The sequence below is a fragment of the Culex pipiens genome, chromosome 1, assembly GCF_016801865.2.
Source record: "Culex pipiens pallens isolate TS chromosome 1, TS_CPP_V2, whole genome shotgun sequence".
Lineage (NCBI taxonomy): Eukaryota > Metazoa > Arthropoda > Insecta > Diptera > Culicidae > Culex > Culex pipiens.
Window position 1 is genome coordinate 29,191,576 of NC_068937.1, and position 118,701 is coordinate 29,310,276.

Sequence of the window (118,701 nt, forward strand, 5' to 3'; positions counted from 1 at the left end):
GAGCATCGCCTTTTTATATCAGCTTTTTTCGAAAACTTTCTAAATCAATCCATATGTTCAGAATTTAATTTTAATCTTAAAAATCGGGCTATATAAGAATGTCTATTATTTTTGTCTGATTCCCGCTGAATTCTTACGTGACTCAAAAATTGGCGAAAAAACTTTATTAATAATTGAAGATGTTATGGATAAAGCTGATTTTTAAATTTGTTTCAACATTTTTCATATTCCGTGAGTTTTCCGTGAAATTATTGTCTCCGCGAAAATTTTAATTTTTTTGCGAAAAGAATCACCATTAAAAATGTAATAAGATCATTTCACTACGGAAAATTTACTCTAAATCGTATTTTTATGTTTGTTTTAGTTTAATGTGTTTTAAGGACAATAAAGGCAACTTTTAAGCCATTGAGATGTATGGACAATTTGTTGAGCATAATTTGTTGAAATAATCATGAATTTTCAAAAATATTTCTAGGGTTTTTTTTGTTTTTGAAAAGTTCCTTTAAACCAAATTTTCAATTTTTGCTTTTTGGGTGTTTTCAGAACCGCCTTGAGTCAGGGCAATTCAAAAACACCGACAAAGCAAAAATTGAAAATTTGGTTTATTTTACCTATTTTGAAAAAAAAACTCTTGATTTGAAAAAGTAGAATTCAAAAATTCAAATCTAATTTCAAGCGAAAAGTAATTGACATTTATTTTATAAAACACATCGTTTTACAGTTTAAGTCATTCAAGGGTTGATGAAGGCAGCCTAAAGTATATATTTGATTTTTTGTTTTACCATTTCTTAAATTTGTTTGCACATTCCTCTGAAAATTGTCTGCAATTTTTATTTTTCGACCTTGAAATTTGTGTTTTGGCTTTTGAAATGATGCTTTTTTGAAATTTTGTATTGTAAAATTTTACAAAGAAGATCGGATCTATAATTTTACCGAGCTATCGTTGAAAATGCAAGCTGATTGGACAGCAACTAAAAAAATCACTTTCCTCAATTTAAATTCCGTTCCAAAGCATAAAAATGATAATTATTGAAAATTTTCCCAGTTTCTTGAACAGATTTTTTTAGAAATGCAGTTACATGAATACTGTTTAAAATAATCAAAAATATATACTTATTAATACAATTTATTTCTTTCGGACTTTTTTGAAAAGGGAACGAAATTTTAAAATTTTGTATTTTTCAAGAATTTTTTTTTTTCAAATTTTCCTTACCAAAACTTACAACATTGCTGAAGTCACCAAACCGATCAGGAAATCCCTTCCAAAGATACAGATTTTCGATAAATTATAATCGATTTTTGTATAGACAGCTGGCAAAATGAACGGAGACTTTTATGGACGAAGCAATGATGCAAAAAAATATTTTTTTTGGTTTTAGGGAAACTCCAAAAAAGTTTCAACCAATTAAAAAATAATTAAAATCATTTTCGGCTTTCGCGAAAAAGTTAAATTGTAATTTCTAGCTATATAATAGTCATGTAAGATTTCTTAAGCTTCGTCTATCCTATACTTCGAACACGAGAAAGAAGAGACTTGATTATTCTCGCATCTCAATCTCAGTTAGAGTAGAAAGAACCTCTTTTGATAAAAAATGAATGGCGTAGAATTTCGAGAATTATTTTTTTAAATCATATTTAGACCGTTAAAAAAAACTTTTAAAATATTTCGATCCCATTCCCACGAATTTCAGTCCCCAGGATGAGATTTCCCAGAAAAGACCATTCCCAAGAAATTCATTTTCCAAGAATGTGTATTACATATTGTTGTTTTACCACATAACTATACTTCATAACTCAAAATGTTTAAAGCTGAGATCCTTAATTATTATAAAAAAGAGTGAATCTTTATGAATTTTATAATTCTCGTACAAATTACTAATTCTTAACAATATTTGCATATATGATAAGACATAATAATAAGTGTGTGTGTGTGTGTGTGCAACCAATCAAACGGGACCACGCGGCCGCTTCTTACAAATTGAGTTGTTTCCATGTATTTTAGATTTTTTATTCTATACATGCAAATAACTCGCATAGGCATTTGGAAGGTGTTAGCTCTGCCGAGCTTCGGTGACCCATTTCTACGCTGGCTAGCCAAGCGCGAGGTACCTCCGCTGAACCGACAAGCCCCGCCCTAAAGAACGGTTGCATCAATTTGATCCAAACGTTATTCAGAACTTCCGGACCCTCGTCAAATGGACAAAGATCCAGCGCGTATATAATTGTTAGCAGTAACAGTATTCCTAATTCCAGTCATAGCTCATAACGCCGCGAATCTGGACGGGGGATCGAATCTCGCCTTGAGCAATTTTGATTTTTTGTTCATGTTCAGGACTTTCAAGAATTTATATTTCCTTAACTTTCTCGTTGGGAGCAGAACCCAGAACTATTCGCTTATAAAGCGAACACCGTAACCAGTCAGCCACGGCCGCTCTTGCAACACTTGAAAATTAAATAAGGATGCAAAAAGGAAATTCCTCACCGGGTTTGAACAACACGATCTCGAACAGCTGTTCTATTCCGCGGAAAGCACAAATCCAAATCCCTCAGCTCCACCTAGTTGTACATATTGGCCAACTTCCACTAGTCTTCTTCAGACCAAAATTTGATAACAATCGCCACCCATCGCCGTCCGGTATAAAACTGTCCGTAAGGAGAATTTAGTAATTCACTTGGTTGATGGCCGGCGCGGACAAAACAGTTTCCTTCTTCACCAGGTGCACAAGTTTTAAAACATTCACAAACCGTTCGAATAATTTTGAATACATTTAAATTTTGTCTCAAACATTAAAAAATGAAAACTCCATGTAAATGACAGGAGCACAAAAATTTGCGTCCGACCCGCAGCGCGACCTACTTCGATCTCCTGATAAGACATAATAATAAGTCTCTCTAAATTTCATAGTTCTGGTGAAAAATTACAAAAAATGATAAAACAACAACAATAAACATTTCGGGTTGTTCACATGGGGCATTTGGCGATTGAAAATATACAAATATCCCTGATAGATTTCAAGGAAAAAAAAGTTGAAAAATCCAACAAAAGAAAATCGGTTGGACGGCATCTGGGAATCTGGTTAACTGGTCTTTTCCGGTAAAGTTGCGAAAATTTTTAAATTTAAATGGAATCAATTTCTTATTCATCAAAAGTTACATCTTTCCATCAAAGGCAAATAAGCTTTGCGTGTTTCACTTAAAATTGACCCAAGAAATTCAACGCATAATTTATAACCTTCCAAATGGCGCAAAACTGTTCACCTAATGCAGTTTGACAGGCTTGTCAAATGGTGTCACACCCTTCGAGGCACAATAATTGCTATATTTGTGTGCGTGTGTCTGTGTGCACTGCCGCTGCGTGTTCTTCCCAGAAATAACACGGCGCGCCAAAAGTAGGTCTCGTAGAATTGCATTTTCCCATTTCCACAACCCCCTCTCATGACAGCTTTCTGTTTATATCCGAACGAAAGCGTCGTGGACAAAACGGGTGGGGGTGGGGCGGAAAAGCTTTTTCCCGAAGGTTCCCTTGTTTTGGTCCTCGAAGAGCGGGGTGGGGTTGAAGCAAAAAGTGCGTCCGCGACGCAAAAGTGTAGACAAAACACAAGTCTCGCACACACAAAACTCAGAAGGCCGGGAGCCGCTTTTGCCGCCGACGACGATGGGGCGCATGGCCAGGACATGCGCGCGCCCGCCACCTACTACGATCGATGTGTGTGTTGAGGGGGAAGTTTTGGCGAACGTGACCAGCCGACATCAACAGCAAGTGAAACAGTATTGGGGTGGAAAACCGGCAAAAGGAAAGCACTTGTGCTTGTATTGGTGCAAGACTGGATGAAAATTCTCGTGTGAAGCAAAATTTTTGTGCCATTTTATGCTTCGGAATGTGAGGGAAAAAGGTTTTCCAGGTGGAACCGAGCAAGTGTTGCTGGAATGCTCAAATTTAATGGTTAAAATAAGAAAATAAAAAAACGAAGAAGCATAATCGAACTTTGGATAATCGAAGTTTCGGATAATGGAGTCTCGACTGCATATTTTTTTGAAAATTGCTATATTTGTTTATGAATCAATATTTTTTTTTTCAAAACAGGCCGTTGTAAATATATCTTTTTTTTATTTTACTTATTTTGTAGTCTAAATGAAAAACAACGAAACTTTTGGGATTTTTTTTTTTCAAATTAATAAGTCTACAATTTAAAAAAACATCATTAGACCTTGCCCAAAATATGTGTAGTATATTCAAAAGAAAACTCTTGATTCTAGTCAAATTTTAATGGTTCGTCGCGTTAAAAGATATTTAATGCAAGATTTTAAAATAAAAAAAAACGCCATTTAGACCACCGTCATGGATTTAAAAATTCTTATTCACTTTCGAGTAGTCATACTCATACTTCCTCTACCGCCCAATTTTTTCGTTTTTTTTCATTTTTCCGTATACAGGAGATCATTTTGAGCCACTTTTGCTCTACGAAAAACGTTACTTTTACGTTTATTTCATGTTTGTTTTTGGTAGTATTTAGCCTATTCTACCACCTTATATAATTACATTTTACCTATCTGAATTTTTCACATTATTACAGTCACTTTTACAATTTTTGCTTGATTTTCACATTTTCTGCTATAGAATTGTTGCTAATAAATTGTTTAAAAGGCGTAGAGGCATAATCTGAGGCACTACAAAAAATACTGCATACATCTTTTAACTGAAAATATAGGAAATGTTAGTTAAAAACACAGCCAAAATTGACCCCAAAAATGTCATTTTTGAAAACATTAGTCACAAAAAAAGTTAAACTTCCAAGTTCTTCTTTACAATGCTTTCTAACGATCAAAAATTTGTTGAAAAAATGATTTTGTGAATAAAAATTTAACAAGGAAATGTTTTATTCGTGAATTCAAAATTGCAATTAATATTTTTTAATAGCTTTTGTTTCAAATCTCATAAAATGCCACTTTTCATTAATGTCTTTAAAAAAGTATGTGTATGCACAGCAAAAAAGTAGTAATCCAGCTGCGTGTAAAAGGTCCGGATATAAAATAAAACGAAAAACGAAACTATTGGCACTACGCCCCCCGGGGCATGGCCTTCCTCTAACGTGGGATTTCTGCTCCAGCGCCTCTGACGAGACAGGAGAAACCGGGACCGACGTTTACTTCACCATCCGATAGAAGCTCAGTGGATAAGGCGGGAATCGAACCCGCGTCTCATAGCATCATCGGGATCGGCAGCCGAAGCCGCTACCCCTGCGCCACGAGACCCATATACCCCGAGACGGATATAAAATAAATGTTGCATTACTTAATGAAATTTTATGTAATATTACACCCTGAAATATGTAACCAATCAATATGGAAAACCTACTTGACCGAAATGTCAAGGTCATATATGAGCAATTCTCTACGAAATCGGTCTTTTTTCTTCAATTTTAATTTTTGTATTTTTTAATCCGGCTGAAACTTTTTTGGTGCCTTCGGTATGCCCAAAGAAGCCATTTTGCATCATTAGTTTGTCCATATAATTTTCCATACAAATTCGGCAGCTGTCCATACAAAAATGATGTATGAAAATTCAAAAATCTGTATCTTTTGAAGGAATTTTTTGATCGATTTGGTGTCTTCGGCAAAGTTGTAGGTATGGATACGGACTACACTGGAAAAAATAATACACGGTAAAAAAAAATTTGGTGATTTTTTTATTTAACTTTTTATCACTAAAACTTGATTTACAAAAAAACACTATTTTTAATTTTTTTTATTTTTTGATATGTTTTAGAAGACATAAAATGCCAACTTTTCAGAAATTTCCAGGTTGTGCAAAAAATCACTGACCGAGTTATGAATTTTTTAATCAATACTGATTTTTTCAAAAAATCGAAATTTTGGTCGTAAAAATTTTTCAACTTCATTTTTCGATGTAAAATCAAATTTGCAATCAAAAAGTACTTTACTGAAATTTTGATAAAGTGCACCGTTTTCAAGTTATAGCCATATTTAAGTGACTTTTTTGAAAATAGTCGCAGTTTTTCATTTTTTTAAATTAGTGCACATGTTTGCCCAGTTTTGAAAAAAATATTTTTGAAAAGCTGAGAAAATTCTCTATATTTTGCTTATTTGGACTTTGTTGATACGACCTTTAGTTGCTGAGATATTGCAATGCAAAGGTTTAAAAACAGGAAAATTGATGTTTTCTAAGTTTCACCCAAACAACCCACCATTTTCTATCGTCAATATCTCAGCAACTAATCGTCCGATTTTCAATGTTAATATATAAAACAATTGTGAAATTTTCCGATCTTTTCGAAAAAAATATTTTTGGAATTTTCAAATCAAGACAAACATTTTAAAAGGACGTAATATTGAATGTTTGGCCTTTGTGAAATGTTAGTCTTGATTTGAAAATTCCAAAAATATTTTTTTCGAAGAGATCGGAAAATTTCACAAATGTTTCATATATTAACATTGAAAATCGGACCATTAGTTGCTGAGATATTGACGATAGAAAATGGTGGGTTGTTTGGGTGAAACTTAGAAAACATCAATTTTCCTGTTTTTAAACCTTTGCATTGCAATATCTCAGCAACTAAAGGTCGTATCAACAAAGTCCAAATAAGCAAAATATAGAGAATTTTCTCAGCTTTTCAAAAATATTTTTTTCAAAACTGGGCAAACATGTGCACTAATTTAAAAAAATGAAAAACTGCGACTATTTTCAAAAAAGTCACTTAAATATGGCTATAACTTGAAAACGGTGCACTTTATCAAAATTTCAGTAAAGTACTTTTTGATTGCAAATTTGATTTTACATCGAAAAATGAAGTTGAAAAATTTTTACGACCAAAATTTCGATTTTTTGAAAAAATCAGTATAGATTAAAAAATTCATAACTCGGTCAGTGATTTTTTGCACAACCTGGAAATTTCTGAAAAGTTGGCATTTTATGCCTTCTAAAACATATCAAAAAATAAAAAAAATTAAAAATAGTGTTTTTTTGTAAATCAAGTTTTAGTGATAAAAAGTTAAATAAAAAAATCACCAAATTTTTTTTACCGTGTATTATTTTTTTCCAGTGTAGTCCGTATCCATACCTACAACTTTGCCGAAGACACCAAATCGATCAAAAAATTCCTTCAAAAGATACAGATTTTTGAATTTTCATACATCATTTTTGTATGGACAGCTGCCGAATTTGTATGGAAAATTATATGGACAAACTAATGATGCAAAATGGCTTCTTTGGGCATACCGAAGGCACCAAAAAAGTTTCAGTCGGACTAAAAAAGGTGCAGGTGGTTATGTTCTACATGACCAATATGACAAAGAACTTTGTACAAAACTCTAAAAATTATCTATTTTTATTTGTATTTGTTAATCCTTTGCCAATTTATTTAATCATTAATAATTAATTCTAATTTAATGTTTTCAATCATTGGCACCTCTGTGGAAATAAGTTACCAAAAAACGAAAATATTGCCAAAACAAGTATTGTTCGGAAAATGATTTTTTTTACCCATAATGCCCCAATTTGTATGGTTCCGTAAATGTCCTCCCGGGAGAACCTTCCCCAGGGCAATGGCCACTCCGGGTGTGACCAATCCTGTCAAAATGGCCATTTTCATTACCAGTATCAAACACCATAAATTGTGATACCCATAATGCCCCAATTTGTATAGTTCCGTAAATGTCCTGCCGGGAGAACCTTCGCTCAGGGCAATGGCCACTCCGGGTGTGGCCAATCCTGCCAAAATGGCCATTTTCATTACCAATATCAAAAACCATGAATTTTGATACCCATATTGCCCAAATTTGTACGGTTCCGTTAATGTCCTCCCGGTAGAACCTTCCCTTAGGGCAATGGCCACTCCGGGTGTCGCCAATCCTGCCAAAATTGCCATTTTCATCACCAGTATCAAAAACAATGAATTTTGATACCCATATTGCCCAAATTTGTATCGTTCCGTAAATGTCCTCCCGGTAGAACCTTCCGCAGGGCAATGGCCACTCCGGGTGTGGCCAGTCCTGCCAAAATGGCCATTTTCATCACCAGTATCAAAAACCATGAATTTTAATACCCTATTGCCCAAATTTGTACGGTTCCGTAAATGTCTTCCCGGTAGAACCTTCCGCAGGGCAATGGCCACTCCGGGTGTGGCCAGTCCTGTCAAAATGGCCATTTTCATCACCAGTATCAAAAACAATGAATTTTGATACCCATATTGCCCAAATTTGTATCGTTCCGTAAATGTCCTCCCGGTAGAACCTTCCGCAGGGCAATGGCCACTCCGGGTGTGGCCAGTCCTGCCTAAATAGCCATTTTCATCACCAGTATCAAAAACAATGAATTTTGATACCCATATTGCCCAAATTTGTATCGTTCCGTAAATGTCCTCCCGGTAGAACCTTCCGCAGGGCAATGGCCACTCCGGGTGTGGCCAATATCCTACCAGTTTGGTCCCAACTCCATTGCCCCAAATCATTCTGATTTGCGGGTAGCCGTCCTAACAATCTTCATTAGAACAGAACCTGTGTCTTTCAATGTGTGCATGTGTGTGTGTGAGCAATAAAATTACCGCCGTCGATCCGTCTCTGATGGATTTTCAGTCTAAACTAAAATTGTTCAGAGGCTATCTGTTAGCTTATATAGTTCGCATGAAATGTGGCAACAGTGGTGCAACATTCTCGCGTGACAGTTCCATGAAAGCAGGAGACGAGGCAAAATTTGCGCCATGTTGCCGCATTTCATGCGAACTATATAAGCTAACAGATAGCCTCTGAACAATTTTAGTTTTGACTGAAAATCCGTCAGAGACGGATCGACGGTGGTAATTTTATTGCTCAAACACACACACACATGCACACATGGAAAGCCACAGTTTGTGCACCAACTTGGGAGGAATTCTGTTCTAATGAAGATTGTTAGGACGGCTACCCGAAAACCAGAATGATTTGGGGCCAAACTGGTAGGATGTTGGCCACACCCGGAGTGGCCATTGCCCTGGGGAAGATTCTACCGGGAGGACATTTACGGAACCATACAAATTTGGGCAATATGGGTATCAAAATTCATGGTTTTTGATACTGGTAATGAAAATGGCCATTTTGGCAGGATTGGCCACACCCGGAGTGGACATTGCCCTGAGGGAAGGTTCTACCGGGGACATTTTTCGAACCATACGACTTGAGGCAATATGGGTATCAAAAGTCATGGTTTTTGATACTGGTAATGAAAATGGCCATTTTGGCAGGATTGGCCACACCCGGGGTGGCCATTGCCCTGCGGAAGGTTCTACCGGGAGGACATTTACGGAACGATACAAATTTGGGCAATATGGGTATCAAAATTCATTGTTTTTGATACTGGTGATGAAAATGGCTATTTAGGCAGGACTGGCCACACCCGGAGTGGCCATTGCCCTGCGGAAGGTTCTACCGGGAGGACACTTACGGAACGATACAAATTTGGGCAATATGGGTATCAAAATTCATTGTTTTTGATACTGGTGATGAAAATGGTGGACATTGCCCTGAGGGAAGGTTCTACCGGGGACATTTTTCGAACCATACGACTTGAGGCAATATGGGTATCAAAATTCATGGTTTTTGATACTGGTAATGAAAATGGCCATTTTGGCAGGATTGGCCACACCCGGAGTGGACATTGCCCTGAGGGAAGGTTCTACCGGGGACATTTTTCGAACCATACGACTTGAGGCAATATGGGTATCAAAAGTCATGGTTTTTGATACTGGTAATGAAAATGGCCATTTTGGCAGGATTGGCCACACCCGGGGTGGCCATTGCCCTGCGGAAGGTTCTACCGGGAGGACATTTACGGAACGATACAAATTTGGGCAATATGGGTATCAAAATTCATTGTTTTTGATACTGGTGATGAAAATGGCTATTTAGGCAGGACTGGCCACACCCGGAGTGGCCATTGCCCTGCGGAAGGTTCTACCGGGAGGACATTTACGGAACGATACAAATTTGGGCAATATGGGTATCAAAATTCATTGTTTTTGATACTGGTGATGAAAATGGTGGACATTGCCCTGAGGGAAGGTTCTACCGGGGACATTTTTCGAACCATACGACTTGAGGCAATATGGGTATCAAAATTCATGGTTTTTGATACTGGTAATGAAAATGGCCATTTTGGCAGGATTGGCCACACCCGGAGTGGCCATTGCCCTGAGGGAAGGTTCTACCGGGGACATTTTTCGAACCATACGACTTGAGGCAATATGGGTATCAAAAGTCATGGTTTTTGATACTGGTAATGAAAATGGTCATTTTAACAGGATTCTCAAAAAAGTGTCCACGTGGTTTATGGATGGTCCCTATCTATAGTTTTGTTGATGCTGAATTTTAATCCTTGGCAGACAAATTTTCTCGGGAACCAGTTTGGGACATTTGCTTGTTGATGACGTCAATATCAATTGACCGGAAAATCGGTAAGTAAAGAAACAATTGATTTTATGGGTGATTTCCAAGGTGATTTCTAATAAATCATTTCACAGCATTTGTCTTTGGTGAGGTCACCGGATTAACACTTCTTCAATCGAAAAGGCCAGATTCACCGCCTGCGGTAGAAGCAGTTGAAGTCCCACGAGACGCAGTTAAAGTTCCACATTTTCCGCAGGTCAAGAATCCTACCCCGAGCGGTCCCAACAAATAGAATTCAACCTCGCTACCCGACAGCGACGAAAACAAGATGCACTACATGGATGTTTGGCTTGGCGAGGATGGCAACGACTTGGCCAGGGCCACTGAAGATGAAGAGGACGCCGACCGGGTGTTGAACATCGTAGGGGGTTAGTCGGAGAGAACGAGCCAACACGAATGCAATTCGATTTCGCTGCCCTCGAGCTAAAACCTGAGCCACCACTGGGAGATTCGCCAATGTCGCTAGTCGTGTAAACGGTTAACACCGACAATCCCCCTAGTCTCCGTTACCGGAAGTAGAATTCAGCAACGATACATCCATCTCTCTGCCACTGGAGATTCGTGGCCTGATGTACTGCCTGGAATTGATGCAGATACCGGTGGAGAATTCGTTGGTCTGCACGTCCCAGGAGTGCACCAATACGCCGATCAGGATTGACGATTGCGCGGTATGGACGGTGGAGAATGAGCATCGAAAGCGGTGGCCTTGAAAAGGCAGCCCAACTTGCAGGTCGTGTCCCACTTCATGCAAACTTTCGGCAACATTGTCCAACTCGCGCCCCTTATTTCCGTGGTTCGGCCAATACTTTGGTCATTGAAGGATGACCTGAGTGAGCTGGGCCATTAAGTCGGCGCAAATTTTGCCTCGTCTCCTGCTTTCATGGAACTGTCACGCGAGAATGTTGCACCACTGTTGCCACATTTCATGCGAACTATATAAGCTAACAGAAAGCCTATGAACAATTTTAGTTTTGACTGAAAATCCATCAGAGACGGATCGACGGTGGTAATTTTATTGCTCTCACACACGCACACATGCACACATGGAAAGCCACAGTTTGTGCACCAACTTGTGAGGAATTCTGTTCTAACAAAAATTGTTAGGACGGTCACTCGAAAACCAGAGTGATTTGGGGCAATGGAGTTGGGGCCAAACTGGTAGGATATTGGCCACACCCGAAGTGGCCAGTACCCTGGGGAAGGTTCTACCGGGGACATTTATCGAACCATACAAATTAAGGCAATATGGGTATCAAAATTCATGGTTATTGATACTGGTAATGAAAATGGCCATTTTGACAGGATTGGCCACACCCGAAGTGGTTGTCCGGTAGGAACTACTTCAGAACCTTCCCCCAGGGCAATGGCCACTCCGGGTGTGGCCAATCCTGCCAAAATGGCCATTTTTATTATCAGTATCAAAAACCATGAATTTTGATACGCATATTGCCCCAATTTGTATAATTCCGTTAATGTCCTTCCGGTAGAACTATCCTTCAGGGCAATGGCCACTCCGGGTGTGGCCAATCCTGCCAAAACGGCCATTTTCATCACCAGTATCAAAAACCATGAATGTTGATACCCATGTTGCCCAAATTTGTATGGTTCCGTAAATGTCCTCTCGATAGAACCTTCCGCAGGGCAATGGCCACTCCGGGTGTGGCCAGTCCTGCCAAAATGGCCATTTTCATCACCAGTATCAAAAACCATGAATTTTGATACCCATATTGCCCCAATTTGTATGGGTCCGTAAATGTCCTCCCGGTAGAACCTTCCCTCAGGGCAATGGCCACTCCAGGTGTGTCCAATCCTGTCAAAATTGGCATTTTCAAATTTTTATTACCAGGATCAAAAACCATGAATTTTGATACCCATATTGCTCAAATTTGTATAATTCCGTTAATATCCTCCCGGTAGAACCTTCTCTCAGGGCAATGGCCACTCCGGGTGTGGCCAATCCTGCCAAAACGGCCATTTTCATCACCAGTATCAAAAACCATGAATTTTGATACCCATGTTGCCCAAATTTGTATGGTTCCGTAAATGTCCTCTCGATAGAACCTTCCGCAGGGCAATGGCCACTCCGGGTGTGGCCAATCCTGCCAAAATGGCCATTTTCATCACCAGTATCAAAAACAATGAATTTTGATACCCATATTGCCCCAATTTGTATGGGTCCGTAAATGTCCTCCCGGTAGAACCTTCCCTCAGGGCAATGGCCACTCCAGGTGTGTCCAATCCTGTCAAAATTGGCATTTTCAAATTTTTATTACCAGGATCAAAAACCATGAATTTTGATACGCATATTGCCCCAATTTGTATAATTCCGTTAATGTCCTTCCGGTAGAACTATCCTTCAGGGCAATGGCCACTCCGGGTGTGGCCAATCCTGCCAAAACGGCCATTTTCATCACCAGTATCAAAAACCATGAATGTTGATACCCATGTTGCCCAAATTTGTATGGTTCCGTAAATGTCCTCTCGATAGAACCTTCCGCAGGGCAATGGCCACTCCGGGTGTGGCCAGTCCTGCCAAAATGGCCATTTTCATCACCAGTATCAAAAACCATGAATTTTGATACCCATATTGCCCCAATTTGTATGGGTCCGTAAATGTCCTCCCGGTAGAACCTTCCCTCAGGGCAATGGCCACTCCAGGTGTGTCCAATCCTGTCAAAATTGGCATTTTCAAATTTTTATTACCAGGATCAAAAACCATGAATTTTGATACGCATATTGCCCCAATTTGTATAATTCCGTTAATGTCCTTCCGGTAGAACTATCCTTCAGGGCAATGGCCACTCCGGGTGTGGCCAATCCTGCCAAAACGGCCATTTTCATCACCAGTATCAAAAACCATGAATTTTGATACCCATGTTGCCCAAATTTGTATGGTTCCGTAAATGTCCTCTCGATAGAACCTTCCGCAGGGCAATGGCCACTCCGGGTGTGGCCAATCCTGCCAAAATGGCCATTTTTATTATCAGTATCAAAAACCATGAATTTTGATACGCATATTGCCCCAATTTGTATAATTCCGTTAATGTCCTTCCGGTAGAACTATCCTTCAGGGCAATGGCCACTCCGGGTGTGGCCAATCCTGCCAAAACGGCCATTTTCATCACCAGTATCAAAAACCATGAATGTTGATACCCATGTTGCCCAAATTTGTATGGTTCCGTAAATGTCCTCCCGGTAGAACCTTCCCTCAGGGCAATGGCCACTCCAGGTGTGTCCAATCCTGTCAAAATTGGCATTTTCAAATTTTTATTACCAGGATCAAAAACCATGAATTTTTATACCCATATTGCTCAAATTTGTATAATTCCGTTAATGTCCTCCCGGTAGAACCTTCTCTCAGGGCAATGGCCACTCCGGGTGTGGCCAATCCTGCCAAAACGGCCATTTTCATCACCAGTATCAAAAACCATGAATTTTGATACCCATGTTGCCCAAATTTGTATGGTTCCGTAAATGTCCTCTCGATAGAACCTTCCGCAGGGCAATGGCCACTCCGGGTGTGGCCAATCCTGCCAAAATGGCCATTTTCATCACCAGTATCAAAAACAATGAATTTTGATACCCATATTGCCCCAATTTGTATGGGTCCGTAAATGTCCTCCCGGTAGAACCTTCCCTCAGGGCAATGGCCACTCCAGGTGTGTCCAATCCTGTCAAAATTGGCATTTTCAAATTTTTATTACCAGGATCAAAAACCATGAATTTTTATACCCATATTGCTCAAATTTGTATAATTCCGTTAATGTCCTCCCGGTAGAACCTTCTCTCAGGGCAATGGCCACTCCGGGTGTGGCCAATCCTGCCAAAACGGCCATTTTCATCACCAGTATCAAAAACCATGAATTTTGATACCCATGTTGCCCAAATTTGTATGGTTCCGTAAATGTCCTCTCGATAGAACCTTCCGCAGGGCAATGGCCACTCCGGGTGTGGCCAATCCTGCCAAAATGGCCATTTTCATCACCAGTATCAAAAACAATGAATTTTGATACCCATATTGCCCAAATTTGTATGGTTCCGTTAATGTCCTCCCGGTAGAACCTTCCGCAGGGCAATGGCCACTCCGCGTGTGGCCAATCCTGCCAAAATGGCCATTTTCATCACCAGTATCAAAAACCATGAATTTTGATACCCATATTGCCCAAATTTGTATGGTTCCGTTAATGTCCTCCCGGTAGAACCTTCCGCAGGGCAATGGCCACTCCGGGTGTGGCCAATCCTGCCAAAATGGCCATTTTCATCACCAGTATCAAAAACCATGAATTTTGATACCCATATTGCCCCAATTTGTATGGGTCCGTAAATGTCCTCCCGGTAGAACCTTCCCTCAGGGCAATGGCCACTCCAGGTGTGTCCAATCCTGTCAAAATTGGCATTTTCAAATTTTTATTACCAGGATCAAAAACCATGAATTTTTATACCCATATTGCTCAAATTTGTATAATTCCGTTAATGTCCTCCCGGTAGAACCTTCTCTCAGGGCAATGGCCACTCCGGGTGTGGCCAATCCTGCCAAAACGGCCATTTTCATCATCAGTATCAAAAACCATGAATTTTGATACCCATGTTGCCCAAATTTGTATGGTTCCGTAAATGTCCTCTCGATAGAACCTTCCGCAGGGCAATGGCCACTCCGGGTGTGGCCAATCCTGCCAAAATGGCCATTTTCATCACCAGTATCAAAAACCATGAATTTTGATACCCATATTGCCCAAATTTGTATGGTTCCGTTAATGTCCTCCCGGTAGAACCTTCCGCAGGGCAATGGCCACTCCGGGTGTGGCCAATCCTGCCAAAATGGCCATTTTCATCACCAGTATCAAAAACCATGAATTTTGATACCCATATTGCCCAAATTTGTATGGTTCCGTTAATGTCCTCCCGGTAGAACCTTCCGCAGGGCAATGGCCACTTCGGGTGTGGCCGATATCCTACCAAATTGTTTCCAATCATTTCGGTATTCCGGTGACCGTTCTGGCAACCGTAAATAACTTCTTGGACCTCCTCTCAAGTTCGTGCACCACCTGTTTCTTTCAACGTGTGCGTGTGTGTTTGAGCAATAAAATTCCCAACGTAAGGTCCGTCTTTGATGAAAGTCTGATGGACACTAAATCATCCAGAGGCTAACTTTTAGCTTAAATAGTTGGCACGGCATCCACGCAACAAAAACAGAATGTCACGCCGAAGGCATGCGACGGTAACGCTACATTTTCGAAAAATTTTGCATTGACACCGCAGATAGAGCTTTAAGACAAAGTCCTTTGTCAAAATACAAAAAAAATCGAATGACCGAAATCCTAGAGAACTGCTCATATGCCTTTATCCTTACAGCTTTTCATCGGTCTGATGGCCGAGCGGGCTAAGGCGCCAGTCCGTACTTGTTGGTGCTGGGTTTGAATCCCGTCGATACCAACTTTTTTTTGTATTTACAAAAAATTGTACATGCTGTGTGTAATATTAAGTGTCTTTTTTAACGAAGGTGATGTGCATGCTTTTGCATGCGATTTTACCATCGGTTTTTTTTCTGTGTGTCTATGCATTTGTTTAACTTTCAAATATATCAATTTACAGTGATAGAAATTCATCAGAGATTGCGTTTTCTAGCGTTTCGGTTGATATTTTTACAAAATATAAATTTGATGAAGCATTTAAAAGTCTGTGCACCGGTTCTGACTACAAATATATTGTTCTACGTTTATTTCTTAATTTTACTGCAGAATTTTTTTCAGACAATCATGTTTCAACATTAGGCCGTCCCAAAAAATGAAAAGTGTCAAATCTTCGGTGCTCACCCCTAGAATGATAGATTACACTGAAAGAAACCAAAATAGCAAATTCATGTGTTTTTCCACGTGAACCGCTCCAAAAATCAACACGATAAATTCACATGCTTTTCCTGTGACCAAAACATGCTTTGCATGTCAAATCCATGTGAAAATCATTTGAAACCAGCTGATCGCTAGAGCAAAACCCTTCACGCTTTTTTCATATGGTGTTCACGTGAGATTAAAATGGATTGCACTTCGATTTGCCCCATTTGACTTATCCCTTGACTTCGAAGTGAAAACCACGTGAGATTCAAAAGTTTTGGGTTTTGAATGCGTTTGGGGAAAACTCTTCATCATTAGTAAGATGGCCACAGACGATGGTGGTTGAAAATTTTCTATTCGGTTTAAAATGCCGTTTTTTAGAAGAGATTTTGTGTTTAATAAAGATTTGTTCTTAAATTAAAAATAAGCTCATATTTTTTCGGTAAGTATTATATAAAATAATCAAATATTTAGGTTTATTAAATAATTATATTGCATCGATTTTTTATTTCCAGAAAATAATGTTCCAGCCATGAAGCCGGCTACAGAATCCGCTCCTGATTCGGTGATCCGGACTGTGGTCTTTATTCGACAACAGCCACTGGATCCCGGCCCAAAACCGGCGAGGGGTACATCCCAAGGGCCACCATCAAGTGCTTTTAGACCCAGTGCAGACACGGAATTGCAACTACACCTCCCGACGCAGTGGCCGTTTAGAATTTTGTGATAAAAATCATGTGTATTGTATGAGTTTTAAAAATGTGTTACATTTGTACAATAAATAATATTTATTATCGAAACTGTGTTGAAAGTAAATTCAAACATAAAGAAAATGCAACTCAATTTTTAACGCAAATGAATATCACTGGAAAACCATTTGAATGGCACTACAAAATCGTAGCATTTTCATAAGCTCAACATTGCAAATTCATGTGAGCTTTCACGTCAAACTAACGTGATTTGCACTTGGATTAACAAAAGTTGCCCGATGAAATTTATCAAGTGCATTCCACATGAAGCTTACATGCCAAGCCGTATGGGGCAGATTCATGTGGAAAACATGTTATATTACTATGAGCCTTTCTTTCAGTGTAGGATGTCAGGAACAATGTTTTGATACAACAAAAAATTCCCAAAAATGGTTTACAACTCAAGCGCGGAGCTTGAATGAAAAAAGTATCATTAACTCATCATTAAAATGGTCTTTGTCACAAGATAGCACACAGCTTACGATTTGTTAATAATATTTCATGAAAAAACATGAGATTTGTTCACAATGTGACGTAAACGACATATTTATATGTACTGCTCTGTGCTCTTCTCGATATGAACAAATAAAGCTCTAATGGGTAACTTTTTTTTTGAAAAAAATAGTTTTTTTATAAATGTATTTGTTTCATTCAAATGTCCATAAATAAAAAATCACGTTCACAGCTTGGAGATATGAACTTTAATAAAATTCATTTTGATTTATGATTATTTGTCGTTTACGTCACATTGTGAGAAAATCTCATGTTTTTTCATGAAATATTATTAACAAATATCTTTTTGAGCAAGCAAAATAAAAATTTCCAAAATATATGCCTTCCCGTTTGTAATCATAGAAGCCAATGTTTTATGCTAAAAACGCTTATATACGAAGAATTTTGAAAATTCGTCACTTTTTGTTCACTAAAAAGCAAACCTCTCGGCTTTGCGTGGACATAAATTGAACGTTAAAAAAAGCTAAATGATTTCCGTAAAATTTCCTATAAGCTGAATGCATTAGTTTTGTCTGCAAAAATTTTTGGTTCGTTTTGGAGAGTGATTTTTGAAATTTTTTGGCTAAAAAACGTAATTTTTTCTCCCTAAAACGCCCTGCCATGCCCAAACACAATCTTTTACGGACTATGTCTGTACAAGAATTTGTTCAGGGGACATTAAACTATAACTTGAAGCCCAAGGCGACCAAATTTGAATGACTTTAGTATGATTGTTACTCGCATTTCTGAAAAATACTCGAAAAATGCACTTTTTTCATTCAAGCTCCGCGCGCGAGTAGTAAACCATTTTTGGGAATTTTTTGTTGCATGAATACATTGTTCTTGACATCCTAATCTATCATTCTAGGGGTGAGCACCGAATATTTAACAACTTTTCATTTTTTTGGGACGGCCTATTCAACATAGATTTGATGGATTTTAATATATATTTGAAATCAGTTATTTTGAAGAATTATGTTTTTCTCCAAGTAAAGTCACCGAATAGAGTTGAGTTGACATTCCAATCTTTTTTTTTGTCTTGAAAATGGGATCAACATACAAAAGTAATACCGTCATTGGGTCTGAAGGTGAGATTGGGTCATACAAATTTCATCATTAATGTATTGGATTAATGTACAGCCCCAATGTCACCCCTGATGAAGGTATACAATGTTTTCAACGTACTCATTATTTAAAAATAAAACAAATATGTTTTACCTGTAATTTTCTAAATAAAATTCCAACTTATTTTAAGCCATTTTCTAGTACATTTCGTCTATTTAGGTTTAGCTTTTCAATGCAACTGCTATTTACAAAAAAAAAGTTCAAGTTTATGACAAAAACGTACACTCAAAGTCAGAAGTATCTCTCAAAAGGGTGCTTTTAATCCATACGATTTTTAGGAAGGTTTACAATTTAAAAGTCTAAGTAAAAAAATATTGATGCTTCAATGCCAAGATCAATGAATTGTTTTACCTACTGGCAGCACTGTTTCACCCCCAACAGTCCAGCACGATTTCCATCACCCACACCACCCCAAAAGAATAGTAAATTTTCACGAGTCAGGCTCAGAATCCTTCTTCACCATCAGCACCCAACAGTGTAGAACATTACTCACACACACTTCCCACCAACACAGGCTAATATTGGTAGCACTGCCAAATGTGTATATGCGCGGATCCCTCTCACGGCCTGCTTTTCTTCCTTTGCTGGCGCCTCCCTCTCCCTCCCCCCACTCGACCGGGACACACACTCGCAGATTCTGGCAGCTCTGGCCACCGACTTCCCAGTCAGCACCAGCAATCGTAACTTCTAGCGCGGCCGAAGAACATCATCACTCTGACGACTGTCGGAACAACCAAGTTTCGTTCGCCAAAGCCGGAACACAGAGTCACAATCACACCGACAAAAAAACGCGTTTTCTCACCGCCGAGAGTCTTTTGAGTTTCAAGTGTTTCGTGTGGAACCTGCTTCGGAACTCTGGAACCGGGTTGGTCTTCGATTGTGCGCGGATAGTTTGCGGCCGGAAAAACCGGAAGTTCTGGAAAGTGTGCGTGAACGTGGTTCTTGTGAAGCGTTTTTTGGGTTAGGTTTTTCACCTCCAACCCCCAACCAAACCAAAGCCCCTCCCCGCAATCCTTTGTGGTGAAATTTTTTGCTTAGCCCGATAGTGCCGAAAAGAGGAAGAAAAAGAAACAACGAATTCCCGGAACCGGAAGTGATCCCCGACAGCTAGGAGAACCTGTCCTAGCGGAACCACCCCCTCCCGAAACCCCCTCAAAGCTTTGACAGCTAGACGAAAGAGAGAAAGCGCGCAACGGCGAGCCCAGCCCTGTTTCCTGTCATCCGTCATCGTCGTCATCGTAGCAAGCCGCGGCAGCAGCAGCAGGTGAGCAGCCCTTTTTCAGCACTCTAAACGGAAAACTGCCAGGTCATGACAGAAAGTAGGGCTGGATTTGTGGTTGGAACCGCCAAGCTGTTCTACCGGTCAGGTTGGGAAGAGGCTTTGGGCAAATCCGGCGCGCGGTCAGGCCCAACAAAGGGGGCGCTCTGTGACGTAACAGTGTTTCATGATACCCAGCGCACCTCCCTCTTCCCCCCGATTACAGCGATGCGGGGCTAGGGAATTCTTAGTGAATTTGATATTGTTTATTTTGTGTCCAACTGGAATGTGTAAATTTACATGTTTTGTGTGCAATTGCACTTTTTCCACCTAAATTCAGGTTAAAGAACGTTCGACCATCGAATTTTCATCAAAGCATTTTTTTTTTGCTGTTTAGGGACCGTCCATAAAACAGGTAGACACTCTTGGAAATTTAAAACCACTCGCCTAGAGTGGCCTTTTTGGACCATTCAAACACCATCCCCAAAACCGACCAATTGCAAGCGAAATTTATTACCTAAGAATGGAGATTTTCGCTTATCTTCTTTAAAAAGTGGAGTATCAACAATTCCTGCCTTCACCTATCCTTGTCCGGCCGACATAGAACGGTTGTCACGGTGCTGAGATTCTGGTTTAGGTCTACTACTAATGATCGATTTCTAGGTAACTTGAGCTGTTGACTTTGCTGTTGTTGGTTTAATAATCCATTAATAAAAAATCATTTTAATCTTATCGAATAAAAGCGCATCCCTGAAGGACTTATTTGCAGAAAAAAATCAATTCTAGAAATCGTGAATTGTGTTCATGAATTTAAGAACCATGAAGGAATTTATTCATGAGTATGGTGCATTTGCCCTATTTACGTGAATATATTACCTCGTGGTACGCAAATTCATGAACATAATTCACGATTTCGAGAATTGACTTTTTTCTGTGTACTTAGGATCCAAATGCATAACAAACTAAAGCGTCCAGGCCTACTGCTTTGCATTAACCGTAGGAGGATGCGTGGACATACCGTTCAAAACGCTCCGAGCAGGGATGCCACATAATTTTTAAAAATGTCTGTAAAAAAGTCTTTGTATTTCTGTGCATTTGTCAAAAATTCAATAAATCGATTTACAGTCATGGACATCCATCAGAAATTACGTTTTTAAGCAAAACATAAATTTTACGAAATTTTGTAAAAGTCTGTGCATCTCAAAAAATGTCTGCCACAAGCTCAAATGTCCGTGAAACACAGAGAAATCTGTGCATCTGGCATCCTTGTCTCCGAGGCATGTATAAAAAAGCTTGTTTTGATGGTTTCAACAGCCTCACCAAATTTGAGCTTAATCTAATCTAATCTAATCAGCCAGTCCGATGAAAGCATGCTGAAAAGTCTTGTGATTAGATTACGTCCCAACCACTTTTCTTGCAGTACATTCGAGAACACCCGAAAATGCATTACAAAAATTCAAGCGGCCAGCCCTACTGCGTTGTGTTTACCGCAGAGAGGTTTCTGCGAACGGATCACATTTCTTCAGGGGAGGAAGGATGCGTAGACATACCGTACCAAACGCTCCGAATCAGTTAGTTGTGGGGTGTTAATTTGGCGGATAATTATATTTTGAAGGCGGAAGAGGGATTGGACAAATTTGGTTGAGGAATGGGAAAAAAACAGCCCCACCAAATTTGAGCTTAATCAGAAAATGTTGATTTCTTTTGTCAAGCTAATTTTAAAATCTCCATATTCAGAGCCGATATTAAATCAAAAATGCATGTAAGAAAAATTAAATTAGTAAAACCATTCTCATATCTTTGAGAAAACAGTCTGCGCAAAGCAAAAAAAAGGCAGGCAAAACTGTTTATACCGGAGTTTTACCCGGAAAAGCGCCGTGTTCGCTTCTCGCTCCGCTCTCAAATTCTAGTTTTGTTATTCCACCTTCCCTTGGTCGATCTCCTCCGCTCCATTCCTCCTGGGGCCCTCGACGTTCCGTTCGGTTCCGTCGCCTTCTACACCACACCACCACCTTCATTGTCTCGTCGGAAAATCGATTTTTCGCCCCGCCGTCCACACATACAAAAACATGAATTCCAGCGCCTGCTTTGCGCTTGTGTGCACGCCACTTTCGGCACCAACAAAAACAACAACAACAACAAACCTCTAGATGTATGTGTGCTTCAACCCCTCGGATCGGGCAAGTGGCTCGGTTGTAGTCCAACCTGCCACCCTTCCTTGGGTAGATTGCCGGTATTGGGTGAACCCCCTCCCGCTCGAAATGAGATGATATCAGAATATTGGATGGCCTTTTTCGGGGGGCGAAAATGAGCCAAAATTTTCTGCTGAAATATGCAAATTAATCGAATTACAGAGGGGCAACCGCTGCGTGCGTTTTGCGAAATTGTGATATGGTGAGCATCGATGCAATCGATTGGCACAAATAATAGAAATAATATCGATGAAAACATGTTTTTTTTTAATTCCGTTGTTGAACTACTTTTTTTTAATTCCGTTGTTGAACTACTTTTCCCGAATGACAAAGTAGCCACCCATGTAGCAAGTAAAACAATGTTTTTTTTTGTTGAACAATTGCTTCCCAACCGTTTTTATAAGTTATTTATTGAACAAGTGTCATAAAATTGGTTCAATTGTTCATATTTTGATAAAAAAATCATTGTTTAACATGGTTGTGTAACACAAATAACAAATCAAACAACGGATTACGAATTTTGAAGTTTATTGAAGTTTTTGCTGACATTTGCAAAGATGATGTTTCATTTCAGACTGCTAAACATGATAACATAATAGACATTTGGCTTCAGCTGGGATTTCTCGTAAACAAGTTGTTTATATGTAGTTCGCGTTCGTGTTTTAAAACCCGAGCAAGAACAAGTTGACAAAACAATCACAGAACGTTCTAAAAATAGAATCAGCTTATGTTAAAAAGAAGTTTTGGCAAACTGTTAGTGTTAGCCCTAAGGATTCTTCATCAAAAAGGTAATCTGAAAATGCAGCACCCGGAACCAGCAGCAGCACCGAAAAGCCTCGTTGGATATGTCACGCTGAAAAAATCTTCTTTTTGTAACTTGTTGCATCAACTACAGTTTTTCAATTCAGTTACGTACATGCATATTGCGTATATCAACTTACTTATCACGTCCTTTTGAAAGAACAAAAGGGGTCTACTTTGCAGCACAAAAAAGAGTGCTGAATAATACATTTTGACACTATTCAGTACTTTTAGCCTTCTTAAAAAAGTTACATCAATCTTTGTAATCCAAATATTTCATCGAGGAAAATTCATGAGAAAAGGTCTCTTCGATATCATGCGAATATCTCTCCCAATAAAAGAGCAAATGTTTTTTTTTATTCGATGAAATTTTGTTTGTACTTTTTCATTAATCAAATTTTTCACCATAAGATCGCGTATTTTGGAAGCTGTCCACACAAAATAAGCTTTCCCAATTAAAATATTTCGAGAGCTATTTAAAAGATGACCGTAACACTTAAGTGCTCATAACTTTTGAAAGAGTTATCAGATATTCGATGTTTTAGGCTCATTTTAAAGGTCTTTCAATTATCGAACTAAAGACCGGTCACATGACGGACCGGGACACAATTTTTATTGAAATATCTAAGATCCGGCCTCCAAAAAGTGTTTATATAACACTTAGGGGAGATGGGGGTAAGACGGCCACCCTAAGGGAGAAGTCTAATAAAATTTACACCACAGATTACTTTGATCACAAATTACTTACATATTGTTCTACTACAAGTCCATTATAGAAATGACATAAATTAGTTGGTCTAAAAACCAATTTTCAATACTTTTCAGTAATTTTAAAAAAATAATTGAAATCGTATATATATGAAATACGCGGGGTAAGACGGCCACCCATGTGGGGTAAGACGGCCAATGCTATAAATCAACTTAATAACTTTGCTAAATCCACCCAAACACCTACATGGTTGGTTCAACAGACTTCTCTGAACATCATAGCTATTTTGGTTGAAAAAAATCAGGTTTCAAATGTGAAGAAAAATGCTGTTTAAAAAATTTAATATTTTGGCTCAGTGAATTTCATATTATTGCGACCACATTTTATAAAAAAAAAACTATGAATTTTTACTACAAAACAAACACAATTTGATACAAAAAAAAAAATTAGTTTGTGTATTTCGATTAGAATAAGTAAATCAAAATAATGTAAACAATATTAAATTAGCGATTTTTATGAAAAGTTTGATAGGATTTCATACTATTCAATGATTTTTGCTATATCACAGTAAAGAATGTTGTCGAAACGTTAGCATTTTGATTAAAAATGGACAGTTTTATTGAAAATGCTTTTCCTTTATCTACCAATATGTCCTAATAGTCAAAAACCGTCAAAAATATAACCTATATCAAATAAAATCTACAAATTACGGGTGGCCTTCTTACCCCCGGAGGAGGTGGCCGTCTTGCCCCCAAATAAATTATTTTTTTAAACATTTTTTGTAAACAGTTCATCGCATTTTTTGAACTTTTTCGAGGGACATAATCTGGGGAAAACTTCAATTTAACATGAAAAAATATTTGAAGACAGAAAAACATATTGTTATTTAACAAAAATGCCTAAGTTGTTATTCATGAAAATTACATCCAGTTTCAAGTTCAAAAATTATTTGTTTATTTCGAGCTATTTTTATACTATTTCAAACAATATTTCTGGCAAAGGTGACTCCATATGCATTATTTAGCATGAGGAACAGTATTGCTGAACATTTTAGTAATATTCATTAGTATACTTATTAAAACAGTGGGGTGGCCGTCTTACCCCGCCTGACCATCTTACCCCCAGCTCCCCTAAGTGCTAATAACTTTTGATAGGGTTACCAGATCATCGATTTTTTGGACTCGAGGGAAAGATCTTTTCAAAACTTTTCTTAAAAATGTATAACATGACGGGTTTTCTTACAAAAACCACCCTTTTTACGATCTTCCGAACTATCCTCAAAATGTTTTTTTTTTGCAATTCCGTCGTGAAACTACTTACTTTTCCTGTCATTTTTGAACGACGAAACAGCCTACTTTTCTGTACCAAAAATAACAGAATCGAATAGTAACCCTTTTCAAAACAAATGCTGAAAAGTTCTACTTTTCAGCACTGAAATGGATGCTGAAAAGTTGAACTTTTCAGCACTTGTTAGGAAAAGTTATACTTTTCAACATTTTTTTGATTTAAACGATTCATTGACTCAATGCATGGACATTTGTCCTATAATTCTGTCCAAAGGGTGTTTTTCGGAATTGCAAAAAACGTTGCAATTATTTATCTGACTCGGTGAACCTCGTTAGAAAAATGTACGACTCGTGCTGAAAAAATCCTCTTTTTGCAACTTGTTGCATAAACTACTAATTTAGCATAATTTTTGAAGTACTTTACTAAATTTGCTGATTCTAAATAGAGACTTATGGGACCCCGAGACGGATCGAATGAGACCAAAACGATCAAAATTCGTGAAGTCATTACGGAGATAATCGAGTGACATTTTTTTGTACACCCACCCTCACACATCCACACAGACATTTGCTCAGATGATTCTGAGTCGATAGGTAAACGTGAAGGTGGGTCTACGAGGTCGAATTGAGAAGTTCATTTTTCGAGTGATTTTATAGCCTTTCCTCAGTAAGGTGTGGAAGCAAAATTTTCCTATAATCTAGGGGAAATAAACCCATTTTAAGCCTAATAAGATGTCGTGTTTGAATGATGCTGGATAATCTGGAGTGTTCCTTGAAATTTACTAAAACAAAGTACACCAACGAGTAGAGCAACTTCTTGTGAACATTTCTGTTTATTTTCACTTTTATTAAAAGTTATTCTATTCCTTTTACAAGCATTTGAAAAAAATATTTCCAAAATGTATTCTCATCAAACGAATGCATTGGGCCACGCCCATTTTCTTTTTTTCAGCATAGTTTTTTTTTACTTCCAGCGTTCTTTTGGGTCTGCTTAGTGCTGCCAAAATTGATGAAATTTTAAGCGAACACTCTCGAAAAGTAGCAATTATAGAGAAAATTTCCTGGCATCACTGGCTCACTCCAACGGCGCTGCTGGTGGTGTTGGTGGCCACCGTGGCCACACTTTGTTCTTTATTTGCCTTCGCTTCTCGCTCGGTTTTCTTTTGCCTTCGATTGAAATGGGTCGTCAAAAGTCAAACGTCAAAAGGCTTGGCGCCTTGGTTTTTTTTATGGCGCTTGCTAATTATTTACATGTTTCAGAATCATTTTTCAAGTGAATGACCAACTAATGTGCAAAAGAACATGTTGCCGGTAGTTGGAAGCCATTATATATCTTAAGCGCCGTGAAAAAGTAAGCGAAAGTGAAAAGTTGATTTTGGCGATATTTATAAGACGTTTGAAGGTTTCTTGCTTGTGTCACTGTGTGTGCCACCAAAATGATGAGAAATGGTCTCACAAAATAGAAATTATGATCAAAAGTGCATTAAATTTGATCTGTTTGGCCAATAAGTGGCATACATTTGTGTGCTTACTCGAGGCGGTGCTGTTGCTGGTAAGTTTATAGCTTAAATAGTATTTTTTGAGCTTTAATCGAGCATCAAACTCTCCATATGACGAAGATAAGTGTTTGATTGGAAAGGGTATATATTCCCCATAGGAACTTTTCAAAATAAGAGCTTTTTAAAAACAAACTCTAGATTGTTGTAGGTATTGCTTAGGACTTCTTAGAATTTAAAAAAATCCCAATTTTTAATTCAAGTTTTTACACAAACAAAAAACTACGCAAAATAACCATTATTTATAAATCTCGTTTTTGGGTATGTTGCCATCTGTTTCAGCTATAGTATAAGTTGGTCAATTTTCATTTGGCAGTGTTAAAATTTAAAATGGAAAATATTATATTCTTGAACTGCGAATTTTTTTTTTAAATAGCATCACTGCCAAATAAACGTTAAATAGCTTGTGGCAAAGCTCAAAAGATGGCATTTTCTGTCATCTAAAAAATATCCAAAAATGAGAATTTTCAAAATTAATTATGTTGCACAATTATTTTTGTGCGTGAAAAGTCCTACCATTTTTTTTTTTTTTTGTTTCCTTTAGATTGTAACTATTATTCCTAAGCAAAACTTTCAACTTTGCGTAAGACACCGTTTTGATCAGAAAATTGGTTCTCAAAATACAGATTTTTGAAGCTAAGATTTTTTGGCAGATAAATATGAGAGTAATTAAGGAATAAGTAAGTTTTTATCTCGTTTTCTAGAACAAAGTATTATCTTTTTGTAGTTTTTTTTTACTTTTTAACTCAAAAGTGGTATAAAGCGTCAGTGACTTAAATTCAAACATTTCTAGACTACTTTTATTGTCTCCACATAGAGGCATATCAGCATTTTGACATTCAACTGCAGCTTTAAAAACATTTCAACTTGAAATCAAATAATTGATAGCCCAGTAATAAGCCAGCAAGCAAGTTTCTATCAGAAGTTTAGATTGTTTAAAATAATTTTAAAAAAATTGACGGAATTAGGAACGGATCTTCAACCTGCCAATCATATGAGATGTCCATTTTACAGATTTCAAAAATAAGTCCAGCTATAAATTAATTCCATCCATACTTACAATTGCACCTCACAACCTGAATCAAACCAGGAGGGGTTGTGGTGAGGTGAACAGAATGTACCAGAAAACACGACATTGTGCAACACTGTTTGTTTGTCTATCTGTTCCGCAAGACTCTCGTGACGTAGGTTCTGGGCATGATTTACTTTCCGTACAACTAAGAAACTAACAAAGTGTTCATTTTTTTAAGCTGTCTCAAGTTAGGTTAACTTAAGCTTGTTTTATTTCCTGTTCACGATCCCAAATACTATCAGTCACCCTTTAGTTTCCCTCAACCAAATAATACACGCTCGGATTCGATGTCAATATCGATTACATCAGGATTCTTGCAGACAGAAGCGATTCTTCTGCCTCCAACCCCAGTAAAGTTGCGACCGACTCCCTTCGGCAGGGCTCCCTTCTTTTTCATGCATGTGTCGCCTCAAATCGAATCATAAACCGCCATTTATGGCATGCCCTAAAGGGTGGTGGCGGTCATACAAAATGTTTTTCTTCCCCCCCAAAAGCAAACATTGTGGCACATCCTCCAAGAGCCACTGACCCGATACTACCCCCACCACCAGGTCACTACTACAGCTGCAGTTTTAAGGAGCCACTACATGCTACTACTACTATGTGTGATTGCTGCTGCCTGATACATGTATGCCGACACTGTGTTTACATTGTTACTACAGTTTAGTGGTCTTTTTTTTCGCTAGTACTACGACGGCGACAAAGTTGCCTTCATAACCGCAGGATGGGAAAACGCAATAAATGCCGGCTTTTTTCGGCAAGGAGTTTCTGTCTTGGCGCTAAATTTTAAGTGTCGGGAAAAATATGAGAGAAGATCTTGTAGATGCTACACAGCGAAAAAACGAAGTAATTCAGCTCAGCCCATCAGTATGGGAAACATGTTATTTACGGCGCAGATCTGTTCAGATTTGTTGGGTTTCAATCCCGCAGGGTTGATTTGTTTTAAGCAGAAATCCTGATCATTCAATGTGTAATATTACATGACTTTCGCATGGAGGTGATGTGCATGCATTTGCATGCAATATTTCCATGATTTTAAAGCAGCTCTTGGCAAATTTGAACTTTGCATCAGAATCACTTCATAATTTGCTTTAGTTTGACTAAATCTAATAGTTTTTGTAACAACTTTACTGCTTTTCAAGAAAAAAAGCCATGTAACGTTAGCCATAGCTATGCATAGGTTGCATGGTATTGGTGGCAATTTCGTGTTTCCAAGAAAAATCTCCACGAAGGTTTATTTTTGTTGGTCGACCCAGAATTAGGCTAAACAGTCGGCGAGCGAAAGCTTTCGGCTTTTCCCTCTCCAACGAGGATGAAAGTGGGTGGGGTAGCAACAAAACAACAAAAAGATCATTGACGTCACGTTCTGCATGGTACGGTTGAGCAGAGATTGTAGTATTTTTTGCTGCTTGTTTCTATTTTTTGGCATGGAAATGAGATGCTTTGGATGCCGGTTGGTCCACATGAATTACATTACCGAAAATCGAGCTGCTAGACGTTCTGATTAAGGGTCACAAGCAACAAATAAAGTGTTTTGAAGTGTGTGTGTGTGTTCGCCGGTGCGGCAGAGTTGAACAAACCTGGACCAATGGGAACGCTCAGTCTGGAGATACAATTCAAGAGTGTGATGGATTTGTAAATTAAGAACACCAGCAAACATTTTTTTATTGATTTTTTTGACAAAGAATATCAAATTGCACTTGATGTTAGGGATCTTCTAATGTCTACTTCATGAATTCAGAATATGCAATGAAGTTTGTCATTTATCATTTATCATTTATCATTCATCATTTATCATTTATCATTTATCATTTATCATTTATCATTTATCATTTATCATTTATCATTTATCATTTATCATTTATCATTTATCATTTATCATTTATCATTTATCATTTATCATTTATCATTTATCATTTATCATTTATCATTTATCATTTATCATTTATCATTTATCATTTATCATTTATCATTTATCATTTATCATTTATCATTTATCATTTATCATTTATCATTTATCATTTATCATTTATCATTTATCATTTATCATTTAACATTTATCATTTATCATTTATCATTTATCATTTATCATTTATCATTTATCATTTATCATTTATCATTTATCATTTATCATTTATCATTTATCATTTATCATTTATCATTTATCATTTAACATTTATCATTTATCATTTATCATTTATCATTTATCATTTATCATTTATCATTTATCATTTATCATTTATCATTTATCATTTATCATTTATCATTTATCATTTATCATTTATCATTTATCATTTATCATTTATCATTTATCATTTATCATTTATCATTTATCATTTATCATTTATCATTTATCATTTATCATTTATCATTTATCATTTATCATTTATCATTTATCATTTATCATTTATCATTTATCATTTATCATTTATCATTTATCATTTATCATTTATCATTTATCATTTATCATTTATCATTTATAATTTAACATTTATCATTTATCATTTTTCATTTTTCATTTAGGCTGGTACAACTATTTTGAAAAGTCCATTTATTCAAATGTTGAAACGAGGGCTTGTTATTTCAATTTTAATTTTTTTTTTTTCAATTGGAGTTCAATCAGCTTAAAATAATTTAAAGTGCATTTCCCTACATTAAATAAAATTTTTAACGATAATGGGTCGAAGCCGAAGTGTAAATAAACAGTTTGCCCTGCTTACGTCAGTGGATGTTTACATTAGAAACGAGCAGGACAGACTATTTGTTTACACTTCGATTTTGGTCCATTTTAATTGTTTAGCTTGAAATATGTTAACCCTCTACAACCCAACCCCGCCTCTAGACGGGCTTCGATTTATAAAATCGCCAAAAATCCATTTTTCAACCAATTTTTTATCTTCAAAAAACATTGGAAAGAAGAACTTTTAAATTTTTGGAAAATTTTAGGGTTGGATGTTTGACTTGTTTTATGTGACTTTGCCAATGTTTTTAAAAATGTATTTTTTTAGGGGTCAACAATGGCTGTGTTTTTTACTAACATTTCCTATATTTTTAGTAAAAAGAAGTATGCAGTAATTTCTCTAGTGCCCCAGACTATGCCTCTACGCATTTATTTACAATTTAAATGATAATGGTTCCATTTTATAGCAGAAAATGTGAAAAACATGCAAAAAATTGAAAAAGTTACTGTAAAAACATGAAAAAATTAGATAAGCAAAATGTAATGATAGGAGGTGGTAGAGTAGGCCAAATACTACCTAAAACAAACATAAACTAAACAAGATAAATGCAAATTAAAATACTAAAAATGAAACAAGAAAAACATAAAACAAGAGAAGTAAAGTTTTTCGTAGAACAAAAGTTGCCCAAAATGACCTCCTGAACACGGGAAAAATAAAAATTTTCGAAAAAAAATTTGGGCAGTAAAGGGTTAAACATTTTAGCACTCTAAAGAATATCTCGACGGTAACATTTCAAAAGGCATCAAGTACATTTTGACACTTTCTGGGTTATTGTATATTCTGAAAGTACTTCTAATAAGCTACCTCTCTACCAAAAATGAGCAAAAGTTACTTCAGTAAAGTCTGTTTAATCATGATTTTAAATAAAGTAACATAAACAAAATCTCTGCCATCAGCAGTCCCTGTTTATATAGCCCTGTCAACCTGTCAAACAAAAGGCTACATAAACATAACAAAGCGCCCCCCTCAGTGACAGCAGGGTGATATCGACGTTGGTGATTTCAAAAGAAGTTATGTTTGATTTTCTCAAATAAAATTACGGAAATAATGTTTTATTGAGTATGGATGATCAAGTATCAACAAAAGCAACGTTTTTCATCGTTTGTTATCATTAGAACATCTTATTTTGCTTTTATATAAAAATGGTAATTGAAAATGGATGCTCAACATTCAAATGCGTTTTTCTCAAAACGCATGGTTTGTACATGATGCTTTTTGAAATGTTGGCATCGAACTCTTGAAAGTTACAGAATTTGTATTAAAATTTCCCCTTGAGTGTGTGAGTACGGTAGGTGTGTTTCCAATCATTCAAATAGGCCGTTAAATTGTTGGTCGATGGGATTTAAAAGTGATTTATGTCCGTTTGTCTGTGTGAGAACATGAATTGAAAGATCATGACATTTTTCTGTGCTTTTTCCTTCAATATTTTCAACATTTCAATTTATTTCTTTTTCAATTAAGAAAAGGTGGGTTCCATAAGAACGCTAGAATTTCACCTTTTTTAAACTTTCAGTGCTTTTCACAAACTGCAGAAAATTGCATGCCGTTTTTTTTTGCGACCTGCAAAGTTTTGCACAAACCTAGAAAGGGACGAGCACCACACCAGCAAACATTGATAAAGTATACAAACATCCCCGCTACATAAACATACACCGAAGGAATGAAGGAATGTTGGTTTTAGTCTCTCACTCTCCTCTTTCCGCTCTTTTATTCCATTTCCCTCTCACCCTCTCTCAATCTCCACACAGAAAACTGGCTGATAAGAACTGTCTATGCTGCAGCATCCCAAAAATGCTATGCTCTTCTCTCCCTCTATTAGTGCAGTTTATGTACCTTGTCAAAATGTGCAGAGCACAGCATGCCATGCATTTCGCTGCACCCTCACACACACACACACGCAAACTACCTTTTGTGTCGCAGCAGCCCACGTTTTGGCTGTATGGAGCGACTCGGTTACGAAATTATTTTTTTGCGGAAAAAAAATTGGACCAAACTCACCCCCTCACTATAGAGTTATCTACGTACGCATGTATTGTGTGTACGAACACGAAAAAGATTGAGGTTAAATTTTGTACCCGCCAGCAAAACAAATGGGGTGCTAGTGTGCGTGAGCTCGGGCTTAGATAACTCTATTGCTTTTTGCATTGTCCTGGCACCGGCGCACACATACAGAAAACACAGCGATGCAGTTCTCCGAGAATATGTAGGGGTGAGAAATTGCAACAGAAAAAAACGGGAGAAAATCGCAGCAGTTTCCGATGCCGGTTCCGGGTTGGGTCCGACGATAGACCGGGGCAATAGACTGTGGGAACCGTTTTTTTTCATTATTATTCGGTAGGATGTCCTTGGACGGGGGTGAAATTGTCGATTGAAGCGAGTTAAATTGAGTTATAAAATGGTGCGAGTAAATATTTTGCTGACAGTGCCCGTCTGGGTTGGGGCTCGTGCATAAAGCACGTGGTCAATTTAATGACGGTGTTGACAAAGACAACGATTCGTGCAAAAAGAATACACATTGTCTAGAAAAAAAATCAAGGGTTGGGAAGGAAATCAAAACATTCCAAATACAAAACCACATGGTTTATGAACGGTCCCAATGGGAAAGAGATAGGAAGCGTCCAGCTCGGCAGTGCTTAATTTTTTATTAGCTACTTGGTGAATAAACTGGAACTAATTTGTAATTTGATTGCAATTGAATATGCTAGGATGATAATTAGGTGACACGGATTGTAGCAAAGTCTTGCTATTTCATTAAAATTGAAATTTGCAATTTTTAAAGCAAAATCACCTAAATTAAAAAAAATCTTCTGAAATATGTTAAGAAGTTTAAACTATTACAATACTAATAATAAGAACTAAAAAATGGCTTTCAAAACATAATTCTGAAAACGTAATAAGACCGTTGAAAATCTAGAGTGGGCTCATTATCCGCCAACTCACACAGCAGTTGCCCCGACCCCTCTCCGATTAGCGTGAAACTTTGGCCTAACAAGTAAATTTGGTCCCTGATCCCGAATCCGAGCTCAATTTTTCGATATCTCGTGACGGAGGGGCAATTGACCCCTTCATTACTGAATTTTCGAAAACAGTTGTGTTTTACAATAATTTGGACATTATATTTAATACGTTTGACTTTTTATTTCCGAATCGTCCCCATTTCAGACTGCAAATTATTGAAAATCACATTTTTTCGAATTTTCAAAAATTGTTTACGGAATGTATGACAAACGGTCGATAGGCCAAAAGGTTGAAAGTGTTCAAATGGTACAAAACGTCGAGAAACAAAAGTTCGGAGATTTTTTTTTATATTTTTTACGATTGAGGTGCCATCCCGTTTTTTGGTAACACGACGTGATTTTTATTATGTCAAAATTGAGAATATCTCAAAAAATTATTTTTAAGAAAAAAAAATCTTCTAATAGTTGTGTGAGAATCATCAAAATAAATCGTCAACCCTTTATAATGCCGGGTGTGGTGTAAGGAAACATTAATAAATCTCGTAATAAACGAAAAAGATGTTATTGACTTTAAACAAATAAAATGATTACTGATGATAGATATTATTTGCATGAAAATAATTCTATACAGTCCAAACTCAATTATCCGAAAGCCTTGGTAAAAGTTCATTTCGGATAATCGAAACTTTGGATAATCGAAGCACGAATTTTTTTTTTTCATTGTCTTATTGTGGATTTAGCTCGTAGCTGGATTTTCTGGCATCTTCTCACGGTCACTGAAAACGGTCGTGGATAGACCTAGCGGTTCCCAGTTGGAGTGAAAAAAATCAATTTGTAGAAAAATTATGGATTAAAATTTAGCTTTTTTATCACTTCTCCGACATTAGGAATAATTGTTTGAACATGCTCGCAATTTTTTTATTCTGTCGGAAAAGTATTATTTTTCTTGAAAAAACTTTCATTTTTAATCACATTATCACCCCTAATTCTGGCTCGATGCCGCCATTATGCGACCGCGTGCTTCGTTTGTTTGTCAATAAAGCTGCAGCTGGATGGTGAGACGAAGTGAGGCGGGAAGAAATTTTGACATTTTTATGCCCGCATCTGGCCCGCCGCCTATTTCGTCGGTCGTTGAGTCGCCGGTTGTTTTCAGCGACCGAGTCAAGCTAGGAACTGATCGTACAATATTTTTGATTGTTGAGCTATAGTTTGACCCATAAACTACTCTAAAATGATTTATAATTTTTAAATCCAAGATGGCGGCCGAAATGGCGGTGATGAAATATTGAAAAAGGCATTTTTTAATTTAAAAGGCAATCAACCATTCAAATTTAACTGAAATGGGATCGCAGAACTCAAATTTGGTGTTAAACGTAAGAAAATAAAAAATCAGGAAAAAAAATTTGTTCGTGGTTCGATTATCCGAAGCCCAATAAAAACCTTCGGATAATCGATCTTTGGATAATCGAGTCTGGAATGTGCATACCTAATTAATTTATGTTTTTAAAGCATTACGAGACCAAAAATATCAAATTAATTTGTGTGTTAGTAAAATCGAGAATATTTGAAGAAATTGCTGCCAAAATTGTTGCACTGTATACTTTTGAATGAGCCAAAATCCACAAATATTGAAAAAAAAACAGATATAAAAGGTGTTTCGGACGTTTTTGAAAAAAAATGCTTCCCGGATTTTTGGAGACATTTTTCGAAGGGCTGTGGTCTTCATCGATCCACGAGCCAAATGATCCTCTGTTAGGGTTTGAGTTTTGTTCGAGTTGCATAAACTAGAAAACAAAAATATTTTAGAAGTTTGATTTTATTTTTTAGAACTTTAACGACCATCAAGGATAGATTGAAAGAGGACAGACAAAATGCGAAAATATTTGAGAAGTCTGTCTATTACTCTTTTTTTCTCTGCTTATGTTACAAATCTAGATTACATTTTCAAAAGATCATATCTGCATAGGAAGCCCATGACTCATTGGTTGTTTTGAAAATTTACTCTAGAAATAATAATAATAGTTTGTTTTTAAAGAATGTAAAATCAAGGGGTTACATACATGTAAATCGGCAAAAATGTCAGATGTTGGTTTGAGCACAAACTTAAACTTTTTTGAAATCTGTTTTCAGGACATTAAAATATACATTTTCAACTATTAACAAAATAAATTTGAAGACATTTGGTTGTATCATTGCAGAGATAGAGCTATATGAAGTTAGCATTTTCTAAAAACGGGTGTCACGATATCTCAACACTGCCTTGACAAAATCAGCTCCAAATTTTGGTGAAAACTCATTAAACCGGTCCCGTGTGCATGACGAAGGCCGATTTTCAAAAAGTTTATTTTAAAAAAAGATAAAAATATTTTTATGTTTTTCATATGAAAAATCACAACTTTTTATTTTTGTATTTTAAAAAAATGCAAAATTTCAAAATGGTCATGTACACGGGATATGTCTTGCGAGTTCTCACCCCAAATTTCAGCCAATTTGGTCTATCCCATCTCGAGATATCGTGGCACCCGTAAATCAACTCGGTGTTTAGAGAAAAACGTTTACAAAGTTTGACAGTTCGCTTTACGCATTGCAAAATTGTCAGCTTAAATCGTCTGTAACTCACTTTAATCATAAAATATCTTCATGAAACTTTCAGGAGTGATTGAAAATCATCTTTTAAGTTGATTTAATAAATTGTCTGTAATATGAAATTTCGAAATTTTTCTACATGTGTGCTCATCCAAAGCAACATTTTCAAACCAGCTAGCTTCCACCTTGTTTTACTAAGGTTTTATGGTAGCATCTTGATTGCTTATAAGTTTTATGTTGGCTTTCACAGCAACCAGTAAGCATGAGCGGATTTAAAGGTTCTAAGAAGGTTTTATGCCTCGGACATAAAACCTCATGGCAATAAAAGCCAAATGGCTTTCAATAAGGTTTTATGATTAATTTAAGAGAGTCTTGAAAACCCGATGGCAATGTCATGCCTAATGGTTTTATCGTATGCTTCTTTAATACCAAGGATGTTGTAACTGTCAATTGCCTTTAGGCATGCAAAAAGCTTACTTAAAACCAATAAGCTCCTAAAAAAGCATTTAACACGGCCAAATAGAAATGCTTGAATATGGCGCTATACGCGTGGTTTGATTGATTTTGATTGACCATCATCTTGGTAGAAAAAAAATGAAAAAGCAATAAATTTTACTAGCATTTCATGAAAACACACATTTCGACGTCAACATTTCAAAAAGCATTATGTACAAACCATGCGTTTTGAGAAAAACGCATTTGAATGTTGAGCATCCATTTTCAATTCCCATTTTAATATAAAAGCAAAATAAGATGTTCTAATGATAACAAACGATGAAAAACGTTGCTTTCATTGATACTTGATCATCCAAATTCAATAAAACATTATTTCCGTAATTTTATTTGAGAAAAACAAACATCCCTAGTAACATTTTTAAACTAACAGGTTTTATCATGGTTCTGGAAACCCTCATGCGGCCTCAATAGGCTTTTATGGCCTACTTAAAACCTAAAATGTTACCAGGGATAACTTCTTTTGAAATCACCAACGTCTATATCACCCTGCTGTCATTGAGGGGGACGCTTTGTTATGATTCGTTTTTCTTCGCCGAATGTACATGGCGCTTTGTTCATGTTGCTTTTTTTTCGTCACGAGGTTCATGTACTCTTTTGTTTGACAGGTTGACAAGGCTATATAAACAGGGACTGCTGATGGCAGAGATTTTGTTTATGTTACTTTATTTAAAATCATGATTAAACAGACTTTACTGAAGTAACTTTTGCTCATTTTTGGTGGAGAGGTAGCTTATTAGGAGTACTTTCAGAATATGCAATAACTCAGAAAGTGTCAAAATGTACATGATGCCTTTTGAAATGTTACCGTCTATTTATGCTGAATTTCTGACATAACTAGTACAACCAGCGACGTTCAAAATGTGTTGAACTTTTTATTTCAAAAAACTAAAATTTTTGTTTTATTTGATTTAAACTTGATTTTTTTGGCTCTATCTCCACCACATTTATCGATAAAATTTTAACCGCAGCTGAAATTAAGCAACCAACTGCGAGAAATATTGTATAAAATTATTATAATTACCTCTAATACATATTATTTAATCATCTCCATTTTTGCAAACCATCTCCATTAGTTATATCATTTAGCAAGACAAAGACTATTTTTTTCCAGAATATAATAAAATCACCAAAAATTTTTTTACCGTGCATCATTTTTTTTCAGTGTAGTCCATATCCATACCTACATCTTTGCCGAAGACACCAAATCGATCAACAAATTCCTTCAAAAGTTACAGATTTTTGAATTTTCATGCATCATTTTTGTATGGCCAGCTGCAAAATTTGTATGGAAAATTATATGGAAAAATTATTTATGCAAAATGGCTTCTTTGGGCATACCGAAGGCACCAAAAAAGTTTCAGTCGGATTAAAAAATACAAAAAAATGGAATGACCAAAATCTGAGAGATTTGCTCATATGGGATATTTATGCGAACAGTGAAAAATATTGCAATTTTTCTGTTTGAAATGCTAACAATAGCTGCATCATTCCAAATGCAAAGTTATTGATGCAACAACTGAAAACCCAAAACACTGTAATTTACGTCTGTGGGAATACACTGAAAACTTATTGCGCCAACCGACCTTGGCAACAAACGATCGAATCCATAATTTTGTCCCACAAGTACGCTCCCGAGAAGCTCGACAACTGCCGGCAAGGGGTCCCGAAAATGCCAACCCCGCCGGCAACCAACTCAATACGATTGGGGTCCTTCAGCAACCCCTGCCGAGGGCCACACCGGGCTGTTTTGTGTATTATTGAAATTTCCATCAAGAAGGAAATAATTGTCGCATTTGAATTTTAACGGAACGCGAGCCTTCTGTTCCTCAACGGGTCGGAATCGGTTGGAGGGGGAAAGTATAGCAAGTAAAAGGACCCCTCCAAGTCGGCATGTCGTCAATTGAGTTCAGCAGTTCGGTCAAAATTTGGCAGCTGAGTCCTCGACACAGACTCAACGAAAAAGCGCGCGAGAGTAGCCGAAAAAAAGGTTGGACGGTTTCTACCTGGCTTAATTTACCTGAGACCTGGGATCTTGCAGATTTCGGTGTCATCACTCGGAACGAGTTTGTCTTAATTTTAAAAGCATTTTGCGTATCAGCTGATTTGGGCTTCTTTTATCTTTATAACTGTGTTCTTCGAAATTATAAACCAGACCATGTTTTGCATATCTCAATCTTCCAGACATCCTCGATAAATCTTCCAAAGTGACGTTGCAGCCCCTTAATTGATTCAATGCTGCGAAATCTTTGTCAAATTTTAAATTATAACAGATTTCTTTGAAAGCAAATTTAGATAAAAAAAAGTTCAACAATAACTACAAAGTTCCCCCGCCAAATCGAGGTCGCTCGGAACAAAAACTGAGTGCTGGGAAGGGAGGTAATGCCATGTACTCATAGGACATAGTTCTGCCATGTAATCGCAAAAGAGTTCCCCACCACAACAAACACCAACCAAGCGGGACGTACCACCAGAACCCGGGCAGACGCTGAAATTATAGTTTTCAATTAATTAGAGGTTCTCGTCTGGTCCGGGTTGCACTCTTTCGCGCCGCAACACTTGCATTGGGTATGGGATGGAAGGTTCTGGCCGGCCGTGTCCTTGTCGTCTGGATGGTTCCGCAGACCGACAACGGCACCAGTGCTGGAAAGCAGCAGCGAGGCCAATCGGAGCTGGTGACGATGATGGTGTTGGTGGTTTTACGGAGCAGTTTGTGAATTATGAATTTGGTTGGAAGAGTCGAGAGGATACTGACAATGTTGTCGTATTATTATTTTTATTATAATAATAATTTTATTTGTAATATATAGGAAAATGACGTATAAAAGTAATAATAAACATGGTAAAATTAATTTCCAAAAATAGAATACCAATCTAAATATTTTGATTGGCGATCTGAATAATTGTATCGACTTTCAATAAAAAGATCGACGATTGTTGGTCTAAATATTTTAATTGATGATTTAAATATAACGATCGGCTTGCGTGTTTTTTAGCCGCAAAAAAGGCAGTTTGAATTTTAATTTCATAAATTCAAAAATCAAATCTTTTAACCGCTCTTAAAATTCTTAAATAAGGCTTTCTAGTCACAAATTTACCAACACATTCAAAGTATGTTTACATGACAGCTGGACGTTTGTTTGACGTTAGCAGAATCAACCGGACCTTAAGATGACAGAATTCGTGAATTGCGCGTATTCACCGACAGATGGCAAGTGGGCCTCGTCGGAATCCGCCCATTAAATACGCAACTCAAAAATTGCTTGGGAAACTTTTTTTCGTAACGGTTTTCGCGGCACGCTGTAACTGTTCTAGACTAATATTTGAAAGTTTCGTATCCCTAAACAAGTTTTTTAAGAAAATGATTCCAGACTGCTTATTTTATCGTTTTAAACCCAAACAAGGCAAAAACTATATTTATTTAAACTATTCGTCATTTTCAAAAGTTTGGCTAGATAATATCGAAGGCCGCCATCTTAGGCCCACTGGGCCCACGAAAAGGGGTACGATCAGTTTGTATGGAAGCTGTCAATATGCTCCCGGGCTAAGCAGAATAAACTGTTTGTTTACACTTCGACATTGGTCCATTTACATTGTTTTGCTTGAATAGTTTACAAATTCCAAAAGTATGGGGTGATTGGTCAGTATAATTGAATAATGCCGTCATAAGTGCAGTGCTTCTGAGAACACGCAGTCCTGTTTTTTCGTGATAATTTTCGTCTCTTTTGTGTCGCTGTTTGTGTTCCGATTATGTTCCACCAGTGCAAGCGGATGGTTGTTTATGTGCAAAGTGAAGAAAAAAATCAGGATTGTGCCTGCAAGAATGCTGAGTGAAGGGACGCGTTGGTTGGGGGAAATTATTCAATTATGGTTGTGTTTGTGTGCAAAGTGAAAAAAGCAAAAAAAAAATGAAAAAAAATGAAAAAAACAAATCAGGATTGTGAGATGGATTTTTGCAGTGTTCTTTTTGTGCTGTATTCGGGATCGTGAAAATCATGAGTGAGTCGCGCTGTAGTTATAAAACAAGATCGATCTTGAAAATTATTCATATTAATCGGTGAGTTATTGTGAGCTTCAAGCCCTTGTGTTGAAAAGACCTTCCCATAGCTCCGTAGCTCGGAGGGCTCGACGTCGGTTGTTTGTGTGTTAAGCCCTCTCCAAAGCATCGTAGCTCGAGAGGCAACGAAAATCAATACCTTATCTAGCTAACAGATAGAAGATCGGAAGACACTTGATGATTGAGTTCGTCGCGTCTATTCCGTAACAAATTCATGAACTAAATGATTATTTAATTAAATATCAGACTACGCTATCATTGCAGCATTGCATTTAACACAGGGGTGACCAAAGTATGGCCCGCGGGCCAAACGTGGCCCGCGAAGTGATTTTTTGTGGCCCGCGGACCAATTTTGAATGATCATGTAAAATGGCCCGTTAATTGAAAATAAACCGTAATTGTATACTTCTCAAAATCAAGGGTTATTTTTAACTTATGTTTTTTTTTAATTTTATATTATTGTTAATTTTTATGAATCTTTCTAATTTAAAACAATTTCACACGTTACAATATGAATAAAATTAGTAAATATCAAAATTTTCAATAATTTTTTTTGGAAATGTATATGAAATGTTTAAATTTGACTGAAGTAAAAAAAATGTAATCATGGTTAAAAAATAAGTATTACATATTAATTAAGCAGTCTTAATGACCCTTTTTATGGACTGAGCCATTAACTTATTTAGCACTAAGAAATCTTCCATCTCGGGGTTTGAACTACTGACAGTTGGATAACGAATCTGATTGACTACCATCTCATTCAGGCAGACTAAATGTTAAAATCAGAGGAATAAGACTGTTGCAAATATTTTTCAAAGCCTTTTTCAATCCAACTCTTCCCCGGCTCGAAAAATCAGAGACAAAAATATTTTTTCAGGCAAACTTACAAATTTCAATTGAAAATAATGTGCAATCAGCTGAAATCAATTTAAAATTCATACCTCTGCGTTCAATTTGAGCATGTTCGGGTTTACTCAAAAATATCTAGAAATCTAGAGCGAAAGAAAATTCGCTTTAATTTTGATTTTCGTCCAATCTTACACTTTTTGAAATAATACATTTTCTATTTTTTTTTTTTTTTTCATTGCAAAGTTGTTTAGGTATTTGAAAAATACAACAAAAAAGCAATAAAACTGATGGAAAACTGTCTTTTATTTTTTAAATAACGAAAATCTAGAGTTTTTTTTTAAAAGGTCCTATAAGCTATTGTGTTTCATATGTTTATAAGACCTAATCAAAAAAAAAAAGTCTGGAAATGTTCAAAAAGTAACAGCAAATTCTCAAAACTTCAATTAATAGATGTAGTTTTTTGCCTTTTAAATTAAAATGAAGTTATTTATTTTTTTAAATTACCTTTTTTATACATTTGGCCCGCAAGCTCATTTGAGCATCAAATTTGGCCCGGCATCCAAAAACTTTGAGCACCCCTGGTTTAACACCTCATTTTATAAATAAATATTATTTGGTTTTATCATTCCACAGCCGGCTGTCTAAGATTAGACCATTTCATTAAAAAATTAACAACAGTTAAACGGGAAATGTCTCATCCGCAGCATCCGATTGTTTGCCTTGAGAATAAAATATAATACCTTTCAACAAACACTATGATTTTGGGTCACATCATCATCTTCTATGATGAATCCTGACCAAACACCCTATCCTACTAACAAGTTTTCAGGTTCCTGGCGCTCGTGGGGTGTAAGCACAGATTAAATCAGCTGCCCTAGTAGCAACCTGCGCTAACTAACATTCCCGTCCCTTAAAACCGAGATCTACAAATTGACATGGCGGGCGCCGTTGGTGGCCAATGACTGTTACCTATTCGCAACTGATCTTGTTTTGGCAATCATAGTTTTTTATCTTTCAGCGCATTCATACATGCTGTTGGTAAGGGAAATACCACTTGATAGTCGAAGCCTATGATCAGTAGTGCTGAAAGGATATTACGGTTCTGTTCAGCAACGGAGAAGGACAACCATGGGTGGTCTCTCATGCTCATGCTCATGCTCATGCTCAATAGTTTACAAATTCCAAAAGTTCTAATACCGCAAATTGTAGAAATAGGAAATTTCAAAATAATAAGCTTCAAAATTTCAGCAATTTAAATAAATATATAAGGTTCCATCCATAAACCACGTGAACACTAAGGTGGAATCGAAAATTCTTTTTTTTCAGCAACACATTTTTTGGGCTTGGGCTTAAGGGTCCCAAACAACCTTCCAAAATTTGGGAGCGATTGGGTAAGCCCACGGTTGGCGCAAAGCGAATGAAATTTGTATGTAAATTACTATGGGGAAAGATGCGTTTTCACATTTTTGATTTTACAAAATTCATATTTTATTATTTTATGAAACTAACACCGAAGAAGTATAGCCTTGGATGTCCTTAACAACTCTTACGAAGACAGTATGGTGCTAAATTGCTTCTAACAAAAGTTACAGAGCGTTCAATGGAGACATTTCGATATACTCAGAAAAAGTCATACTTTTTGCCAACACTGCCAAGTCAAGCGGAATCTTTCAAAAACTATAATAAATTTGAAAATTTGGGGTGGCGATTGTCCATGCTCTAACAAAAAAGTTTTTGTTTTTATATGAAAATTGTCCATGCCTGGAGGGGGGTTTCGAGATTTCCAAAAATGTGTCCACGTGGTTTGTGAATGGTCCCTAAGGATTCTTTCATTTCATTGAAAAATCAGTAGTTCTAAGTTGAAACATCTCCAGAAATTTTGTTTTTTTTTTAATTTTTATTTTCCAGTTCTTTTTGCTTGGTTTCTTTGGTAATATAATTTTTTTTCAACAATCAAAAATATTTATTATGCTATTGAATTTCATCAATGTTTTTAAATCAAAATACTAGCTGTTATTAGTTTTACAAACAGTTCGCAAGTAAAAAAGTGATGAAAATGCAGATTTGAAGCTAGTAATTCTTAAGTTTACAGTTTCAAACGAAGAAAGAAATGGAAAACATTTTTGTTTTTTTCGTAAAATTTCAAAATGCTTACTTTTTTTAAATTTTCTTTATTTAAATCATTCAAATTTTGGGTTTTATGTTTCATATTCTAGTATTTTACCATTTTATTGCAACTATTTTTGACTTGATGAATCATCAAAATATATAATATCAATGATGATATTTGTTTTTTTTTCTTCCTTAAAACAACAAGTTTATTTGTCTGACATCAATTTTACAATTTTAAATGATTGTTTAACGTTCTCTAACCACCCAACCCTCCTCCCAAAACGGGTTGTGAAAGAAGCTTTTCTTGAAATGGTGTTTAGATATTGTAGTGTTTCCAGGGAACATGATAAAGACTTTAAACTCGAGAATTATAAAACCATAATCGAAAAAAATCCGCTAATTCCAGACATAAAATTTGAAAATTTATGTTCGAAAATTGATAAATCGAATGTTTTTCAAATTTAAGCACGTTCAAACAATATTAAAAAATCCTCTATATAATTGTTTAATGTTTTTAGTTTCAAAGTTTTGATTTTGATTTTGAAACTAAAAAATCTACAGGTTTTGGAATTGTATTAATTATTAACTTGAAAATTCCTGATTTTAAAATTTAAATTTGAAATTTTTAGACCCACGTATTTTTTTAGGTCACAAAACTACAAAAAAAATTAAAAGAATTCCAAAACAGCGTCCAAGTGGTTTATGGATGCTCTCTAAGCTGTTATTTACGAAATCTGCCGACTTTATGCATTTTGTTTTTTTATGATCAAATAAGTTATATTGTGTTATTTGCTCGTCCTTACCAGGCTCCATACAACTTTGGCAGCTCTCCATACAAAAATTGTACGTAAAGATCTGTACTTTTTTGGAGGAACTTTCCGATCGATTTGGTGTCTTTGGCAAAGTGGTAGGTATTGATGAGGATTTATTATATTCAGTAATAATAGATTCATTGATTTTGTTTGCTGATTTAAAAACATTTTATATTTTATTTTTTGATAACTTCTAAGGGACAAAAAGCCATAAAGAAATACGGAAACAAATTGCCACCGAGTTATATAAATTGTGTTTTTTGGAAAAAAAAAACAAAACTCACTCAAACTTTTGTGAAATGTGAATTTGCACTTTACAGAAATATTGATAAATTTCACCGTTTTCGTGAGAGAACTTGATTAGCTTGATTTTTAAAAAAATCTAGTGTTTAAAAAATGTCCTTGGGTGTCCATTTCTGAAAATGTTTTTTTTTTTCAAAAGGTTCATAGAAATTTCGAAAATTGCATCAAATCTAGATTAAATTTTCAAAACAATCTATCCGTCATGGGTTTCCTGTGCAGTTAGAACCTTTTGAAAATTTAATCCAGAATTATGATTGGGCCTTTGGTTGCTGAGATACAACGAGTAAAAGAAAAAGAATCATGAAAATTCAAGTTTCCTAAGTCATTCCAATTTTCAATGTAAAGAATGAAACAATTTATTGCAATATTTTTAGATCTCTTTGAAAAATATAAATCCATAATTTTGGAATAAAGACTAACACTTCAAAAGGGAACAATTGAGTTTTTTTGCTATGTGCAAAATGTTTTTAAAACAATGTTTATCAATTTTCTTACATAAATAGTGTCTAGCCCGAGGTATAGCCTCATCAATCCACCAGCTTATAGCTCATCCTTTCAACAACTCATCGCTTCCCCCGGAGTCGATCCCCAGATCGATTTCTCCAAATCTTATTTACTCCCAAAGAAGAGTGCATTCTAAAACCACACACCGCATTCAGACAGACAGTTAGATGAACCCAAGGTTGCTCCTTTTTTGCTGCTGCTGCTGCAACGTTTAAAGGATTTCTTTGTGCAACCGGGGAGAAACGTTTGACTTTTTTTTATTTTGCTTGCCGTCACAGAGAACCCGCACCCAGACCCAGACGTGGTGGTTTCGCGGTTCCCCTTCGAGGTTCGTCCAAAAATTACGTAACTTCAAAAAAGGTACCATTCCTTGGTCAATGAATTTGTCAATGAAAAATGCAATATTTGTTATTTTTGACTATGTCACGTAGTTTATGGCCGACCCCCCTTGCCGGGTGGTTACCGCGGCCAGACATCCAGATCGCTTCGTCTCCCAGACAAAACACCACAAAGCAAATTGTGCACAGCACTTCCAACGAAGTTTGCAGCGCAGTAGCTACAACAACAACAAAAAAAGCAAGAACCCAATCCTTCTCGGAGGGTCCTCCCGTGGCCACAACGCAAGTCTGACAGTGCAGTACGGTTGTGGGGACAAAGAAGGGGGTGGCTCTAAACTGCATATATGTCAGTCGTCGGGGGATTCTCTCCGACCAAGACCCGACTTTTGTAGCATTAAATCGAACTGCACCGGCAGCCGGTTCCACCCGGGGAATCCCTCAGCCTTCCCTCAACTCTTCACCGAACGACCAAAATTTGAATGACAGTTCTACTTTGTCCCCCCAATCCACAGTTCTGTGTGCTTAATAATAGCTGACAGACGAGACGGCCATTATGGCACCACTTGCCATAAACCGTTATGGGTTCTTTGACACTTTGCGAGCGCGCGCGACATAACCTCAAACGCGCCAAGGGTTAGAATGCACCTTCATCGTCATTTTTTGCGTCTGGTTCTTTGCTAAAACAAGAGAAAAAAACACAAAAAAAGACTTTCAGAGTTTCTACTTTTGCTCCCTTTTTTGCCGGTGTCGTTCCTTTCGCAAACATTCGCATTTGATCAAGATGATGCAGCAGCCGATTTTTTATTCTTTCTTTTAGGTTAGGATTCCTCCTTCGCTCGGGTCTTGCCGGCAAATTGGTCGTGCTACTGATGAGCTGCGATGATCTTTGCTTTGAAACCTTCGAGAACGACCGGCGGTGCATCTGCAGCGAAAAACTGCAGCTTGATTTGCCTGGGCACAGTGGGATTGTAATTTGGATTGATTTTATTTAAAAATTCTGTTAAGAAGAATAGCACACTAAAATCAATTGAATACATTACCGGAAAACGATTTCCTTGAAACTTAAAAAAATGTGTATCTATTGATAAGCCACAGACATGCAGACATGTAGATCTGTTTCAGAATCCATCAATCAATAATTTATGGTCAATTTGAAGGTTCGGAAACTCACCACGCTAATTTCGAATTCACCAGGGCTGATTCACGTGCTTTTGACAGTTTTCTCAAACTGCAAAAGCATGCATGCAATAAAAAAACGTTACTTAATCCACCGGAAGGTGGTTGCTGCCTTCCTGCCTTCCTGCCTTGCAACCACACACTAGGAAAGCTTTGGCTAACGCTTACTTAGTAAAGACACTATACATCTGAGTGCTGCCATCTAGGTATGATAAATTTAATGAACCATTTGAAAGCACTGCAGTGTTTGTGTGCGTGCACTGAGCGTAAAGTTCCGACAGCTATCCGCCGGAGCTTTCAAATTATGTAAATAATGACCCTTTTTAGTATCAACCAAAACAGTTTTTCGAACATATCTTTTAAAATACTGCACCAAGCCGGATGAAATTTAAAAAAGACTTAAAGAACCTGAAGGCAAATCCAAAAACATAGATCCGGACAAAATCGGTCGAGCCAGTTCCGAGAAAAGTGAGTGAGAAAAAAAATTCTACGTCCATCCACACGCACAGACATTTGCTCAGAATTTGATTCTGAGTCGATATGTATACGTAAAGGTATATCTGGGAGGCTTATTTAAAAAGTTCAATTTTTGAGTGATTTTATAGCCTTGCCTCAGTGAGGTGAGGAAGGCAAAAAGTGTGATTGATTTTCGTAAGGGTTCAAAAAGTTTTCAGGTAGGGTTGATTTATGGGGCAAAGAAATCATTCAAAAAATGGTCGTATTCCACCATCATAAATTGCCCAATGTGCTCTACAATCCCGATAAAAAAAAAGTGTGACAACTTTGCCAGTGATAACCAATACTTGCACATCACTAAACAAAAAATCTACCTCTCGTTTGGCTCTCTTAAATCGGAGTTCTCCCGCAAATCTTTTTGGTTTCCTCTCGGCATTCAATTAGAGGCAGCTGTGCAGCAGTATTGGTAGTATATAAACTCTGAGCAAAATCGTTGTACCGGCATTTTTAATGACCAAATCAAAACGTGCCCCCTTCGTTGCAAGGGTGCCCACTGTGCGAACCTTGCAATTTAAAAAAATATTTGTACTTGTTGGGTTTTTATCAGGGCTAGTGTTTTTTCACGACTAAAAAAACAAATTTTGCGGCATTCCAATGGAGCATTTCCATTCGAACAGTTTTTGCTGTTTTCTACAATGTATTCCTTATGGGAGAACTGTCATTTCTACCACTCGAATCGGGCATTCCATTACATTGAAATGTCACCGTGATTTCACGGTTCTCTAAAACTTTTTAAAAACAAACATAAAAATGTGTTCTTTTAATAATAATTATGAACCGAAAAGTGTTTTAAAAGTTAGCAGCCTCTGACAAAAATATATATTTGAAAAGTTTTATTTGAATCATTGTAGGTAACTTGGAAAGATTTTCGTCACATGTATCCATAATTCAGCTATTTTAATGTGATTAAGATTTTAGAAGTTTAACTTGTTAATCTCCAAAACGAAGCGGATCCTATTCATCACATTCACTTTATTGTATATTGGATACTGTTCTATTTAAATCTCTTCAGAATTTTATAGAGAAAAGAATTTTTGCTGGAATTGTTTGAAAAAATATCTGCATTTCGTAGAATATTAAATTTAAAATATTTATGTAACATTGAAAAATTCAAAAATTGTTCTAAATCTGACTTATAATATTTTTTCATTTGAAAACTGAATTTTAAGGATCACGCGTCTTTCGTGAAATCGCGAAAAAAAATCACTAGCCCTAGTTTTTAAGATCGGAAATCTTGAAATCATCTATAAAATTATAACCTTTAAAAAATATAACTCGTAACATTTTTGGACTTGAAAATTGAAATTTTGTTTGATTTTTTTTATTGTAATTGTATTCAATGTATTAATTTTATTGTTGTATGCAGCATATCAGTTATTATGTTTGTTTGATAAATAACAATTTCTAACAAACTTCAAATATCAAGCTTATTTTAAATGTACGTTAAATACCCAAGTAGCAAGAAAAACATCACTCTTTATTTTGTTGTTCAACAATTGCTGCATAAGTGTTTTTATTCGTTAATTATTGAACAAGTGTCAAAAAATTTGGTCAATTGTTCACATTTTGACCAAAAAACCATTGTTCAACATGGCTGTGTAACACAAATGCCAAATCTAGCAACGGATTACGAACAGTTCATTTTGAAGTTTATTCTGACCTCAATACAACATGCTTGTAGAACTCGAAAAGCAAAATGACATTTGCAGACATGATGTTTCATTTCAGTTTGCTAAACGTCATAACAAAGTAGATTTGACCTTTGGCTTCGGCTGGCATTTCTCGTAAACTAGTTGTTTATGTGAAGTTCGCGTTTTATTTTAAAAATCGAGCAAGAACATGTTGACGAAACAAGCACACATAGTTCTAAAAATAGAAACAGCTTATGTTCAAAAGAAGTTTTGGCAAACTGTTAGTAAACTTGGTAAAACCTAGATGCCCGTAGACTTCGTATTGACGTTTAGGCCTGCTCATCCAACATAACCCCTCGTGGAAAGAAGCAGACGCGCGCCCGGACTTGACATTTGGAGTGATCTTGAGTTCGATACTTGCCCTGAGCATTCTTCATCAAAAAGGAAAACTGAAAATGCAGCACCAGGAACCAGCAGCAGTAGTGGAGTAGTAGTAGCAAGCGATGTTAATTAGCACTCAAACATAATTGAAAAAAAATCCCAAAGGCATAATTAAGAAATTGAATGATTTTTTATGGTTGATATTTTTTATTACCCATCATTCATAAATGGCGTATCCCTGTCCAAACTAATAAATTACAAAAAACTGGTAGTTAAATATCGTAAAGCGACATTTTTCACAAATAAAGGATTAAATGAAGAAAAAATAACTTTTGAGCGAACACCTTGAACATATTTTATGAAAAGCCTGTTAAACATTCTTGTCTGCCACGATATGTTCTCGAACGGTTATAAAAACGTTTGCCTAACTCCCTCCTGAATCTTAAAGGCAGAATGTTGCTAAACGGTTCTAACGACGTTATCCAACCCGGTTCAGAATCTTATAGTCAAGAGTTCTTATGACATGTTCAACAAACGTTCTCTATGCAAGTAGGACGTGCGCTGGTAAAACTTAATTAAACCACGCACATTTCTAACGGGTTAAGAGATGTTCAACAACAAAAAAACGTGCGCTTTTTTCAGCGTTCAAGAGTTCTCTGGGACGTTGGGAAAACATAGTAAATGAGTTCAACAACAAGTTCGGAAATCTTTTGGCGAACAAAGTGTGCTACTTGGGTATCATCTTAAAACCAAAAAAGAAAAAGAAGACTCCCAAATAATTCATGCTAAAAAAATGCTCATTATTGAAGTTATCAAATATTGTTGATACAAATAATGTTTTGATTGCAAAATTTGATTTGAAAATTCTATTTGCTACAGTTTGCTTTTATTTTACCCATTTGTTTTTAATTGTAGTTAAATATTTTTTAAAATAAATAACAACTAAATCAACTGTTTGTAAATCATTTTTTCCTGTTTTGATGATGATTGTTTAAATTATTAAAATATGTTTCAAATTACCAAACATATAGAGCAGTTCTCTAGGATTTCGGTCATTCGATTTTTTTTGTATTTTTTAATCTGACTGAAACTTTTCTAATGCCTTTGGTATGCCCAAAGAAGCAATTTTGCATCATTAGTTTGTCCATATAATTTTCCATACAAATTTCACAGTTGTTCAAATAAAAATGATGTAAAAAATCAAAATCAAAATTCAAAAATCTGTATCTTTTGAAGGAATTTTTTGATCGATTTGGTGTCTTCGGCAAAGTTGTAGGTATGGATACGGACTACACTGGAAAAAAAATGATACACGGTAAAAAAAATTTGGTGATTTTTTTATTTAACTTTTTATCACTAAAATTTGATTTGCATTATTTTTTATTTTTTGATATGTTTTAGAGGACATAAAATGCCAACTTTTCAGAAATTTTCAATATTACGCCCTTTTAAAATGTTAGTCTTGATTTGAAAATTTTGAAAATAATGTTTTCGGAAAGATCGGAAAATTTCACAAATGTTTCATATATTAACATTGAAAATCGGACAATTAGTTGCTGAGATATCGACATTAAAAAATGGTGGGCTGTTTGAATGAGACTTAGAAAACATCAATTTTCCTGTTTTTAAACCTTTGCATTGCAATATCTCAGCAACTAAAGGTCGTATCAACAAAGTCCGAAGAAGCAAAATATAGAGAATTTTCTCAGCTTTTCAAAAATATTTTTTTTTCAAAAGTGTGCAAACATGTGCACTAATTTAAAAAAATGAAAAACTGCGACCATTTTCAAAAAAGTCACCTAAATATGAATAAAACTTGAAAACGATGCACTTTATCAAAATTTTACTGATGTACTTTTTGATTGCAAATTTGATTTTACATCGAAAAATGAAGTTGAAAATAATTTGCGACCAATATTTCGATTTATTGAAAAAATCAGTATTGATTAAAAAATTCATAAATTGGTCAATGATTTTTTGCACAACCTGGAAATTTCTGAAAAGTTGGCATTTTATGTCCTCTAAAACATATCAAAAAATAAAAAAAATTAAAAATAGTGTTTTTTTGCATATCAAATTTTAGTGATAAAAAGTTAAATAAAAAAATCACCAAATTTTTTTTACCGTGTATTATTTTTTTCCAGTGTAGTCCGTATTCATACCTACAACTTTGCCGAAGACACAAAATCGATCAAAAAATTCCTTCAAAAGATACAGATTTTTTAATTTTCATACATCATTTTTGTATGGACATTTTTTTTTTGTAAATAGATGAAATATCGATCGAAAAACGTATTTGTTGAAAAATTTCTCTTGCGTTCTTTTGAAAACTAATCCGATAAATTTCCTAAATCTTACAAACTCTCAAAAATTCAGAAACTTCAAACATAAAACATATTCTTGAATCGACATTATACACCCAAAGACCTCTCGCGTGTTCATTCGTTCATTGGAACAGTTCATCCTATAGAGTGGCTTATATGGACAAATGACCGCCACTTAGTCACCGAACCATGGTGGCCTATTCGGCAAAGGCACGGTTCAATAAGCTGAAGGTCTTGGGTTCGAGCCTCGGTACCGTTACTATTTTTTTTTTGATAAATGATTTTTTTTTTAAAATGAACCCATGAGTAAAATACTCTCGGTAATTTCGGGATCTATCCTCTCCGTTCGCACACAGTACCATTTTACTACCGAATCGTGCTCTTTATCCTCTCGTATGCCGATGCCCAGTTCTGGGTGTAGGTTTAACTCTGTGACGTTATTTGACAACTCACGAGCACTGTCACGAATCACGAAAAAACAATGTGTGGCGTCTTATTTTTGATTGTTGAGATTTAGATGGAATTTTCAAATCCAAGATGGCGGCAAAATGGCGGTGATGAAATATTGTAAAAATGCATGTTTTAATTTAATACGCAACCAATCATTTAAATTTGACTAAATTGGGGTCACAAAACTCAAATTTGATGTTAAAAGTTAGAAAATATAAAATAATACAAAAAAAATGTTTTCGCCCGAAATGTCAAAATCGCGCGTGGGTCTCGTGGCGCAGGGGTAGCGGCTTCGGCTGCCGATCCCGATGATGCTATGAGACGCGGGTTCGATTCCCGCCTTATCCACTGAGCTTCTATCGGATGGGGAAGTAAAACGTCGGTCCCGGTTTCTCCTGTTTCTCCTGTCTCGTCAGAGGCGCTGGAGCAGAAATCCCACGTTAGAGGAAGGCCATGCCCCGGGGGGCGTAGTGCCAATAGTTTCGTTTCGTCAAAATCGCGCAGTGCTACCAGGTGCTACCATAGAAGGAGCTGTCAAACAAAATAATTTCTAAAAGAAAACCTCTTTTAAATAAACAGATTATATCCTTTCATAACATTTTTTCTTGATCATTGTGTGTCATAAATCAGCAATCTAAAAACATTTTCAAGAACACAATATCTTAGAATTATTCTAAGATAACTTCTCAAAAAGGCGATGTAAATAAATAGAAAATTCCGCACACTCAGTGCATGCTGACATTGAGTGTGAGTGGGATTAGTTGTTTGTTTTCATTAACATTCATGGTTACGCCCCGTTGTAAATTTACTACTGAATTTTATTGTCCAGGGTCGCAAAGTGTCGCCAACACTAACGAACATCCCGCGACAAATCAGAGAGGTGAGGTCCTTTCCCAATCTCTCAGCGAGAGAGAGCCCCAATCAGCACACCACCAAAGCCGTTTGACGTTTCGCGAGCACAGTCCCGCTCTCCCGCAAGCATATTTTTATTGCAACTCATTGAGAGAGAATCGCAATCGTTTGCCGGTGAATCGAAACACACACAGGCGTAGGAACATTTCCAGAGCATGCTTCGGTCGGTGCTGTTTCGGGTTCTAGAGGAAAACCGGGTGGCATAACAACCGCCCTTCTCTTTCTCCAGGGCAATCTAGATCAAAGGGAATGGTGGGGAGTTTTGAGGTTAGGGAAGACGATTACCGCGGGGCGCGCATGATTCTGACGCTGGAGGAGGAGGACGGAAGCACTCATGCACGTACTCCCGACGAAGCTCGGGGAGGCTGCCCGACGTTATGCAGAAAGTTCTTATGTACAACGGCGAGATTCCGCTGCCGTGCCGGCAGCTGCACATCGTGTTTTTTTGCCAAGTGCAGACGACCGGGTTGGAGTGACGAACAGACGACAGTCGAACCGAACTCCACACCGGCAAGCACCCCAGATAGTGCAACGGCGGCAGTATCAAACGCTCAACCAAGGTAGACAGACAACGGATAGACCGCGTGAAACGCGAACCCTTGACGACGGCAACGACGAGACCCACCCCTAGACTACGACGGCGAAATCAAAGCAAGCGGGCAGGTTAACGAGCACATCGCACAGTAGGCTGTTCTGTCGCAGTGGTTAACCAGGAGTGCACGCACCAGGGCGCTAACAAGGAAGAACCCTTCCTCCAACCGGCCTACTACGCCGTCTAGTGCACACACAACCCGAAAATCAATATCAACCTGCACAAACCAGCAAGAGAACTTGGCAAGGAACGCGGCCGCGTCAACTCGTGTGGTGCTACAAGAAGAAAGACAGGGAGGAGGCGGTGTGGGAAGCAATTAGTGGATAGTTTCAAGTGAAAATAAAAGCAAACACGGGATCTCTCGATACGCGACTGCACTCCCGGTACCGTGAAGTGACGAAGAAGAGCGCTGTGACGCGGGAGAAGGGTTGTGCAAAATTCAACGAGTCGCGACACACGGCAAGAGAGTGGCGGCGGCGGTTCCAAAACGAGAGCAAAAGTCATAGCCCAACAACAAGACACCGTGTGGAAGAGGAGGTCCAGAAACAACGCAGGAAGGTGGTGGAAGATAGTAGTAGTAGTAGTAGTAGCCGGCCAGACGAGTGCCGGGCAAATACATAACAAAACACAAACACACACATACGCGCGCGGCGAACGCAGGCGAACAGGAGACTGACTGGAGCACAAGAAGACTGGGCGACAGCTGGTGAGGAGAACGAGGTAAGGAAGAGCGCTGCTTCCCATCCGGTATTTGGCGAGATCCCCCGCCAATAGATCTTCCTCGAACGATGACGGTGGGAAGAACGAACGAAGAGACCCCAAGGTCTGACCCGAGTTGGGCGAGATGAAGAAATCGGAATCTTTTGAAATCTCGTTTTTGAAACAAAGGGTATCAGAAACCACGTGGTCTTGAAATGTCCTTATTTTTGGGATGTCCTAGGTCATTCAGGACCTTCACCGTAACAAGAAAATGGTCCAAGAATTTAGGCCTCGAGTTATATTCGCATAGCTGTGTTAGTATGGTAGACCGCATTTCTGACAGTTCTGGATGCGCTGGGTCATCCAAGGACTTCCTAGAGTTAAGAACTGTGGGTCTACCGCCGTAACAAGCAAGAGGTCGATGGATTTTGACTCCGGATCATATGCCATTAGATTCAGCGAGCTTGGTAGACTACTTATTTTGAGATGTCTTGGGTCATCCAAGACCACTTGGGAGTAAGGATCTGCGTGTCTACCGCCATCACAACCAAGATTTTATTAGATTTTGACCCCGGATCACATCCGCATAGCTTCAATCAGTGGGGAAGACTACATCGGTTGCGGTACCCTAGGTCATCCGACGACTTCCTGGAGCTAAGACCTATTGGTCTACCGCCGTAACAAGCATTCGACGGATTTTAACCGCGGATCTAACCCGCATAGCTTCAGTGAGTATGGTAGACTGATTTGCTGATAAGTTGTGGTTTTCTTGGCTATCTGAAGACTTCCTGATGTTAAGACCTGTAGGTCTAACGCCGTAACAAGCAAGAGGTCGACGGATTTCGACCCTGGATCATACCCGCATAGCTTCAGTGAGTATAGTTGACTGATTTTCTTGATATGAGGTGATTTTCTGGGTCATCCAAAGACTTCCTGGAGTAAGGTCCTGTGGGTCTACCGCCGTAACAACCAAGAGGTAGACGGATTTTTACTCAAGATAATATGCCAATAGGTGCAGCAGGCATGGTAGACTGCTTTGTTGGTATTTTGGGATGTCCTGGATCATCCAAGGGCTCTCGGAAGTTAAGATCTACGTACCTACCGTCATAACAAGCAAGAGGTTGATGGGGGGGTCGTACCCCCATAGCTTCAATGAGTCTAGTAGACTACATTGTTGGTATTTTGGAATGACCTGGACCATCCAACGACGTCCCGGATTTTAGACCTGTAAATCTACCACCGTAATAAGAAAAAGGTCGAAGGATTTTGACTTCGGATCATATTTGAATGGTGGACTACTTTTGAGATATTTTTGGTCATCCAACGACTCCCTGTAATTAAGACCTGTGAGTCTACCGCCGTAACAAGCAAGTGGTCGACGGATTCTAACCCCGGATCATACCCGCATAGCTTCAGTAAGTAAGGTAGACTACTTTTCAGATAATTTGGGATGTTTTGGGTCATCCAAAGACTTTCTCAAGTTAGGACGTGTAGATTTACCGCCGTAACAAGCAATAGGTCGACGGATTTTGACCCCGGAACGTACCCGCATAGCTTCAGTGATTGTGGTAGACTACTTTGCTGATATTCTAGGGGAATCTGGGTAGATTCAAGACTCACAACGTTATTTTTATTTCGATACCTGTGATACTTTTGACATTTCTGCGTGCTCAGACCATGGTACACGATAATGATACCGATGATTATGTTTCTGGTACGACATGGTGGGGAATTCTCGATCATCATCATCATTATCATCGCCATCAACTATCATTCATCATCACCCGCTCATACCACATGCTTTATTATCTACACCGAGAAGTGGCTGAAGGTATAGTAAATGGTACTTGAGCGCGCTCAAGAATGAAGCTTTTTTCCCATCTCTTCTCTCTCCTTCTCCGCTGGTTGTTGTTATTGTTATGGGCACATTGTGGTTGTTTCTTCCTTTTTCGCTCGCTTCTTCCTCCGAAATGTTTTGTTGTTATTGCTGTTGTTATTGTTGTGGTTTTTATTAACTTCTTCGGCATTCATACTTTTATGTGTGTTGCCAATTTTACTTTTACGCACGTTTATCGAATAATGAGAACGTCTGTTCCTGTTCGGGTTGTTTTGTTCTTTTATGTTATGCGAACTTGAGCGTGATTTCGATTTCAATCAAATTTATGTATCATCATACTGGATGAATGCTATCACAGACAAACAGATGTAAATCTTCCATTCAAAATTCAAGACATCAACTGTCATTTTTAACGAAACTCACCACTACAAATTTATATTCACCACAGCTCATTAAATAAGATTCTTAAGGTGGTTCACTTTTGGGGCAATGACTATCAATGATTCAGGGTCCAGAAATAGTGAAATGAAATGAAAAAATAATCACTATATGTAAAATGCTTCTACAAACAACACAACAAAGGAAACTTTTTTTTATTGAAACATTCTGAATCAAGGTTTGAATGTTTTTCTAAAACATACATGGCCGCCAAATGGCCGATTGAGGATGATGCCAGAGCCTTAACTTCTATTCAATATTATCAATATCAATTTTCAATTCTTAACTTCTAGTTAAATCAGGACTTAGATTTGAAGAAATAATGTTAAAAACTCATTTTAACTAAAACTTAAATAAATTTACTGCCGAATCAAACCTCAACAACTCCAAATGACTTTATTAACCCGGGAATGAACTGGCACCGTCCCTCCCTCTTAATTAAATGTCATTGTTGTCAAAAGAGTGCAATCTTTTCACGCCACTTAAACCCCGTTGGCCAACCTTGGGCGCACCAAACCAAAGCGGAGCCAGAGCTGCCAGCAAATTTATGTACCCAGGCACCTGCCAAAAGCTCACCGGAGAGTGTATGTTTTAATTGCAAATTTCCTTTCGCAATTTTTGCCCTCAACACCTTCTTTCTTCTTTCTTGCTTTTTTACTCGCTGAATTGAGGGTGGTTTGAATGCCAGAAAAGAGAACTGAACTGGGAAACATGCAAAGAGGAAAAATTTGCGCAAAACAATAACGAAAAGTCTGGAGTTTTTTTTGAAAAGGTCCAATAAACCAAATTTCCAGTTTTTGCTTTTTGGGTGTTTTTGGAACTGCCTTGAGTCAGGGATATCAAAAAACATCCAAAAAGCAAAAACTGAAAATTTGGTTTATTGGACCTTTTCAAAAAAAAACTCAAGAAGTGAGCTTTGCTCAAGCAGCAGTGTTGCCAACTCGGAGGTAGTATTCGTTTTGCTCTACTCCACAATTTTTATTACCATCGCTAGCATCATTTTCAACACTTGTACACTGTGCAAAAAAGTGTGTGTAATTTTACATGACACTTCTTGTGAATTTGTATGATTCTTTTGGAAACAGCAGTGTTGCCATCCAGCCGTTTTAAGCCGGGCAAGCACACTGGCAGCACTTTTACCGAGTCCCATCATGCACCATTATACGCGGTGGTAAGCCGGTCGGACATGCCGGCAATGGTTCCACACACATTAGCATGATGATCATGATTGGAATTGTGAAAAGGTTTTTGTCTTCTTCTTTTTCTTGTTCATGAGCCCACCAAGGACACAACCAAAGCAACCATTTGCCACTGCTGGTGGAATCGGGTTGGAGTCGACGCCGACTTGGATGCCGCCACCGACGCCGGTCTCCAACTCGAACGTCAGGGTCAGACGTAACACACATACACCGGATCTGTGAGGGGAGGTTAATGAAACGGGGGGTTCGGCAATTGCAGGTTGAACGTGAAGCCACGTGGTTTGGACCACGTGTTAATAGTTTAACACTAAAATTTGCAGTTAAAAAAATAAATCAGCAAATTCAAAAACTTAGTAAAAAGTAAATCTTTCCCAGTTCCTGAGGGGAACACCCTTGAAGAGTATCGGGGCCGGCATTTACAAAGCGGATTCAGTGGCATTTTCATTCTCAACTTAATGTTAACATGTTAAGGTTAATGTTAACATTCCATAGGTCGCCTCCCTAAGGTGTCGTGATAAGGTCCAGTTTGTGACGATACACTACCTTCCCTTTACTAAGCAATCGATTCCAGAAGGGAAAAGATCACCAAACTTACATAGTCATAAAATTCATATAATTCTTCAAATTCTCCAAATTCTTAAAGTTCTTAAAATCTTTAAAATTCTTAAAATTCTTAAAATTCTTAAAATTCTTAAAATTCTTAAAATTCTTAAAATTCTTTAAATTCTTTAAATTCTTAAAATTTTTAAAAAGTTTAAAATTCATAAAAAATTTAATATTCTAGAAATTTTAAAAATTGTTAAAATTCTTTAAGAAAAATTAAAAAGTGCAGAAAATTCAAAAAATTCAAGCAAATTGGAAAAGTCAAAAAATTTAGATGGTTCAAAAAAATCAGAAAATTTACATAATTCAGAAAAGTTCAGAAAAAACAGAATATTCAAAAAATCAAGAAAATTCAGAAAATTCTGGAAATTTAGAAAATTAAAAAAATAGACAACTAAGAAAATTTGAAAATTTTAAAAATTCAGACAGTTTCAAAAATTCAGAAAATTCTAAAAAATCAGATAATTCAGATGATTCAGATAATTCAGAAAATTCAGAAAATTTAGAAAATTCACAACATTCAGAAAATTTCAAAATTCCGAAAATTCAGAAAATTTCTGAAATTAAAAACATGAAAATTCTGAAAATTTGTAAAATTCAGAAGATTCAGAAAATTTTGAAAATTCAGAAAAAAACAAAAAATTCAAAAAAAAAACAGAAAATTAAAAAAATTCTGAAATTTCTAAAAAAAAGAAAATTTTGAGTATTTAGAAAATTTAGACCATTCAGAAAATTTAAAAAATTCAGGAAATTCAGAAAATCCCGAAAAGTCCGATAATTTTAAAAATTCTATAAATTCAAAAAAATCAGAAAATTGAAAAAAATTGGAAAATTCAGAAAATTTAGAAAAATTCAAAAAAATAAGAAAACTTTAAAAATTTTAAAAATCAAAAAAATTTGGGAATGAAAAAAATTACAGTTCAGCAGATTTAAAAAACTTGGAAAATTGAGAAAATTTAAAAAAAAAAACTAAAAAATTAAGAAAATTCATAAAATTTTGAAAATTTAGAAACCTCCGAAAATACAGAAAATTTATAAAATTCAGATAATTTGGAAAATTAAAAAAAAATTCAGAAATTTAAAAAAAAATAAAATTCAGAAAGTTTCTAGAATATTCGAAAAGAATATTCAAAATTTTTAAAAATTCGGAATATTTTGAAAATTTAGAAAAAATCCAAAATTTTCAGAGTCAAGAAAATTCAGTAAATTTAGCAAATTTTAAAAATTTTAAAGATCTGAAAATTCTGAAAATTAAAAAAAAAATTTTTTTTGAAAGCTCTAAAAGTTCTAAAAAATCTGAAGATTCTGAAATATCTAAAAAAGATTAAAATTTAAAAAATCTGAAAATTCTATAAATTTTAAAAATGTTGAAAACTTTGAAAATTTTAAAAGTTCTGGAATTTTGGGAAATTCTGTAAATTATAAAATTTTTGAAAATTCTAAAAATTTTAAAAATTAAAAAAAAACACTAAAAATTTAAAAAATTCTGAAAATTTTAAAAAATTTAAAAAATGAAAAAATCCTAAATTTTTTAAAAATTTACAAATTTCTGGAAAATTTGAAAATTTAGACAATTTTGAAAAGTCTGAAAAATTCTGGAAATTCTGAAAATTCTGAAAATTTAAAAATTCTGAAAATTTTAAAAATTTTAAAAAATGAGAAAATTCTAAATTTTTTAAAAATTCTAAAATTTCTGGAAATTTTGAAAATTTAGACAATTTTGAAAATTCTAGAAAACCTGGAAATTCTGAAAATTCTGAAAATTTTGAAAATCCTGAAAATTCTGAAAATTCTGAAAATTCTGAAAATTCTGAAAATTCTGAAAATTTTGAAAATTCTGAAAATTCTGAAAATTCTAAAAATTCTGATAATTCTAAAAATTCTTAAAATTCTGAAATTTTTAAAAAATTTCAAAATTCTAAATTTTTTAAAAATTTAAAGGTTTTAAAAATTCTGAAAATTCTTAAAGTTCTTAAAATTTAGAAAAATAAAAAAATAAAAATTCTGAAAATTCTTCTTTAGAAAAATTTTAAAATTCTGAAAACTCCGAACATTTTAAAAATTCTTTAAAATCTAAAAAATCTGAAAATTTCGCATGTTTTTTAAATTCTGAAAATTCTAAAAAAAATATGTTCAGAAAATTCTGAAATTTTTTGAAATTCTGAAAATTCTGAAATTTTTGACAAGTCTCCAAATTTGGAAAATTCGAAAAAGCAAAAAAATAAATTTGATGGCTCAAAAAATTCTGAAGATTTTAAAATTTCTATAAATTTATAAGTTTAAATAAATCATAAAAGTGGAAAATTCTTTAAATTAAAAAAAATCAGAAAATCCTTAAAGCTCCATTTTTTGTTTTCATATTCTAAAATTCTTTTATAGACAATCTTATTTCTAAAATCTGAAATCAAAAATTATAAATTCTACAAAATTCGTAACATTTAAAATTCTACAAAATTCTTGACATTTAAAATTCTACAAAACTTTTAACATTTAAAATTCTAGATATAAAAATTATAAAATTCTTCTAAAATCAATGGTAATTTCATCGGTATGATGATTTGAATACAGAAGAAAATAGTTCAGTTTGTATAGTATAGTTTTTTTTAAGTGTAAGTTTTTTTTTTTAATTTTTGTTGTATTAATTTCATTACCTACTGCTTCACATTTAGTAAAATGATATAATTTCCCAACCAAGCCATCCTTTTCGGATTATGTCTGCCGATCCAAAAGCCCATATTGCCAATTTATGCGGGTGACAAACTGCGTTCAAAGCCCATGTTAGGTAGCGCAGCCTTCTTGGATTTCTTGAAATTTGAAAAACGCTCACAGACACTCATTGTGTTCGCCAGAGTGGTTTCGGGGGTAATTTGACACTTAACAAAGCCGCCTGGCGGCACCATAAAACCCATTGACAGGTCCCTTCCTCCCTCATGTTTGTACGGGGACGTGTGTTTTGTTGCTGTTAATTTGTTGGGGGTCCCCCAATGTCTGACGGGTTGAACTACTCAAATTTCAAAACCATGAATGGGGGTTTTAGTCCTGTTTTATGGCTCATGCGGTACCAATGTTGACAGATAATAGACCCTGATATGTCTGGAGCATTTTTTTTTGTCTTAATCCGTTCTTAGAATTTGGATTAACAACGAGTAAAAAACGGGTTACAACTTTGCAAAAAGTGGCAAAATGTTGAACGGCTTCCCTACCCTAGAGATTAGTTCCACCATTATGGCAACTTTTTGCTGTAGCTGTCAGTTTGCTATAAACTCGCTTTAAATTGAAATGCCACGAACCGCGCCACGAAAATGTCGGTTCTGAAATGTGCCGATCATCCTGTTGAATCGTACACCAGCAAATTGGGCTCAAGATCCGGTTCAAAGCCTTGCCAACTCCAGAGTGTCCGTCGGAGGGGGTTGAACAACCCAGAGCACTCTAGAAAAGTTAACGACTCCAAATCGGCTACTTGTGGGCCAAACAACAAAAGCGTCAGAATCTGACAAAATTTGACCAGAGACGAACCAAAAAAAAATCAAGGCCTTCTTGTCTGCGAGAGCGCGTCCGGTGCGTAGAACTTGGAGGAGAAGACACTCAATAAGGCATAATTAATTGCGGTCTATGGTTCGCGGCCTCAATGCGAAGCCACATGGTTTCGAGGGGGTTTCGCGCGCGAAGAAGTGACCGAAAAACGCGCGTGGAAATCAAAGCGTGCGTACAAAAGTTGTTACAAGACGCACACGAGTTGGTTCTCACGTAGTGGGTATTAATTTCGATCGAAATACTAATGGATTCAGATCGGTGCGTAATGTCTCCTCACCTCTTGATAACGTACGAATTTGAATACAGATTCGATTTTCTAGGTACAGTAAAACTCTGTTGGTTTGACAAATAAACAGTAGATAAAAATTTCAAAAAATGTGCGAATCTGTATCTATTGATATTTGTTTAGTCAAACCAACGGGGTACAAACTAAAAGTGTCAAATCTTCAGGGTTTCAGTATACACTCTACCCCCGGTGGTTGGTCACTTTTTCGTTTGACACTTTTTTAGTTTGTACCCCGTTGGTTGGTCAAAGTCAAACGAACTGTCACTTTTTACACGGCGCTCACGCAAACTATCTAAACAAACGTTCAGTAGTGTGTGTGAACTCCGTGTAAAAGGGGTGTCAAACTAAAAAGTGACCCCGTTCGTTTTACAACAGTTGGTGTCAATCCATCGGGGTTTGAGTGTATTTGACATTTTTGACGATATGGTGATGTAGCAATCAGTGCAGTAATGCGGTTATTAAAATCGCTATCTCTGACTGTCACTCCACTGTCACTGACTTTGTTTATGTTTTGGTTTTTCTGACACGTTCCATTGTTCTTTTGTTATTGTTTTGGTTTATAGGCATCTATGATACAGCTTACCTTGGTAGCGATCCATCTACTCCGAATCTCGATCGGAATCTCCGACTTCGCCTCCAGCTTCTCAGAATTTGCAGACTTCGACTCCAGCTCTTCAAAAAGATCTGAGTCCACCGACTCCGGTAGCGACTTCAGAGCCCTGTTTTTTTTAGGCCAAACGTCAGATTTGCGCTAATTCATGTTTAGTTAAATGCACCCAAATTAGTCGTTTGGCATCAAAACACATTTTTGAGTAAAATCGGGTTTTATCAAGCAAAACAATGTAGCTGGGCAAAACTCGAATTGTAAACAAAGAGTATATCCTGCTCACGTCAGTTGATGTTTACATTGAGAACGAGCAGGCTCTTTGTTTACACTTCGAAATTGACCCAATTGCATTGGTTTGTCAAAAGTGAATTACAAAATATCAAATAATTTCGAATTTTACTATCCAAACACGAGGTACTTCAAAGTTACACCACCTTGCCTACTCGGATGGCTGGCACTCGATCAACCCTCTCTCTCTCTCTCCTCAAAAGAGATCCAGCCGGCGCGCAGCCTTCTTCGATCTCTCAGCTGCCGGCCGGCGGACACAAAGTGATGGCCTTGAACATGTGTACCTGACTTGAGCGGCCTGCTGCTACCTTCTGGTTCAGCGCGGTGTCTGCTGAGCCACCTTTTGCGACCGGTGTGTGTGTGTTGTGTGTTGTGCTCTGTTAATCGTTGGCAACTTCTTGGTGTTGTTGTTGTTCGGTGGAAGATCGTCGTCAGGCCGTGGCGCAGAGTTGATTGTACCTACAAGTCGAGGTGATCAAACTTACGTCTTCATTTTCTACCGATCTTGCGCCGTTGAGTTGCTTTTTGCGTTGTTTGTGAGCTTTGGTTCGCAATTTTGTTCTTGGGATTTGCGAGAAGCACTGGATTAACGAAAGTACGTTTGTTATGGATTTATTTAAAGCATGAGTCACAGATTTCATCGAATCCTCTCGACGGTTATCTATGCGAAGTAGGCCTAGCTGCTGTTGAGCTGTCATACGTCATTCTTTCGCAACTTCATTTTTTTTCAGTGTACCTCGCTTTTCTTCGGTGTGGTCCGGAGGCTTTGAGATGGGTTCTGGCGGTTTTCTTCTATCTCTCCCACCTCTTTAACTATCTCAATACATACAGGCCTAGTCTTCATACACACCGGAAGACATTATAATTTTTGCACGCGCCCGAGTATGTGTGTTGGGGCTGAAGTGGGGGGCTCTTTTCTATGGTGGTGGAGTCGGGGGTTGTTGGTGGGCTATTAGCCACGGGCTACGGGCTCTAGGGGTTGATGCCTTCTAGGGGGCTCTCCTTATTCTTCGTGGTGATGGTGTAGCTAGCACGCAGGGGGTCACCAACCAGCCAGCCCATCCATCGTGATACTTGGCTTGGTAGGTACGGACTTACATTTTTCAAAAGCGATGATGAGAGGTGAACACGTAAAAGGGGGTTGATTCCGGTCGTCGAGAACGCTGGTGAGAATCGTATGATTGCCAGTTATAACCAATGCCATTGTTCGATCGGTTCTCGATCATTTTAAAAAATAATCCAGCTCAAAAAAACCTTTGAATTGTGTATCTGCACGTCCTAGATATCCTTACTGAAAAACAATAATAATAGGGTCCAAACTTTTATATAAAATGGTAAAAAGCACGATTGAAAAACATTTCTGATCACTTTTTAACGCAAAACAAAAAACATTGACAAGACAACATTTGACGATGGATCAACTATGGTCTCCATAGAACGAGCTGTCAAATAGGAACTTTCTATTCGCGATCAAAAGCTCAAAAATTCCGACAGATGGCGCAAAGCATCGAAGAATGACGATTCAAACTTTCGCTTTTCGGTTACATAGGAAAAAAAAAAAAAAAAAACGAAACTATTGGCACTACGCCCCCCGGGGCATGGCCTTCCTCTAACGTGGGATTTCTGCTCCAGCGCCTCTGACGAGACAGGAGAAACCGGGACCGACGTTTTACTTCACCATCCGATAGAAGCTCAGTGGATAAGGCGGGAATCGAACCCGCGTCTCATAGCATCATCGGGATCGGCAGCCGAAGCCGCTACCCCTGCGCCACGAGACCCACCGGTTACATAGGAATGCAAACTTAAAATTGAATTTACAGCTCTTAGAAAAACTTTTGAGAAAAAATTCAAGTAGTACGATTGTAAACTTTTTGCCCTCTTTAAATTAACGCAATAAAAAAGATTTTGGAAAAAATCATTTTGAAAAAAAATATTGTTTAAAATGATAGAGCATCAAAAGTTAACAAAGTATCAGCTCGAATTTTTGCTCAAAAGTTGTTTTCAACGCTGGAATTTAACAAAACAGAATTCGCATACATAACCTCAAAGGGCGGAAATTTCAATCGACATTCTTCGCTCTGTTCTGCTACTCAACACTAGGTGTCGCATGTCGTTTGGCTCTTGAAAAATGCCAACTTTTCAGAAATTTCCAGAAATATTCGAGGGTCTTCAAGAAAACTTCAGCTTATCGAATCTAGCAAAATAGTGTTTTATTCAATTTGACAGCCCTTTTAAAAAGCATTTACACACTACCAAACGATTGTGACTTTGAATGTGCGTGTATTTAATGTCACTCAATGTCGTAAAAAAAAAAACAATTTTAGTCAATAAAGCACCAGGGCTGTAATGTCGCAGCCGGAGTAGGATTTTTTTGGAGAGCAGGAGTCGGAGTCGGCAAATTCTTAGAAGCTGGTGTCGAATCGGAGTCACAAAATCCTCAGAAGCCGAAGTCGAGTCTATCCAGAATTTTAGGCGAAGATGGCGCTATGAGATGTTAAAATCATGCAGTGACCAACATTACAAAAAAAAGTGTGCCATGGCATGACAGCCATTGCGCGATTTTGACATTTCAGGCGTGCACCATTCGTAACGCCATCTTCGCTTAAAAATCTGGATTAATGTGCAACTGTCGTAGGTTTAAGGTATTTTCATTTTTTGACAATCAATTCTTCAAATAAATGAATTACTACCAAGTCTGTATATCATAGGTACGCCCATCTTGGCTTGCATTATTGTGTTTGCATCACTTCGAAAACCAAAACAATAACAAACGATCAATAGACCGTGCTAGCAAAACCAAAACATAAACAAAGTCAGCTTCCATAGGAGTAACTGAGTCAGAGTTGGCGATTTTGACAACCGTTCCACTCAATCGCAATCGCTTTCGCAAGTACCTCCCTTACGAAGAAAACCTGGATCGCTACATCACCATACCTGTAAAGAATGTAAAAAAAACTGACATTCTGATAATTTGACACTTTTTGTTTGCCCTCATTTTGTTTGACTAAGTTCAGCTAGAAAAGGGACGAACTGTCACTTTCACAACAAACGTTTGAACGTTTTTAGATTGTGTCAAACCAGCGTGGTTTGAGTGTCATAATAATATGAATGGTAAATATTGTGATTCAACTACAACAACAAGAAAGAACTCCAAACCGCGTGTTTTTTGCAGTTGTTGTTTTTTGGTGCTTCCTCAGCCTACTGCGATGTGGTCATAGCAACCTTCCGCGCTTCAATTCTTGACGCTATTGCTTAACCGCAACGTGTGGTGGAGCCTTCACCGAGCACCACCAACAACAACAATAACGAAAACAAGGGTGAGAAAGATTCCACCCGGCAGATAGATGGCCGTGACGCACACGAGGTCTTTTTATTGAAATTTGGCTCTTCGATATAGCCCACTATGGATACACACACATACGGATCAACCTGGTCAAAACACCGCACAGACTACGGCAATGTTTTATGTTTCTGGTCGGCGCGATGAGGCTTTTTTGTAGTTGATGAGAAGTTCTTTGTGAAATCTGCAACTATAGTTCGTTGGTTCGACACTTTTTATTTGAAATTTGGGCAAAATTTGACAGTTACCTCACCAACTCATGTCTGAGTAAATTTCGTTTTAAGGAAAACTGAGTAGATTCTACGCAGTCTCGTTCAAAACTTTGACAGCTCGCAAAAAGTATTGTCAATTTCGCTGAGAATGGCCCCGCCGCGGTTGTTTCTTTTTCCACCGCCGACTGACACCGTGGTGGTCACCGAGGCTTCGACGACGACGTGAGGAGATGGAATTTGAAATACAAGATCGGTTCGCGGCGGGTAATTGGGATCAAAGGCCTTCAGCACCGGCGTCTCCGATCTGCTTTTCGAGGCTATTCTTTTCCGTTCTCCGGACGCTTCTAGAACTTGACGAAGATGATGATCGCGCGCGTACTTACAGTTGTCTATTTTTTGTTTCGCCTTTCAGATATTCACCAAAGTCAACCACCACCCCCACCCCGAAAGCTGTCGAATACCGCCTGGGTTCGGACCCCCAAATAGGTTTCAAGAACGAGGAGTGAGAGCTAGAAATTTGACATTATCACAACAACAGCAACAACAAGGGGTCTCGGAAACCGAACGGAACGTTACCGCAAAAGCAATAGACGAAATTAATCAAAGGTGCATACAACTCTGAGTTAGCGTGGAGTTCTTTTTTTGGGGAGGAAGTAAGCAGCAGCTACTACTAGTAATTAGCATTTTCACTTTGGGTAACTTTCGGCGACCAAGTGGTTAGAGAAACTTCATCTGTAAAAAGGATCATCAATCGAAGGACGGCACCACGAATTAGCTAATTTTGACGTAAACTTGAAGGTAAGTATCGAAGAAATATTATATTGACCTTAGGCCTTAACGGGAAACACAATTTTCACCGCCTGATTTTTTGTAATTTTTGTACTGAAGATAGCGTAAATCCAGCTCAATCAATTGTTGTTCCCATCTTAGAGAATGTTTAGTGAAAATATGAACATTTTTGGGAGTCATCCATAAACTGGATTGTCGATTAACGACGTACTTTTGGGTGTTTTGCTATTAGACCATACTCAATTCAATCAAACATAGGCAATATGAGTATCATGCTTAACCATTTTGAATTTCCTACTCAGATTTTTTTTAACCTAAAAATTGTTATTGAATAATTTTGAAAAAAGGACTGTTCAACAGACATGATGAAAAATAGATTCTTCAATTTTTCTTTTCTCTCTCTTTCGTTCACAGCTTGCAAATCATCAACTTTTTTGAAAGAAAGAAAAACGAGTCCATTTCTCATTCGTTAAAAAATCATCGTCATTGAAAATCGGAAATCGTCAATAAACACACACACTTTTGTACGAGTCGAAAAAAGATAAAATCAAACAACAATTTCTAGGCAAATATTTAACCCGAACTTAGTCAAATTTAAAACCAACTAAATTTTCTTCATAGAGGAAGCAAAAAAGAACTTCTATTACTAAAAAACACACATCTACTCAAAGTAATCGGTAAAAAGTTAGCAAAGTTTTCCTTTTCGTAACTTAGTAAAAATCAACTAAACAACGCACACTCGAGAACAAGTCTGCGTGAAAATAAACAGCATTAAAAAAGAAGAAACGACGTCGCCGAAGTTCTTCCCACAGAGAAAAGTCAAAAAACAAGTAGCGCAAAAGTGTGTGAAAACCAGCAGCAACAACAATAAAAACACACAAAAGCAACTCGTCAACCGAAAACAGGAGGAAGGAAACAGGAACTACAACTACGAACTTACCCTCAACCCTTAACGTTTAAACATTAGCAGAAAATTCGTGTAACGGAAATTTGAGGTAAGTCAAAAATGTCGCCGCCCCCTTTTGTTTTGATATTGTCCATTGTTTTCGCTTTTCTTTTGTTTACAATTTTGCCCAAATATGACAGTTCATTCACCCACCCGCACCCTCTTTGACAGTTGTGCGTGCTTTGTTGTGACAACCGCGCTGACAGCGCTGCGCCTTTCTGAATGATTCGCGCAATCCGGGAAGAGAAAAACCCTAGCGCTCGCGCGGCATGTAATTAGATGACATTTCCAAACGCATTTTAGAACAAGAAGTTTAAAATTAGCACATTTCTGGGCAGAAAACGAAAACCGCAAAAAGTGCGCGACATGCACATGCGTTCGCCGCAAACAACAACAAAAACAAAGCAAGCCGCGCGCAAGTGTGCGTATATCTTGGGATGACTTGTTCGAGGTTTTCGCGTTTCTAACTGCAAAGTCCCGATGCACAAGTTCATCAACGCGGGGAAGATGCACCGAATGCGTGAGCTAGGAATCATTGTGGGGAACCTTTAAGAGGGAGGGGCAGTTTGATAGTTGAAGAACTACATGTTTACTTTGCAAAAGGACGTAACCTTAAGTGTAACTTTGTAAATTTCCAAAACCGTTTTGGCTGTCGAGCTGTCATCCTAAATTTTAAGATTAGACTGACTGACTAATTTGTCAATCACATGACTTCAATATTACTACAAACTTTACCCAAATCTCAAAGTCTCTTCCGTTGAGGCTCCCTAGCCTCCTCGGATCCCTTTTGCTTCGCGGCTAGTTGGCACCTTTAAAACGTCGTCAACGAAAAGAAGGGGAACCGCTGCCGCCGACGGCCGACCCAAACATCACGTAATAAATAAGGACAAAAAGTCAATGACATTTCGGAATGGCATATGGTTGCTGGGCCTGGTTATGCGCCGGTTTGCCGGCTTTGTTTGAATTGGCACTAGACCAACAGTGTGTGAGAACGCAACGGTGTGGTAGAATGTGTTGTGCTAGTTCTTGAAAAACCGGGTAACTCCAAGGTGAGGAAAGGGTTTGAGGGTTAGGTGATCGGTTTGAATTAAACTATTCAGATAACATTGACTATTTAATTTAAGAGTCATTCAGACTTTTTCCATTGAATAACATGCGCCTCCACTACATTCTTAAGGTTGATTAACACTGGCAAATCGCAAAATGTTGCGCTTGTCACTTTTGCCCCTGCTAGCTTTATGTCTTCGATGTCAAACAGGGATCGCAGCAACCGATGGTCGATTTTTCTCGACCTGTTATTGTCCTTATTTTCAGTAAATTGTTAGAAAGTCAATGTCTCTTTCCTCAAATATTCGGGAACCCATAATAACAATTACAGAGCGGATTCGTTAATTCGAATGAAACTGTCTTCGAATGAGTGAATCCGATTTCGCTAATTGAAACGACTGACAGCTGTCAAAAGCACGAAACCACGTGCTCGTCGAACAATTGGATCCTTTTTTCATTTGAAAACGTTCGAATTAGCGGACATTTGAATTAACGGATGTGCTCTGTACCCGGTGGCCGGCAGCAAAGTTATGGGAAACTCTTCGGGATTTTTTAATAAATTTCCGGAAAGTCTATTAATATTTTTTCATTTTGACGGTAGTGTTAGTTTTTAGTTTTTAGTTTTTAGTTTTTAGTTTTTAGTTTTTAGTTTTTAGTTTTTAGTTTTTAGTTTTTAGTTTTTAGTTTTTAGTTTTTAGTTTTTAGTTTTTAGTTTTTAGTTTTTAGTTTTTAGTTTTTAGTTTTTATTTTTTAGTTTTTATTTTTTAGTTTTTATTTTTTAGTTTTTAGTTTTTAGTTTTTAGTTTTTAGTTTTTAGTTTTTAGTTTTTAGTTTTTAGTTTTTAGTTTTTAGTTTTTAGTTTTTAGTTTTTAGTTTTTAGTTTTTAGTTTTTAGTTTTTAGTTTTTAGTTTTTAGTTTTTAGTTTTTAGTTTTTAGTTTTTAGTTTAGTTTTTAGTTTTTAGTTTTTAGTTTTTAGTTTTTAGTTTTTAGTTTTTAGTTTTTAGTTTTTAGTTTTTAGTTTTTAGTTTTTAGTTTTTAGTTTTTAGTTTTTAGTTTTTAGTTTTTAGTTTTTAGTTTTTAGTTTTTAGTTTTTAGTTTTTAGTTTTTAGTTTTTAGTTTTTAGTTTTTAGTTTTTAGTTTTTAGTTTTTAGTTTTTAGTTTTTAGTTTTTAGTTTTTAGTTTTTAGTTTTTAGTTTTTAGTTTTTAGTTTTTAGTTTTTAGTTTTTAGTTTTTAGTTTTTAGTTTTTAGTTTTTAGTTTTTAGTTTTTAGTTTTTAGTTTTTAGTTTTTAGTTTTTAGTTTTTAGTTTTTAGTTCTTTAATTATAATCACTTGAACTTGCCCAGCCCGATCACGATAACCAATATTCATTCAAGGACCTCGAAGCAATTCGAAGACCTCCAGCCGACTTTGGCTGTATACCCTGGCCGCGCCAGACCCCAGACAGAGGCCTTAACCTAGAGGCTGCACAGCATTCACAAATTCCGGCTCTTGCTAATTACGTCGAGAGTTGATTGACAGATGTTTCACCTGGTTTGCTATGTAGACCTTTACTTCGAAAGCAACACTCTTTCAGCTGGCCGTCGAGACTCGTTCGAAATGTCCTTTTCATCAAGGCTTTTCGTTCTGTTCTGTTCCGCTCTTGTTTCTTCTTGTGCTTCACAAGGAACTGCTTTTTGCCCTTCTACACAACACTCGCAGTCGTGCCAGTTGTTTTTTGGAGATCAAGGTAACGAACAACCCCCGACCAGCCTCTAGAAAAGCCTCGCAAAAGTCTGTAGCAGTAAGACTCTTGAATAGTGCCTTGATCCCGGTCGCATACGAAACCAGACCAGCAGGCCAGATTGTTGGAGGTCGTCCTTTTTCTTGGTCTCGTCGTCGTCGTCGTCGTCGGTGCATCTCGGGGAAATCAGATCAGAACCAGAAAGAGAGGGAAAGAATGCGCCCTTCGACGACGGTTTCTTGAAAGACCCTTTTTTGCGTTTCGTTCTGCGACAGCCAGAGCGGTCCAAGAGTTGCAATATTCAGAGACAGAGGATTTCTGAGGAATAGTCGAAGGTTTCTCGTGTCGGTTCCTTTGCAGCAAAAGGTTTTGCAGGTTTTGTTCATGATTTGATGCATCTGAGTGCACAGCTGGAAGGCTTCAAAATTGGTTGAAAAATAAGCTGCTTATTTCAAACATGGAAATCAGTTTACAAAAATGCACTTGTTATTTAGAGAATATTCAACAACTGAAAGTAATCTTTCAGGAAATTCTCTCCAATAAGTTAAACAAAAATTGGGCATAGAAAGCTGCAGTTCAAATCTTTTATGTTTTAAAAAGTGCTTTTTGTAAAAATATCCCAAATTTTTTAACTTATCTCTTCATCATTTTAGTAAGCTAGCTTTTTGTTTTTAGGCTTTGTGAAATATGATTTTACCTCATCTTTTAAATAATATTTCCAAATTGACCTGAAACGGTCAAAACAGTGAAGAAAATTGAATTGACCTTCTTCGCGGATTTTTAACATTTCATCATACAGATTTGTATGGAATTTCAACAATTTTTGAACATTTAATTGATTTTTGGGTTTGGGCAAAGCTTTTTTTAATTAGACATTTAAATTTAACTGTGAGTATGATTTAAAAAGGGAGAGTTTATTTTTTTTTCTTTCATATGTTAATAGGACCTTTTGTAAAAACACTCTAGAGTTGTTCTTTTTGACATTTCTTACTAAATATACTTATCCATTAAAAGATCCAAAGGCTTTCTACAACTTGTGAAAACCTTTGAACATTTAAATTAACAAATCTAGAGTTTTTTTTAAAGGTCCTATAAACTGTTCTGTTTCACATGAAAAGGTCCTATTTCAATAAAAAAAACTCTGGAAAAGTGTTCGTGAAACACTGAGAACGATATCATTCGTAAAAGCAAACTTGACATTTCGTAAACTTTTAAACGTTTTACAAAAAAAAATTGAAGACCATAATGATTTGATTCCAATCACGGTTTACTTTATGAATACTTTTCAACGTGCAAGTCATAAGCACTCTGATAGCATTTTGTAAAATTTGTTAGCTGTAAAAACGACACAGCTTTATATTTCTAATTCTCAAATTTATTTAGTTTAATTTATCTAAATAATTCCTTGACAGTTTTTGTTACACAGTAGTTGTTCGGTAACTGGGCGTTGTTTAACTGGGCTGCTTTTAAACTGGGCGCTCGATGACTGGGCCGTAGCCCAGTTAAAAAGCAGACAAACGTCAAAAAACCAAAACAAACCAAAATGACCGGTTGCAAAAATCAGATTCAATAAATAAAAAAACTTTTCCCACACTTTTGTTTAATTTTAAGTTACAATTAAAGAAATATGAAAAGTAAGCATTGTAAAAAAATTGAGTAACTTTAATTTTTATATTTTATCTGGAAAATATTATGCATCGGTGGTCCCCTCGTTATTTTTTGTTCAGCCCAGTTAACGAACAACTACTGTACCATGGTGTCATATCGGCAAAGTGTACGGATTTTTGCTCAGCAAGAGTTGGTAGCCTTAGTCATCAGACATCAATCAAAATCAAATGGAAAATTTAAAAAATTAGTAAATTATTGATTTTTTCAGCATGTTTTTTATTTTTAAATTGGCTTGGCAATGACAAGTTTTGCCAAAAAGCTTTAAGAAAAATGCTTAAAACTAAATTTTTCATAAGTATTTTTCGATTGCAAATTTAAATTAATATCTAAATGATATTTATAATGTTTTCGAAGGTATTTCTAAAAACTTATACAAATACTATTCATAAAAAGATATGATTATTGGAATTTTCAAAATCAAGCATGAAATTTAGTTTCTCCCTGTCGATCTTGACCGGAGCCGAGGGACTAAAAGTTTTGATACAATTTATACCAGCCTTTTCTCTGAATAAACAACTTTGCCAAAGACACCACATCGATCAGATACTTCTAAATCTAAGCTAAGCTTATCTAATTTAATCGAACACAAGCGCAGCCAGTCCGAAGAAAGCATCCTGAAAGAACTTGCGGTTAGATCACGCCTCAAGTCCTTTCTTGTCAATATAAACAATTGCAGTACATCCGAGTAACCCCAAAAATGTACAGCAAAAATATAAGCGGCCAGGCCTACTGCGTTGCATTGACCGCAGAGACATATTCGGTGAACGGATCACATTTCACAGAATCGATGATTCAATGGTATTTTACCATCTGAAGCAGCTGAGTGTGGAAATTGAAAAAATAAGAAAGAAGCGCGTTCGATCGGTCTCCAGTTTTTTTTTACGTTTTTTGGTGTGATTTTCGCAGCTTTCGAAGCGTCCGCTGGCGTGTAGTGGTAAAAAAAGGAACAAAGATTTTGAATTCAGTGAAGTTTAGAGAAAGTAACGGCATTTTTGCAAGAATTTCATAATTTTAGCTCGTAAATTTCTTCTGCATCTTTGTTGTGTTGCTATGCTATGCATTTCGTTTGCCGGTCACTCTTTCAAACGTCATTTTTCCGCGTGGGCTCTCACGGAACTCACCCTGTCATATATGAGTGCCTGACAGTTTCGACACAGTGATGCCGAATCAAATTATTTTCGACGAGGTGTTTTGTTTTGTGAATAATTGTTCATAGTTGATTCGATTAATTAAAGCGTTATGAGATGTTTGTGCGTGTATCGTGTTGAAGAGCGAACAAGAATAAGTTCTGGTAGGACCTTTTCGGGGAATTTTGCTGCTGCTGATGCTGAAGAGGACACTGCGAAGAAGCCGAAGGATCGTGTCCGCTGCTGCCAAGGAAACCATTCCACAAGATGCATCCTTTCAGCAGGATGTGTGTCGGATCAGCATGAGCAAGATCAAGCTGCCCGTGTTTGGAACTCGCAGCTGGCCATCCGAATGATTACGACTGAAAACGGATAGCAACATCCAGTTTCTTAGAAGCAAAGCAGCCGGCAAAGAGGGCTACCGGAAATTCCAGAAACTTGGTGAGATCTATCCAAATTGAAACTTTCAAAATTTGCCTTTTTATCAACAACCATTAAATACGCGCCAATCTCATTTTTGCCTTATGAGATTGGAAGTCTGAAGATAGTTCGAGGACTCTTCTGGTTCTTGGTCTATGTTTGGGCGGGGCCGGACAATGCCCAATGACCTCGGAATTGGACCGCAAGGAGCTCTGTCATTCTGAAACGGGTCATTGGAAGCAGCGCGAGGGCTAACACCACCTAATGTCCGGGACTGCGATAAGCTATATCAGCATAAACCAAGTCTGATACAGATTATACTTTCCCATAATTTCGTAGCCGGCCTACGGATATTGGATTGGTTAAACACACACACACACACACACGGATCACATTTCACAGAATCAACAGGGGAGGAAGGATGCGTGGACATACCGTACCAAACGCTCCGAATCAGTTAGGTGTAGTGTGAGTGTAAATTGGCAAATTACTATATTTTTAGGAGGGAAGTGGAATTGGGCAATTCGGGTTGGGGAAAATGGGGATAATTGTGAAGGGATAGAAGGGTTATTTAATTTATAATATCATACACGGAGAGACCGGCCAGGGCAAATCTAAGAAAATCTTGGTTAATTTAACTAAAAGTATGGGTTAATTTTTTACACAGCTTTTTTTCAACAATCGATTGTTGATTTTGTTAACCCAAAATTGCTGACCACCAGTAACTAAAATTAACTAAAAAAATAGTTGGAATTGCCATTTTCGTTGGTTAAATGGCCGAAAAAAATTCTAGCAGTCGACTGCTAGAATATTTTTTTCAGAAAATTAACTAATTTTTTTTTTGTTTTAAGCTGAAATATTGTGGAATATTCTGTAAAAAACAGGCTGGGCCATACTTTTCAACTATTTTTCAACAATTTTTTTCGTTTTATTAACTGAAATATTTTTGCATGCTGCAGATTATTAGTGAATTATAACAAAACATTTCTTAATTAAACATAATTTATGTTAGCGTCGATATATATTTTCTTTAATTATCTAACGATACAGGCCGGGCTGAATTTCTAGCTATAATTTTAACTAATGTCTTACTTAAATACAGAAAAACATTCGTGCATGTAGTCAATAATTAGCTATTGTTAGCAATATTTTTATTGAATTTGCAGTAAATTTTATAATAATGCCTCACAAATTAATGCTGGGTGTTTTTATATTCGCATTTATTCTGCCTAAAATTTTAACTTTTTGTACTAATTTGTTTTTTTTTTTTTGCATGAAGTTATTAAATTACTGTTAAAAAGCATCAAAACAAAACTTTTTATTATCTGTTATTATAAAACATGTAAAGTTTGATTAAAGTTTGAAAAAAATACGTTGCATAAATCTAAAAAAATAATAATAAAACATATTACAAATTTTGTTAAACATATTTATAAAAGATGTTTAATTTCTCGTGAATTCCTTGAAGATATTTCACCAAGTAAGTTATTATGTTGTATAAAATTAAGTGTTGTATTCACTTACCATCACTGTGCAATCATCCGATAAGTCATCATCATCTACAACGGTCTCAGGTTTAGTTATTTTTCACACAGAATTTACACCAAAACGAACCATTTGCTGCAAATAGACATATAAAATTTATTAGTAATTTGATACAAAATCCTTAATTTTGTCTATAAACTGAAAAAAGGATCGTAAATAAATGTAATTATAATGAGGAAAGAAGAAATATCAATAATGCTCCGTTTCCTGAAAACAATATTTTGAGTTTTACTTACCAGTTTATTTAGCAGTCTTCTATTAACAGCATTTTTAAAATATTTCTATCTTCTTTTGTATATCTTTTATAAATTTTATTTTTTAGACATTTCCCATCATCTCATTTTTATTTTGATATTATGTGTACTCATTTCCATATATTTTATGGTTGATGATTCTGAAAAAAAAATGGTTCATTAAAATTGTATCCATCGTAAGCACGAAGGTTTTTGATTATTCAGTTTTCTAATTAAAATCACAACAGATAAATTGTTATGTAAAAATAAATCCATACTTACTTAGATTAACCAACCTTTTGTTAAATTTGCCCGTGCAAGTATTGTCGTGCAAGAGTTCGCCCGCCTCTTCCTTTCACTGCCCTTCCCTTTCCTTAAAACATTGTCATGAAGTCCCCTCGCATCAGAGGTCCTCATTGCGAATGTCCTCGTCTTGTTCTTCATAGTTTATCACCTGCAAAGAAATCATCAACAAACTTACTCACCAATTGCACCTCCACAGTTGCAACAGTGTACACTTCGATTTGCACTTCAACATTAGCCAAATAGTGTGATTTTCACCTTTCACATTCTCTCACTTCACAATTAACAACACAAACTCAACAAATCGACCGCTCTTGTTCGAATCCTGACTTCAAATGACAAACGTAAACAAACCCAAGTTCATCTTTTAAATAATCAACCAATTGATATTTACATTTAACCAAAAAAAATCTTGATTTTTCTAAAACCAAAGCTAACAGTCGAGCACGTTCATTCGAGTTCGGGAAATCTGTTAGCTTTTTGCCTTTAGCATTTTCAACAAACAGGTTATTAAATTATTACTGAATTTTGGTTGATTCAACTGAAAATTGGCCGTAACAAGTACGTTTTTGTGAAATTTACGAAAGTAAAATCAACAATTTTAATTGTTAAAATTTCTGGGCACAGTCTCTCCGTGTAATATAGGGGAATACTATAATTTAACAACTTATGATGGAAAGCTCTCACCAAGAAACAGCAAATCTAACATAAAAGTCAAATCTTCAAAAAACGCCGCGAGGTGGTATCCCGATTGTCAGATTCCAGATTCTTCACAGGAGACAGCCCGATCGTTTGACGTAAGAATTTTTGTTTTGCACTGAGTAGGGGAACAGCATCTAATTACAGCGTGCCTCTAATGTTGGCAGGTCAGAACTTTGACATTCAATTAAAACTAATTAAAAGCGTTTTCAACTAAAATCGAGTGATGAATAGCTCAATAAGAAGTGAGCAAGCAAGTTGCTATCAAAAGTTTTGCAAAATTAGTTGTTTAAATAGTGAAAATCAGCAAATTGGATGGAGTTAGGAGCGAGAGCTTAACCTGCCAAACATACGAGAATTTCCCCTATGTCCGCTCCCAACCAATATTTCCCAATGGCTCGGTGGTTCTAAGAAAGAAGTTGCACTTATGACCTGGCCTGGAAAAGTGTAGAAAATATTATCACAAGAAAATGTGAACTTTTTGCTAACCAATTGAAAAACGACAACTTTTAAATTCTCTAGAAGCATTTCGAACCGTCAAAAATTGTGCTGCGATTTTTACCCAACAGTTCGCGCGCGCGGCTTACTGCGATCAGATACTTCTAAACTTTTGAAATTTTCATAGCTACAAATTTATATAAAGACTTGTATTGAAAAACCGACTACATATTCGGTTATAAGAAATAGGATAATTGACAAAATTTCATGCAAATCAATAGTTAAAAATCAAAAACAGGCATATTTATATCGAAAATCTAGAGAACTGCTACCCCATACTATGAACATTTAAACAATTATAAAATATAAGATTTTTGAAAAATAAAGATAGGGTCAACTTACCCATATTTAAACTCCCATATAAGTTATATTTGGAAAATCTGTTAGTTTTAAGAGAAACATAAATTATTTTGGTTAGTATCAATTTAGGTAAAGTTCACATTTGTCAATATTATTTCTAAATGTTATCAAAACATGCAATCAATCGAAACGAAAATGTGTAATAATTACAAGGAACATTTCAACTCAAGGTGATCGTCCTGTTTTTTTTCTGTTTTTCACCCTGACCGATCGATCCATCCCAACACACCAGCTGCTGCTGCTCCCCATTTGGCAGTTGATTAACCGTAATCAGCTGTCACTTTAAACTGCTGTCGGTAGGAAGCAAAGGAAAAAAATGCAATAAAATAACAGACCAGGCCCAAAGCCGAACAGCTGCTGCTCCTCAATTGCACCCAGAAAGCTGTAAAATTGTAAATTACCAAGTGAAGTTCCTTGTGTGTACAAACACACACACACGCTGGATGCAAAAGGATCGACCTCAACGAAGGAAGAAATTTCAGACCCATTGGCAGCAGCAGCAGGCAAACAGCTGCAAGAATTGGAACACCACCGTCGGAGAGAGAGAGAGAGCAAAAGGACCTCAGGAAAAAAAACGAAAAGAAAGGAAACGAAAGGAAACACCTTTCGATTATCTGTCGCTTGGGTCGATGAACACACAAAACTTGGGGTCCTCCTGATCGCTGATCGGATCGGAAGCAACCATCGGGAGCGGACCGTTGAAAAGGATGTTCGGTTTTACACCGCCGTCATTGTCCTTACGAAGGTCTTCTGTTCGGAATGTGCAGTTTGTCTCTTCTTTTTTGCATAGTTTTAAATTTGTTTCCAACCGTAATTGTCTCAGAATTCTTTTTAAAGCCTGTGTTTTTTCATCAACTTCCTGGTAATTGTTAGGTTGAAAGAAGTTTTCAAAAATTGAAAAAATACGCTGCAATTTTACTTCCGTCTTAGGTTGCGTAAAACTGAAAACGATGTGCAACAAAGAAGTTGATCAATTTTAAAATTGGCCTTTTGCAATTTCTTTGCGTATCAACTTACTTCCTTCTGGAACATCGTAACATTGAAATTTTATATTGATTTTCAAGTCTATTTTCAACTACAGTACTTGTTCGATAACTTGGCGAGAACGTAGCACAGCTACCGAATGCTGCTCGCTAACTGGTCTGAACGCAACATTATGAGGGGATCACCGATGCATAATATTTTTTCTAAAAATAAAGTTTTTGGATTTTTCTTAAATGAGTCATCGGCAAGTTTTCTCATATGTCAGGTCTGTAAAAAGTTTGGCGGGGAACGACACTTTTTCGTCAGACGTCAGCCTGACATGTGCCATCGAGTTTGTGCGATGAAATGTTTCCAGAAAATCCACCAAAATTGTAAGTTTATCAAGATAACTCAGTTATCGAGCATCAAGTTAAAAAATCGCCCAGTTAGCGAACAAGTACTGTATTTACTTATGTAAAATATGTCAATATGGAGCAATTCCAGCTCAAATCAGAAATTTTTCTGGTACTTTTGTACCTGACCCTCTCCGATTTCAATGAAACTTTGTAGACATGTTATCCTAGGCCTATATAAGCCATTTTTGTGTATATGGAGCCAATAGTACTCGAAAATAACATTTGAGAAGGGCGTAAGGTATTTAAATATTTTTGTATTTTGTAATTTAAAAATTACTCTATCTTGAAGCCGTTGCGTCGTTTCAAAAAGTGGTCAAAGACAAAATTTTAGGAAATTAGACGAGCTTTCTGAAAAAAATACACTGAAACAAATATACACGCCACATCTATGTGATTTTTTATTTTTTAAGTCTAAAACTTAAATTTAAAGGTGATGGCACGATTTTTTTTCGTTCAAAATTATTGAGAAAATAGCCTAAGATGTTACCAAAAGACTGACAAAAATGCAGGATGGTATGTTTCTCCTAAAAAAAATACAAAAATCATTTACTAAAACTGTTTTTTTGAAAAGTGGTCTAAACGTCAAAATTTTTGAAAACCGGTAGTGGGAATCGATTCTCCAGACAATTTTACATAAAAGTCTCCATATTGACCATTGTCCTATGTCCTTGGGAAGATACAGCGGTTTTAAAAATGAAAATGTTAAAAAAACGGTTTTTTGTGGTTTTTGGCAATTTCTATATGACAGACTTGGTTTTTCAGTCTCGTAAATATTTTTACCGAAAAGCTCGTCCAATTTCCCATAAGTTTGCCTTTGACAGCATTTCAATTGGATGTAAGGGCTTACAGATATAAGCTTAATTACATTGCTTATAATATTTTTTTCAGTGTGGTAGAAACCAGGATAGTAAATTTGATTTGTAAATATAAAAATGACATAAATCAAAAAGCTGTCAAGGGCAAACTTATGGGAAATTGGACGAGCTTTCCGGTAAAAATATTTACGAGACTGAAAAACCAAGTCTGTCATATAGAAATTGCCAAAACCACCAAAAAACCCGTTTTTCAGCATTTTCATTTTTAAAACCGCTGTATCTTCCCAAGGAGTGGACATAGGACAATGGTCAATATGGAGACTTTTATGTAAAATTGTCTGGAGAATCAATCCCCACTACTGGTTTTTAAAAATTTTAACGTTTAGACCACTTTTCAAAAAAAACAGTTTAAGTAAATGATTTTTGTATTTTTTAGGAGAGACATACCATCCTGCATTTTTCGTCAGTCTTTTGGTTATATTTTAGACTATTTCCTCAAAAATTTTGAACGAAAAAAAATCGTGACATCACCTTTGAATTTATGTTTTAGACTTAAAAATCAAAAAATCTCATAGATGTGTCATAAAAGTTTGTCTTTGACCACTTTTTGAGATTGGCTTCGAGATACAGTAATTTTTATATTACAAAATACAAAAATATTTAAGTAAGGTATTTAAATATTTTTGTCCTTCTCAAATGTTACTTTCGAGTACTATTGGCTCCATATACACAAAAATAGCTTATATAGGCCTAGGATAACATGTCTACAAAGTTTTATTGAAATCGGAGAGGGTCGGATATAAAAGTACCAGAAAAATTCCTGATTTAAGCTGGAATTGCTCTATTAATAAATTTATTGATGTGTACAATAGAATCAACAATGTTTACCAAAACTTTGAATCCATCTCGATTCTGCTCTTAAAAAATTTAATAACATTTTACATAATCAAAGACATTACACCAAAACTGTTAGACTAATTTAAAACTTGTTTGAAAGTTTTAAAACATTTAAATTTTGGCTGTTACATTTAAGCATTTTTTTCAACTTTTAGGTCTGTAATTTAAAAGCAAAAAAAAAAGATAAACTAATGAATATGCTTGTAAAAAAGCCATTAACGATGCATATCACCCTGAGTTTTTGCACCCAAATTTTTGTTACAGACATTTTAGTATCTTCAAAACTACGGGTACTATCGAAATGTCCACAAAGTAATTCACAACAAAGTATGACTATTTTTACAATCACATTGTTGCAGGATTGGGTCCGTAAGTTTGACATTTTTGGAATAAGAAGACAACAATTTTCTTCGTTGCTGTGCACCCTTAAAATCTAAATTAACATTGAAAAAACTTTGAAACTGTTTAGAATACATTGAAGAAACCTTCATGTGTGCAAAAAAAAGGCTTTTAAATTTGTTCACATTTTTTTGATATTTCGCAATTTTTGTTACAATAAGAAATGTATAAAGTATTTTTTATATTTTTTTGCTTGCAAATTTCGAACGTTTGGCTTGAAAATTTAAATTTAGTTTTTTTTAACAAGTTACAGTATTTGTTTTTCGTAAAAAACAGTTCTCAGCTTTTTGCAATTATTTTCTTATGATTTTGAGGTTTGTGATTTTAAGATATTTTGGTGAAAATTGGTCCATAAATTCCTTATAATGTCCAACGAAGCCATTTAACATCATTGGTTTCTCCGATCATACAAAAGTACTCTTTTGAAATTAAAAAAAACGCTTTGTTTTTGGGCTATAAGGCTGGTACAAATTTTATTTAAAGTTTAAATTTTCGATGTTTAGTATCGCAAAAAGTTTTTTTTCGTTATTTTTTTTTGTTTTTGACAAATCTTAGATTTTTTGAAAACTAATGATTGCAAAACAACTGAACTAGTAGAAAATGCAATTTTAAACACATTTTGCATGCAAATGTTGCGACTATGGCTTGTTATTTAATTTTTTTATAATCAGGTTTTTTTTATATAGATTTAATTTTTGATGATGTCTGAACTTTTTAAAGATATCAGAACAAATATGGAATTTTCTATTAAGAAATTTGCTTCTATTTAGAAATTTGTAAATTCAAGGCGCATATGACCTCTTGAAAAAAATATAACAATTTTATATTATTAAATTTTGATTCAATTTTCAAAAACAAAATCGATTTCTTTCTTATCTTATAAAAAAAAACTTTCGTAAGGGCAATATAAATTTACAACTGCTTCAAAGAATTGAGCAATAATATCTCCAAATTCAAAAATGTTTACAAATATCCTGCGAATTTGTGTTTATATTTAACCAAAATTTAACCAAATACAGATTTTTAACCTTTTCAAATGTAGTAAGTTAAACAATGTTAGGTATTGTTAATAGGTTGATCAGATAATTTCACAATGGTATCACTTTAAAACATTGAAAATCGCACATACAGTTTCCGGTATATCGATGGTCTCAAAATGAAAACTCAATTTTCTCAAATTTGATTCATAACTCAACATTTAATTGTCCGATTTTTGAAGTCCTAAAATTAAAATTGTTGAGAATTTTTTAATGCTTGTTCAAGATTGATAAACATATATAATCACTATTTCTAAAAAAAAATAAAATTACTCATGTTTAACTTATTTAACCCTATTTAACGTGTGCAATTTCGATTTAACATTCAAATTTGATTCAAATACGAGTTTTTGCCAGTTTATTATAAACATTCCTACTTTTTATGGTATTGTAAATACACAGTATTTTTTTTTTTAATTTGGAAGCTGTAATTTTGGAAACTTGAATATTACCTATACCTATAATATAATAAGATGAACCCCTGGTGTAGTATTACCATGATTTTTTTTTTCTGTGTAGTTTGAGTGCTGCAAAGAAAAAAGTGTAGTTCAAACTTCTCTATTTCTATTATTTTGAAGCAAAAACTGTCACAAAATGCTTTGCACATTGAAAAATCTTTTTTTTTCTTAAGTTGAATGTATTTTTCTTTTTCTAAAAGTAGAAAAATTCCGTATTTGATTAAAAGACAAAGAAAAACTTTATACAATGTGTTTAAAAAAGCGTTCCAGCAATTGTACCTGTTTTTTCAATTAAAAGTTAAAATTTCGGCATTTTTTTTGTGTGTGCCCAATTGTTTTTTATTGTTGAATTTTTGAAAGAGGTAGAAATATATTTGCCTTGGACCGATCAAAAAAGTTTTGAACTAAAAAACAGTTTCTTGGAATTTATATTTTTTTGTGGAAAAAAATACAAAAAAAATTATTTTTTTTTATTATTGCAAACCAATGATTCAAACGGACCCCCAAACAGTTTTGATCAGACAAAATAACGTAAAAGATTAAGAAAATTGGTCGGATTAATGAAGAGTTGCTAAAGGTGTTTCATATAAAAAACCCCGATGGTTTGACTACAAATCCACAATTTTTAATAAAAAAAAAATAGCAGATGCAAACCCTTGGTAAATTTGCAAGTATGTTTGAGTGAAATGTGCTCATTTGTTTATTAATTTACGAAACATGTCTCAAAAATTACGCTGCTCAAAAACTCCCAACCGAAGGCAAGATTGTTAATTACAGTGTAAACCTTTTAATTGGCCCTTCTTGTAATTACAACACTCACTCTTGGCGCGCGCGCTCGCAGCTCAAACCACCACCAACTGCGAGAGAGCCACTTCCACACACATCGAGAAGAAGTTTGAACAAAAAAAACGACTCATGTTGGAGCTCATAAATCGTTTCCGATATCGTTGAGTTCGGGCTTTATCCAGCGCGACGACGACGACGACTGCACGGTGGTGGCACCTTAACAGCTGCCGACAACTCGTTTGCCTGTGTGTTGGTGCGTCCTTCTTCGAGGCTCACACACTTGTTTACTTTGGTTTTTTTTCCTTCCCTCGCGATTGATTCGGTCCTTCCTGTCTGACGAAATGTGTTACACAGAACCTCATTCAGGTTGATCTACGCACACTGTGTGAATGAAGTGGGTGACAGCTGTCAATGTGTGCCATAATGGCGGTTGCTATAACAAGCAAGCACGTGGTGATTAGCATGTTATGACGCAAAATTTGACGCTTGGGTTAATTAATGACAAGTGACAGCTACCATTATGTCATAATGGCGATAGCTATAAAAAAGAAAAACAATAGATTGGCACGATCACGTTCTGTTCATGAACATTACTTTCTACAAAAGTCATCCAAATTTGACAGCGCAATGCCATAATTCAAGTTCATCGCGCCAATTCCGCGATCGGCCTCCATCCATCCATCCGTCCATGTATTACGGTTCCATTTTTCGTTATTATTTTCTGCTTTTATGCCTCTATTTCTTAAATTCTCTTTTTTTCTCTTTGAACCATTTTTTTCTGCGCAAAGGACGTTGTCGCCTTTGAGAATGGAGTGTTGCACTTTCGGTCTCGGTTCGAACCCCGTCGTCGACGACGACGAATTGATCGACATGTGGTCCAAAACTTGCTTCCTTTCCTCTCTCTTTCTCTCTTATGCTTCTTGTTTTCCGACTTGAAACTTCTTTCTTCTGCTCGCTCTCTACAACATCACTTTGTGCTTCTTTTTTTTGCCGGCACCATAGGGACGTGGCGTTACATCGTGCTGCCATCTGGTTTTTTTAAGTGCAAGAGTGGAAAAGTGCTGAGTCATCGTCTAAAAATAGACGGCGTCCTATCTCGCCCAGCAAAATGAAGTCGATAAAGTAGTCGGTTTCGATGAGAAAAAGTGGAAAACGTGGTCTAAAAATAGCGACGCCATCCCCCTATTGCACACACGCGCGCGCGGTTCCCATCTGCCGTAATCGTCGCAAGAAGAAGGGGAGTGGGCCCTACTTTGGGTGGTGGCAGCTGACTAGTCAGTAAAATTTAAAAAAATATTTTTTTTAGTAGGTCCTGTAATCATATGAAGGACAATAATTAATAGGACCTTTAAAAAAAACTCTGGACATAATGAATAAATCCACAAAATTTAAAAAAAATATATAAGGCAAAACATATACAGTCCACATTTCAACGATTCCAAAATTTTCATGGTGGGTTTATCAAAAATTTTAAAAATCAGGCAAAACAACGTAAATGGGTCAAAGCCGAAGTGTAAACAAAGAGTCTGTCCTGCTCGTTCCTAATGTAAACATCCACTGACGTAAGCAAACAGACTGTTTGTTTACACTTTGGATTTGGCCCATTTACATTGTTTTGCTTGAAATCATTTTTAAGATTTTTGGTTTTCAAGTCATTTTAGCGCAAAATTAATGACCTTATAAAAATTCGCCAAAATTTTCGCATAGTTTTAAAAGAAATTGATAAAATAATGTACAGTCATCCCCAGTTTACAGATCGGCCAATGTTCAACAAATCATAGAAAATCGATAATTGAACATAATGATTTTCTTTTACCTTCATGTGAAAGCTTTTCTTGCGATCTTTCAATTGATGTATAGATCGGCTGTACATTTTTACGTTTTATATCAAGTTTTCAAAGAAAAACATTGACCCTTGAAATCCACAAATTCGGAACACTTTTTTCTTACGATGTAAACAAACTTTTTTTCTCTCCAGGAGTACATATTTTTTAACAAAATAATGACTTCGTACTCTGAAACCAATAAAACTCATGCTTAGTAATGTTTTATGAATGGTCTGATAACTTTTTTGTGAAAATATCAGTTAAATTCAGGTGTTTCACAATTGTGGGAGACACAATAACATCCCACAATCATGGAACAGGCAATTTGGAGGCAGTGTTTTGCTGCTCTGGATAAAATAGTCTGGAAATGCAGTTTTTGTTTAAAAAGTACTTCTTTTGCTATTGAAATAGCAAGAGAATGTCCAAATAAAGGCCCTAAAAATAACAGGGTCGGCAGAAAAGTTGCATTTTTCATTTTATTGACAAATTACCACAAAAGTGTTCCGAATTTGTGGGTGTTCCGAATATGTGGGATGACTGTAATACCAAAATATGCCTTAGAAAATTTTCCACAAATTCAAGTCATATCTATAGATAGGGGAGGATAGTGGGATGTAAGAAAAATAAAATCAAGTTTGAAATTTTTGGTTTTCAATGAAAGCATTCGCTTTGAGCCATCAATGACAAATTCTGCAATTTTGCAAAAATAAACAATACCTTAAATTTGTTTGATACCAAACTTTGCTCTTGTTATGCACAAATTTTGGTCTTGTTAGGACAAATTTTAAATGATTCAGAGTGCAAAATTTGGTATTGATACCAGAGAAAGGTATTATCACGCATTTCGTTATTCATCCATGCTCGGGATGGTGTTCCATAGATTTATATTTGCTTTGGTATTGAATTAATTTGTTAGCAATTTTATCTTTAACTTCATATAATTTGTCTTCGAAGGTTTTAGGTATCGATCAGAAAACCAATTCAGCGTTTCCATGCCAAAACAACAGGATCCAAGTCATAAGTGCTCCGATTTGGCTTAAATTTGGTACAGGACCTCCTTTTTTTAAAAAAAGTTAAAACCGCCAATAGGGTGGTCTAAAAAATCAAAAGTTTATGTCCTTCAACTCCGACCAAAGTAAAAATTAAAAAGAAATATGTATAAAAATAAAAATTTCTATCCACGGTATTCATATTTTTGGAGTTTTTATTGAAAAGGGCCAATACTCCTTTTTTTGCTTTTTGAGTGTTTTGAATATTTTTAACTTGAGGCGGTTTCAAAAACACCCAAAATTTCAGAAATATGTCCACGATGGTCCCTATCGAAGCATCAACGCTGGAAAATGCACTTCAAATTGTTTTCAGTCGATTAGACTTCTTTTTCGATAAGAATTAAAAAAATGAACAAAACAACCATTTTAAAAAATATAATTTTTCAATTTGTTTAAATAACTCAAATGCCACCTTTGTCACCTATGGCTGAAAATTAATGATGTTTGAGCCGTTGTTGGGCTAATGGAGGGGGGATTGATTCGAAGATTTTTAAAACATTGTTATTTGATAGCTCGGATAATTATAACATAATTTCTGACAAATATTTGAAACGGCCTAATGGATATTCACAATTTTTCGAAATGTCACGTAAAAAATATGAAATGCTCTAAAAAAACAGCATTTTGTTTCGGTAATCTGGCCATTACAATATGACAGCACTCTTTTAGCGCATCATCTACAGTTTTTCAAAAATGCCACATTTTTTAACATAACATTCTTTTTGTGCTTATATATGCTTTAACCGGTAAGCCTTAAGAGCGAGTCCACGAACAGGGCATACCCCTTTGTATGGGACGTCGTTTGGACCTCACCAATCTGCCTGAAATTTTCAGGGGTTGTTTGTACATATGAAACTAGCATCTGGCCAAAATATGAGTGCTCTAGGTCAACGGGAAATGGGGCAAATCGGGACACAATGTTTGAAGGTTCAAAAACGTCAAAAATCTTAAAAAGGCTATAACTTAGGCAAAATTCAATTTAATTTCAAAATTCAAAATGCATCTGAAAGGGCTTAAAAAATGCAACAAAATGCAGGGTAGAGCATCCTAATTGGTTAAATCTAAAGGGAGTTATTGGCATTTTAGTGAAAAAATAGCATAATTTTTAAAACTCAAATAAAAAAGTGTTCCATCCAGATATCAACTCGGTTCGACCTGCAGCTTGTAGGGGACATCTGGGACTACCATCTGAGACTGAGAACGCTTTGGGCCTTTTTAAGATTTTTGACGTTTTTGAACCTTCAAACATTGTGTCCCGATTTTCCCCATTTCCCGTTGACCTAGAGAGCTCATATTTTGGCCAGATGCTAGTTTTATATGTACAAACATCCCCTGAAAATTTCAGGCAGATTGGTGAGGTCGATGCGAGATGGGTATGCTTTGCTCGTGGACTCGCTCTTAAATTTTTACAGGACAACTTTTTGTCTGATTTTCAAGTCAAAGGATCACATTTGCCGCATATTTTTCGCTTCTTTTTACGTCTTTTTAGTTTGAAACTTTAACAGCAAATAATTTTTCAACTAACCGTTTACTATGATAACATTTCAAATCATTTTAAATTTCAGTACAGTTTTCACATTTTTATTGCAAAAGAGTCCAACAAATCACCTATTTAAACCTATTTAAAGAACTGCTACCTACTATTTGAAAGAGTGGAAAATATTCTCAAATATTTTAACAATCCTTGGAAAAAAATATTAACATCAAATAAATTATTGATTCGCAATATTTTTTATTAACCATTTGAATGTTTAACGCTTCAAAAAAACACAACAAGATGTTCTAAAAAATAGATAGTTAAAAAATTATTGATGAAATACAGTCTATACTCGATTATCCCAAGGCCAAAAACTGTAAAAAGAACTGCTCTTATTTGAAAGATTGAGAAGACACATACAAATTTTACATCATTATTGATGTTTTAAGGAAAAGATCATTTCCCAAAACATATTTTATGTTTATGATTTAGTTGAAGACGGACAATTTGTTTATAACACTTTAAAACTCAACCCCCGGTGGTTGGTCTTTTTTTCGTTTGACGCTTGTTTAGTTTAGTCAAACTAAAAAGTGACGAACTGTCACTTTTTACACGACATCCACGCACACTATCAAAACAAACGTTTGGTAGGGTGTGTGAACTTCGTGTAAAAGGGGTGTCATACAGTCGACTCTCTGGCTGTCGATCTTCTCGATATCAATAATTCTCCATCTATCGATGAATTCTTCAGTCCCTTCAATCTGCATACTTCAATTATCTTCATTCCTCGATATTTTCCCTTGTTTGATGGATCTCTTCCTCGACGGTCCCTTGGATTCTGTTTGCTTTAAAAATCTCTTCCGGTTCCATAAATATGTGAAAGACAATAGATTAGGCCGATGAAAATTTGTTTTGTCCCTCGGCTCAAGAGAGGGAGGGCGGAAATAAAAAAATAAAAAATTTAAATTACAAGCCATAGTCTCAACATTTGAATGCAAAAAGTGTTTTAAAATGCATTTTACACTAGTTCAGTTCTGGAGTTTTTTTTGAAAAGGTCCAATAAACCAAATATCCAGTTTTTGCTTTTTGGGTGTTTTTAGAACCGCCTTGAGTCAGGGGTATTAAAAAACACCCAAAAAGCAAAAACTGAAAATTTGGTTTATTGGTTCTTTTCAAAAAAAAACTCCAGAGTTGTTTTGCAATAATTAGTTTTCGAAAAAGTAAGATTTGACGAAAACAAAAAAATAAGCGAAAAAAATTTGCGAGGCTAAGGCCGTTGCAAATATTTTTTGAAGTTTGTAACTGAAGGGTGTATCTTGCTCACGTCAGTGGATGTTTACATTTGAAGTGATTTGTTTAACCGACAAAATCATTGAAAAAAATCCAATAAAAGACAAAAATCGATAAAAATCAACGCAAGTGAAATCTAGAAAAGAACCTTCAAACAAAATGATTGATCGATTAAAAAATTCAATTCATGTGATTTATTTTCGGAAAAAAACATGAAAATAATTTAATATAATAAAATTCCATCCAGTTCTCGAAAACGACCCCCTTCCCCTAACCGGGCACACACATCCTTCGAACGCTTCGTTCTTTCTTTTCTTTTTGTTGATCGCTCATGCGTGTTTTACGAGCATCGAGACCGGGCCAGACGTGAGACGAGTCGAGCCTCTCCAGCCAGCCCCAACTCCAACTCCAAACACCAAACTCCACACACGACTACTACGATTATGTTGGTGTTCGATGCTGTGGAGTTAGAGCAAAGAGCGTTGGAGCATAAATTGTGTTCTCTCTCTCTCGTTTTCGAAACTTCTCTCTCATACTTTTTGTGTGTTCACATTTTGCCGGCTGATTTTTATTTACACGTGTGTGTTTGTGTTTGTGCGTGTGTGCTTACGAGAGAGCGCCGGCCGGAGGTCCTTATTTACTTCTGTCTGTCCCAGCAAAGAAGAGCCACCACCACAAAGAAGAAAGCTCTCGGTTTTTTTTTTGCGCGGAGCGCAGCTGGTCCGTTCTTTGCTCTCTCCCTCTCTTACACACACGCACACGGTGCTCGTGTGTGACAGATGAGCGTTCGGTTTCTCCTCGTGCAGCAGCAGTCCTTTTTTTCGCCAAAGCCTTCTGCGATCCTCGCGACGATCTTGGCCGGTCAGAAGTAAAATGTGGTTCATCGCGAACGGACGTGCTCTCCTGTCGTCGTCGTTGTGTTAGTAGTGTGGAAAAAAAGGCTTGCTACGATCCAGTTCGACAGACACAGACAGTTCGAGCTGCACATTGCCAAACCCAAGAAGAAGGGAACAAAGTTGAAGTTTGTGCAACAAAAAAAGGATTCTCGCGAGTGAGGCCTGCTTTGATATTCTAGTGAGAGGAAAACCCAGTGAAAGTCAAGAATTTAACGTGTTTTAATCGTCCAATTTAGGAATTTCTAAGGAATAAAAAGTGCTCAAAGGTCTTACAAGCCACACACCACTCAAAAGTCTGCGATAGTAATTGTTTTACAATAGTTTTTTTTTGTTTCAAAATCTAAAAAGAAGAATAAAGAAGCATTGAAAAGTAAGCAAGTTTCACTCAAAAGAAAGTGAAGATCAACCTTGAGGAGAAGTCTGAATAAGCAACCAACCAACCAAGAAGTGCCTGTGGGAGAGAAGAACCTCGAGCGCAAAACGGAAAAGGAGAGAAGAAGCAATAGCATCGTAACGTCGTTACACACACGGCAATACAGTCGAACAAGAGGTCTAGTCACACACGCAGCAGCTTGTTCCAGGGAAGTCTCCAGGAGAGCTCGGAGAAGAACGTCGTTTTGGTTTTTGCACGGTGGATTAACTCACAAGAAAAACCAAGAGCACACAGCATAGTTGGGGGATCTAAGTAACCTGCTGCAGCGAGAAGAGGATTAAGAACCAGGTACGAACGCGCTGACCGGCTAGAAGAGGGATGATGGTACGGAAAGCTGGGTGGGTTGTCTGCTAAAAGATGAGGAAGATGAGGAGGAGGGCGCTTATACAAGGGATTGGCAACCTTGGGTTTGCAGAAAATTGAAGCAATTCTTCACAGTCTCTGGGGTGGGTAATGATGGTGAAGGGACGGTTTTGCAGATCGATGATCTGTCTGAGCAGTGCTTTCCGACTTGATGCTTGGAATTATTATGAATTTCGTATTCTTGTTTCCTTTTCATTTCTTGAACATTTTTTTAACTTTCTTCTTTAACCGGGTACAAAGTATTCACAAACAGGTTAACTTTTCCAAAAAAATATACATACCTAGTCAACTCGGTTGAATCGTCAAAACATGTTAGCTTAAACCAAAACCTTCGTTTTCTGTTCAGGCTGTAAAAACATTCACTGGAATCCCTATTAAATCTTAAATTAAAGGGTTACATACATGTAAATCGGCAAAAAATGTCAAAGGCTGGTTTGAACACAAATTTCAACTTATTTTAAAATCTGTTTTCAGGACATTAAATAAAAAATTTTCAACTATTAACAAAATAAATTTGAAGACATTTGGTTGTATCTTAGCCGAGATACAGCTATATGAAGTTAGCATTTTCAAAAAACCGGTGCCACGATATCTCAACACTGCCTTGACAAAATTGGCTCAAACTTTTTGTGAAGACTCGTTAAACCGGTCCTGTGTGCATGACGAAGGCCGATTTTCAAAAGGTTTATTTAAAAAAAAGATTAAAATGTTTTTATGTATTTGTTTATTTTTAAAAAATCCAAAACTTCAAAATCGGGCTTCGTCATGCACACGGAATATGTCTTAAGAGTCTTCACCCCAAATTTCAGCCAATTTGTTCTTTCTCATCTTGAGATATCGTGGCACCCGTAAATCAACTCTGTGTTTAGAGAAAAACGCTCGCAAAGTTTGACAGTTCGCTTTGCGCATGGAAAAATTTGCAGCTTAAAATATCTTCATGAAACTTTCAGGAGTGATTGAAAATCATCTTTTAAGTTGATTTAATAAATTTTGTTGTAATATGGAATTTTGCGATTTTCTAAATGTATGTAACCCCTTAAACATATTAAATAAATCGCTGTCTGGCTGTTCAGTTTTTCTAGAACCAGTCCAAAAGTTCCAAATTTTTCCAGTTTTGTTTGATAATTTCAGCAGACAAATCCACTGGCACAGCGGATTTGTTAAGCTAGCAGTTTTTTTGAGCTGCATCAGCGTTGTTTTAGCTGATCTTTATTGTGTTTTTGCCTTCCTTACCTCAATGAGGAAAGGCTATAAAATCACTCGAAAAACGAACTTCTCTGTTCGACCTCGTAGACCCACCTTCACGTATACCTATTGACTCAGAATCAAATTCTAAACAAATTCCTGTGCGTGTGTCTGGATGTGAGTCCGTGCACCGAAAAATATGCACTCGATTATCTCCGGACTGGCTGAACCGATTTGAACCGTTTTGATCTCATTCGATCCGTCTTGGGATCCCACATGACCCTAGTTAATATTATGAAGTTTGGAAAAGTACTTCAAAAGTTATGCTTAAAAAACGATTTGGCTAGAGTTTGAAATATTGTAAAAAAGGGTGGTTTTTGTAAGAGAACCCGTCATGCTATACATTGTTAGAAAGGTATTTGAAATACCTTTCTAACGCGTCCAAAAGATTGAAGTTCTGACAACCCCATCAAAAGTTATGAACACTTAAGTGTTATTTATAAACATTTTTGAGGCCGGATCTAAAATATTTTTATGAAAAAGTTGTCCGGATCTATCATGCGACCCATCGTTGGATAGGTAATCAAAAACAACAAGCCCAAAAGATTGAAGATCTGACAAGCCTATCAAAAGTTATAAGTACTTTAGTGTTTTTAATGATCTTTTTTTGAGGCCGAATCTCAGATATTTTGATGAAAATAGGTATTATTTACACAATTTTTTGAGGCTGTGTGGTATATTCACTTAATGAATGCGAGGAAGGCACCAACCACGTAAAGGTGGATTCAGTAACGTTTTTTCGGAGGTAGCCGCTTGTTCCACAGTTCCTTTTAGTACGGTATGTCCACGCATCCTTCGTTTCCTGTTGATTTTGTGAAATGTGATCCGTTCCTGGTGGAGAATCTTGCTGATTTTGCGGAACTCTCTATTTTGTGCAAATTTTGTCACGTTAACAAATAAATAACACATATTTAAAGGTTGTTTTTGCAAGTAAAAGAATAGTTTTCCATTTGTTTGAAATCTACACACTTAGATTTTTACTAAATTCGGTTATTTTTACCGATTTTTCAACTGCTAAACAGTTCGGTAAACTAAAAATTACCGAATTCGGTAAAAACTTACCGAAATTCGGTAATGCAGTTCATTATTGTTTATCGTACAACCGAAATTCGGTAAAATTTTGTTCATTTTGCAAATGGTTTACCGAATTAAACTTTACGCGCTTTTTTTAAATTCCGGGGGCAATAAAAGTATTTTCTAATAAACTTAAGGAGCCATTACACTACCGCAAACAAACAAACAAACTCGCACTTTTTCGTGTTTGACAGTGTGTCAAACTCGCAAACTAGACAAAATGTATGCAGGCTGACGTTTGTGCAAACAAATCCAGGCAAACTGTCGAAAAGTGCGAGTTTGTTTGTTGGTTTGCCGTAGTGTAATAGCTCCTTTAGACAATTTTATGGAAAGGGACCATCCGGGGGTTCAACGATTGTTTACGCTCCATACATAAAAGATATGTTTTGTATGGAAATTTTCAACGAGAAGGGGGGGGGGAGGGGTTCAGAAATTAAAAAAAAGTGCCCACGGGGTTTATTTAATTTTCCTGCCTGCATAATAATATTTTGCATGGGCACGTTTACTGATATTTAGAATGTTTGTAAAATTCCGATGAACAGCACAAAGTTTACGAGGTCGGTTATTGGCACACTACTACACTAGCGTAAAGTAATTTCGTACTTTTTAACAGTTTGCCTACAGTTGTTTGCAAAAACGTCAGCCTGCATACATTTAGAGTTGTTTGCGAGTTTGACAAACTGTCAAACACGTAAAAGTGGAAGTTTGTTAGTTTGTCATAGTGTAATGCCTGCTTGATTGTGTGCAAGCAATTTCCAAAATTGTAATGCCTGAAACGTGTATTGTGTGAACATTCATGCTCAAATTCAATCCATTTCAACGAATCATCTTTGTGGTTTACTTTACGCAGTTGGGCTGGCCGTTTAGAAACGCAGGATGTTGGAAATAATCACACCGACATCCTCCAGGATGCTTCCGAAATGATGGCGTTAGGGTCTGATTAGATTAGATTAGGAGCATCTGTCCAAGGCATATCATTTTTGATTCATAAGATAATTGTCAACCCGCGTATTATTGAACTGGAAGTCCCTTAAAATATCATATCACTTCCTATTACTTTTGAAAGTTTCTTCAGGATATTTTATGATTCGAGCAAGCTACATTTCCGTTCTACGCATAAGTGTCCCATATATATATATTTTAAACAAGCCCTAGTTTCAGCATTTGCATGGAAAAAGTGTTTTAAAATGCATTTCAACTGTTTTTAATGCAATCATGCAATCAATCATGAGAGATTTGACGAACACAATTTTTTTTTTAAATTTAAAATTCAATCAACTCCCCCCCCCCCCCCATAACTTTAAATAAAATTTGTACCAGCCTTAATACTTTTGGAAAACACGCTTAAAATCTGGTACTTGGTTCGATATTTTCAAGAAAGTCGCGTAGTTTTTGGAGTATCTTAAGGGTCATACCAATTTGCAGAAACTTAAACGAAATTATTTTTCTTGGATTGCTCTCATCATTTGTTGTTTTGGTCATAGAAGTTCTCCACAATTTTTAGCCAAATAAAAAATAAATAAAATGTTTTTGATATTTTGGTGAGAATTGTTTTTTATTATTGAAAAAACATTTCCGTGGTCTCGAGCGAGCATCATCTGCTGAGAGAAACTTTTTTTTTTCTCCAACGCTAAATCGCCTGGCCAGGTCAGGCCTACTGCGCTAAGTTTGTCGCAGCTATCGTTCATTGAATTGAATTGGGTTTGAGCGGCGGGAAGGAAGAAGCGATTTTTGTAAGCAATTTTGGACCCGTTTTTCATTCCGGCTTAAAACCAATTGTAAAAATAGAGTGTATCTCCCTCTCATCTTATTTTAATGCCCAGTAGAGTATCCGAGATACACTCAATGTTTAAATTTTTATAGGACCTATGGGTCTTGCTCCGAGGACCACCCTATGACTCCATCCGTCTACGAACCACCCTACTACAAATGTCAAGAAGAGAGAAAAGGAGACGGCAAGAGAGAGTAAGACATTCGCGTCGTTCGCAACGCGCGGAATCGTTGTCTAATAAAAGATCTGAATTAAACACTAAATCGCGTCTTTAATCGGTCTCCGACACCACGTCCCCCACATTGGTGACCCGCGTCGTGAATTTCAACCGTTTCCGGCCGCGTACGAATCACGCCTCGCCGAAAACAAGCAAAATTTGTGATCGGCCGTTTCTAACCTCAAACTCGAGATGTCAACAGAAAATCTCCAACCAGTCGAGGCTTCATCGGTGTCGGTGAAACTTCCAGAATTCTGGAAATCTGATCCAGCAATGTGGTTCGCCCAGGCCGAATCGCAGTTCATCCTTGCGAACGTTACCAAGGACTCGACCAAATACCACCACATCGTGGCGAAGGTGGACCAAACAGTCATCTGTCACATCGCCGACTTGGTTGCGCAGCCGCCGGAGAATGACAAGTACAAAGCCGTCAAAGAACGACTGATTGCCAGGTTTGCCCTCTCGCCGGAGGCCCGTATGGAACGGCTGCTGGGATCGGCTGATCTCGGGGATCTGCGACCTACGCACTTGCTGTCAAAAATGCAAGAACTGGCTACGGGACTAAACATCGGTGACGCAATGCTCAAGATGCTCTTCTTGCAACGGATGCCGGCGCAGATTCGCACTATTTTGAGCATCAGCGATAGTGCCGTGGACAAGTTGGCCGAAATGGCCGATAAGATGACGGAGTTTCCACAAACCTCAGCCGTATCCTCGACCAGCTCCCACACCTCAACTGATCAACTGGAACAGTTGGAACAGAAGCTGGAAGTTCTCAGCACGGAGTTTCGTCGACTCAGAGCGAACCCCAACCAGAAACGGTCTCGCTCGGCATCTCGATCCAGAACACCTTCTATGGGTGGAGAGTTGTGCTGGTACCACAAGAAATACGGCAATGCAGCTGAACGCTGCAAGCAGCCATGCAGTTTCAACGTGTCAAAAAACTAGAGGACAGCCCACCTGCGTCGGCAGAGGTGGGTGCAGCATTTTCAAGCCGACGTCTCCTCCTTTCGGACAAAACAAGCGGACTCCGGTTTCTGGTGGATACCGGGTCTGACGTATCTATTGTCCCGGCAACTCGGAAGGAGAAAATGTCAACGCCGACACCGTTTCTGCTGCATGCCGCAAACGGTACTCCGATCAAAACCTTCGCCAACCGATATCTTGCGACGGACCTCGGACTTCGTAGGCGATTTACCTGGAACTTCCTCGTGGCGGACGTTAGCCACGCCATAATCGGAGCAGACTTCCTGGCTAACTTCGGCTTACTGGTGGATTTAAAGAACAAAATGCTGATCGACGCGACAACGAAGCTGCAATCTGCTGGCAGCATGATGACCACGCCCATTCACAGCATCACAACAATCCATCTGGATCATCCTTTCCGTGAGTTGCTGGTCAAGTTCCGACAAGTGACGTTACCCGCAACCATGCAAGCCGATGTACAGCACGAGGTAACACACCACATCGTCACGAAAGGGCCATCGGTGGCGTCGAAAGTCCGAAGAATGCCGCCGGACAAGTTGAAAGCAGCCAAGGAGGAGTTTGCAGTCATGACCGAGCTCGGCATTTGCCGGCCTTCCAGTAGCAGCTGGGCCGCACCGCTCCATTGTGTCCCCAAAAAGAACGGCCAGTGGAGATTCGTCGGCGATTATCGGCAGCTGAATGGAGTGACTGTACCGGACCGGTACCCGGTGCCACATGTGCACGACTTGCTGAACTCACTACAAGGTAAGAGAATATTTACAACTCTTGATCTTGAAAGAGCGTACCACCAGATCCCGGTCGAGGAAGCGGACATCCCGAAGACGGCCGTGATCACTCCCTTCGGCCTCTATGAGTTCACCCGGATGCAGTTTGGGTTGTGTAATGCCAGCCAGACCTTCCAGAGATTTATGAACAAGATTTTCGGAGACCTGGACTACGTGACTGTGTTCATTGACGACATTTGTGTTGCTTCAACTTCCCACGAAGAGCACATCCAACACGTCACAACTGTCTTCGAGAGACTGCAGCAAAACGGCCTGGTGATAAATGTGTCGAAGAGCAGATTCGCCCTGTCCGAGGTCGAATTTCTCGGCTACCTGGTGAACGAAAACGGGATTCGTCCTCTGCCATCTAGGGTTCAAGCTGTTGTTGACTACAAGCTTCCGACAACCGTCAAGGAACTGCGTCGGTTCCTGGCCCTGATTAACGTTTACAAACGGTTCATACCAAAGGCAGTGGACACTCAGGCTGAGCTTCGCTCTCTGATTCCCGACAACCGGAAAAACGACACCAGGAAGATCCCATGGAGTGACGCGTCCAAGGACGCCTTTGTGCGGTGCAAAAAGTCGCTGGCGGATGTCACGCTGCTGCATTATCCCGACTCGAACAAACGATTGGCTCTAATGATCGATGCTTCGAACACGTCGGCGGGGGCCGTGCTGCAACAACTCTCTGGAGGAACTTGGCAGCCCCTTGGATTTTATTCCGAGAAGTTCTCGGACTCGCAGAGGAATTACTCAACATTTGGCAGAGAGCTAACCGCCATGAAGCTTGCTGTCAAATACTTCCGGTTCTTCTTGGAAGGGCGTGAATTCACCATTTTCACGGACCATAAACCGTTAACGCACGCCATGGGCTCGAACTCTTCAAGTAGGCTGCCACACGAGGACAGATATCTGCGCTACATCTCGCAATTCACTACGGACATCCAACACATCAGTGGGATGAACAACACTGTTGCCGATGCACTTTCACGAATCGAGGCGGTTTCGGCAATCGATCTGAACGCAATCGCCAACGATCAGGTCGGAGATCCGGAGCTGCAGAAGCTGCGCACGTCGTCCAGTCTGAAAATCGAACCTGTCCACATGCCCAACACATCGCGACCTGTCTACTGCGACGTGTCAGTGAAAAATCGTATTCGTCCCTTCATTCCAGCAAACCACCGCAACAGCATTCTGCACCAACTGCACGGACTGGCTCACTTAGGCGCTAGAGCAACCCGGAGACTTGTCAGCGAAAGATTCGTCTGGCCGTCCATGGCCAAAGATGTCACCAGTTTTGTTCGAGCTTGTGTGGACTGCCAGCGGTCGAAGGTAAACCGTCACACAGTCTCTCCGTTGGGCAGCTTTGATCCACCGAAGTCCAGGTTCCGGCACATACACATCGATCTGGTTGGCCCACTGCCACCATCGAACGGAAACCGTTACCTGCTGACCGTAATTGACCGTTTTACCCGTTGGCCGGAGGCGATCCCTCTGCCAGATATGACTGCACCGACTGTCGCTAAAGCCCTAACCTCGGAATGGATCTCACGTTTTGGCGCGCCGGAGACGATTACGTCGGACCAAGGTCGACAGTTTGAGTCCGATTTGTTTCGAGAGCTTTCGTACATTTTGGGTTCCCATCACATCCGGACAACTGCATACCACCCTCAATCCAACGGTATGGTGGAACGGTTCCACAGAACACTGAAGGCATCGTTGATGAGTCGCGGCGCGCGCAACTGGTGCGATCATCTACCCGTCGTGCTACTTGGGCTACGAATTGCCTACCGAGAAGACCTCAAGTGCTCTGCTGCAGACCTGGTGTACGGCCAGGCTCTTCGCGTTCCCGGTGAGTTCTTCGACGTTCCCGATCAGAAGGTGGACCGATCAGATTTCGCCAAGCAGCTGCACGAAGCATTTTCTGAAATCCGATCGCCTCAAACGACTCATCACGCGAAACCGACAGTCTTTCTACACAAGGACCTCAAGTCGTGCAGCCGGGTGTTTGTCCGAGTAGATGCAGCCAAACGGTCCTTACAACAACCGTACGAAGGACCGTTTGAAGTTTTGGAGCGCGGGGATAAGTTCTTCGACGTCTCGATCGCTGGGAAACAACAGAGAATCTCAATCGATCGAATTAAACCGGCATACACGTGCGACAGCAACGTAGGAGATCATCCCAGCGAGGACGACCGCACGGTAGTTACACAATCCGGCCACCGTGTCCGGTTTTTGGTGTAACTGGGGGGGCGCCTATGGGTCTTGCTCCGAGGACCACCCTATGACTCCATCCGTCTACGAACCACCCTACTACAAATGTCAAGAAGAGAGAAAAGGAGACGGCAAGAGAGAGTAAGACATTCGCGTCGTTCGCAACGCGCGGAATCGTTGTCTAATAAAAGATCTGAATTAAACACTAAATCGCGTCTTTAATCGGTCTCCGACACCACGTCCCCCACAGACCTAATTAAAAAAAGTTCGGAATTTTTCTTTGGAAGCACTGGACTTTTCTAGACATTGAACACCGAGCTCGGCCGAGGTTTCTTGAATGCTGAAATTTATTGTAAAATTCAAGAGTGATTTAAAAATATCAAACAACCAGTTCTAAAATTACCATGCCAAAATCTCTTCTCCCAACTTTCACTTTCCTTCTTTCCGTCGCGAAATTCTCTGCAAAAGGACTTGCCGTGTGATATTCTAGTTTTCTTTCATTGCGGGTTTCTGAGCAAACAAAAGAATCTTCGGCGAGTGAGCTTGCAAGAGGAAAATAGAAGGAGTGACAGAAAGAGAATGCTCTTGCTGGCTATCACGAGAAAAAAGAAGAGAACTCACAAGCTATAGTAACGGTCGCTTTATTTTGTTCTGTCAGTCATTTACAACTCTGTTTGGGACTTGAACTCTTTGTGACATAAATTAAATATGGGGCCATCCATGAACGTCGCGTCGATTTTGGAACTAATTGAGTTTTGTGCAGCTTTCAATGCAGGGCCCCGGCGATGGCCTGAGATGAGCTACCGAACAACATTGGCAATATGGCGTCGTTTGTTTACAAACATAAGATTGATTGTGGACAAACCGAAAAATTTACTGTTTTGTAAAAAAAAATCTATAATTATTGTGCAATAACATTAAGTCTTACAAAACAAACAACATTTTGTCAAATTCTAGACCATAATTTGCTTTATTATTATTTTTCAATTTTAACCTCTTTTATCGTGATTCTGATCAAAATTGCACAGCAAATTATCGTGCCTTTAGTGTATCTTTAGTTTCCACATCGATTCGCTGTAGATTCGTGTTTAAATTTTGAAATTTAACATAAATTAAAATAAGTTGCAAAATTCCCAACTTCAGCTATGTGCAACAATTTCCACATCACCCGTGCGGGAAACCGATAATGGGGTAATTCATGCGTTCCAAACTGTCAAAATTCCAAAACGTCATTGCCATTCTTCGGTTCGCTGCTTTTGTTCGTGTTTGAAGTTTCGGGTCGAGACTCTGTTTCAATGCTTAAGTACGGTATGCTGATCGAAAGGAACGCGGTCAAGAAATGTTGCGTGTTCGTTTCGTGACCCCCCCAAGAAAAGTTGACAGTTCGGTATGAGCGCGATTGACGGTGTGCGCGCTTGAGGTTGTTTCGAGGAAAAAATAAAAAGATTAAAAATATTCAAAAGTTAAAATTAAATAGATTATAAATGTTTATTCAAAAACTTTTAACAACAATTATAAACAAAATTAAGAAATCAATAATTGAACATTTCTTTAAAAAAAACAGAAAATTAGAAATTCTTAAATTCTTAAACAAGAAAAACTATAATTAAAAAAATATGTAATTATGAAATAAGAAAAATAAAAAAATAGGAAATCAGGGAATTAGGAAATTTGGAAATTAGGATATTAGCAAATTAGTAAAATAAAGAAAATAAGGAAATAAGGAAATTACGAAATAAGGAAATTAAGAAATTAGGAAATAAGAAAATTTTGAAATTAGGAAACTAGGAAATTAGAAAGTAAGGAAGTTAGGAAATTAAATAAGGAAATTAGGATATTAGGAAGTAAGAAAATTGAGAAATTAGGAAATCAGGAAACTAGGAAATTAGGAAATTAAGAAGCTAGGAAGTTAGGAAATTAGGACGTAAGGAAATTAGAAAGTTAGGAAATAAGGAAATCAGGAAATTAGGAAGTTAGGAAGTTAGTAAATTTGGAAATACGGAAGTCAGGAAATTTGGAAATTATTAAATAAGGCGTGTACTAATTGGGTACAAATGTTTAATTTTTTTCCTGAATTCTTAAATTCTTGAATTCTTAAATTCTTTACTTCTTAAATTTTAAAATTCTTAAATTCTTTAATTCTTAAATTCTTAAATTCTTAAATTCTTAAATTCTTAAATTCTTAAATTTTTAAATTTTTAAATTCTTACATTCTTACATTCTTACATTCTTACATTCTTACATTCTTACATTCTTACATTCTTACATTCTTACATTCTTACATTCTTAAATTCTTAAATTCTTAAATTCTTAAATTCTTACATTCTTACATTCTTAAATTCTTAAATTCTTAAATTCTTAAATCCTTAAATTCTTAAATTCTTAATTTTTCATTCTAGATTTTTTTTTAATTTTGGTAGAAATAGAGTTTTTGATTGTTATAATTTCGAGGTTTTCTTAAATTTGTAATTACGAATTTCTATGTTTCCGATTTTATAACTTTTGAAATTTCGACTTGTACATTCGTTCCGAGTTTTAACATTTTTGAGCTATTGACTTTATAAAAACTTTAATATTATTATTATTATTCATTCCAAATTTCATATTTTTGTTGAAATTTTTTTTATTATTTAAAAAAAGTTATTTGAAATTTCTGAAATGTTTGATTTTTCATATTTTTGAATTTGTTGTTAGGTTGGATTTCAAAATTTCAGATTATTATTGTATTTTCAGTAAGAACATAGACATTTGTATGATTATTGTCAAGTTTAATTTCACTCTGATTTACTGCATTTTGGTCCCGCGAGTGTGGATCAATCGGACAGCGCAGGGGACTCGTAATATAGAGTACTGGTGGGTACTAGCAATAAATAGTTGGTGACACGATGGCCGACATCTATAAAGACAACTTCTTTTTTTTACTCCATTTCCAAAAAACTAAATCTGTCCTTTAAATTTCAATATTCTGCATTTTGAGATTCGGCGGGAATTTTAAATATTATTATATCCAATACAAAATTATTTAAACGTTTGTAGTTATCAGTCGCATTCAAAAAAGAAAATGGCAATTCTTTGATTTTTTCATCAAAACATATTGCAAATAAGCACCGCGCGAAGAAACGTCAAACGCAATCTTTCCGTTTCTGTTACTTTTCAGCTGCGTACCGCTTAAGAAAAATCTTTTCGTGACCCTTTCCTTGACCGTTTCTTGGGCGTTTTTTTATATGGAGTTTTGCGTTCCTTCCGATCAGCATACCAGCCTTTACCCTTTTGACCTTCACAGAGTTTTGAAATTCGTAAAACACCTTGCAATTGCGACAACAAACTAAAGGGAATTTTAGTAACAGCCGTTTTGACAGTCTTGCACGTGTTTGCTGTTGTTTTTTGCAGGCTCTATTTTTTCGTTTATTTAATCACGACGCAGAGCTGCCTGGAAGATAGAGAGATTTTTTTTTGCGCCATTGATAATCTCCTGGCCAGGCCTACTGCGCAAAGTGTGCCGCAGCGATAATTCGTTGATCGTTGAATTGAATTGGGTTTTTAGCAGCGGGGAGTATTCCAACAATTCTTCAAAGTAATTCTTTGTTGGAATTCAGGATTTTCGTGATTTTAGGCTAGAGCTACGGTGATTGAAATTCATGATTGAGTAATTCACAAAAAAAAGTATTTGGCGATTTTTTCTATATTCTGGAGTTTTTTTTTTTTTTTTTTTTTTTTTTCAAGAGGTCCAATAAACCAAATTTTCAGTTTTTGCTTTTTGGGTGGTCTTTAATACCCCTGACTCAAGGCGAATCCAAAAACACCCAAAAAACAAAAACTGGAAATTTGGTTTATTGGACCTTTTCAAAAAAAACTTCAGATATTTAATCATAACTTAGTTATTTTTTTTTGCAATTTTCTTCCAAAATAACATAAAATGACGATTCTAATCTCCTTTTTTTCTCTTCTCCTTCCAGTGTCCATTCTAGTTAAAAAAAAATATCGTTAGTCGTTTAGACCATCAACTTCCGGGCACCACCCCGGAACCAAAATCCACCAAAATTCCCACACTCAGCAACACCGCTCACCACAGCATGTCCTCGGCGACCAGCATGGACGAGTTTTCGCTCGCGTTCGACGACAACCGGCAATCGATCGCTGCGGCGGCCGCCGCCGCCACAATGCTCCCGCCCGGCACCACCACACTGGCCCAGCTGACGTCACACTTTGAGGACCTGCAGCTCGGCGTCGGACACGGCGGCGGTCCGGGGGATTTGAGTCCGGTGCTGACGGACCACTCGTCCAACGTGGACGAGCTGATCCAGCAGAACTCGAAGGTGTTCGACACGTTCGTGGCGATGATTAACGGGTTGGCGCCGAAGGTGGAGGAGCGGCCGGTCAAGTACAAGTCGCACACGGAGTGCGTGCCGGTGCCGTCGTCGGAGCACGTGGCGGAGATTGTGGGCCGGCAGGGCTGCAAGATAAAGGCGCTGCGGGCGAAGACGAACACTTTCATTAAGACGCCGATTCGGGGGGAGGAGCCTATTTTTGTGATTACGGGGACGAAGGAGGACGTGACGCGGGCCAAGCAGGAGATTCTGTCGGCGGCGGACCACTTTAGCACGCTGCGGTCGTCGAAGAAGCAGGCGATGGCGCTGCTGGCGGAGAGCCGGAACATGCTCGGGTACAGCACGCCGGACGAGATCACGATCCAGATCCGGGTGCCGCAGAAGGTGGTGGGGTTGGTGGTGGGACCGAAGGGGGCCACGATTAAGAACATCCAGCTCAAGACGAACACGTACATCATCACGCCCAAGCGGAACCAGGAGTCGGTGTTTGAGATTACGGGGCTGCCGACGAACGTGCACACGGCGCGCCAGCTGATCGAGGAACACATCGCGACGCGGGCCGGCACTTCGGCCACCAACTCGAGCTCCTCCGCCAGCTCGGCCAGTTCCAGCTCCAGCTCGAGTTCGTCGTCGTCGTCGTCGAGCAGCAGCAGTTCCAACTCGAGCTCGGGCAGCAGCACGGCCACGACGTCGCCGCAGAGTTCCCTTTCGAACGCCGGTCACGACCTGCTGCATGGCCTCGGCGGCAACGGCACCGTCAACGGGCTCGGACTGCATGGCGGCAACGGTGGCCTTCAGAACGGTGGAGGCGGCGGCCTGCCCGACTTTGACACGAACCAGTTCATCATCGACAACCTGCTCGAGTACTTTAACAACATGAGTGGCGCCGCGTACAACGGACCGGCCACGTCCCCCCTCAACGGCCTCGGCGGCCATCAGCAGAACCAGCACACGCAGAACCATCACCTGTCCGGGCTGGACATTGGCGGCGGCAACACGGGAGCGGGAGGCGTGCCCGACTTTCGCAACATCTGGGAGAACCTGAGCGAGGGCCAGGGCTCCGGCATGTCCGGCACCGACACGGACGCGTCCTCGCTCATCTGGACGCTGCCGTCGCAGTCGCACTCGTCGCGCAACTCGGTCTCCTACTCGCCGGACGATTTCATCTTTCAGCGATAAGCGAGTTCTGAGTTGAGTTGTTTTTTTTAGCTCGTAGTAGTCTCCCCCTCTTTTTTATTCTAGTTACTTTTTTGGCGATTATTACGATTTAACTCCTATTTAACTATATAAATATCTATTATGTACATTTTTGCCCCCCCGTTTCCCCACCCAACCTTTTGTGTTGGGCGCGCGACAGACAGAGAGAGACACAATCAGAAGAAACAAAAGTAATCGGGAAAAAAAAGTGGCGGTTTATTGTAAGGATTGTAAGGCAGGCAGGCAGGTACAAAAAGTGAGACAGAGTTGTCCGTTTTAGAGAGAGATTGATTTATATTATTATTATTACTATTTTTTCGTTGAAGTCGTTCTTTTTTTTGTTGAGAATTCAGAGATTTTTTAAAAAACAAATAAAAACTATAATTTAGGAGAGAAAGAGCGAGCGAGCGTCGTGTGGTTCGCAGGAAGTTTGTAGAAGACTCAGCATTTCACGGGTTTTTCGATTTAGTTAGAGAAGATTAGGAAGGCGAAGGAGAAAAAACGCACACGCGCAACAAAATGATAAATATATTTTCAAATTGATTTGATCTAAAAATTGATATTTGTCATTGAATAACATCGTATTTTTCGGGGTTATTTTTTCACACACAATCAATGCTTCAAATGATGTCGTTGAATGTCAACATTTTCTTTTTCTTTCATGCAAATTTAACCCTTGCTTGAAAAAAAAAATCATTGAAAAATCACCACATTTTTCGAAAAAAGAAAATGCATGCTAGTTTTGCTTCGTTTGGCCGTCTACTTTTCAAACAGAAAAAAATAAATTCTGAAGAATGCTTGTATTGAAAATAAACAAAACCTTTGTTTTTTTTTTTTCATTTGGAATTTGCACTTTTTTGGTGCAAAAAAATCCGGAGCGTTTGGTACGGTATGTCCACGCATCCCTCCTTTGTAGATTCTGTGAAATGTGCTGCGTTCTCAGAATCCTCTTTGCGGTGAACACAACGCAGTTGGGCTGGCCGCTTTAATTTTTGTAATGCATTTTCGGGTGTTCTCCAATGTGTTGCAATGGATACAAATTACAAATAAAGAATTTTGGGCGTGATCCAACAACAAGATCAGGATGTTTTAATCGAACTGGTTGCGTTTGTGTTACATGAAATTTTATTAGAAATTTGCACTTGTTTAATATCTACTCAAAAAAATAATTGAAAAATCAAAACCATAATTTATCCAAAAAATTTAAGCAATGTGTAAATAAACGTTATTTTTTAAGAAAGATTCTTGAAAAAACCATCCCATTTTGTTTGTTTCTTAATTTGAGTATTTTTCAAAAATACTGCTGTTTGTGAAATAAAAAAAAAATAATGCAAAATTCCAACTAAATTTGCACTTTCAAAAAAAATTTGAGCATTTCCGAATAAAACACATTTTTCATTTAAAATTTCAAAACAAAATTTGTAATTGTTTCAAACCCATTTTGCAAATTTATAAAATCAGAAAACATGTACTTAAAGAAAATTATAATACTCAAAAAAATCATGGACATTCATAGACAAACCAGGGATCTGACCCGCATGCAGCTTCCTGAAGTCCCCACCAGAGGCGCTGTCAATGTTGTTTACGGGCGGTTTTTGAAAAGGTCGTATGAAATAAATATATAAATTTTGTTCCCAAATTATTTTTTTTTGTTAGTTTTTTCTATATTTTGCATGTATTTGCGAGATATTAAAAATTATTACGTAAATTTGTCAACATTTTACATTTATTAGATCAATGAAACCAAGTTCTACAAACAAGTTCTAGCAAACGCGCAAATATGTGTTCAGAAAAAAACAAAAAATAAAAACCAACTTTTCGGAAATCCATTCAAAATTTGCCCCTCTAAGAAAAAAAAATAGTGCTTTGAAAACTGTGAAAAAATTATACTTTGCTCTTACACTATTTTGAGTGCTAAAGTATGATTCAAATTTGCCTTTGCTTGAACTTCATATAGCAAATTTCGATAATTTCGAGTATTTGAAAAATCGTACTTTGGGAAAATTTAGAGAAAGTTGTAAGAAATAAATTAAAAAATATGGTATTTTGTAAAAATTTCAGTACTTGGAAAAACGTATTTTGTGAAAATTCAGAAAAGTTAAATTGCGCGCAAATTAAACTAAGTTTTTAAGTTTTCGATGGTCATATTCAAAATTTCGAAAAATATGGTATTTTGTGAAAATTTATCTAATTTAAAAAAAAATCCATGCTAAATTTTTATCCAAATTTGCAAATTTGTTTTAGATCTCAAAAAACTTCGTTTTTAGAAAGGTTCTTGAAAAATCTGTTATCGTTTGCCCATATTGGACCAATTTCAAAAAGTACGGTATTTTGGACAAATTATTAATACTTCGTAAATACATTTCTCCAAATTCTTCAAAAAAAATAAGGATTTAATTGAAGCTCATATTCAAAATTTTTGCATTTTAAAAAACATTGTAAAAATTTAGGCAAATTTGAACTTGTATGAAACAATTTTGCAAACATTTTTTTTTGAAAAATAATTTTTAATTTTTAGTAAAAATTCCAGTACTACGTAAAGGAGCTTTCGTGCAAATTATTGAACTTGATCGTAATTTTTCACCTCACCTTCGAGATTTCGAAATCGAGATCAAATTTTGTAACTGTAATAATTTCAAAAACTTTTATAATAAAAAAACATAAAAAAAGCATTTTTCAAAATTTTGATATTTTAAAATTTTTTTTGATTCGCCAAAATTCTTAAAATATCTAAAATCTTCGATTTAAAAAAATTTCTATTTAAAAAAATATATTTTTAAACATTTTTGAAAATTATTGAGGTTTTTTGAATTTTGAAAAAAAATACTGAATACCTAAAGAAAATAATTTAAAAATATTTTTTAATGTTTGTCTTTGTTAGAGAGATTTTTTGTCAAATGCGAAAATGTGACTGTATGCAAAAAAATACAGTATTTTGTGATTTTCTTTTTTTTTTTTTGGTATTTACACAAAAATAAACATCCTTCCGGAAGAACGGCAAAATTTGCATTTGTTTGACATCACTGCGAACTTATTTTTTACCATTTATAAATCGTTTTTTGTGAAAATTCAGAGTGAATCATTTAAAAACAATATTTCATGAAAAAATCTTTACAAATGAGTAAAAATTTAGAGTATCTTTATCTTTAATTTATTAGAATAGTTTAAAAATGAATTTATTTTCAAATACTACATGTTCATTTCGGTTTAAAGCAATTCAGTCATTTTTTTAAAACAAATTAATAGATAACTCTTTCTGTTGGCAACACTGCCTCCAATCTGTCAAGCTAAACAAAAACAGTACCGCCACCCTCATCCCAAAATTCCTAAAGAGAACAAGAGAGGATCAAAATGTCTCTTTCATCCCAAAAAACCTTCATTTTAGCAAAATAAAAGCTAACCTTTTTTTTTAAATTCAAAGCAAAACGAAACAAACCAAACGCTAAAATGTGCTTTGAGAGCGAATCCCAAAAAGGAAAGAGAAAAAAGAAACAGGAAAGCACACAAAAATACACTCATCCAAAACTCTCGCAGAGAGAAAAAAAATCGCTAGCGAGAGAGTGAAAAAATCATAAGGCAACACTAAACCCGAGTATGGCAAGAAGAAAATGAAAATCTAACCGTAACTTTGTTCCCATTTTGTTAAACAGTGTAGTAGTTACATTTATGTGTTTTTGTTTATAATCCTATCGATATATATTATATATTAAAGAATAAAAAGAAAACCAATTAGAGCAAATGAAGAGCAAGAAGCAGCATCAAACTTTCCAAGTGAGAAACTATTTAAGCAAATTTGAAGCAAAGAAAAAAACTCGATAATCACGCGTCCGGAAGTAAGCATTTCTCGTCCCTTCTCCCCCCATTAAAAAAAACTTAAGCTTCCCCCACCCGTGCCCATTTTTTCGAATGTGGTCGGAATTTTTCACACACCAAAAAAAACTTTGTGGCGTTTACTAAAATACAACACTAAAATTCTAACTGTGAAAACAAACAACAAGCGGCAAGCTCTGTGTGTGTGCGTGGCTGGGTTGAAGAAGACGAGAGTGAAGAAAAAATGCTGCGAAGCGAAGCGGAGTTTAAAACAGATATTGAAGAAGAAGAAGAAGCAGAAACAGAAAGTAATAAGTAATAATAAAAGTAAAGAAAAAAGGAACTATTGATATGAATAAAATTATTTATATGGAAGTATATATATTTATATGATTATATTTAATTATTATCAATGGAGTAAACACAAAAAAAAAGAGAAGAAAACATAAAAAATACAGAGAGCAAACCGATTTAAATGTGAACAGTAAGAAAAAAAAAACAAATAAGAAACAAAACACAACTTAAAGAGACTATACTAATGTGACAGTGAAAGCAAACGTAAGCAAAAAGAAAACCGAAAACAAAAGATATAAACCTTGACTTAAACTGAGAGAGAGAGAGCAAGCGAGAGCGAGAGTAAGAGAGAGAAAGAGAAGAGAAGCAAACTATAAAAAAGAAGAAAAGAAAGAGTAAGTTCATTATTATATATCATATGAGATTGATTTTATTATTATGAATTAGAAATATATTTAAAAAAAACGGAAGGAAGAGATATCAGAAAAGGTGAAGAAAATACTAAAAAAGAGAAAGAAGAAAAAAGCAGTGAAATAAAAGAGATTATTGTGAGTGAATAGGCCACAAAAGTATAGGAATTTTACAATTCGGTTGAGCTGATCTATTTGAATTTTTAGCGTTCCCTATTGAGTATCGAATTATTAGCAAACACAAAGGCAACACAAATATTACTTATTAAAACAATAACAAAAACAAGCTATTGATAATGACAAAACAAAAGACCCTTGAAACAAACAAACAAAAAAAACGATTGATTATATTTTTGTTAGTGCTTTTATTTTTACCGTTTAAAAGTTTAATTTATTTTTATATAGTTTATTTTTATCTAAATATTTATATTTGAAGAAGAAAAAAACTGACAAGCGACAGCATCAACAGTGAATAAAACAGTGAGCAAGGAAGAAGACGACGACAATTTTGCAAGCAAATCCACGTGCAGTGCAGAGATTATTAGTAGGAAAGAGAGCGAAAAGGAGAGAGGAGAGCGAACAAGCGCGCTCGCGCTTTGCGCGTGAGTTCCCGTGAGGTCGCACTCACCAATACATTCAAATCGGAGGCGCGTCGTGCGCGCCACTCTCTCTCGCTCTCCGGCAAACCGCGCTCGCCACACCCAATAATTAATGAATATTGAAAAGAAAAGAGTGAAAATTATTATAGTAAACTAGGCAGTAAAATATTGATATTATGTTACAATTAAAGAAAAAAATATTTAATAAAGAAGGATCTTTAAAGCAGCAAGAAGCGAAGGAAAATTCGTAGCATGACGTATATAAACAATATAGTATGATATATTAATGCAAACAAAGAAGAAAAAAATATTGAAAGAAAAGAAAAAAATCAGAAAAAGGAAATACAAAGAGAAATAAACTTAAACATTATTTATTTTTATAAACGATACTCGACAAACAAACAGAAAATCCACACATTCAGCTGCAATCGAGCAAATTTTCTCCCTTTTTTCCCCTCCTCCACACCCTGTTTTCGTTGTTTACAAATTTGGTTTGACATTTCTCGTTTGCTTTTTCATCCGCCCTTCGATTGTTTTGTTACCTTAACTGACAAACCGACGTCAAAATCACTCACAAATTTCGTCAAAACAAACCTACTCAAAAAAGAGTAGATGTGAGAAGCGTCAAATTTGATTACATTTCACTCAGTTCCATTTGACATTTTGGGTGAATTTATCTCAACTCTGACTTTTGCCACACCTACTTTTGTTGGGTAATTTTCACTCAGAATTCCAGTTAAAAATCACTCAAAAACACAGGTGAAATTTGCCCTTAAAAATGAGTAAAAAGGAAAAAGTTCCCAAACTAATTTCTGAGTAAATTCTGTTTTGACGCAATTTGAGTAAAAATAACTCAAAAATGACTTAACTCGAATGAGCGTGTGCAAGCGAGCTGAGCTGTCAAACGGCTTGCCGTGGTGAGTTCTGAGTGACTGTCGTTGGTAACTCATTGTTTTGTTTTGCGTTGACACTTTTCTTTTTTTTGTTTCATGGCCTTCTGTGTTTTTTCCAAGTGGTAAGTTTATTTAAATTACATATTATTTTTTTGGAAAGGTTTGTATGTTTTTTTTTGTGTTTTTATGTTCTAAAAAGAAAAGTCGAAAGATAAAGGAAAACATGTGATTGAAGCGATCTTTTTTTCTAAACAAAATCAAGCCATCTTCATGGGTAGCATCATTTCTTCAAGTAAAAGCAATTATCGGAAATCAAAAAATCCTCTCACTCTCATAAAATTACTCCAAAGCAAATTATTGACTACTAGGCAACAAGTCGTAACATATTTAGTAGTGGTAGTAAAAATTACATCGTTAGCAAAAGAAACACACTCTCTCTCACACACACACACACATACACATTCGCTCATTTTCGAGAGGCAAAGTCTCTCACGCGCACACTCAAATCTAGTTTTCCAACTCAATCATTTTCGTGGCACTTTCTTTTCCCACTCAAATCTGACAAAGGAGCGCCGAACACACTAACACATGCAGCAATCTGAAGCATTACTCTCTATCAAACTAGAATTTTACCAAGACTCACTAACACACTCTCACACACACACACCACTATCAAATGTACGTTTAAGAGCTCAATTTTATACTAAAAAAAACAATTTATATTGAAAATCAAGAGTGTGTGGTCTCGCAAGCTGGTATATTTAAAAAAGGAAAATCCCCAAAAAGTAAACTTTATTATATCTATTATATATTAATAAAGGGAATAAAGGTGGATCAGCTAGAAATTCGAGAAGAAAATAAATTAAATAGATGCCGGATTATACACCATTTTAATAAATATTATTATTAAACGATCATAATAATTATTAAAACGATAGAACTACTCCAAACAATCGAAAGGTAAACCACTCACTAACACACACACAAACATACTCAACTCCTTTCCGCTGTATCCAAGACAGTCACAACACACTCACACACAAGCAAACAAGCGCAATCCCCTTTGAGCTCTCAGTCTCTCAGCTAAAAAGTAATGAGTTCCTGAAGAAAAGAAAACAAACGATTTGCAAAACTGCCCAGTAAACCCTCCTTAAAAACAATACGAGAAACAAAGCAAAAAACAAAAAAGGAGGATTTCCTACCCCCCATCAGATGTCAAACCAAAAACCGACCACCCAGACACAGAGACACTCACAGCGGCACTCATCACGGCAGTGATGAGTGAGCGAAAAAAACAAATCAGAGAGAAAACGAGAGAGCGTTAAAATATCCATATTTGAGTCAAAGCAGCACAATTTGGCGAATGAGAGCAAAAGAGAGGTGAGAAAAAAAATCGTGAGAGAGAGCGCGAGAGTGCGTGTGTGTTTGTGCCATTTTTTCGGTGTATCAGCAGCAACAGCAGACTACTCTCGCGAGAGAGCGACCGGAGGAGACAGAGAGAGAGAGAAACAATATAATAAAGAGCAGTCTTAAAAAAGAGAGAGAATAGAGAGAGAGATAAATATTGAAATATAAAAATATTAAGCTAAAAGAAAACAAGAAGCATTTATAATAGATTTATATTTGGGAAAAAAGCAGATATGATATTAAATAAAATATTTAAATGAAAATATATTATATTATTAAAAGAATTATTTAACAGGAAAAAAACTTTTGATTCGAATTCGTGTTTTAGAGCCATATGGATGCCCGATCTGAATAGATTGAATAAAAGTAAAAAAAAATCTAAGCGAGAGATTGAGCGCGTTTAATCAAGCAAGAAATCATGATTGGAGTGTAAACACTAACGACATTTACGTGTTATTTTTATATAACGAAAGCGCAAAGAAGGAGCAAATAGAGATGAAATAAAAAATATTCAGAGTAATAAAAACTAAAAAAACGAGAAATCTGACTGGCAAATAATAAAATAAAAAAATTGTTGCAAAAACCAAAATCATAACCTCATCCACTAGAGAGAGTATTTCATGTCATCCCACAAAAGTAAACAACAAAAAAATCGTAAACAAACCATACACAAACATACATACAAACACTTGTAAAAGCATCCATTTGAGCAAACATCGTCCCATCCTAAAACAATTTGTAGAAAAAAGAGCATCCGCAAAAGCGAAAGAGAGAAAGAGAAGCGATCATAACTCATATTTAGATAACAAAAAATCGAAAAATTTAAAAACAAAAAACAAGCAAATGAAACGACGAAACAAGAAGATACACAAACACATGTCAAAATAAAGTAAACAATAAAGTCAACACGGAAACAGGAGATTGAAAAGCAAATAAGAAAACATTAAAAAGTAACCAAAAAAGAACCTAGTAAACACAGACGCTCACTATTGAGAAAACGAGAGAAAGAGAGAGAGAGATGAAATCATATTACCAATATAAGTAAAACAGAGAGCGAACAGAGCGTCATTTCACATTTATTCATCGTACCACGTAACATTTGAACACAAATACACTAACAAACAATTTAAAGAAAAACTACAGAGAGCATTTAAAAGATAAACCAAAAATAAAGACACAAACAAACAAGAAACACACTCACACTCTGAAACAAACAAACGGAGAAAACAAGACTACCTAAAACAACAGAAAGAGCCCATCTCACCAATACACACGCAACACAAATTCACAATTTAAAAACACTCACATCTATACTCGACAGTCATCAACTTTGCGCATTTGAATGAGTAACAGAAAAAAAATACCAAAAGAATAACTGAGCAGACGGACAGAACAGAAAATATAAAACAAAAATCATGTATTTTCCTTTAAAAAATAAAGAAAAGATACTTTCATACGAAATTATAGAAGAAAAAATATGGAACAAAGCTTGGTTTGTTTTGGTTGAATGTTTTCACGCCCGCGTGAGTATCACACATCCATTGTTGTGGGGATTATTCCGCCTGTCAGTGTTCAACAATCATGGCTTGTGTCCATTCTTCTTTCGATTAATCACACTCAAACGCTTGAGCGCACAGTCACTCACACAGTTACTTCGACTCTCACCACCTCTCTCATTTGTCAGAGCAGCGTTCGTTTGTCGTCCTTCCAAAGTACCGATCTCCTTCACCATGACTGCGTTCAAATAAATGCGAGTGAGTGTTGAGCTTGGTTTCGTTCGTTTCGACTTCGTGTTTGCGTTCCCTGATGGTTGCGACCTAGTGATGACTGTGACAGGCGCGCTCAGTCAGCATTTTAACGATTGAGTTGATAGTAAAAGCGCCTATCTTTGTCAAATTCCGTGCAATCGCTGAAACAAAAGTCATTTTATTAAATTCAATATTGGTGAACGATGTAAGATTTTGTTCGAATTCATGTAAAATTGATACATAGGCAAAAAATCGCAAACACAGTACAGACTCGATTATTCGAATTGAAAGAACTGTCTTCACAACTTGTCTTGTCAAAGAGTCTGGTCTGTCCTCACAATTCACCAAAATAAACTCTAATTTCCATAGTTTGAAATAAGGAGTCAGACGAAGTCCGTTCCGGTTGAAGTTTTTTCTACAAAAAAAAAACTAAATTTTCACAAAATGTAATTTTTGAATATTTTTGTCAAAAACCTGAATGTTCTAAAATATTTTTTTTTTAATTTAAAAAATGAGCAAAAAGTATCATAAAATCTGGATTTTTTTAAAAAAGGACCAATAAACCAAATTTCCAGTTTTTGCTTTTTGGGTGTTTTTTAATACCCCTGACTCAAGGCGGTTTCAAAAACACCCAAAAAGCAAAAACTGGAAATTTGGTTTATTGGTCCTTTTCAAAAAAAAAAAAAACTCCAGAAATGTTTCATACAACAATGTCACAAAATTGCAAAATATCAATCAATTTTGTAAAAAAGCCTTAATTTTACTGAAAATGCACGAATAAATGCTTTGCAATGTACTCTAATAAGCTTACAGGCGATTTTACCAGTTTTTTTATTTTATTTGAACATTTTTTTACCCACACCCTTTTTTGGGATTTTTTTTTTTAAGGGAATGGGGGCATAAACTTGAAATAAAATCAGCATTGGCTTTATTCAATTAAAAAGAAACAAAAACTTATGTATTTAAAAAAACGTTGCCCTGTTAAAAAAAAATTACCATTTTTTTTCCAAATACTCTAATTTTGAAAAAAATCCAAATACTTTTCAAAAAAAAAAAATGGATTTTCAAGAAATAAGAAATTTAGGACGTATTCGAGTTTATTTTTTCCCAAAGCTCAAATATTGCATATTGTCCAAAATTTACCGTCCGAATAGACTTTTTTTAAATACGGAATTTTGTTAATTTTTTATAACTCTAAAACAATTTAAAATAACTTAGTTTTGAAAAAAAAAATCACTTTTTGTGAAAATTTTACTACAAACTCCAGTATTGCATAATTTTAACCTAAATTTCTCGGTGTTTGACATAAACGTAGAAAATTAATACAAAAAAGTATGTAGTTATAATTTTGAGTTTGAGTTGAGTTTTTTTCACTTTGATAGAATTTCAATTTATTTTTGAAATATTTTCCAACTGGTAAGGTTTGTCTTAAGATTACTATTTAGGCCACACAAGGTGCATGCACTTTTTTGATAAAAAGTTTTTACACTATTGTTAAAAAAAAATAGTTGCATTGAAAATTCTTATTTTGAATTGCGGAGTGACTTTGATAGTCATAGCTATTCTTGTAACAAAAAGAGATTTAATGTGTTCAAATTTTATGTTTACGTCAAATGTACCATCACTAAGGTGTCTGATACAGCTTTTAAGAAAAAAAAAAATCAATGTTTATAAATAGTTAACTAAGTTTATAAGCTTTTTTAACAAATACACATAAATTTTTGGTAATTTTTTTAAAAAGTCAAAATTTTGTCAAAAAATCGTTAAAACTAGTTTTGTTTATAAAATTATCCAATCATATTACACTCTAAACTGAAATCGAAGCAAGAATCAAAAGTTTTCACATTTTATATGACATTTATTCTACGAAAATAACATTTGAGAAGGGCGTAAGGTATTTAAAAAAATGTATCTTGCAATTTAAAAATTACTGTAACTCGAAGCCGTTGCGTCGTATCAAAAAGTGGGCAAAGACAAACTTGTAGGAAATTGGACGGGCTTTCTGAAAAAAAATACACTGAAACAAAAATACACGCCACTTTTATGAGGTCTAAACCATAAATTTAAAGGTGATGTCACGATTTTTTTCGTTCAAAATTTTTGAGGAAATAGCCTGAGATGTTACCAAAAGACTGACGAAAAATGCAGGATGGTATGGGAAATTGGACGATCTTTCCAGTAAAAATATTTACGAGACTGAAAAACCAAGTCTGTCATATAGAAATTACCAAAAATTACCAAAAAAACCGTTTTTTCAACATTTTTATTTTCAAAACCGCTGTATCTTCCCAAGGATTGGACATAGGACAATGGTCAATATGGAGACTTTTATGTAAAATTGTCTGGGAAATCGATTCCCACTACCGGTTTTTCAAAATTTTGGCGTTTAGACCACTTAAAAAAACAGTTTTAGTTAAAATTTTTTGTATTTTTTTTTTGAAGGGACATACCATCCTGCATTTTTCGTCAGTCTTATGGTAACATCTCAGGCTATTTCCTCAAAAATTTTGAACGAAAAAAAAATCGTGACTTCACCTTTTAATTTATGGTTTAGACTTAAAAGTCAAAAAATCTCATAAATGTGGGGTGTATTTTTGTTTCAGTATATTTTTTTTTCAGAAAGCCCGTCCAATTTCCTACAAGTTTGTCTTTGGCCACATTTTGATACGACGCAACGGCTTCGAGTTACAGTAATTTTTAAATTGCAAAAAACTTTTTTTTTTAAACCTTACGCCCTTCTCAAATGTTATTTTCGTGTGCTATTGGCTCCATATACACAAAAATGGCTTATATAGGCCAAAAAAAAAACAATGTTTATAAAAAATGTCTACAAAGTTTCATTAAAATCGGAGAGGGTCGGGTACAAAAGTGCCAAAAAAAATCCTGATTTGAGCTGGAATTGCTCCTATTCAAAATTTTATGAAAACTTCTTCTAAGAGTATTTTCAATACTTCTCTACCACGGTCAGAATGATTCCATACTACTCCGTACGTATTTAGTTTGTACTTTTCATTTTGCGGAAAAATCTCAAACCTAGCAAACGCTCTCAAATACACCCCGTTTTACGATGCCAAATTTGGTAAAATTTTAAGTTTTTTTTTATAATATCAAAATACATACTATTTCAAAGAAATTTGTTTTTGCAAAAACAGAAATATCAATGAAATCCAACCAAACCCATATTGCAAAGTATTAAAATTTGATTTTTTTTAAGAAAAAAAAAATTGTGAGAATTTTACGCTTATATTACAGGGTGACCACTCAAATCCCATTTTCAAATTCCCGACTTTTTCAGAAAGCTCTAATAATAGGCATTTTGTATCTAAAGAATTATTTCAAACAAAAAATTCTTTATAAAATACAAAAAAAACAAAATTGAAGCCAAAATCAAGCTATTGGCAATTTTTGTAAACACAGAAACTTAACAACAAATTCCTAAAAAATACTTTAAAGAAATGGAAGCTCATTATTTTGATTCAGACTAGAAACATAAACAATCTTTGAAAAATAATCGAAATCTCATCAATACAGCTTGATAAGATCCCAATTAATTTAAGAGAAATGTTTGAAGAGACAAATTCTTTCAACAATTTTGCAGGAAATCAAAACTGTTAGGAATTATTTTTGCAATTTAATTATTTTTTTTAATGTTTTCAAAATGTAAACAAGTTTTTTTTTTCATTCAAAACTATCAACGATTAGATTTTTTTCGATCTTAAGTTTTCCGATAACTGAAAATCATGTTTTATCTATAGTACCTAAATATACACATTCTCACAAAAGAGTTCAAAGGCATCATTTTAATTTTGTGTTTTGAAATTACGTTATGCATGTACTTAAAAAATTAAAAATATTTACAAATAAAACCATTGGCATCTTCAAGTTAGATTTATTTTTAATTATTTTTTTAAATTTTATGACAAAATGAAACAGTTTTCATTAACTTTGCCTCTTGTTTGATGAACAAAAATATAAAAAAAACAAAGAAAAAAAGATTTTTGATGTCTTAAATTCACAGAAAAAAATAATGTAAATTTGGGAGCTGTAATTTTGGATGGTTGAATATTACCTCTTTTATGCTGTAATTTTACCTTAATTTGGGCTGAAAAAGTGACATTACACCAGAAAAGTGGTAAAATTACACATTTCCAGAGGTAAAATTACACCTTTTTTCTGACATAAAGATGTACCCGTTCAGATGTAATATTACCATGATTTTTTTTTTCTGTGTTGCCTTATAATTCTCAAATTTATTGATATACTGAAAAGAACCTTAAATTAAAAGTAAGTTACTTAAGCAGAAATGAATGAATTTAATTTAAAAATTGTACAAAATATCACGAAATTATTCAAGAGTTAAAAAATAATTTTCAAACATGTTTGCATGAAAATCCCGACTTTTCACGACTTTTTGACCAACAAATCGCAAATTCCCGACTTTTTCCCAATTTTTGGCAAATTCCTATTTTTTCCGACTTTCCTGATTTCCCGACTCGAGTGGAAACCCTGATATTGTGATAAAGTTAACCGAAACGTCGCGTCGTTGGACACCAATGTTGCCAATTATTGATATTGATTTTTAATCAAGTTGTAATTTATGTTTTTTTAGATTTTCAAACAAAATAAGTTTGAGATTTATTTTATTAAAAAAAATGATTCAATTTAAATTGATTTGAAATAATAAAAATTTAAATAAAAAAAAAACTATTTTTGGAAAAAAAAATAGTATTTTATAACAAACACTTTATTATCAATCAAAAATGCATTACGTTTGTTCATAATTTTAACTAAATTGTGTGAAAAGTGTGCCTGGCTTGCACAGAAAAAATATTATGGTAATATTCATCAGGAAATGGTGACAGATTTTGTGACAAAAAAAATGTATAATATTACATCAGGAATTGGTGAATTTTCATCAGTCTCTGATAAACATTCATCAGGTTCACATTTTTACAAATTTTTTTGAGTAATATTACT

General features: G+C 36.4%; 2 protein-coding genes across 4 annotated transcripts; both read left to right on the forward strand.

Moving 5' to 3' along the window:
- Nucleotides 1–19,254: 19,254 nt before the first annotated feature.
- On the forward strand, nt 19,255–104,670 carry LOC120413702 (RNA-binding protein MEX3B). Of its 3 annotated transcripts, none has more exons than XM_052706778.1 (4): nt 19,255–19,898; nt 66,718–67,103; nt 67,509–68,089; nt 102,995–104,670. In XM_052706778.1, exon 4 carries the CDS (start codon nt 103,112–103,114, stop codon nt 104,543–104,545), a length of 1,434 nt encoding a protein of 477 aa, XP_052562738.1. In that variant the 5' UTR covers nt 19,255–19,898; nt 66,718–67,103; nt 67,509–68,089; nt 102,995–103,111; the 3' UTR covers nt 104,546–104,670. The 3 variants fall into 3 exon arrangements, with proteins under 3 accessions (XP_052562738.1, XP_052562739.1, XP_039430568.1); XM_052706779.1 differs by lacking the exon at nt 19,255–19,898 and adding an exon at nt 53,212–53,982; XM_039574634.2 differs by lacking the exons at nt 19,255–19,898; nt 66,718–67,103; nt 67,509–68,089 and adding an exon at nt 89,904–90,691.
- LOC120413727 (uncharacterized) lies at nt 95,347–96,021 on the forward strand. The gene has a single exon (XM_039574653.1). It carries the CDS (start codon nt 95,347–95,349, stop codon nt 96,019–96,021), a length of 675 nt encoding a protein of 224 aa, XP_039430587.1.
- Nucleotides 104,671–118,701: the final 14,031 nt, after the last annotated feature.

Bases quoted from the DNA above. Each gene is read 5' to 3' on its own strand.
- LOC120413727 (XM_039574653.1), top strand. From the start codon at position 95,347: ATGTGGTTCGCCCAGGCCGAATCGCAGTTCATCCTTGCGAACGTTACC.
- LOC120413702 (XM_052706778.1), top strand. From the start codon at position 103,112: ATGTCCTCGGCGACCAGCATGGACGAGTTTTCGCTCGCGTTCGACGAC.